Source organism: Procambarus clarkii, chromosome 5 (assembly GCF_040958095.1).
Source record: "Procambarus clarkii isolate CNS0578487 chromosome 5, FALCON_Pclarkii_2.0, whole genome shotgun sequence".
In the NCBI taxonomy this organism is placed as follows: domain Eukaryota; kingdom Metazoa; phylum Arthropoda; class Malacostraca; order Decapoda; family Cambaridae; genus Procambarus; species Procambarus clarkii.
The window spans coordinates 18,385,135-18,529,313 of NC_091154.1; the positions used below are offsets into that span (position 1 = coordinate 18,385,135).

At 46.3% G+C, this 144,179-nt stretch overlaps 2 long non-coding RNA genes across 6 annotated transcripts; one reads left to right on the forward strand and one right to left on the reverse strand.

The window, feature by feature from the left end:
- Positions 1 to 14,619: 14,619 nt before the first annotated feature.
- LOC138373581 (uncharacterized) lies at positions 14,620 to 19,571 on the reverse strand. 2 transcript variants are annotated; one of them, XR_011231200.1, is made up of 3 exons: positions 19,356 to 19,558; positions 16,127 to 16,329; positions 14,620 to 15,621 (listed from the first exon to the last, which is right to left on the reverse strand). It is a non-coding gene; the product is annotated as an uncharacterized lncRNA (long non-coding RNA). The 2 variants fall into 2 exon arrangements; XR_011231199.1 differs by having other exon boundaries at positions 14,620 to 16,329; positions 19,356 to 19,571.
- A 10,971-nt stretch (positions 19,572 to 30,542) lies between these two features.
- LOC123763977 (uncharacterized) lies at positions 30,543 to 75,049 on the forward strand. Of its 4 annotated transcripts, none has more exons than XR_011231216.1 (3): positions 30,543 to 30,820; positions 46,415 to 46,523; positions 70,891 to 75,049. It is a non-coding gene; the product is annotated as an uncharacterized lncRNA (long non-coding RNA). The 4 variants fall into 4 exon arrangements; XR_011231224.1 differs by lacking the exon at positions 30,543 to 30,820 and adding an exon at positions 30,960 to 31,031; XR_011231217.1 differs by lacking the exon at positions 30,543 to 30,820 and adding an exon at positions 31,038 to 31,203.
- Positions 75,050 to 144,179: the final 69,130 nt, after the last annotated feature.

Here is a 144,179-nt window from a genome sequence, read left to right on the forward strand (position 1 = left end):
TAAATTTGCGAGAACGGGTTGTCCCTTTGTTCCTTTACTTTTTCCTTCGCCTCTCCATTGTTCTGCTGCTCGTATCTTTGTGGGGAAATGGTACACAGTTTGTTCCATTTATCTCCCCTCGAGTGTCCCGCTTTCTCTTCCTGATTTGAAACACCTCCTAGACTCCTTGCTGGAGCCTGTGCTCCTGCTTGGTGTCTTCAATTGTCGTCATTCTCTTTGGGGTGACGTTCTGACGAATACCCGGGGTCGCCTTCTTGAGCCATTTCTCCTCTCTTCTTCCCTGTCTCTTCTGAATTCTGGTGAGCCCACTCATTTGGACTCTCGGACTCGCACCCTTTCTTGTCTTGATCTTTCTCTCTGCTCTTCTTCTCTTTACTTAGATTTCACGTGGCAGGTTCTTGATGACCTCCATGGAAGTGATCATTTCCCCATCCTTGTTTCCTTTTTCTCTTTTCGCCCTTCCCTCTCTTTCCCTAGGTGGCAGTTTGCTAAGGCGGACTGGACCCTATTTACCCTCAGTGCTACTCTCTCTGACCTCTCCCTTCTGCCTCTCTCTCGCGCTCTCCTCCTTTTTCATGACACTGTCTTCAACGCTGCCCTCCGCTCTATCCCTCGCTCTTCCTCTCGGGGTCCACGGAAGTGCGTTCCCTGGTGGAATGCGGACTGTGCTCGGGCTGTCCGCTGTAAGAGTGCAGCCTGGAAGAGGCACCGCCGTAGGCAGACGACCGATTCTTTTCTTTTCTTTCAGAAAGCGAGTGCGGAGGCCCGTAGGGCCATCCGTACGGCTAAACGTGAATGTTGGGCATCTTATGTCTCAACAATTACGCCCGAAACTCCTCTGGCCCAGATCTGGAAGCGTGTCCGCAAGATAGCGGGTAAGTTCGTTCCCGATGTTTCACCGGTCCTTCACCTCCATGATACTCTTGTGGCGGACCCATTGCAGGTCGCTTCCGTACTGGGTTCCCATTTTTCTTCTGTTAGCTCTGGTCTTCATCTTCCCCAATCTTTTCTTCTTCGTAAACCTGTCCTTGAGTCTCGTCCTTTAGATTTCTGCACTTGTCTTCAACTTCCCTATAATGATCCCTTCTCTCTCTCTGAACTTCGTTCTGCCTTGGCCCTCTGCGGTTCTACGGCGGCGGGCTCCGATGGTATTCATTATGAGATGCTTCGCCATCTCCCTCCGTGCACGTCTCAGTATTTACTGAGTCTGTATAATCGGATCTGGGAGTCGTCGTCAGTCCCTGTGGACTGGCTCGATGCCGTTGTCCTCCCTGTTCACAAACCGGGGTCTCTGGGTACTTCCCCTAAGGACTTTCGCCCTATTGCTCTCACAAGTTGTGTCTGCAAACTCTTTGAACGTATGGTTAACGTTTGTCTGATGTGGTTCCTGGAACACCATCACCACCTCTCTCCTTCTCAATTTGGTTTCTGCAAGTGCCGCAGCACGACAGATGTCCTGGTGAACTTGGAGGTCTATATTCGTACTGCTTTTGCTGCGAAGACCTCCGTTGTTGCCGTCCTTTTTGACCTGGAAAAGGCTTACAACACCACTTGGCGATATCATATTCTATCTCAACTTCATTCTTTTGGCCTTCATGCTCATCTCCCTCTCTTTCTCCGCAGCTTCCTCTCCCGTCATTCCTTTCGGGTGCGCCTTGGTACCGCTCTCTCTGCCTCTTTTCAGCAATACAAAGGTGTGCCCCAGGGTAGTGTTCTGAGCACTACTTTTTTTCTGGTTGCCCTCAATGGTCTTCTTTCCTCTCTTCCTTCTGGTGTCTTCTCCGCTCTCTATGTCGATGATCTTACCCTTTGCTGTCAGGGTGATGATTCGCCTCTCCTTCAACGCCGGCTTCAACTTGCAATTGATGCCGTGTCGTCTTGGGCCACTGATCATGGCTTCAAGCTCTCTACTTCTAAGACTTGTGCCATGACTTTTACGCGGAAACGGGTTGTTCTTCGTCCCTCTTTGTCAGTTTATGGTCATCCCCTTGAATACAAAGATTCCGCGAAGCTTTTGGGGTTATTCCTTGACACTCGTTTGTCTTGGTCTCCCCATATCTCTTACCTCTGTGTTGAGTGCTCTAAGGCCCTTACCCTCCTTCGGATCTTGTCCCATACTTCTTGGGGGGCAGATAGGCGCACTCTCCTTGCTTTACATTCCTCTCTCGTCCTGTCTAAGCTCGATTATGGTTGCCCTGCTTACTCGTCTGCTTCTCCTTCTACTCTTCGCCGTCTTGATGCTTTGCACCATACTGGGTTGCGCCTCAGTTCTGGTGCCTTTCGTTCGACTCCCGTCCTTAGCTTGTATGTTGACACTGGCTTCCTGTCTCTCCAGGACTGCCGTGATCGCTACTGTCTTTGCTATCTTGCGCGGTCCTTACAACATCCTTCCTCTCGCCTCTGTCGTGCTTTAACTTTTACCCCTCCTGCGGTTTCTGTTCCTCTTCACCACCACCTTCTTTTTGTCCGGTTATCTCGCCTCCAGGATTCTCTCTCCGTTCGTATTTTTAATGTTTCTCGTGTTGTTCCTTCTTTGCCCCCATGGAGAGTCCCTCTTCCGCGGTTTTGTACTTCCTTGACCCGTATCACTAAAGCTTTTACCCCTCCTATGGTTCTAAAACGCCTTTTCCTTGAGCACTTTTCTTCTCACTCCCGCTCCGTTTCTGTCTTCACTGATGGGTCTAAGTCGGCAGATGGTGTTGGCTACTCTGTTGTTTTTCCTGATCGCACTTATATGTGTCGCTTACCTCCAGAGACTAGTATCTTTACAGCGGAACTTTATGCTATTCTCTATGCTCTTCGTCTCCTGCTTTCTCGTTGTCAGTCTTCCTTTGTAGTTGTTGTTGACTCTCGTAGTGCCCTCATGGCTCTCGGGTCCTTTAATCCGGTTCATCCCGTAGTTGTCGAGATCCAGCATTGGCTGTTTCTTGTTCACAGTAAATTTAAGTCGGTTGAGTTTTGTTGTGTTCCCAGCCATATTGATGTGTCTTTAAATGAGCGTGCGGATGCTACCACCAAGGAAGCTGTTCGCTCTTGTCCCATCTCTTGTAAAGGCATTCCGTATTCCGACTTTTACCCTGTTATCCATTCCTCAGTCCTTACCCGTTGGCAGGCTTCTTGGTTGTCTATTACTGGTAACAAGCTACGTACTCTTAAATGTTGTGTTTCCTTGTGGCCGTCCTCCTTCCACCGTAACCGGCGGTGGGAAACAGCTCTGGCGAGGTTGCATATTGGCCATACTCGCTTAACCCATGGTCACTTGATGGAGCGCCGCCCTGCTCCTTATTGTGCTAGTTGCATTGTCCCTCTTACGGTCGTGCATGTCCTTCTTGAATGTCCTGACTTCCAGGACGAGCGTGTGTCCTTGCTTTCCGACCGCCCCTCGCGGTCACCTGTCCCTCAATAGAATTCTTGGTGACTCGGATACTTTTGATATCGTTCGCCTTATGCGTTCTTGTTCTCGTATTGGCATCCTTGGTGATATTTAGCGCCCTCTGATTATTTTGCGCATTTGATGGTGCTACATAGCCTTCCCGGTTTGGTGCCTTCTTTTGATAATTACTTACTTACTTTTAAATAAGGCAAAAGTTTTACAGTTTTTCAATTCACTAGGGAGTGAGTTCCATAGACTAGGTCCCTTAATTTGCATAGAGTGTTTACACAGATTAAGTTTGACCCTGGGGATATCAAAGATACCTGGGGATATCAAAGATTTACTGGGAATACCAGTAAAATCCCACAGACTCAGACACATATTAACACATATCTCTCAGGCAGCTATCCAAACTCTCTTCTCCTTTCACCAATCAGCCCGGCAGATGTTGTGTCCATCATACACTATCTAAAAACGAAGGCAGGGAACACCAGTGAAATTCCGTCCATTGTGTACAAGAGAGCCTCCCATGCCCTTGCCCCACCCATAGCACTACTGTTCAACAATTCTATAGAGTGTCACACCTTCCCTGATATCCTCAAAAAAGCAAGAGTAACGCCAGTCCATAAAGGAGGCAATCCGGCGGACATAAACAATTATAGACCAATATCAAATCTACCCATTCTATCAAAAATATTTGAAAAAATTATTTACAAACAGCTCTATTCCTACCTCGTAAAATTCGACATACTCAGCCCCTGTCAGTTTGGCTTCCGGTCCCAAAAGAGCACCAACGATGCAATCATTAGTCTCCTTGACGTAATCTACTCAGCCCTTGACAAAAATGAGTTTCCGATTGGACTCTTCATTGACCTAAGAAAAGCCTTTGATACTGTTAATCACGACTACCTCTTACTTAAACTTCGACATTATGGAATCCGAGGCCTTGCCCTTGACTACATCCGATCCTATCTTAGTGACAGACACCAATATGTAACCATCAATGATACAACTTCTTCCACTCTACCAATTACCGTTGGAGTGCCACAAGGCTGTATCTTAGGACCTCTTCTATTTCCTATATATATAAACGATCTGCCTAATGTCTCTAATATTCTCAAACCTATATTGTTTGCTGACGATACTACCCTTATCTATTCAGACCTCAACCCACATAATAAATAATGTTGTGAATAATGAATTAAAAAAAGTCCACCTATTTATGTCAACGAACAAACTAACATTAACCCTCAAACCGCGCATATCATATATAAATGATATCAGTGACAAAACCGAAACCGCGCACATCATTTATATATGATTTCGTGTCTAGCGCTATAATTTAAACTCCCCGCCTGGGATAGGGGCAGCTATAGTACAGCCACGACCGATAGTTGCCAGATGCCACCTAGAAAAAAAATCCAGGCCAACATTCTTGGGTGTGAGAGCGTCAGTATTGAGCAAGCCACCAAGGCTGGCGCACGCAGCCAGCACGAGCTCACAGCACCGCTGTTCAGCTTGTGACCACAGCATCGCCTACAAATACCATAATATATATGGTACTGCTATTATTTAGCAGTGAGAGTATTACTAAAGCCCCCTGACTGTGATAAAACTGACCAGGATTCTGATAATAGCAGGATTGTGGTGATATTTAGCACTGTGCTCCATGGAGGGAGGCGTAACGCTGTGCCAGGGAGGGTTGTGGCGTCGTCTTCTGACTGTGTGTGGCCACCATTTATTGACTGCACTCACCATACCAGCTTAGTGGTTCGATATGGTGAACACAAATGTAGATACTTATATATAACGTGTGTATATAGGGTATAAACAGCAAGAGGAGTAGGTTGGGAGCCGCCATTTTGGTGAGGGCGGTGGCGTCGTCTGCACGACTTATCATGTTTACTGGTGACCACAATAGTCTTTGGGCACCATACCAGCTTATTTGTTCAGGTATGGTGAATAAAACAGGTAGATACTTATATATAATATGTGTATATATAGCGTAATAACACCACAAAGAGTATTGTTGAAGGACAAATATTAGTGCGTCTGGCCTTGAGGGCGGCCGCCGATCAGCTGACTGTGTGAGTAGCTACGTCTTTGTGGCCTTTACTCACCATACAAGCTTAGATGTACAGTTATGGTGAACAAAACATGTAAATACGTATATATAACGTCTGTGTATAGTGAATAAATACAGAAAGAGTATTGTAGGAGGTGAATGAGGGTGAGTGAGGTGGTGTTGAGGGAGTGAGTGGCTCGCTGGTGTTTGGCGGTCACTCCTCGTTGCTTTTTGACTCACAAGACCAACTTAATAGTTCGTTATGGTGTACAAAACATGCAAATACTTATATATAACCTGTGTATATAGTGTAACAACAGCAAAACTATTTGTTTATTGTTTTATGAACATAATAATTGAATCACTATTATGCACACCATAATTTTGAGTACAGCGATGGTTCACACATTTTATAATATAAATATACCACAATTCACTGTATGGAATAATATTACTGCAAAAAAACTAAGAAAAAATCAGAGACATTGAAATAATTAGGTAATAATATATTTGTGGCAACTGGCGTCTGACAGCTCGGGCGGAGTAGACCTCATCTGGCGAAGGCTCTGCCAACGCCCCTTTTTTGGCCACACGTCCCTACCCTATTGCGGCTAAAATATGCCACCTACGATTTTTTTGTTATTTTTTCCGTGATCAGGGAACAAAAATGAACACTTCTATAAGACAAAAGAATTTTTTGGATTTTTTTTTTTTTTTTGTTGCGCCTGTGGGTGTGAATTCCATTTGGGCCCCTAGCGGTTTGAGGGTTAAACATCGAAAAGACTTACTACATCTTATTTGGAAGCAAATCATCAAATGCAATTCAGCTACAGATAGACAACATTAACATCAGTAATAAAAATGATGGCAAGTTTCTTGGCCTATTCCTAGACAAGAGACTCAACTTCAGTACCCACATTATAAAAAATAAAATAAAATGTTTATTTAGGTAAGGTACATACATACAATAAATTTTTACAAAGATTGGTTGACTTATAGGTAGAGCTAGTACATACAATGCCTAAAGCCACTATTACGCAAGGCGTTTCGGGCATGATAAACTTAACTTTCAACAACATTCAACACATAACGAAGAAAGTCTCTAAGACAGTTGGTATACTCTCCAAAATCAGATATTATGTTCCTAACTCTGCTCTCCTCTCACTATATTATGCACTAATCTACCCCTATCTTAATTATGGTATCTGTGCATGGGGGTCTACCACTGCAAACCACCTTAAGCCCATCATCACGCAGCAAAGATCTGCTATCAGAATTAATAACTAACTCTGCTTTCAGACAACACTCAGCTCCCTTGTTTAAATCCCTAAACTTGCTAAATATTAACTCCCTCCACACATTCTCTTGTGTCAACTATATTTACAAAACCCTGTTCTTAAATGCAAATCATGCTCTGAAACTCTCCCTGGATGGATGTAATAGGACCCATTATCACCACACCAGAAATAAATATCTCTTATTTATTTATTTATTTATTTATTTATTTATGCATATACAAGAATGTACATAAGGAATGTGAGGATACAAATATGGTAATTACAGTCTTGTAAAGCCACTAGCACGCGCAGCGTTTCGGGCAGGTCCGTAATCTAAAAAAAATTTAAGGAGGTAAATACTTGCAAAATTTATAGACAAAAAAATGATAACAGTTACATGAAATGAAAAAAAGAAGATGAGAGAAAATTGTAGGTACAGTATATTAAAGCACATAGGTAGCTAAGATTGATTGCAATGACAGCTTGAATGGTAGTTGACTGAATGTATGAGGGCTACTGAATGTATGAGGGCTACTGATTGTATGAGGGGCTTCTGAATGTATGAGGGCTACAGAATGTATGAAGGCTATTGAATGCATGAAGGCTACTGAATGTATGAGGGGCTACTGAATGTATGAGGGGGCTACTGAATGTATGAGGGCTACTGAATGTATGAGGGGGCTACTGAATGTATGAGGGCTACTGAATGTATGGGGGCTACTGAATGTATGGGGGCTACTGAATGTATGAGGGCTACTGAATGTATGAGGGCTACTGAATGTATGAGGGGCTACTGAATGTATGAGGGCTACAGAATGTATGAAGGCTACTGAATGTATGAGGGGCTACTGAATGTATGAGGGCTACTGAATGTATGGGGGGCTACTGAATGTATGAGTGCTACTGAATGTATGAGGGCTACTGAATGTATGAGGGCTACTGAATGTATGAGGGGCTACTGAATGTATGATGGCTACAGAATGTATGAAGGCTACTGAATGTATGAAGGCTACTGAATGTATGAGGGGCTACTGAATGTATGAGGGGCTACTGAATGTATGAGGGCTACTGAATGTATGAGGGGGCTACTGAATGTATGAGGGCTCCTGAATGTATGAGGGCCTACTGAATGTATGAAGGGTTATTGAATGTATGAGGGCTACTGAATGTATGGGGGGCTACTGAATGTATTAGGGCTATTGAATGTATGAAGGCTACTGAATGTATGAGGGGCTACTGAATGTATGAGGGCTACAGAATGTATGAAGGCTACTGAATGTATGAGGGGCTACTGAATGTATGAGGGCTACAGAATGTATGAGGGCTACTGAATGTATGAGGGCTACTGAATGTATGGGGGCCTACTGAATGTATGAGGGCTACTGAATGTATTAAGGCTATTGAGTGTATGAGGGCTACTGAATGTATGAGGGCTACTGAATGTATTAGGGCTATTGAATGTATGAGGGGCTACTGAATGTATATGAGGGCTACTGAATGTATGAGGGCTACTGAATGTATGAGGGCTACTGAATGTATGAGGGCTACTGAATGTAATGGGGGGCTACAGAATGTATGAGGGCTACTGAATGTATGAGCGGCTACTGAATGCATGAGGACTACAGAATGTATGAAGGCTACTGAATGTATGAGGGGCTACTGAATGTATGAGGGGCTACTGAATGTATGAGGGCTACTGAATGTATGAGGGCTACTGAATGTATGAGGACTACTGAATGTATGATGGGCTACTGAATGTATGAGGACTACTGAATATATGAGGGGCTACTGAATGTATGAGGGGCTACTGAATGTATGATGGGCTACTGAATGTATGAGCGGCTACTGAATGTATGAGGGGCTACTGAATGTATGAGGGGGCTACTGAATGTATTAGTGCTACTGAATGTATGAGGGGCTACTGAATGTATGAGGGGCTACTGAATGTATGAGCGGCTACTGAATGTAGGATGGGCTTCTGAATGTATGAGCGGCTACTGAATGTATGAGGGGCTACTGAATGTATGAGGGGGCTACTGAATGTATTAGGGCTACTGAATGTATCAGGGGCTACTGAATGTATGAGGGCTACTGAATGTATTGGGGCTACTGAATGTATGAGGGGGTACTAAATGTATGAGGGCTACTGAATGTATGAGGGCTATACCTGACTGCTGCTCAGCATGTCAGGGCTACCTGGCTGCTGCTCAGCATGTCAAGGGTACCTGACTGCTGCTCAGCATTGTCAAGCTAGGCTACCTGACTGCAGCTCAGCATGTCAAGCTAGGCTACCTGACTGCTGCTCAGCATGTCAGGGCTACCTGACTGCTGCTCAGCATGTCAAGCTAGGCTACCTGACTGATGCTCAGCATGTCAGGGTTACCCGGCTACTGCTCAGCATGTCAGGGCTGCCTGACTGCTGCTCAGCATGTCAAGCTAGGCTACCTGACTGCTGCTCAGCATGTCAGGGCTGCCTGACTGCTGCTCCGTATGTCAGGGCTAAGCGGCTGCTGCACAGCATGTCAGGGCTACCTGACTGCTGTTCAGCATTTCAATGCTACCTGACTGCTGCTCAGCATGTCAATGCTACCCGACTGCTGCTCAGCATGTCAAGGCTACCCGACTGCTGCTCAGCATGTCAGGGCTACCCGACTGCTGCTCAGCATGTCAGGGCTACCCGACTGCTGCTCAGCATGTCAGAGCTACACGACTGCTGCTCAGCATGTCAGGGCTGCCTGACTGCTGCTCAGCATGTCAAGCTAGGCTACCTGACTGCTGCTCAGCATGTCAGGGCTGCCTGACTGCTGCTCAGCATGTCAGGGTTACCTGACTGCTGTTCAGCATGTCAATGATACCTGACTGCTGCTCAGCATGTCAGAGCTACACGACTGACGACAGACTGAACAAAAACCATCTAATTATCGCTAGGGGACTTTAATATTGACCTCTGCGATCCTGAACACCCTACTGCTGTTAGCTTCCTTAACTGTATGAATTCCTGCTTCCTCATACCCTTAATCACTAGACCTACTAGAATCACTGATAGTACTGCCACGACTCTAGATCACATCTGGACCAACATAACCTCTCCGCTTACTTCAGGTATAATCACCGATAGCACTACAGACCATTACCCCACATTTCTCTTATCTAACATTAACAAACCACCTCTAGATGACAAGGGAGTTCAGCTTTAGGCTGCACAATGAAACTGCTATAGACAATTTTATAACTGCTGCTGATAATGTCAACTAGCTGGGAGTCCGAGTTAGGTAACATAGGGGACATCAACCTAGCAGTGCAATCTTTTCTTCAAAAAATTCTTAGCCTTTATAACACCCACTGTCCTATGCTTACAAAACAAGTCACAACCAAAAGGCTTAACAATCCCTGGCTTACAAAGGGAATACTTAAATCCATTAATAAAGAACATGACCTTGAGAAGAAGTATAGGTTAAGAATTGTCTCCAAAGAATTCTCAAAGAATTACTCGTTATTGCTATCTAAGATAATTAGACGAGCCAAAACTAAATACTACAAAGATAAATTTACCCAAATAAAGAGCAACATTAAAAAAACTTGGAGCACAATTTCACAAATATTGGGATCAAAGAAGATTTTAAATAACAAACCAACACTCCTGTCCAATAACGATGGTCAGCTTTCAGCCTCTGATTCTGCTATTGAGTTCAATAGGTTCTTCTCTTCCATTGGGTCATCCCTTGCAAATGATATTCCATCTTCCAGTACTGATGTTAAGGACTATCTTACAGGTAACTATCCACAGTCTCTGTACCTAAAGCCTATTAATTCCACTGACGTCAATGAGATAATCCTTTCCCTTAAAACCAAGTCTAGTGCCCTTGAGGAGATACCAACTTTAATTTACAAAAAAACCTCCAGAACTTTGGCCCCTGCTATTGGATTGCTCTTCAACAAGTCACTTGAACTCCAAACCTTTCCAGATATCCTAAAAAAAAAAGCGAGAGTAACCCCTCTACACAAATGTGGTGATCTCACAGATGTTAACAACTACAGACCTATATCAATCCTGCCTAACTTGTCAAAAAATTTTGAAAAACTAATCTACAAGCCGCTTTACTCTTATCTAGCCAAACACAATATACTTAGCTCTTGCCAATATGGCTTCAGACCCCCAAAAAAGCACTAACGATGCACTTATTAGTATGATTAACTTTATTCATGCAGCGCTTGATAAAAAGGAGTTCCCTGTTGGGTTATTTGTGGACCTGCATAAGGCTTTTGACACTGTCAACCACCAAAACCTTCTTCTTAAATTACATTATTATGGAGTCAGAGGACACTCCCTGCAATACCTCAAATCCTACCTTACTGACAGGCTCCAGTATGTTTCCGTGAATAATTCAATTTCTCCCACCCTACCCATCAACATTGGTGTTCCTCAGGGTAGCATACTTGTCCCTCTCCTCTTTCTCATCTACATTAATGACTTTCCAAATGCCTACCAACACCTCAAACCTATTATATTTGCTGACGATACAACCTTCATTTACTCCAGTCCTGACCCCCCTTGCTCTAAATGCCACAGTACATACTGAGCTAAATGAAGTCCATCTTTGGCTAACTGCCAACAAACTCACCCTTAACATTGACAAAACTTTCTATATTCTGTTTGGCAATAAATCCTCTAATCAAATAAATCTCAAAATAAACAATACCCAAATTTGTAACAAACTAGATGGCAAATTCCTTGGCATTCTCATTGATCCACAAGCTGAATTTCCAGGGACACATTCCAAATATATCAAAAAAAGTTTCAAAAACTGTTGGCATTCTTTCTAAGATCAGATATTATGTACCCCGCCCTGCCCTGATGACTCTCTATTACTCATTTATCTATCCATATCTCAACTATGGTATTTGTGCTTGGGGTTCTACTACTGCAAAATCATTTACGTCCTCTAATCACTCAACACAAAGCTGCTATTAGGACAATATCCTACTCTGGCCCCAGACATCACTCGGTACCCTTACTCAAATCTCTGAATATGTTATATATTAAGTCACTGCACATTCTCTCATGTATATTATACATATATAAAACGCTAAACTGTACTGCCAATCCTGACCTCAAAAGCTTCATAGAAGGTTGTAACAGAACCCATGAGCACCACACCAGAAATAAATACAGTTTTGATATTCCAAGAGTACGACTTAATCAAACTAGAAATGCTCTTCAAATCAAGGGACCCAGAATGTGGAATGACCTTCCCAACCATGTTAAAGACTGTACCTCTCTCAACCAGTTTAAGATAAAAACGAAGCTATGTTTTGATATGTTTGATATGAAATGACGCTGTTTGTCGACCGAATTGTATTTGTGCTGCTTTTTCAGCCATGTTTCCCCCTTTTTATTTTTGTTTTATTTGTTCTAACCTCATTTTATTCTTTATGCTCAATTAGTATTAAGCTTTAGTCATTTAAGTTTTTCATGCCCGAAACGCTCTGCGTAATAGTGGCTTTAGGCATTGTATGTACTAGCCCTACCTATAAATCCATCACTCTTTGTAAAATCTCTTGTATGTATGTACCTTACCTAAACAAACATTTGATTTGATTTTGATTTGACTGCTGCTCAGCATGTCAGGGCGGATATAAGACACTCCGTACATTGACAACATCGCACACTAATATTTTTACCACTTCGGACACCAGCTTTCGACGTTTCGCATATGTGTACGTGTTCCATATTAAAACGACAATATAATGCAATTAACAATTAAAATCTTCTATTTAACAGGCATATAGTTATTAAATGAAGTTTAGTGATGTAATAGACAATCCGGAGTTGGTAAGGACGCCGCCCGCCAGCGTAAACACAACACACCCGAATGCCCACAAACACGATACAACGCACAAAACACAACACTTCTGTCAGTTTTTGGATAAACTCCTTTTATATTTATTATGTGAGAGTTATACATGTATAAAATGATAACTATTATAGGTAAGCGCCTAATATTTAATATTAATCAATAAAAAAGAAGTCAGAAGCCACACGCCTGTCTGTACATGTCTTTTGTGTAAAAGTATTTTGGGCGCTCATGTACTTGTGCGCTAGCTGGCGTTCACAACTGTTCTCGCCTACAAGCATTAGAATTAAACAAACGAATTTATTTTTTCATTTATATACAAGAAGAGAAGGCTACCCTTGAGTCTGTAATATTCATCTGATCACTGGTCTCCCATTTGGTCCTCATTGCTTTATCTTACTATTATTGAATGTCAATAACCGTATTATGCAATTTCAATTTCTTCTATTTCTTTCTTTATTATGCACCCCATACCCATCCCGTGGGCGGTGGTGTAAAGGATTACAGAGGCACATAATCGGTTCAGGAACTGAACCCTCTAGTTCGTTTAGCTAAGCAAATAACAATGTTTGACGCTAGTTACAAAATTATATATATATATATATATATATATATATATATATATATATATATATATATATATATATATATATATATATATATATATATATATATATATATATATATATATATATATACATATATATATATATACACATATTTAATCACCTACACAAATACACACATCAATAATCTTTGTCACAGGTGATCAACAAGAGGCTCACAACAGTCACTATAAAAGGCACTTTACATCTATAGTGAGTCACACAGTTACTAGTATTGCTGCAAACCCACCCAACTGGGCGGCAGCTTTACAGTCATGTGCTCCACACCCACCCAACTGGGCGGCAGCTTTACAGTCATGTGCTCCACACCCACCCAACTGGGCGGCAGTTTTACAGTCATGTGCATGCATTACCTACAGTAAGCAAATTTTGGATACTTCGCTAAGATTTCGGGCAGCACATCATTATGAATGAAGTACTTACACATTTCATTATGCAACTTTAATAAAGTTGTCCATCAGCATTTTGTGGTGTTCAGCTACCCTTATCTTCTGTATGTTCCTCACATTACCAGTATACACAAACATTGACATGTAGGGATATAGACTCTCAGGTAAGTTAGTAATTTAAATGCACAGTAGCAGTCCTAGGCGTTCAATCCTCGACCGCCGTCCAAGTGGTTTGGCACCATTCCTCCCCATCCCATCCCCCAGTCTTGATAAGTCAGATATATTGTTTGTTAACACATTTCTCAACAATGAACAGTCATTTTTATCAAGCTAACATATCCTAACACAACGAGTGAGAGTATTAACTGGTCTAATTATTTTATTAGACCAGTATATATTATTAGATTATACTGGTATAATTATATATATATATATATATATAATTATACCAGTATAATCTAATAATATATACTGGTCTAATAAAATTATTATACCATTTAATACTCTCACTCGTTGTGTTAGGATATGTTAGCTTGATAAAACTGACTGTTCATTGTTGAGAAATGTGTTAACAAACAATATATCTGACATTATCAAGACTGTAGCTTGCTTAGCAAAAGGAACTTTTTTTAAATTTGGGTTCAGTTTAACTACCGCTCAATGGATGAGTAATTGGGGCATAATAAAGGCACTAAGCTGATAAAATGAAAGATGGGAAAACAACATTAGAGAGATAAACTCGAGAGACGTTTTCATGTTAACCCGAAAATTATTTGAGGAGCAAGACGGACTGCGGGTCAGGCAATTGGTCTTCATGCTATCGTGATGGGGGATCAGCCATTACACGTGTTAATGACTCTTGTATAGTTGTGTAGTTAAGGACAACAGGGTAAAGGGGTAATGGGCATTGTGGTTGATTGTTCTACCTGGGAATCCTCCACTGTTTTATATCTTATGTATGTATGTATGTATGTATGTATGTATGTATGTATGTATGTATGTATGTTTTCTGAGGTTGGAAGAAAACGTGCTCAGATTGGGGACTTGTTTATTTTATAATGGTAAATAATAAATTAATATATAAAATTAATATATAATAAATTAATTTATTATATAAATTAATTTATTATATAAATTAATAAATAACAAATTAATAGATAAAATTATTATTATATAATAAATAATAATAATAATAAATAGTATAATGATAAGCAATTATTTTAATGAATCAAATAGCTAATTTGGATGAATGATAAATAATTATTGACTAGTGCCTATAACAATAAAGTATTAAGGAATAATTATAATGAATAATCCTTAATGATGAAGTAGAGATCAATTACAATTAATAACTACATCCATAGGTAGTAAATGAAAGTTGCATTAATTAGACTAATTACAATTCATGGGAATATTTCTTAGCTATCTGCAGGCTTATCACTTTGGGGGTTCCGGCGGAGCACCCCCAATCCCGGGAGGGCCAGCGGGAGAAGGATTAAGGAGAAGGGGTTCCTTACTCTTACTAGCACGTAGACTGGGCAAAGGATTAGCTGCGGACAGCGGGACACTTGGGGACCGGCGCTGCACCCCCACCGCAGGCCAGCTGGCCGGACCCCCCCCCGAAGGGCGAGGCCCGCTGGTCGCAAGGAGGCCTCAGAATGGCAGTGCAACAACGTCCCGGACGTAGTCAGCTGGGTGTTGCAGCTGGTTGCTGGACCCGCCGTTAACTCCGATGGCTAGCCCGTCAAGAGAGCCGAGTGGCCCTGTCAATTCTAAAGGTAAGAGTGCGTGGTCGGCTGAAGGCGAGCCTATCTCTGCGAGGGCGGCGCGAATTAATCGCCCTGAAGAAGTGTTGCCTGTTCACTGGGCACAGGCCGGGTAGAACTTGCCGGGGGGCGCTCGCTGGGCTAGGGTATGCGTGCGCCCTGCACTGCGCTTGTAGGATCCGAAGAGTGTCGATTCCTGACCATGTAAGCGATACCTGGTCCAGTCGGAGCGTGCGTCGATTTTTTGTCGCGTAGATCACCTCCCCCGGGCTGAAAGATATAAGGCAGTAAGGGTGGGCAGAAGCGGCATGCAGTGGTATCGTGACAGGCAAGGGCACCGACGAGAGGGAAACCCTAGCTGAATCAATACGGAGACGTAAAACGGGGGGAGGGAGCCCGGCACAGGAATTAAGAGATTCCTTAATTAACAATCCTGGATGAATAAAGAGTTTTCCGAACAATTATACTGAAGCAATGAAGGGGGCTAACAATTCTAAGAATCTTTCAGCAAACAGAAGGGGGAAGTACCTTTGCTAAGAGCAAAGGTGGGAGAAAGCCAGTAGGAGAACAGCAAAGGAGCACAAAGCAACTATAAACAGGGATAATGCGAAACACTATAAATCTTGAATATAACAATACATATACCAAGAACGGGTATATACAATAAAGCAATATATACATAAACCATAAAATGGAATAAGAACCAATTCTTAAAGCCAAGTCTATAACATGCTTGTGTCCTAAGCGGATGTAGAATGTGAGCGGGGAACATTACCCTTGGTCTCCATCCCATCTCTGCCTCCAGAAGGGTGATAGGGCTGGATAGAAGCCAAGGAGTCTGCCTTAAGTGGCCGCTGAGTGTAGTCTTGTGTTGTCAATGAGCGTCTGCAAGCCGCAGCTAGTGCGCCGTGAACTTCGGCTACATCTTTTAGAACAGGAGCAAAGTGAAATCGACGGCAGGGAACCGTCATCCAGTAACTGTAATAAGGAATAATATTAAGAATACAATGTCGTAAATAATCGTACAATGTAAGAATACAATGTAATATCGTAAATAACCGATGACGGCAAGTGCCGCAGAATGGAAGAAAAATAAATTGCTGGGTGCAACGTCGGTTGGAACGCTTCAGCTGGAGGTTCCTGACTGAAGCATCGGCTGCCGGGAAGCCTAAGATGGAACTGGGGTGTTAGCAGCTGTAACATCGTCTGCTGAAACTAGCCGAGTCTGTGAGGGCGCCCGCTGCAACAGCTACGGCCGAGCCACCAGCTGGCCCATCCTCTGCAGGAACAACACCGGCTGGGACAACGTCGTTGTAAAAGCCTAACAATGTAATAAATTATATTACATGAATAATCTTAAATAAAATGGTGTAAATAATAAAATTATAAACCAATTATAACTATAATTAATTATAAATAATTATAAATTGCAAAACAAAGTATGCTCAAAATGAAGCTGGACTATAACTCTTTAGAGAAACGGGATTAACACTGAGCCGAGGTAAATACAACCAAATACAATAACGAAAAGGAGTGAAAAAAAAGACACGTCAGCTGGAACTTCGCGACCGGCGGCCTAGGAGGCCGCTGTGACATCCGGGCTACACCGGGCAGACAACACGTCTGGGTAAACCAGCGGCCTGGGAGGCCGCAGTGACATCCGGGCTACACCGGGCAGACAACACGTCTGGGTAAACCAGCGGCCTGGGAGGCCGCAGTGACATCCGGGCTACACCGGGCAGACAACACGTCTGGATAAACCAGCGGCCTGGGAGGCCGCCTAGCTATACGACCAAATAAATATAAAACTGAAACATCGCCGCTTAACTCGTCACAGGAAGGACGTCGGCTGGGAAGCAGCGGTACCTTCCGACTAAATTGAGGAATAAACTGAAAGTTTAATCGCGGCAGAAAAGTTGTATAAAACGTGGAGCAAACGCAATGCATAAATTGCAGTAACAAATTGCAGAGGGAAATGACTCATAAAACAAGTGCAGGAATAATCTAAAGTCAGAGGCTTGCTCCATGCTAAATTGAGGAAGACTTTAATCTTAATACACGTCATGACTGGGAGACTAAGGATATAACAAGTTATTTTAGTAAGCGTTTGGTTAATGATGGAGGAACGTAAATCACCAAAACAGGAGCGGGCTCCCGTTTACTAAATTGACATGGAAATACGAATTCTTTACAAATAGATTTTTTTTTTTTTTTTTTTTTTTTTTTTTTTTTTTTTTTTTTTTTTTTTTTAAGGCAGGAGGTGTAAGCAATGCTATAAATTTCCTAAATTTGCCGCGTAATGAAACTAATCAAGCTGAAAGTCTAAATAAAGGAATGTAATAAAATTGAACAGAATTAATTAAAATGACCGCAATAATTAGAATTAAATCCATTACTCGTAAACCCTCTTGTATATATGTACCTTACCTAAATAAACATTTGATTTGATTTGAAGTAGCTCAAGCGGCAGACCGCACGGCCAGGCGTTATGCTGGACGCTGAAAACTTGGGATGAGGAAGGGGCCCGCGTAACCGGGCACTCCAGGCAGACCAACATCTGGTACACGCGACCAAGGAAAACGGGAATATTGTGCTACAGCATTCGAACGAAACGTGGTGGAATTGACGTACCGGGCTACACCGGCCAGACGAAAACGTCTGGGTACGAACGTGCTGGCTATACCAGCTGGACGAAACGTCTGGGAACAAATGTACCGGGCTACACCGGCCAGACGAAAACGTCTGGGTACGAACGTGCCGGCTATACTAGCCGGACGAAAAATCTGGGAACAAAAGTACCGGGCTACACCGGACTTACGACAACGTCTGGGACAAACGTGCAGGCTAAACCGGCCAGGCAAGAACATCTGGGGACGAACGTGCGGGCTAAACCGGCCCGACGAGACGTCTGGAGACGCCTACAACTAACACATCCTGGATGACTTACATAATCACATAAAAGGCAAAGCAGAGGTTAAACAAACATAAATGTAAAACCAGCAAAGGAACACGCAGCTTGACACCGCATAAAAATAATTAATACTGTAAATTAAGGAAACTTATGGAAAAACAAATCCATAAAACAAAGCTAGGGGCCAGAGGCCTGTGACACTGCAGCTAGCCTAACCTAGCTAACTTTACCTAATAACTTATAGGCAATGACCAAAAGTTAAAATAAACCAGCTAAAGAAACATGCAGCTTAACACTGCATAAATTTCAGTAGTAAATTAAGGAAACTTGTGGGAAAACAAGTCCATGAAAACAAAGCTAGGGGCCAGAGGCGTGTGACACAGCAGCTAGCCTAACCTAGCTGACTTTCCCTAATAACTTAAAGGCAATAAGCAAAAGTTAAATAAACCTAAATGTACAACCTGCAAAAGAAACATGGGGCTTGACACTGCATTAAATTCATTAATAAGTTAAGGAAACTTATGGAAAAACTAGTCCATGAAACAAAGCTAGTGGCCAGAGGCCTGTGACTCGGCAGCTAGCCTAACCTAGCTAACTTTACCTACTAACTTATAGGCAAAGACCAAAAGTTAAAACAAACCAGCTAAAGAAACATGCAGCTTAACACTGCATAAATTTCAGTAGTAAATTAAGGAAACTTGTGGGAAAACAAGTCCATGAAAACAAAGCTAGGGGCCAGAGGCCTGTGACTCGGCAGCTAGCCTAACCTAGCTGACTTTACCTAATAACTTATAGGCAAAAAGCAAAAGTTAAAACAAACCTGAATGTAAAGCCTCACGTCGACTGGGTGAGGGTGGGGGTGAGGGTGGGGGTGGGGGGTGGGATGTTCAGGCCTCCTCCCGAGTGTGCTCCAAATTACAGCCACCTACTGGAGAAAAACCAGTGCCCCATAACACCGAGGGGCACCACTCCCTCTAGGACCACTGCACCTGCATTTGGTCACCAAGGCTGAACCAGCAGGCGTGCATCAGTGCGCGCGCGCCAACACAGAGACAAACACTGGTCCGACGCGCCAACAAAACACAAACATTACCTTAAATGTTGAGAAGGGCAGGACGCCCCTGACGGGACGCTCCTCGTCGTTGTCGAGAGGAACTGGTGTAGGGTCCATGCTGGGAGAACAGTTGAGCGGGCTAAACTTCTGTGTTTAAGACTCGCTGAGCAGCAGTGAGTCGTTATGTAAGAGCAGCTGCTGGCTTGGGGAAAGGGGCCCACGCCGTCTCCGTGGGGCGGTTAAAGTCGGCTTCCAGACATACGTTTTCTTCCACTCAGAAAACCCACCGTTTTGGGGAAACAGTGTTCTTTATGTATGTACTAACCTAGTTGTGGTTGCGGGGGTTGAACTTTGGCTCTTTGGTCCCGCCTCTCAACCGTCAATCAACTGATGTACAGATTCCTCTGTTGTTTATAATATATATAAATGATTTAGATTCAGGTTTGAGTAGCAACATTTGCAAATTTGCCGATGATACGAAAATCGGTAGGGAAATTAATTCGGAGGAGGACTCACTATCACTTCAAGTTGATCTAGATAGGGTTTTGAAATGGTCAAAGGATTGGCAGATGCAGTTTAATGCTGATAAATGTAAAGTTCTGAGGTTAGGTAATGATGATAGAGTTACAAGATACGAGCTAGATGGTGTTGTGATTGCGAAGTCGGATTGCGAAAGGGATCTGGGAGTTATGATTAGTAAGAATTTAAAACAAAAGGATCAATGCATAAATGTTCGTAATAAGGCAAATCGGACACTTGGATTTATTAATCGCAGCGTTAGTAACAAGACACCTGGTGTGGTTCTCAAGCTATATCTTGCTCTAGTTAGGCCCCATTTAGATTATGCAGTTCAGTTTTGGTCGCCATATTATAGAATGGATATAAATTCACTTGAACGTGTCCAGCGTAGGATGACTAAGTTAATTCCCCAAATTAGAAATCTTTCATATGAAGAAAGATTAACAAAGCTTAAGTTGCATTCACTGGAAAGGCGAAGAGTTAGGGGTGACATGATAGAGGTTTACAAGTGGATGAATGGACATAACCGGGGGGATATTAATAGGGTATTAAAAGTATCAACACAGGACAGAACACGAAACAATGGATATAAATTGGATAAGTTTAGATTTAGGAAAGACTTGGGTAAATACTGGTTCAGTAACAGGGTTGTTAATTTGTGGAACCAATTGCCGCGTAACATTGTGGAGGTGGGGTCCCTCGATTGTTTCAAGCACGGGTTGGACAAGTATATGAGTGGGATTGGGTGGTTATAGAATAGGAGCTGCCTCGTATGGGCCAATAGGCCTTCTGCAGTTACCTTTGTTCTTATGTTCTTATGTTCTTATGTTCCTGAGCCTACTGGGCTCTGTCATATCTACATTTGAACCTGTATATGGAGTCAGCCTCCACCACATTACTGCCTAATGCATTCCATTTATTATATAAATAAATAAATAAATATGTTTATTCAGGTAAGGTACATACATACAAGTGATGTTACATTAATGGATTGATATATAGATAGAGCTGGTACATACAATGCCTAAAGCCACTATTACGCAATGCGTTTCGGGCAAGAAAAACATTAATATCTAGAACTTAATACTAATTGAGCATAAAGAATAAAAAGTGTTGAAAACAAATACAAATAAAGATAAAAAAAGGGGGAACATGACTGAAAAAGCAGCACAAATACAATAGGTTGACAAACAGTGTTGATTAAAAAAAAATAATAATAATAAAATAAAATAACAGACATGGGTTGACAATAAACAATACAATACAATACAATTTTATTTAGGTAAGGTACATACATACAATAAATATTTACAAGGATTGTTTAACTTATAGGTATAGCTAGTACATACAATGCCTAAAGCCACTATTACGCAAAGCGTTTCGGGCATGATAAACTTAAATGACAAGCTTAATACTAATTGAGCATAATGAGTAGAATGAAAACAAGAAATGAAAACATAGATGAAAAAGCAGCACAAATACAATTATGTCGACAAACAGCGCTCTTTAAAGAAAAAAACAGACATTGGTTGACAATAGAAGGGTAAGGTAGGTTACAGGGAATTTATTAGGTATAGCTTCGCTTTTAACTTAAACTGGTTGAGAGAGGTACAGTCTTTAACATGGTTGGGAAGGTCATTCCACATTCTGGGCCCCTTGATTTGTGGAGCATTTCTAGTTTGATTAAATCGTACTCTAGGAATATCAAAACTGTATTTATTTCTGGTGTGATGCTCATGGGTTCTGATACAACCTTCTATGAAGCTTTTGAGATCAGGATTGGCATTATAGTTTAGCGTTTTATATATGTATAATACACATGAGAGAATGTGCAGTGACTTAATGTCTAACATATTCAGAGATTTAAGTAGGGGTACCGAGTGGTGTCTGGGGCCAGAATTGGATATTGTCCTAATAGCAGCTTTGTGTTGAGTAATTAGAGGACGTAAGTGATTTTGGGTAGTAGAGCCCCAAGCACAAATACCATAGTTGAGATATGGATAGATAAGGGAGTAATAGAGAGTCACCAGGGCAGGGCGTGGTACATAATATCTGATCTTAGAAAGAATGCCCACAGTTTTTGAAACTTTTTTTGATATGTTTAGAATGTGTCCCTGGAAATTAAGCTTGTGGTCAATGAGAATGCCAAGGAATTTGCCATCTAATTTGTTACAAATTTGGGTATTGTTTATTTTGATATTTATTTGATTAGAGGATTTATTGCCAAACAGAATATAAAAGGTTTTGTCAATGTTAAGGGTGAGTTTGGTGGAGTGGAGTAAAGGAGTGAGGTGGGTTACAGGGAATTTATTAGGTAGTGTTTAGTTTTTATCTTAAACTGGTTGAGAGAGGTACAGTCTTTAACATGGTTGGGAAGGTCATTCCACATTCTGGGTCCCTTGATTTGTAGAGCATTTCTAGTTTGATTAAGTCGTACTCTAGGAATATCAAAACTGTATTTATTCCTGGTGTGGTGCTCATGGGTTCTGTTACAACCTTCAATGAAGCTTTTGAGGTCAGGATTGGCATTACAGTTCAGCGTTTTATATATGTATAATACACAAGAGAGAATGTGCAGTGACTTAATATCTAACATATTCAGAGATTTGAGTAAGGGTACCGAGTGCTGTCTGGGGCCAGAGTTGGATATTGTCCTAATAGCAGCTTTGTGTTGGGTAATGAGAGGACGTAAATGATTTTGGGTAGTAGAACCCCAAGCACAAATACCATAGTTGAGGTATGGATAGATGAGGGAGTAATAGAGAGTAACCAGGGCAGGGCGGGGTACATAATATCTGATCTTAGAAAGAATGCCAACAGTTTTTGAAACTTTTTTTGATATATTTAGAATGTGACCCTGGAAATTCAGCTTGTGGTCGATGAGAACGCCAAGGAATTTGCCATCTAATTTGTTACAAATTTGGGTATTGTTTATTTTGAGATTTATCTGATTAGAGGATTTATTGCCAAACAGAATATAAAACGTTTTGTCAATGTTAAGGGTGAGTTTGTTGGCAGTTAGCCAAAGATGGACTTTCTCTAGCTCAGTATTTACTGTGGCATTTAGAGCAAGGGGGTCAGGACTGGAGTAAATGAAGGTTGTGTCGTCAGCAAATAGAATTGGTTTGAGGTGTTGGGAGGCATTTGGAAGGTCATTAATGTAGATGAGAAAGAGGAGAGGGCCAAGTATGCTGCCCTGAGGAACACCAATGTTAATGGGTAGGGTGGGAGAAATTGTATTATTCACAGAAACATACTGGAGCCTGTCAGTAAGATAAGATTTGAGGTAATGCAGGGAGTGTCCTCTGACTCCATAATGATGTAATTTAAGAAGAAGGTTTTGATGGTTGACAGTGTCAAAAGCCTTACGCAGGTCCACAAATAACCCAACAGGAAACTCCTTTTTATCAAGAGCTGCGTGAATTAAGTTAATATCATACTAATAAGTGCATCGTTAGTGCTTTTTTTGGGTCTGAAGCCATATTGACAAGAGCTAAGTATATTGTGTTTGGCTAGAAAAGAGTAAAGCTGCTTGTAGATTAGCTTTTCGAATATTTTTGACAAGTTAGGCAGGATTGATATAGGTCTGTAGTTGTTAACATCAGTGAGATCACCACATTTGTAGACAGGGGTTACCCTTGCTTTTTTTAGAATGTCAGGAAAGGTTTGGAGTTCAAGTGACTTGTTGAAGAGCAATGCAATAGCAGGGGCTAGAGATCTGGAGGCTTTTTTGTAAATTAAAGTTGGTATCTCCTCGAGGGCACTAGACTTGGTTTTAAGGGAAAGGATTATTTCATTGACATCAGTGGAACTAGTAGGCTTTAGGTACAGAGACTGTGGATAGTTACCTGTAAGATAGTCCTTAACATCAGTACAGGAAGATGGAATATCATTTGCAAGGGATGACCCAATGGAAGAGAAGAACCTATTGAACTCAATAGCAGAATCAGAGGCTGAAAGCTGACCAACGTTATTGGAAAGGAGTGTTGGTTTGTTATTTAAAATCTTCTTTGATCCCAATATTTGTGAAATTGTGCTCCAAGTTTTTTTAATGTTGCTCTTTATTTGGGTAAATTTATCTTCATAGTATTTAGTTTTGGCTCGTCTAATTATTTTAGATAGCAATAACGAGTAATTCTTTGAGAATTCTTTGGAGACTGTTCCTAGCCTATACTTCTTCTCAAGGTCGTGTTTTTTGTTAATGGATTTAAGTATTCCCTTTGTAAGCCAAGGATTGTTAAGTCTTTTGCTTGTGACTTGTTTTGTAAGCACAGGACAGTGGGTGTTATAAAGGCTAAGAGTTGTTTGTAGAAAAGATTTCACTGCTAGGTTGATGTCCCCTATGTTACCTAACTCGGACTCCCAGTTGACATTATCAGCAGCAGTTATAAAATTGTTTATAGCAGTTTCATTGTGCAGCCTAAAGCTTAACTCCCTTGTCTCTAGAGGTGGTTTGCTAGTGTTAGTTAAGAGAAATGTGGGGTAATGGTCTGTAGTGCTATCGGTGATTATACCTGAAGTAAGCGGAGAGGTTATGTTGGTCCAGATGTGATCTAGAGTCGTAGCAGTACTATCAGTGATTCTAGTTGGTCTAGTGATTAAGGGTATGAGGAAGCAGGAATTCATACAGTTGAGGAAGCTAACAGCAGTAGGGTGTTCAGGCTCGCAGAGGTCAATATTAAAGTCCCCTGCGATAATTAGATGGTTTTTGTTCAATCTGTTATCTAGTATTAGATTTCTAAGGTTTGAGTTGAATTCAGACACATCAGTGTTAGGAATTCTATAGACTGCACCCACAGACAGGACAGACTCGGCACCCTTGACTCTGAAACTGGCGAAGATATACTCCCCACAGCAGTCTCTAGTTCTAATTATTTTTAAGCATGTTAGTTCTTGGTGGTAGTAAAGAGCAGTACCACCACCTCTCTGCATTTGACGACAGTTGTGAATTGCCGAGTAGTTAGGCATGTTAAAGAGTTGAGTATTATCCTCTTTCAACCACGTTTCAGTAAGTATAATAAAAGAGAATTTGTTGTCAATAGTTTCAATCAAGGCACTAACATCATCGAAGTGTTTACCTAGGGATCTAACGTTCAAGTTGATTACAGAGATATTGAGATTATCTGTTAATACATTGTTTACATCATGTGCTGTAAAATATCTGCAATTTTGATCATTGAAGTGATGATTGTCATAGATAGTGGATAAGATATTAACTACTCTGACACTGAAAAGTTCTTTCTATAATCTCCCTGGCTCATTTGGGTACTCAGCTTCCACCTGTGTCCCCTTGTGCGTGTACCACATGTGTTAAATAAATGTATGTATGTATGTATGTATGTATGTATGTATGTATGTATGTATGTATGTATGTATGTATGTATGTATGTATGTATGTATGTAAGGAGAGAAAGAGATGAAGACCGAGACAGAGAAATAGATATAGACAGAGTCAGGGAGAGAATGTTAGACACAGAGACGGATAGATAAGGATATGCAAAATCAGTGAGAGAATGACAGAGATAGAGCGAGGAAAGAGACAGAGATAGGCTGACACAGAGAATGGCAGAAACGAGGAGAGGCAGAGACAGAGGGACAGGGACAGACGGACAGGGCCAGAGGAGGGACGGGGGAACAGAGGGGGCAGTGGGACAGAGAGGGAGACAGGGACAGAGAGGGAGACAGGGACAGAGAAGGGGACAGGGACAGAGACAGAGGGACAGGGTCAGAGAGGGGGACCGGGGGACAGAAGGAGGAGAGGGGGGCAGGAGACCAAGAGAGAGGGAACAGAGGAGAGACAGGGGATAGGAAGAGTGGGCAGGGGGACAGAGGGAGGGACAGGGACAGACAGAGAAAGACAGGAACAGGGGGGCAGAAAGGGCGGACAGGGGGACAGAGAGAGGGACAAGGGGCAGAGACAGGGACAAGGGGGACAGAGATGGATAGGGGGACTGGAGGAAAGGGAGGGGGACAGATGAAGGACAGCAGACAGAAAGAGTGGGCAGGGGGACAGAGAGGTACAGGGGACAGAGAGAAGGACAGGGGGGACAGAGATGGACAGGGGGACATAGAGGAACAGGGGGACAGAGAGTGACAGGGGGACAGAGAGAGGGACAATGGGATAGAGAGGGACAGGGGGACAGAGAGATGGAAAGGGGGGACAAGGGGACAGGGGGAAAGGGATCGGGGACAGAGGACAGAAAATGTGGGCAAGGGGACAAAGTGAGGGACAGGGGGACAAAGATGGACAGGGGGACAGGAGGAAAGGGGGGGAGATGTATGAGGGGGAATGTTTGCGAGAGATGGAGAAGGGGTATTTAGAACGGTAAGTTAGAGAAGGGACAACTAAGGCGCATCATTGAAAAGCAAAGCAAATGAGCATCATTGCAGTAGCAGGAGCCACGCACATCTTCAGCCTGCGTTGTTGAGACATTGTCAATTAAGCGGTGTCCAATAGCAGTATCTTCGGTATTTAAGCGATACCTTAAAAAATACTGGAATTATTGAAAGATATTAATCCAGATATTAATCCCCTTGTGCAACGCACACAAGAGGCAACAGCTTCTAGCTCTACAAGCGGCAATATAAAATAGAGAACAGGCGATTGTTTTCACTCATAGTGTAATAAACCCACGGACCCACCCACCCGCTGAAGCCGGAAATACCACGACATTACTTCCGTTTAAAATTCAGCCGGAATAATCCTCAGGTATGTGGAGGATGTGGGAGGCCTTTGATCAACCGCCGACTTCCTGCCCCGTCGACGGGGCCACCAGCCCTCAGTGTGCCCTCAGCCAAATTCATGTGAAACGTATGTGTGTGTATTAAATATTTTAATTTATTGTTCCCAAGATTTAGCTGTTAGCTCTTGGACCCCGCCTTTCTAAGCGTCGGTTGTCTAATGTACCGACTCTCACCCTCTTTTCCTCCATCATATCTAAACAACATATATTTTTATCTAACACACACACACATCCCCAAGATGCAGCCTTTAGCAGCTTCCTGACTGTCAGGTTCCTATTTACTGCAAGGTGAATAGAGGCATTAGTGTGTGTATGTTTGTGTGTGTGTGTGTGTACGTGTGTGCGTGTGTGTGTTTGTGTGTATACTCACCTAGTTGTGGTTGCGGGGGTTGAGCTCTGGCTCTTTGGTCCCACCTCTCAACTGGCAATCAACTGATGTACAGATTCCTGAGCCTACTGGGCTCTATCATATCTGCATTTGAAACTGTGTATGGAGTCAGCCTCCACCACATCACTGCCTAATGCATTCCATCTATTAACTACTCTGACACTGAAAAAGTTCTTTCTAACATACCAGTGGCTCATTTGGGTACTAAGTTTCCACCTGTGTCCCCTTGTTCGCCTACCACCCGTGTTAAACAGTTTATCTTTATGTACCCTATCAATTGCTCTGAGAATTTTGTAGGTAGTGATCATGTCTCCCCTTACTCTTCTGTCTTTCAGTGTCATGAGGTGCATTTCTCGCAGCCTGTCCTCGTAACTCATGCCTCTTTAGTCCTGGGACTAGCCTATTGGCATACCATTAAACTTTTTCAAGCTTCGTCCTGTGCTTGACAAGGTGTGTGTGTGTGTACGTGTATAACACACACGTACTTATGTGGTACGTGTGTACTACATAATTGTAAGGCGTTTGCTGAATTAGAAAAGTCGGCTAGCAGTCCACCCTTAACGACACAATTAACTCATTACATAAAAAAATACGTGGCTGTGCAATAGTGTGTGGGAATTGGGGAACTGGTGTGCATTTAGACGACTGGTGAGGACCAACAATAACGTAGAAGGATATGGCACCAGCGTCTGAATCAAAGGGCAGTGAGGGACAACTTGGCTTTATATATTTTAATCCCCTTACTGTACCGTGAGGCGTCCCTGGTAACCTTGCAATACCAACTGGTTTCTGATCAAAAGCTAAAGTCCAGTCGCCGCAAGGGCAATAAAGAGAAACAGGAACATTTGTGGAAGCTTTGGGACCGTTACGAGGAAAAACAGATAAGCACCTCACAGTTCCTCAAGGAATGTTCGCGTTTTATCCCAGGAAGTGCCTGAACTAGAATTAGAAAACAGCAGTCTGTTTACTGGTTGTTATTTAACTTAAGTTAGTTGTAAATGATAATGTAAAAATAGCCACTGAGAACTGATGAGTTGCCCAAGACTTTTGCTCGTAAAGAGGGAATTGATTACAAACTTGGACTGCCTTTGAGCAGCCTGAGGGCAGCAATATCCCAGGAACATCAACTAAATTTCGGAGACTTGAAGCAAAGTGAAATTCACACCAGTTACTCCATCTATCATCATTCTATCATGCAGGAAGAACCGCACGTCTATGGGTCATCCAATAATGTTAGCAGACTTCTAGATGTTACCACTGCTAGGCTTAGGCTCGGCTACAAGTACCTCTGGGAGTTTGTAACATCTGCTGATGTAGATTTGACTAAATGTAAACTCTATCAGCAGAACTATTCGCTTACTTTGCGTCATTATATAATGGAATGTGAAAAAATCGCGGAATTTAGAGATAACACCATCAATAGTGTCCAAGAAATGTGTAAGTACTTCATTCATAATGATGTGCTGCTCGAAATCTTAGCGAAGTATCCAAAATTTGCTTACTGTAGGTAATACATGCACATGACTGTAAAGCTGCTGCCCAGTTGGGTGGGTGTGGAGCACATGACTGTAATCCTACAAATCCTCAAATCTGTACTGTAATCGATTCGATTTGTGTGTGTAATTGACTGTAATCCTGACCACGTAATTGACTGTAATCCTCAAATCCTACCTTACTGACAGGCTCCAATGTGTTTCTGTGAATAATACAATTTCTCCCACCCTACCCATCAACATTGGTGTTCCCCAGGGCAGCATACTTGGCCCTCTCCTCTTTCTCATCTACATTAATGACCTTCCAAATGCCTCCCAACACCTCAAACCAATCCTATTTGCTGACGACACAACCTTCATTTACTCCAGTCCTGATCCCCTTGCTCTAAATGCCACAGTAAATACTGAGCTAAATAAAGTCCATCTGTGGCTAACTGCCAACAAACTCACCCTTAACATTGACAAAACTTTCTATATTCTGTTTGGCAATAAATCCTCTAATCAAATAAATCTCAAAATAAACAATACCCAAATTTGTAACAAATTAGATGGCAAATTCCTTGGCATTCTCATTGACCACAAGCTGAATTTCCAGGGACACATTCTAAACATATCTAAAAAAGTTTCAAAAACTGTGGGCATTCTTTCTAAGATCAGATATTATGTACCACGCCCTGCCCTGGTGACTCTCTATTACTCCCTTATCTATCCATATCTCAACTATGGTATTTGTGCTTGGGGCTCTACTACCCAAAATCATTACGTCCTCTAATTACTCAACACAAAGCTGCTATTAGGACAATATCCAATTCTGGCCCCAGACATCACTCGGTACCCCTATTCAAATCTCTGAATATGTTAGACATTAAGTCACTGCACATTCTCTCATGTGTACTATACATATACAAAACGCTAAATTGTAATGCCAATCCTGATCTCAAAAGCTTCATAGAAGGTTGTAACAGAACCCATGAGTACCACACCAGAAATAAATACAGTTTTGATATTCCTAGAGTACGACTTAATCAAACCAGAAATGCTCTACAAATCAAGGGGCCCAGAATGTGGAATGACCTTCCCAACCATGTTAAAGACAGTACCTCTCTCAACCAGTTTAAGATAAAAACTAAACACTACCTAATAAATTCCCTGTAACCTACCTCACTCCTCTATTGTCAACCCATGTCCGTTATTTTTTTTTTTTTTTTTAATCAACACTGTTTGTCAACCTATTGTATTTGTGCTGCTTTTTCAGTCATGTTCCCCCTTTTTTTTTATCTTTATTTGTATTTGTTCTCAACACTTTTTATTCTTTATGCTCAATTAGTATTAAGTTCTAGATATTAATGTTTTTCTTGCCCGAAACGCATTGCGTAATAGTGGCTTTAGGCATTGTATGTACTAGCTCTATCTATATATCAATCCATTAATGTAACATCACTTGTATGTATATACCTTACCTGAATAAACATCTGAATCTGAATCTGAATCTGAATCTAAAGCTGCCGCCCAGTTGGGTGGGTGTGCAGTGTGCAGCAAGACTAGTAACTGTGTGACTCACTATAGATGTAAAGTGCCTTGTATAGTGACTGTTGTGAGCCTCTTGTTGATCACTTGTGACACAAAGATTATTGATGTGTGTATTTGTGTAGGTGATTAGATATGTATGTGTATGTATATATGTACATGTATGTATGAGAGTGTGTACATGTATATATAATATTAATAATTTTGTAACTAGTGTCACAAATTGTTATTTGCTTAGCTAAACGAACTAGAGGGTTCAGTTCCTGAACCGATTATGTGCCTCTGTAATCCTTTACACCACCGTTCACGGGATGGGTATGGGGTGCATAATAAAGAAAGAAATAGAGTTGAATTGGCCTGATTAAGACTTTATGACCATGTAATCTATGTTTTGCTCCATTACTTACTGGTTGAGTATGGGGTGCATAACAAATAATAGCCTCCTTCGGGGGCGCCTTGTTTCTAAACGTGTTAGTCTTAAATCCTTTAATCTCAAATCTTGCTACAATGTACCTCTTAATATATGTTATGTACTCTCGCAACCCAGTGTACCTTCTTGTATATAAATAAATAGATTTCAACTGTAAGGGGGGTATAGTTTGCACCTTGTTATTCTAATAATGGATAAATAATTCTAATAATGGAAGCGCTAATTATATGAACAAGTGCCATGTATTTATTCAGACGAGAACAACAGCGAACACAAACCAGCGCATATACGAACGGAATGGTTTGTATGTACAAACTTCTCAGTGAACGAAGTTGTTTCTAGCCCGGTATCCGAAATTGCAGTATACGACTTGACCAGTCCCCGGCAGGGATACCTGGCTGCTGGTAAGCATTATACCGGATTTTTTGTTTTTGCTTTTACACATTTTCGCCGAAGGCGAAATGCTATGTTTTTATTACTGCTCACCAATCATCGGCGGCTATTTATAAGCTGAACTGTAATTGGCTCGTTGTAAAGGGGTTTGTGATTGGGCCCCATTGTAAGCTGTGCCGTGATTGGTCGAGCAGCTGCCGCTGGGGCTTATCGTCACAAAATGTAAACAACTTCAGAAGGCAGGAGATATTTTCACGGATTTTCGTCGTTTATTTTAGTGACTGACGATGATATTTGCCCAAAGTCAACCAGCGAGCAGCTGGCCGACGCCACCGGTGGCCAGAAGTGATTGTGTGGCCACGACCCGTGACGTTGTGGCTAGAGTTGCGTTTTTGTGGGTATAAGTAGCAAGGGGCCATGGGCGTGATTGTGGCCAGAGATGTGGGTGTGTGTAGATAACCATAGCTTGGTGCCTTGGTCGTGATTGTGGCCAGAGATGTGGGCATTATAGCTTGGGGCCATGGCTGTGATTGTGGCCAGAGATGTGGGCATTATAGCTTGGGGCCATGGCTGTGATTGTGGCCAGAGATGTGGGCATAATAGCTTGGGGCCATGGCTATGATTGTGGCCAGAGATATGGGCATTATAGCTTAGGGCCATGGCTGTAATTGTGGCCAGAGATGTGGGCATTATAGCTTGAGGCCATGGCTGTAATTGTGGCCAGAGATGTGGGCATTATAGCTTGGGGCCATGGCTATGATTGTGGCCAGAGATGTGGGCATTATAACTTAGGGCCATGGCTGTAATTGTGGCCAGAGATGTGGGCATTATAGCTTGGGTCCATGGCTGTAATTGTGGCCAGAGATGTGGGCATTATAGCTTGGGGCCATGGCTGTAATTGTTGTGGCCAGAGATGTGGGCATTATAGCTTGGGTCCATGGCTGTAATTGTGGCCAGAGATGTGGGCATTATAGCTTGGGGCCATGGCTGTAATTGTGGCCAGAGATGTGGGCATTATAGCTTGGGGCCATGGCTATGATTGTGGCCAGAGATGTGGGCATTATAGCTTAGGGCCATGGCTGTAATTGTGGCCAGATATGTGGGCATTATAGCTTGGGGCCATGGCTGTAATTGTGGCCAGAGATGTGGGCATTATAGCTTGGGGCCATGGCTGTAATTGTTGTGCCAGAGATGTGGGCATTATAGCTTGGGGCCATGGCTGTAATTGTGACCAGAGATGTGGGCATTATAGCTTGGGGCCATGGCTGTAATTGTGACCAGAGATGTGGGCATTACATCTTGGGGCCAGAGATGTGTAGATAGCCATTGCTTGGTGCCTTGGTCATGATTATGGCCAGAGATGAGGGTACAAATAGCTTGGGGCTGTGGACATGATTGTGGGTGTACGGATACTGGGTCTGTCTAATTACCCAAAGCCACTCAAAGCCACCTAAAGCTTCCTGGCATTATGCAAATAATGAATAAATATTATAAATTTACTCATTATAATGTTGATGCTGAATGTAGAACATTGAAAAACATATTTTTACTCTGAAAAAAGTATCACTTCATGCCAAAATTAAACGAAAATAAGTTGCTGGTGACGCCAAAGCAAGTCGACGGTCCAAGCGACAATGTTGTGGAGTGACTTATCCAAGACACATTGTTGCCCAAAGAGTATTTGCGGGCATATCAGCCTCCTGTACCTACCTAACCTAACCAACCTACCCAAACCTAACCTAACAAAACCTAACCTAACAAAACCTAATCTAGCAAAACTAAACCTAACCTATCCAAACCTAAGTTAATATATCCTGTATGCAACAGTATATCTTGGATAAGTCGCTCCACAACATTGTTGCTTGGACCATTGATTTGCTTTGGCGTCACCTGCAGCATATTTTCATCTAATTTCCTTATGAAATGATACTTTTTCCGAGTAAAAATATGTTTTTCCATGCTCTACATTCAGCACCAACATTATAATGAGTAAATATATCATATTTATTCATTACTAACATAATGCCAGGAAGCCTTGCGTGGCTTTGAGTAGGATTGAGTAGCTTTGGGTAATTAGACGGACTGCGGATACCCATAGCTTGGGGCTATAGTTGTGATTGTGGTTAGAGATGTGGGTGTGTGTGGGGGTGCCCATTGCTTGGGGCTATGGTTGTGATTGTGGCCAGAGATGATTGTATGTATGAACAGCCATAACTTGGATCTGTGGATGGGATTGTATCCATGATGTTTGTGTACTATAGCTGTCAATAGCTTGGAATTGTGGTTGTGATTGTCATTCTAGCAACATACTTGATTGTAGTCATAGATATACAGTATTTGTGATCCAAGATGTGTGTGGGGGGGGGAAGTACCCTGTTGATTGCATCATGAGTTGTGAGGTGCCTGTGCATTAACTGTGCCCTGAGGTGAGGTGCATTAACTGTGCCCTGAGATGCATTTGGTGCATGGCTGATTATGGCTAGAATTGTGCGACATTTAATGGCAGTCTGAGATGTGCTCATGGATCGTGTTCTATTTCTTGACTAAGATGCTGGGTTGGGCTTAAGATGTATGCTTTTGATGAATGTGATTTTGAATATCATTAGCCATCTTCTATATTGCTCGCCCATCTGTGGCAGGTGCTTCTTCACTATGGTAGTGGGGCAAATAATGGTAACTATGTAATTAAAGCAAATGTGATGTAAAATCATGATAAGGTTCGTTGAGTAACTAAAATAATTTTTTTTCTGTTTAGAATTTAACCACTAACTGTGCCAACCGAGTATTCTCGGTTGGCAGGAAACTGCGCCAACCGAGAAAATTCTTTTTGAATTTTCGGTACCAATTCTAAATATGTACGAGGTTGGTTGTGTACAAAATGGACTCTTAGGACCTCCAGTGAAAGGCAGCTATCTTGGAAAAAAATCCCAGAATGCCCTAGGGCTGCTGACTGGGTTAGTACTGAATGAGCAGCCATGGGTGGCACACGCGCCTCTGGCTTCCAAACACCTGTCCGAAGGGGTGTTGAAAGATAACGCTCTGGCGGTGAAATTCAAACCTTATTGTTTGAAGAACATAAGGGTCATAATATTGGGGAAGCTTGGTGCAATAAGGACCTAACACAAAGGTCAGATGCAAATGATACAGCACCTATGAGGACAATACAGCGAGCGTATCCACTTGTAGCTCTGAGCGTCACCTTTGCAATCCTATGCTATCTACAATTTATTTAGATGATACATAGCTGAATTGTTTTCTGCGTTCAGTGATGATGCATCTGATACAAATAGCATAGATGAACAGTGTTAGCGGCATCCATGATGGTGTTTTTCATAGATATTTTCAAGAATACCTGAATCTCTTTCTGACTGACGGACACTCTTGAGGTAAGCTGAATCTCTTCCTGTGTGGGACCATACAAAGCAATCTTTTCAAGACTACCTTACAAATTTATCTTTTCCCATAATCTTTTTAATACTACCTTATGCTTTACAAGCTCGGCTACATACAACCTACAAGTACTAAATCCAATGGTGTACGTGAGTGCGTTATTTGCAAGCACACAGAATGAAAAAACAGGAAGCGAAAATTTATCTGTACTGTGCCTGGTGCACTGAGAGCGAAGTCGCGCTGTGTACCATGGACTACTTTGTTGATTATTACTCACTTCCGAAGTACTGAGTGTGTAATACAGTGTGTTGCTGTGTAAATAGTGTGTGAAACTGTACATATTGTAATTTTAGTGAATTTTTAACAGGTAATATTGCAACAATAAACATTTATTGTGGACACATTACTGACAAATATGTCACAGTTCCAGGGAACATTATGAACGTTCTACTGCATACATATTGTAAAGGACACACATATGCATCATATACGATAAAAAAAACAAATAAAACTGCATTGGAAATACATAAAACAAATACAGTGGTACCTCGCATAACGAATTTAATCCGTTGCATGTTCGTCATGTGAAACGGACGTCATACAAAACGAGTGTCCCCCCATGTAACCCGTGTGATGCACTGTGTTTATTGTGAAATTCCCCCAGAGTGCATGACATCAAATGTTCCCCAAAATATCATTTTTCTTTACAAAATGATAAATTACCGTCCCTAAACATGTCTATGTAAAAATAATTACCAAATTCCACTTGCTTTGGCTGTGAGGGCGTGGACAAGGTGCGCTGTGATGTCATCAGGGCCTGGTCACCCATGTGTGAAGCTCCCAGACACGGTCGCGCAGGCCATTCAAGCACCGCGTGTTGCCACAAATATATTTTCAAATATTTTTTCTATGCATTTCCAATGCGGTATTTTTTGTTTCTTTTATCGTATATGATGCATATTTGTGACCTTTACAATATGTATACAGTAGAATGTTCATAATTTTCCATGGAACTGTAATACATGTGTCAGTAATGTGTCCACAATAAATGTTTATTGTCACAATATTCCGTGGTAAAAATTCACTAAAATTACAATATGTACAGTTTCACACACTATTTACACAGTAACACACTGTATTACACACTCAGTACTTTGGAGGTGCGTAATAGTCAACGAAGTAGTCCATGGTACACAGCGCGACTTTGCTCTCCTTGCACCAGCTACAGATAGATTTTCGTTTCCTGTTTCATCGTTCTGTGTGCTTGCAAATAACGCATTCGCATGCACCCTTGGCTTTAGTACTTATAGGTGGTATGTAGCCAAGCTTGTAAAGCATAAGGTAGTATTGAAACGATTATAGGAAAAGCTCAATTTGTAAGGTAGTCTTGAAAAGATCTCTTTGTAAGGTCCCACACAGGAAGAGATTCAGCTAGCCTCAAAGAGTGTCCATCAGTCAGGAAGAGATTCAGCTAGCCTCAAAGAGTGTCCATCAGTCAGGAAGAGATTCAGGTATTCTTGAAAATATCAATGAACAACACCACCATGGAAGCCGCTAACACTGTTCATCTATGCTACTTGTATCAGATGCATCATCACTGAACGCAGAAAACGATTCATCTATGTATCATCTATATAAATTCGAGATGGCTAGGGTGGGGCTCAGAGCTACAACTGGATACGCTCGCTGTAGCATCCTCATAGGTGCTGTATCACTGGCATCCGACCATTGTGTTAAGCCCTTATTGGGCCTAGCTTTACCAATGTTATGACCCTTATGTTCTTCAAACAATAGGGCCTGAATTACACCGACTGAGCACAGTCTTTCAACACCGTGTGGGACAGGTGTTTGAGAGCCAGAGGCACGTGTGCCACAAATGGTTGCTCACGCAGTACTAACCCATCCAGCAGCCCTTGTCTTTCATATTCGTTATAACAAAAGGTTCGTTCAGTGTTTGTTGGGTAGGCTGCTCCATTATAACAATCTTTGTTTCAAATGTGTTCCATTTGTTTTGTATTTGTCACTTACGTCTCAATAATGGAGCAGCCTACCCGACAAACACTGAACGAACCTTTATGGCATTTGTCCATTTTTCAAATTGTTTCAACAGTTCTTTTATTTTTCGTTTTTTTTTATTTAAGAAACATGGAGCAGCCGACCTGCAGACCACCGTACGAACCTTTTGCTATAAGACAAATGAAAAATAAATATTGAACACATTTGAAGAAAGGAAAATGTCATAATGGTTTATTAAGTTTATGTAAGGTAGGCTTCTCCATTATTGAGACGTAAATGACAAATACAAAACAAATGGAACACATTTGAAACAAAGAAAGATTGTTATAATGGAGCAACTTACCTGCCGAACACCGAACGAACCTTTTTGACATTTGTTGTATATCAGACATTTCATTTCTTTTTTCCTACAAAAACGTCAATGCTTTGCAACATCTCAGCAGTCACCCCTTTATATCCCAGCATCATTAGCATCTTTAAACAAGAACAACATAATTTATGTGCATCGTCGGAGGCGTCCAAGAATGTGCAAGAAGCAGCGCGACCCCACCATGTGGTGTTGACGTTACTCAAACCAGCGTTCGTCATACGGGACGATTTGACGCCGATCGGGCCGTTCGTTACCCAAAATGTTCGTCTTTTGGGGCGATCGTTATGCGAGGTACCACTGTAATTGAAAATATATCTGTGGCAACACTGTGCTTGAATAGCCCTCGCGACCGTGTCTGGGTGATTCACGCAAGGGCGACCAGGCCCTGATGATGTCACAGCGCACCTTGTCCACGCTCCACAGCCAAAGTAAGAAGATTTGGTATTTATTTTCACATAGGGAATTTATCGTTCAGGAAAGGGAATTTATCATTTTACGAAGAAAAAAGATTTTTGGGGGAACACTTTATTTCATGCGCACCGGAGAAATTTCACAATAAACTCAGTGTTAAAAATTCACTAAAATTACAATATGTACAGTTTCACACACACTATTTACACAGTAACACACACTATTACACACATAAGAGGTTGTTCTGGAAACTGGAAAATATTGGAGGGGTGACAGGTAAGCTTCTATCATGGATGAAAAATTTTCTGACTGATAGAAAAATGAGGGCAGTAATCAGAGGCAATGTATCGGAATGGAGAAATGTCACAAGTGGAGTACCACAGGGTTCAGTTCTTGCACCAGTGATGTTTATTGTGTACATAAATGATCTACCAGTTGGTATACAGAATTATATGAACATGTTTGCTGATGATGCTAAGATAATAGGAAGGATAAGAAATTTAGATGATTGTCATGCCCTTCAAGAAGACCTGGACAAAATAAGTAGATGGAGCACCACTTGGCAAATGGAATTTAATGTTAATAAATGTCATGTTATGGAATGTGGAATAGGAGAACATAGACCCCACACAACCTATATATTATGTGAGAAATCTTTAAAGAATTCTGATAAAGAAAGAGATCTAGGGGTGGTTCTAGATAGAAAACTATCACCTGAGGACCACATAAAGAATATTGTGCAAGGAGCCTATGCTATGCTTTCTAACTTCAGAATTGCATTTAAATACATGGATGGCGATATACTAAAAAAATTGTTCATGACTTTTGTTAGGCCAAAGCTAGAATATGCAGCTGTTGTGTGGTGCCCATATCTTAAGAAGCACATCAACAAACTGGAAAAGGTGCAAAGACATGCTACTAAGTGGCTCCCAGAACTGAAGGGTAAGAGCTACGAGGAGAGGTTAGAAGCATTAAACGTGCCAAACCTAGAAGACAGAAGAAAAAGAGGTGATATGATCACTACATACAAAATAGTAACAGGAATTGATAAAATCGATAGGGAAGATTTCCTGAGACCTGGCACTTCAAGAACAAGAGGTCATAGATTTAAACTAGCTAAACACAGATGCCGAAGAAATATAAGAAAATTCACCTTCGCAAATAGAGTGGTAGACGGTTGGAACAAGTTAAGTGAGAAGGTGGTGGAGGCCAAGACCGTCAGTAGTTTCAAAGCGTTATATGACAAAGAGTGCTGGGAAGACGGGACACCACGAGCGTAGCTCTCCTCCTGTAACTACACTTAGGTAATTACACTTAGGTAATTACTCAATACTTCGGAAGTGAGTAATAATCAACGAAGTAGCCTATGGTACACAGCGCGACTTCGCTCTCAGTACACCAGGTACCGATAAATTTTTGCTTCCTATTCTGTGTGCTTGCAAATAACACACTCATGTACACCCTTGGCTTTAGTACTTGTATGTAGCCAAGCTTGTAAAGCATAAGGTAGTATTGAAAAGATTATAGGAAAAGATCAATTTGTAAGGCAGTCTTGAAAAGATCGCTTTGTATGGTCCCACACAGGAAGAGATTCAGCTTACCTCAAGAGATTCCGTCAGTCAGAAAGAGATTCAGCTAGTCTCAAAGAGTGTCCGTCAGTTTGGAAGAGATTCAGGTATTCTTGAAAATATCTATGGAAAACACCACCTGGTTGATACCTGGTTGATGGGGTTCTGGGAGTTCTTCTACTCCCCAAGCCCGGCCCGAGGCCAGGCTCGACTTGTGAGAGTTTGGTCCACCAGGCTGTTGCTTGGAGCGGCCCGCAGGCCCACATACCCACCACAGCCCGGTTGGTCCGGCACTCCTTGGAGGAATAAATCTAGTTTCCTCTTGAAAATGTCCACGGTTGTTCCGGCAATATTTCTTATGCTTGCTGGGAGGACGTTGAACAACCGCGGACCTCTGATGTTTATACAGTGTTCTCTGATTGTGCCTATGGCACCTCTGCTCTTCATTGGTTCTATTCTACATTTTCTTCCATGTCGTTCACTCCAGTACGTTGTTATTTTACTGTGTAGATTTGGTACTTGGCCCTCCAGTATCTTCCAGGTGTATATTATTTGATATCTCTCTCGTCTTCTTTCTAGTGAGTACATTTGGAGGGCTTTGAGACGATCCCAATAATTTAGGTGCTTTATTGCGTCTATGCGTGCCGTATATGTTCTCTGTATTCCCTCTATTTCAGCAATCTCTCCTGCTTTGAAGGGGGAAGTGAGTACTGAGCAGTACTCAAGACGGGACAAGTTGAGTCGAGGTCGAGGGAGGGGGTAGACGTACCGTGCGCGCTCCGTTAAAATCGTGACATTAACAGGGATTCGTAGGACTACTGCCGTGGATTACTGATTACAGACATAACAAAGTGCATAGTGACCGCTGGAAAATTGAAAATAGTCATTAACAATAGAACTTTGTGTTAAATAGAGAATAAACGGGAGACCACGTGTGAGCCAGTGAACGAGGCTTTGTGTACATGCGTGTATTAGGATAAAAAAAAAAACGAAAAAAAAAAAAATAGTGAACGGTGGTTCGTGGAACAGTGATGTGGAACGGGTATCACAACAACATATAAGTTGGAAGTGAATATTATAAATATAGAACACTAGAAATATAGAATAGTGGCAAGAGGCGGCATCAGTGGTTATAAATCGGGTAACTGGAAACTGGTGACATCAACCTGGGCCACAAGAGGTCACCTGTACTGACCGGGGGACCAGCCTCGCTACCTACGCTAAGTACCTGCCATAAAGTTTGAACAAAATAACATACATAATATTAAAATATACGATATACATATAATATTATAATATTAAACATATAAATATATATACATATATATTGTTACAAATATACAATATACATATAATATTATAAATATATATATATATACAACAAAACAAGGCAATATGGGAGTAAATAAACAAATTTGTGGCCACTGTAACAACTTCTTAAAGACGAAGGTAACGGGAATTGAATGTTATATCTGTAAGACTAGATTCCATTCGGCTTGTACAGGAGTGAGTAACACTACGGCACTGAGAGATGGCCACTTGCTCTGGGTGTGTAAAAATGACCTGCCAGCTTGGAATATCCTAAAAAACCTTCTAGATAACATGACGCATGAACGGAAAACATCATTCATTGGAAGCCTACCAGCCATCCAGAAGGAGTGGGAAAGGAACAACAATTCTAATATACAAGGGGCGGAGGCTATAGTCAGGGATGAAACTGAGGCTGAAACTCAGGAAGTTGCAAACTCTGACTCAGTAGGCCTGGATGTAGATGACATTAAACTAGAAAGTGTACCTGACAGCTCGATAGGTACAGACACCACGACGGTTCTCGATAGAGCAATTCAGAACAGAAGGACAGACTTATGCAAATTTTATGCAAAGGGCATATGCAGACATAGATATGCTGGTAATAAGAAAGGATTAGAATGCAGTTACCAACATCCCAAAAAATGTTTAAATATGCTTAGGAAAGGTGAGTGTCGATTTGGATCAATGTGTAGGTTTTTCCATCCTGACATGTGCCAAACCTCACTGGAGGACAGAAAATGCTATGACCTTAGCTGCCCACACTTTCACGTGAAAGGCACGGAACGCTACATAAAGAGTGGCAAGCAGGATAATGAATTTGGAGGAAACTCTATAAATTTTTTATACCAGACCGGCAGAGAATTCAAAAGGAGCAGCATGGAGAGTGTATGGAACTGGATGACAGATCCACTGGCATTCCAGAATTACAGATACAATTACCCACCGAAAGGGAACTACAACTACGACAGAAAACTGCCCTACAACAATCAGTACTGGTCAGAACAAACTCATTATGTCCACGATTAATGGACGTGCCGAAAAAGTCTCCCATTCAAACTATCACTAATAGAGTAACCTCATTCATCTTTGCCAACATACAAGGACTGAAAACAAGAACAAACAACAAAGTACAGTTCATAAATGGCCTCCTCACGGAGTCAAATGCAGTATTTGGAGCTTTCACAGAAACCCATGCAGGGGAATTGTTGGACAGTGAGATCTGGATTCCAGGATATAACCTATACAGGTGTGATAGGAAAATTAGGTCACATGGAGGAGTGGGTCTGTATATTAGGGAAGACCTTGTATGCTCGGAGCTCCTAAACGTTACAAATGAGGTGGTAGAGGTACTGGGATTAAAAATAGAGAAAATAAATTTAGTGATTATACTAATATACAAACCGCCAGATGCAACGGCTGAGGAATTCACAGAACAGATAAGCAAAATAGAGAATAGCCTTGATAATTTGGAGAACCCGATACCTGATATTATTTTCCTAGGTGACTTCAACTTGCCTAGTCTCAGGTGGAAAATAGCAAACAATAATATTATACCAGGAAATCTAACAGGACCTAACCAACCACAGATTAGAGAACTACTTAGATTCTGTGACAAATTTTCACTCAATCAGCAGATATCGGAGCCAACGAGAAATGAAAATATTCTAGATCTGGTCTTTACGAACAATGAAGACATTATCAGAGACATTACGATATCAGATACCACATACTCAGATCACAAACTCATTGAAGTGCAAACGACCATCAATACTCAGAATAGACCTAAAACGTTAATAAAGCGAGAGGGGCTATTCAGTAAATTCAATTTTAATAATAAAAGGATAGACTGGGAGATAATAAACAGGGAACTTACAAACATTCCATGGGGAACTGTTCTAAATAATACAAGTCCTACAGAAGGAATAGAAAAACTTACTTCAGAAGCGTATCAAGTCTGTCTGAAACATGTTCCTTTGAGGAAAGCCAGAAAGAGATCTAACGTAGAAAGAGAACGCAGACGACACTATAAACGCAGGAAAAAAATAACGGAACTGCTTATGCAGACACGAATTTCCCGTCAAAGAAGGAATAATTTAAATAGGGAGATTGAAGAAATCGAGCGGAAATTGAAACACTCATATGAAACTGAAGAAAGGCAGTTAGAACAGAAAGCAATTCAGGAAATAAAGAAAAATCCAAAATATTTCTTCTCATATGCGAAATCAAAAGCAAAAACCACTGCCAGTATTGGACCTATTCGTACAAGTGAAGGTTCATACACGGAGGATGACAAAGAAATTAGTGAAATCCTAAAAAAGCAGTATGAGGACATGTTTAGCACTCCAATAAACAACATGAAGGTGGAAGATCCAGACATTTTCTTTATGCGGGATATTCAAACCCCGGTAAATATAACTGATATAAACACGAGCGCACTAAATTTTGAAAAAGAAATTGAAAACATGCCCATGCACTCGGCCCCAGGTCCAGACTCATGGAATTCAATATTTATAAAGAAATGCAAAGTGCCGGTAGCACAGGCACTCAGTATAGTGTGGAGGAAGAGCTTGGACACGGGGGAGATACCAGATGCACTTAAAGTAGCAGACATAGCCCCTCTACACAAGGGAGGGAGCAAAGCATTGGCAAAAAATTATAGACCAGTTGCACTAACATCGCACATCATAAAAGTATTTGAGAGAGTGATTAGGAGTCAGGTCACCAATTTCATGGAGACCAATGACCTTCATAACCCAGGCCAACATGGATTTCGAGCGGGAAGATCGTGCCTCTCACAGCTACTTGAGCACTACGACAAAGTCACTGAGGCATTAGAAGAGAAACAGAATGCTGATGTGATATACACGGACACCGGTAAATGCCTTCGATAAATGTGACCATGGCGTGATAGCACACAAAATGAAGTCAATGGGAATAACCGGTAAAGTAGGACGCTGGATACTCAGTTTTCTGTCAAACAGGACTCAGCGAGTAACTGTCAACCATATAAAATCTAGTCCAAGTGCAGTGAAAAGCTCTGTACCTCAGGGTACAGTCCTTGCACCACTGCTTTTCCTTATTCTCATATCAGATATAGACAAAAATACAAGTCACAGCTTCGTATCATCCTTTGCAGATGACACAAAAATCAGTATGAAAATTACCTCGGCTGAGGACATTGAAAAACTTCAAGCTGATATTAATAAAGTTTTCGACTGGGCATCAGAAAATAACATGATGTTTAACAGTGATAAATTCCAGGTACTCAGGTACGGTAAAAATGAGGACCTTAAACATAATACAGAGTACAAAACACAATCAAATGTACCCATAGTAGGAAAACAGCATGTAAAGGATTTGGGAATAATAATGTCGGACGACCTAACGTTTAAGGAGCATAACCAAGCAAATATTGCGACAGCCAGAAAAATGATAGGATGGATTACGAGAACTTTCAAATCCAGGGATCCCATCACAATGGTTGTACTCTTCAAGGCACTTGTGTTGTCCCGTCTTGAGTACTGCTCAGTACTCGCTTCCCCCTTCAAAGCAGGAGAGATTGCTGAAATAGAGGGAATACAGAGAACATATACGGCACGCATAGACGCAATAAAGCACCTAAATTATTGGGATCGTCTCAAAGCCCTCCAAATGTACTCACTAGAAAGAAGACGAGAGAGATATCAAATAATATACACCTGGAAGATACTGGAGGGTCAAGTACCAAATCTACACAGTAAAATAACAACGTACTGGAGTGAACGACATGGAAGAAAATGTAGAATAGAACCAATGAAGAGCAGAGGTGCCATAGGCACAATCAGAGAACACTGTATAAACATCAGAGGTCCGCGGTTGTTCAACGTCCTCCCAGCAAGCATAAGAAATATTGCCGGAACAACAGTGGACATTTTCAAGAGGAAACTAGATTTATTCCTCCAAGGAGTGCCGGACCAACCGGGCTGTGGTGGGTATGTGGGCCTGCGGGCCGCTCCAAGCAACAGCCTGGTGGACCAAACTCTCACAAGTCGAGCCTGGCCTCGGGCCGGGCTTGGGGAGTAGAAGAACTCCCAGAACCCCATCAACCAGGTATCAACCAGGTAACACAAGTGCCTTGAAGAGTACAACCATTGTGATGGGATCCCTGGATTTGAAAGTTCTCGTAATCCATCCTATCATTTTTCTGGCTGTCGCAATATTTGCTTGGTTATGCTCCTTAAACGTTAGGTCGTCTGACATTATTATTCCCAAATCCTTTACATGCTGTTTTCCTACTATGGGTACATTTGATTGTGTTTTGTACTCTGTATTATGTTTAAGGTCCTCATTTTTACCGTACCTGAGTACCTGGAATTTATCACTGTTAAACATCATGTTATTTTCTGATGCCCAGTCGAAAACTTTATTAATATCAGCTTGAAGTTTTTCAATGTCCTCAGCCGAGGTAATTTTCGTACTGATTTTTGTGTCATCTGCAAAGGATGATACGAAGCTGTGACTTGTATTTTTGTCTATATCTGATATGAGAATAAGGAAAAGCAGTGGTGCAAGGACTGTACCCTGAGGTACAGAGCTTTTCACTGCACTTGGACTAGATTTTATATGGTTGACCGTTACTCGCTGAGTCCTGTTTGACTGAAAACTGAGTATCCAGCGTCCTACTTTACCGGTTATTCCCATTGACTTCATTTTGTGTGCTATCACGCCATGGTCACATTTATCGAAGGCCTTTGCGAAGTCCGTGTATATCACATCAGCATTCTGTTTCTCTTCTAATGCCTCAGTGACTTTGTCGTAGTGCTCAAGTAGCTGTGAGAGGCACGATCTTCCCGCTCGAAATCCATGTTGGCCTGGGTTATGAAGGTCATTGGTCTCCATGACATTGGTGACCTGACTCCTAATCACTCTCTCAAATACTTTTATGATGTGCGATGTTAGTGCAACTGGTCTATAATTTTTTGCCAATGCTTTGCTCCCTCCCTTGTGTAGAGGGGCTATGTCTGCTACTTTAAGTGCATCTGGTATCTCCCCCGTGTCCAAGCTCTTCCTCCACACTATACTGAGTGCCTGTGCTACCGGCACTTTGCATTTCTTTATAAATATTGAATTCCATGAGTCTGGACCTGGGGCCGAGTGCATGGGCATGTTTTCAATTTCTTTTTCAAAATTTAGTGCGCTCGTGTTTATATCAGTTATATTTACCGGGGTTTGAATATCCCGCATAAAGAAAATGTCTGGATCTTCCACCTTCATGTTGTTTATTGGAGTGCTAAACATGTCCTCATACTGCTTTTTTAGGATTTCACTAATTTCTTTGTCATCCTCCGTGTATGAACCTTCACTTGTACGAATAGGTCCAATACTGGCAGTGGTTTTTGCTTTTGATTTCGCATATGAGAAGAAATATTTTGGATTTTTCTTTATTTCCTGAATTGCTTTCTGTTCTAACTGCCTTTCTTCAGTTTCATATGAGTGTTTCAATTTCCGCTCGATTTCTTCAATCTCCCTATTTAAATTATTCCTTCTTTGACGGGAAATTCGTGTCTGCATAAGCAGTTCCGTTATTTTTTTCCTGCGTTTATAGTGTCGTCTGCGTTCTCTTTCTACGTTAGATCTCTTTCTGGCTTTCCTCAAAGGAACATGTTTCAGACAGACTTGATACGCTTCTGAAGTAAGTTTTTCTATTCCTTCTGTAGGACTTGTATTATTTAGAACAGTTCCCCATGGAATGTTTGTAAGTTCCCTGTTTATTATCTCCCAGTCTATCCTTTTATTATTAAAATTGAATTTACTGAATAGCCTCTCTCGCTTTATCAACGTTTTAGGTCTATTCTGAGTATTGATGGTCGTTTGCACTTCAATGAGTTTGTGATCTGAGTATGTGGTATCTGATATCGTAATGTCTCTGATAATGTCTTCATTGTTCGTAAAGACCAGATCTAGAATATTTTCATTTCTCGTTGGCTCCGATATCTGCTGATTGAGTGAAAATTTGTCACAGAATCTAAGTAGTTCTCTAATCTGTGGTTGGTTAGGTCCTGATAGATTTCCTGGTATAATATTATTGTTTGCTATTTTCCACCTGAGACTAGGCAAGTTGAAGTCACCTAGGAAAATAATATCAGGTATCGGGTTCTCCAAATTATCTAGGCTATTCTCTATTTTGCTTATCTGTTCTGTGAATTCAGAACCATGGAAGCCGCTAACACTGTTCATCTATGCTACTTGTATCAGATGCATCATCACTGAACCCAGAAAACGATTCATCTGTGTATCGTCTAAATAAATTACCTCGTACACATTTAGAACTGGTAACGAAAAATCAAAGAGTTTTTTCGGTTGGCGCAGTTTCCCGCCGACCGAGAATACTCGATTGGCGCAGTGAAGTGGTTAAAGTCAGTTTTCAACTTCATGTTTCTTCATGAGACATTCATTACCATTGGTGTTCTTGTCATAAAACAGTACAGTATATGTTTGTTAGCATTTACCTGATATTCTCATTGAATGTCACAGTCTTTATGCTCCATTGTTACTCACAGATTGAGCGATGAGCTTCCTGACAGTCATCCTGGAAGCTGAGCAGCACCCGCAGCCGGCAAGTTGGAGCCTGCGTCAAACATGTGTGTGCCTTACTTGCTAGTAAAAAAGGTATATATTTGTATTTAAAAATAAGGAATATGATCATCTCTTTTCTTGCAACTGTGTTGGGTGAACTATAAAAAAAAAAAAATTATCTTTTTGACCCTGAAAATTTCAGGTTAAATTGACCCTGAAATTGCCCGAAATGCTATGTGTATTAGTGGCTTTAGGCATTGTATGTACTAACTCTATCTATAAATCCAACATTATGTTTGTAAATCATCTATGTATGTACTTTTCATGAATAAAAATTTGAATTTTGAATTTGAATTTGAATCTTGGAATTTTGTAATAATCTCTGCTGAACATTATTTGTTCATTAGTTGTCCCCAGTAGAGAATCATTTTCTTTTATTCCACTTCATATACAGATTTTAAATGTTTGCTTATGGCCCTGAAATAAAACCTGTTTTTTTCTTAGAATTTTGGTTGAAATTGATCACCATTAAGTATTTTGTGAGTTTTATGCAGATTTAGTTTTCTTGGCTGTGTTCTAAATGGTTTATCCAGAAGATTTAACATATTTATAATAATAATAATAATAATAATAATATTTTATTTAGGTAAGGTACATACATACAATAAATTTTTACAAAGATTGGTTGACTTATAGGTAGAGCTAGTACATACAATGCCTAAAGCCACTATTACGCAAAGCGTTTCGGGCATAAATCTTCGGGCATTATCTTCAACTTTATATAATTAATAATAATTCATTGTACCTGGATTGTACTGGGATGGGGTTCTGGGAGTTTTTTTACTTCCCGAGCCCAGCCCTGGGCCAGGCTTGACTTGTAAGAGCTTGGTCCAACAGGATGTTGCTTAGAGCGGCCCACATGCCCACATATCCACCATAGCCAGGTTGGTCCGGCACTTTTTGAAGAAATCTAACCAAGTTTCTCCTGAAGGTGTCCACATTTGTTCCGGCAATATTTCTTATACTCACTGGGAGTATGTTGAACAACTGTGGACCTCTGATGTTCATAGTGTTATCTGATAGTGCCTATGACACCCCTGCTCATCACTGGTACTATTCTGCATTTTCTTCCATGTCATTCACTCTAGTATTTTATTATTTTACTGTGTAGATTTGAGACCTGACTCTTCAGCATTTTCCCATGTGTAAATTATTTTATATCTCGTCTCCATTCTAGGGAGTACATTTAGAGAGCTTTGAGACAATCCCAATAATTTAGGTGCTTTATCGCTTCTATGTATGCTGTATATGTTCTCTGTATTTCCTCTTATTTCAGCAATCTCTCCCACTCTGAAGGGGAAAATGAATGTCGAGCAGTACTCGTGATGGAACACCACAAGTGATTTGAAGAGTACAACCATTGTGATGGGATCCCTAGATTTGAAGGTTCTCATAATTCATCTTATCATATTTGCTTGGTTATGCTCCCTAAACGTTAGGTCATCAGACATCATTATTCCGCGATTCTTTATATGCTGCTTTCCAACTTTGGGCAGATTTGATTGTGTTTTGTACCTTGTATTTTGTTGAAGGTCATCATATTTACCATACCTGAGTTTATGGAATTCATCACTGTTAAACATCATGTTATTTTCTGCTGCCCAGTCGAAAACTTTATTAACACTTTCGCGCTCTCGGCGTTCAAAAAAAATCATACCCTATGCGCTTTCGGCGGTTCGCGCGCCGATGCGGTAAGACCGAAAAAGTGTATACTCTTTTGACTGTCCTGACAATAATTGAAGGCGCACGTATTTAAATTTGGTATCACTGTGTTCGCAATAAAATTGTCTATAAGAACATCCCTATAAAATGCCGCCAAAGCATAAGGACTATCAACACCAAATAAAAAACTATTCAGATCACTTGCCGAGAGCGCCAAAAAGCAACAAAATGTTTCAACTCTCTTAATGGTTGCGAAGCCTACAGTTGTCCTACATCGCTAATTGTGGTATCATTGGAATCGCAATAAAATTCTCTACACGGACATATGCATATAAATATAGATTCAATGTCGTAGCCCACCCAAAACAGTGTGGGAAGTGGCCGAAGTGTTACCCGCGGCGGCATATCGGCGAAACTCGCTTTGAAAAGTGTATATTCAATTCACTGTCCTGACATTATTTGTCGATGTATGTATTTCATTTTTGTACCAATGTGTTCGCAATAGAATGTTCTATAAGAACATAAGTATTAAAGGTCACATAAGAATGCGTTCGACCGGCAACATATATAAAAACTACGTCGATTACACTCGTTGTGTCAATAATACAATTGTTTTACCACGATGATTCACTGCCACGCCGTTCTCTTTAAAAAGCTGTTCGGCTATTAGAGAAAACGTAAATTTCATGGCAAACATTTGTAAACTATTCCCAAGTTGATCGGATAATAAATGGATTTTATACAAATATTTTTTCTCGTGACTCCCGAGCGCCGCACGCCAGCGTAAGTAGTAAGAATATTGGTGACGACACTGTTGTCACCAATTAGCGAAAGTGTTAATATCTGCTTGTAGTTTTTCAATGTTTTAGCAGAGGTAATTTTCTTGCTGATTTTTGTGTCGTCTGCAAAGGGTGATACGAAGCTGTAACTTGTATTTATATCTTATATGAGAATAAGGAAAAGCAGTGGTACAAGAACTGTACCCTGAGGTACAGAGCTTTTAACTGCACTTGGACTCTATTTTATTTTGTTTACTGTTACTCTTTATATTCTGTTTGACAAAAAATTTAACATCCACTGTCCCACTTTACCAGTTTTTCCCATTGACATCATTTTGTGTGCTTTCACCAAAGTGCTACTGGCACTTTGCATTTCTTTATAAAAATTGAACTTCACGAGTCTGGGTCCAGAGCTAAGTGCATAGGCATGTTGTCAATTTCTCTTTCAAAATCTACCATGCTCATGTTGATATCAATTATATTTTCAAGGGTTTGGATATCATGCATAAAGAAGTTGTCCAGATTTTTTACTTTCATGCTTTTTATTGGGGGTGCTAAACATGTCCTCATACTGCTTTTTTATGATATCACTAATTTCTTTGTCATCCTCTGTGTATGAACCTTCACTTGTACGAATAGGTTCAATACTGGCATTGATTTTTGCTTTTGATTTCGCATATGTGACAAAATATTTTGGGGGTTTTCTTTATCTCTTGTATTGCTTTCTGTACTAGTTGCATTTCTTGAATCTGATATGAATGTTTCAGTCTTGGCTCAATTTCTTAAATATCCCTGTTTAAATTATTCTTTCTTTGTAGACAGAGTCGTGTCTGCTTAAGCATTTCTGTTATTTTTTCCTTCTTTTGTAGTGTCTTTTGCATTCTCTTTCTACACTGAACCTCTTTCTGACTTTCCTCAAAGGAACATGTTTCAGACAGACTTTATATGCTGTGGAAGTCAGTTGTTCTACCCAACTCTTTTCTGTCCTACCCGGGATTTGAACCTGGAATTCCTGATAGTGATATAAGAATGGACACAGCTGTACTACAAGAACCCTTGTATAGAGTGTGGAAGCTGTGAACATGTTAGTGTTAGGCTCGGACCAAGTCACATTTACAGTAGCGAGGAATATATGTAGGATGATATAATTCATGCTGTCATGAACCTGTAGAGATTTTGAAAGTAATATTTTGAAAATACACAACACATTTATAAGGTAAATTGACTGCTGGAACTGGTGAAATTCCACTCAATAGAATTCAAGCTTCGGTGATAAATAATATTGGCAAGTTATTAGTGGAGTGCAATATATTTTGCTGGTACTGATTGATGGTGACAGTTATTGTCAACTAGGAATTCTGAATGTATTCAGGAAGAAGCTTCATAAATGAAGTTAATATATATTGCAACTTGCAGGAGTAATGAAATAAACTTCCTTCTAAAACTTCTGTAATCAGCATTGATGCCATGTTTACCCACTCTTCAGAGAGCTAGTAGAAGTCCTTCACCTGGAGCAATATACCCCTCAATCATTGAGGTTAATGTCCAGGAAATGCTGAAAGGCACTCATGCATCCCTCCTTGGGCTCCCCTCCCATTCCTCTAAGCCATTCATGACGGCCCTAGGTTGGAGCCGTATTCCATGCCCAATGCCTGGGGAAGGGAGTTGTCGTTCCAAGGAGAAGGATCAAAGCTAGGTAACGGTTATGAAGATGATGGCTCCGTATTCCTGGCAGGAAGTGACTGCTCAACTGCCTCCATCATTGAAGTGGATGAGGCTATCCCCTAAGGTGGCCAAGCTATCTCCATAGCTAAACTTTGGCCTGACTTCGAAACCCTTCAGGTGCTTCAGAGCTGGAACTGGGAGGGGGGGGGGAGAGATCCTTCCCTTCTTGTAATTGGTGTAATTCAATGTGAATTACATCAATAAGGAAAAGAAGGAAAGGGCCACCAGTACTTCCAAATCTTGGTCCCTAAATACCTTGGGGCCAACTTTGGAGCAATCAGTCAAGCAACATGCCATAAACCACAAATACAGTTCAGGAAAAGCTAGCCCGTAAAGCAGCAGCTGCTTGATATGCTTTCTGTCTTGAGGCAAGATCACACAAAATGAAGACCCAACACATGCATATGTCACAAGTCTCTGGGTTGAAGGTGTCACTGACCCAACCGACAGCATGAAGAAGGTAGGCAGAATGACTCAGCTTGTAGGAAGGCCGACAAGTACTGCACTCTTCAAACTTGTGTGTAGCGAGTGACTTGACGGTTTATCCATAACGAGCTACACCACATCTGCATGGGGGTTACCAAGGCTTAAAAGTAATTAACCAAGCAGGATATCCAGGCACTAAGAATGGTCACTGAAAAAACAAACACAAAACTCAGCTTAACCACTGCACTGCATTAAAAGGACATCCCCGTGATGCGCTGAAAATAAATTTTTCTAAAAAAATTCTTTCATCTTTGTTAACCCTTAAACTGCGCAACACATCAATAGGTGTGTTGAGTAACTGTCACAGAATTGTGCACACAGCTATAGATGTGTTGGAGTAACACTCAAGATTTAAAAAGTCCCGCGGCTATACGGGGTTCACATCAGCTTCCTCAGGGCTCTTGTAAACAGACGCTATTTTTTATTTTAAATCATTGTCAACATTCTCGGGTGTGAGAGCCTCAGTACTGAGTGAACAATCAAAGCTGGCGCAAACAGCATGAGCTAACAGCACTGCTGTTCAGCTTGTGTTCCACAGCATCACCTAAAAAATTTAACAATATACTGTATATGTAACTGGTATTATTTAGCGATGCTATTTTTACAGAAGACCCCTTACAGTGCTAATAATGACCAGGATTCTGATAATAGCAGGATTGTTGTGATAATTAGCACAGTGTGTAGTATGATGGGAACAGTAATGATGAGGGAGGGTGGGAGGTAGCTTCGTCTGCTGACTGTGCTACCACCTGTTATTGTCTAGAACCACCATATCAGCTTAGTGGTTCGCTATGGTGAACACAAATGTAGATACTTATATATAAAGTGAGTATATAGTGTAATAACACTACAAAACAATATGGAGGGAGGACGAATCTTAGTGAGGGAGGGAGGACGAATCTTAGTGAGTGAGGGAGGGAGACAGTATCAGCTGTATTCACCTGGTTCTTATGGGGGTTGAGCGCTGCTCTTTCGGCCCGCCTCTCAACTGTCAATCAATCAACTGTAACAACTACTAATATCCCCTCCCCCCCCCCCACACACACCCAGGAAGCAGCTCCATAACAGCTGTCTAACTCCCAGGTACCTATTTACTGTTAGGTAACAGGGGCATCAGAGTGAAAGAAACTTTGCCCATTTGTTTCTGCCTGGTCCGGGAATCGATCCCGAGCCACAGAGTCCAGCGCGCTGTCCGCTCAGCTACCAGACCCCTAGCCAGTGTGTGTGGTGACCTCTGTTGTTGTCTGAACTCACCATGCTGGACCACTATGATATGGCATTAGATGCTATGGAAGACAAACAAAACGCTGATGTAACTTACACAGATTTCGCAAAAGCTTTTGATAAATGTGACCATGGCGTTATTGCACATAAAATGCGTTCAAAAGGAATTACCGGAAAAATAGGCAGATGGATCTACAATTTCCTGACCAACAGAACCTAACGTGTAATAGTCAACAAAATAAAATCCAGCCCATCAACCGTGAAGAGCTCAGTCCCCCAGGGTACTGTGCTTGCTCTAGTACTTTTTCTCATCCTCATATCGGACATAGACAAGAACACAACCTATAGCACTGTATCATCCTTTGCAGATGACACTAGGATCTTCATGAGAGTAGGTAGCATAGAGGACACGGCAAACCTCCAGTCAGATGTAGATCAGGTCTTTCTATGGGCTACAGAAAATAATATGGTGTTTAACGAAGATAAGTTCCAGCTCATGCGCTATGGAAAAAAATGAAAATATAAAAACGGAAACTACGTACAAAACTCGGGCAAATCATAAAATAGAACGTAAAGGCAATGTAAAGGATCTGGGTGTACTCATGTTGGAAGACCTTACCTTTAAAGAACACAATAAAGTGTCCGTCACAACTGCAAGAAAAATGACAGGTTGGATAACAAGAACTTTTCACACTAGAGATGCTATACCGATGATGACACTTTTCAAAACGCTTGTGCTCTCTTAGAGTGGAGTACTGCTGCACAATGACAGCCCCTTTCAAAGCTGGAGAAATTGCTGACCTGGAGAGCATGCAGAGATTCTTTACTGCTAGAATCCACTCAGTAAAACACCTAAACTATTGGGACCGACTAAAGAGCCTAAATCTGTACTCCCTTGAGCGCAGGCGGGAGAGATACATAATAATTTACACGTGGAAAATATTAGAGGGGCTGGTCCCAAACCTGCACACAGAAATAACATCACATGAGACCAGAAGACATGGCAGGATGTGCAGAATACCCCTGTTGAAAAGCGGAGGTGCAACAGGTACTCTGAGAGAGAACTCGTATCAACATCAGAGGCCCGAGACTGTTCAACACGCTTCCACTACACATAAGGGTCATAACTGGCAATCCCCTCACAGTGTTCAAGAGAGAACTGGATAAGCACCTCCAAAGGATACCTGATCAACCAGGCTGTGACTCATTCGTCAGGCTGCGAGCAGCCGCATCCAACAGCCTGGTTGATCAGTCCAGCAACCAGGAGGCCTGGTCGACGACCGGGCCGCGGGGACGCTAAGCCCCGGAAGCACCTCAAGGTAACCTCAAAGTATACCAGCTTAGTTGTACAGTTATGGTGAAAAACCACGTAGATACTTATATATAATGTATGTGTGTGTGTGTATATATATAGTGTAATAACACCACAAACAGTATGGTTGAAGGAAGAATGTTAGTGCGTCTGGCCTTGAATCAGTGGGGAAGTTGAGGTAGTGTTGGCTGATTGTGTGTGGCGACCTCTGTTATTGTCTGAACTCGCCATACCAGCTTAGTTGTACAGTTATGGTGAACAGAACATGTAGATATTTATATATAACGTCTGTATATGGTGAATATAAGCAAAAACAGTATGGTGGGAGGAGGAATATTGGCGAGTGAGCTGTTGTTAAGGGAGGAAAGAAGGTGGTATTGGCTGGCTGGTGAGTGGCAGCAATGCGTTGTTGTTTTGACTCACCATACCAACTTAGTGGTTTGTTATGGTGAACAAAACGTGCAGATACTTATATATAACCAGTGTATAATAACCGCAAAAGTATTTATTTATTGTTTTTATGAACATAATAATTGAGTCGCTAATATGCACACCATAATTTTGAGTAAAACGATAATTCACACATTTTATTATATATCACACTACACACTATTGAATAATATTAATGCCAAAAAACTAAGAAAAAATCAAAGACATTGAAATGTTATATATTGACATTGTAATAATATATTTGTGGCAACTCCCAGCTGATAGCTCGGGTGGAGCTGACCGCCTCCGACAATTGCTCTGTCAACACCTCAATTTTGCCAGACTTCCTCACCCTGTTGTGGCCAAAATATGTCACCTATGATTATTCCCCTTTCCCTGTGGGAAGGGAACATAAATGAACACTTTTATAGTAGGAAAATTTTGTTTTATTTTTATTTTATTTTTTTGCCCCCGGGCCATGTTGCAGGTTATAATCACAAGAGCAGCCTAGGGGTTAAAATGTGGTCTTTGATCACGGAAAACTAAAATAAAATATTGTATGTGACATACTATAGCTGTGATGGAGCCGAGTTGAGCAAATTATGGGCGCTGAGCAACAAGGCACTCGGGGACACTCGACCCTGCCACCCAGTGGGGTGGCAGTTGTTGCGAATACAAGTTTTCATAATTATTTCAATGTCTCATTCGTTTCTGCTCTGATTTTTTGCTGTACTATTATTCAAAATGTGTAATTTGTGGAATTTATTTAGTTTAATCTGTGGAACATCGCTATGTTACAAATTATGGGGCTCATATATGGTGACATGTATATTATATTCTAAGATCAATCAAACATTGTTTCTGGGGGAAGCCCCTATGGCTACACGGAGCTTATCCAAGCTGATAGGGATATGTCAGGCTCTGGCATCAGTCAGTGGGAATAGAGTTCTGTGGGCCTACTGGGGACCACGAGCCAGAACCTGGCCCCCCTCAGAGGCACGAAGAGCAGTGGCCTATAGAAACCCCCTATGTGGTTGGAAACATTCTATGTCTGCCATCAACCGAGTCAGGCACCCAGGAAGGTAAGCATCCCAAAACAAACCTCTATTCTGGTTAAGAAATTGCTACTGAAAGCCGAACTAGTGGACAGAACTTCCCAAACAAAAACGAGCATGACGTCACCATGTTGCCGCACCGCCGTCTGCGCAGCTCTCCCTTTCCCTGGAGGGGGAAGGGGGAGCCCCAGACCCCCTTGCACCAGCTACCCAAAACCCTAGTTCTGAGGCTGATGTGATAGGCAGAAGTTGTGTACTCTGGTTCCTGATTTATCTCCAGCTTTGTACCTAGTGGTGTGGGGACTGTTCCTTGGGGGTGCGCAAGCCAGGAGTTATTCTTCAGTACTCTGGCTGCATGCGCCTAGGGCTACCTTCCCTAGGTGCCCGGTAAGTACTGCCCTTGGGGCTTGATGCCACCTTCCACAAGTTCCTTGGGTTCTACCTCTGCTTGGTTGTTTGCTGCTTGACTTTCGGCCACTCTTTGTGTGCGGGGGTGTTTCTGGCACCCTTGTTTGCCTTAGGGTAAGACGTAGTTTGTACTGGGTGCTGCGAAACTAGTTGTCACCTCTTATAACAGTTGGCTCTGTTCCGCCTGGATATGGTGTCCTCTTGTGGGGTTTTATTTTTGTTTTCCCTGCCTGGTGGGGATCTGCCTTTGCTTGGTTGCCCCCTATATCTCATCAGATTGTCTGTGTTTCCAGTGGTATCCCCTGCTAGGCCCAAGTGAGTAAACACATCCTGGGGGTTCAGTTTTTAGAAAGTTTGTTGGTAGACTTGGGTGCTGGTTAGCAGTAGCCTGCCTGGGCTTCCCTGAGCAAGAGTTCCATCTCAGGACCCTGAGAATCCCCACGGGGGTGCGTGGGTTCGATGGATGTGACTCCTGATTTCCCCCCTCGCTTTGTGCGAGTTTGAAGGTTGCTCTGTCCCCTTGTCTCAGGATGACTCATTTTTTTGCCTCCATCACGCTGCCTGCTGGGTCGGTGACACCTTCAACCCAGAGTCCCGCAAGTTCTGTTGCTTGCTTGTGACTCAGTTTACCCATTCTACTGATGACATTATTTGGGTACATGCAGCGCAGGCATTGCACATTAGGTTTAGGTAGTTGCAACGCACTAGGTTGATTGCTAACCCAGAAGCCCCGAGGCTGCCCTATTTTGGTTATAGGGACCTGGACTTGGGGGTGTTGGTTGCTTTGTTCAGTTTGCACCCCCTCGTTCTTCCCCCTGCTGTGGTTCGATCTGGTCCCCATCCCCCTTCCCCTGCATCCGGCTCTGAAACATCTGAGGGTTTCGGGGTTGGGGCAGGGTTTAGATGATCTTGAGACTCGAGCTGTCTCGGGGGAATGCCCCTTCAGGGGTTGCGATGGAGGGATTCGAGTCGATTCTCCCTGCCGAAGCGTTTGGTTCTGACCAGTGGGCCTCCCCCTTCCTTCCGGCTTCTATGGCTGCACAGGCCTTTTCTTTTGGGGCCGGGGCTTTGGGAAATGACTCGGCCCAGGAGCCTGATGTGGTGGTTCCTGGGGCTGGGGAGGGGCTGACTTGGGGGGGGCCTTGGGCCCAGTTAGACCCCGCCTGGGATTTTCTACTCTCTGAGTGGGTCTTAATGTTGCAAGGAGTGGGGTTTTATTCCCCCCAATCCCCCCGGCCCCACTCCCTCATCGTACGAGTTGGATTTGTTGTCTGCCTCTTCCCGAGTTCAGTTCCATTTCCCTTCGTTTGCTTCGGTCCCGTCTTTCTGGAGGTTTTCAGCTTCCCACATCCTGCCTCAAGTGGTGCAGGTCGCCTTTGCGGCTTACCTCCTGCACGACTCGAATTACGCACCTATTATGGATAAGTCTTCTTTCAGGTTTGGGTCTTCGTGGTCTGCTGGCTTTGGTCTTCCAGTTCTTTTCCCTCCTGGAGCTGTCTGCGGATTCGCTTGAGGAGGATGTGGAGGCGCTTGGGGTTGTTCCTGTGTCTAGTGCCTTGGGCTCGGTGGAGTATACATTGTCTGGCCTGTTGAAGTTGTTTGCGCTGATCCTGCAGGATGTGGTGTGTCTGTTTTATGCTTCGCGGTGCGCGTGTTGGCAGGCAGTGCTTGCATCCTCCTTGGAATCTCCTTGGGCCCTGGCTCTTAGGTTGTCTTCGCTCTTTTGTCTCTTGTTGTTTGCGAACTCTGTGGTTGAGCAGTATCTGCAGGCAGCTTCTTCTAGTTGTCATCCAATGACAGACTTGTTAGTTCTCCAGGGGTCCCAGGTGGGGGGGGGGGAGCCTTCCTGGAAGGGTCATGCCAGGACTCAGGATTCTGCTCGTGGGGGGAAGGCTTGCTCTGTTCGCTCACACCTGATCTCATGATTTGTGGGCGTTTTGAGTCGTTTCAGCTGGCCTGTGGTGGCGTTGGGTGACCCCTCCTCTTTCAGAGGGTTCGGGGTTGGCGGGGCAGGCCTCTTCTGTGCTCTGTCGGGTCATCTCGGAGTGGGTGTGCTTGGGCGTGGTCGAAACGGCAACATCTCTTGGATGGGTTTCCCGTCTGTTTCCAGTCCCGAAACAGGGCTCTGCGGACCTGTGGTTCATTCTGGACTTGTCCCATCTGAAACCCTTGGGTTCTTTGCACTTCCTTTCGGATGACAACTCTGTCCCAGGTTTGGCTGCTGTTGGAGCTGGGCGCTTGGATAGTGACCCTGGACCTCCGGGACGCATATTGGCACATCCCAATTCATCCGGGGTTCAGGGACTGGCTTGATTTTGCTGTAGGGCGTCTTGGTTACCGCTTTCGTTGTCTCCCATTCGGGTTGAACCTGGCACCTCGCGTTTTCACACACCTTACCTGGGTCATAGTGGCCCGTCAGCATCTCTTAGGGGTTTGGGTGCTGTCCTACCTTGATGACAGGCTGGTCTAAGCTCCCAGCCAGTCTGCGTGCCTGCTCACCAGGGATTTGGTTCTTTCCCAGCTCACCGGGTTCAGGTTCCTGGTGAACTGGCGGAAGTCCCATCTGGTTCCCTCTCAGGTTCAGACTATGCTGGGTCTTGTGTCGGAGTCTTGGACCGCTTCCTTGTTTCTCTCTCTGGAGTCTCTGCTTTGGCTGCGCTCCTGCCTTTGCTTGTTTCTGGGGGGCTCTCAGGTCACTCGGCAGTTGCTTGAGAGTCTGTGTGGGAGCATGAACTTTGCGGTGATCGTCTACCTGCCGGGTCGGGTTTGGCTTCGCCTGCTGTTCTGGTTCTTTTGAGAACGTCCCACATTCCCCGCTTGGGCATGGTCGAAACGATGACGTCCATCAGGTGGGTTTCCCGCCTGTTTCCAGTTCCAAAACAGGACTGTGCGGACCTGCGATTCATTTTGGACTTATCCCGTCGGAACCACTGGGTTTTTTGCCCCTTCTTTTGGATGACCTCTCTCTGTCCCAGGTTCGGCTTATATTGGAGATGGGGTGGTTGGGTGGTGTCCCTGGACCTCAAGGACGAGTGTTGGCACATCTCTATTCATCCGGGGTTCAGGGTCTGGCTAGGTTTTGTTTTGGGGCATCAGAGTTACTGCTTTTGTTGTCTCCCTTTTGGGTTGAACCTGGCACCTAATGTGTTCACACACCTCACCCAGGTCGTGGTGGCCCATCTGCATCTGTTAGGTGTTTGGGTATTTGCTTACCTCGACGACTGGCTGGTTTGGGCTCCCAGTCGGTCCGCGTGTCTACTCGCCAAGGGTTTGGTGCTCTCCCAGCTAACTGGGTTCAGGTTCCTTGTGAACTGGCGGAAATCCTATCTGGTTCCTTCCCAGGTTCGGATCTGGCTGGGTCTTGTGTGGGACTCTCGAGTCACTTCCTTGTCTCTTCCTCCAGAGTCTCTCCTTTGGTTGTTGTCTTGCATGCGCTTGTTTCTGGGGGACTCCCGGGTCACCCGGCGGTTGCTTGAGGGTCTGTGTGGGAGCCTGAACTTTGCAATGATGGTGTACCCACCGGGTCGGTTTGGCTTCTTCGACTGTTCTGGTTCCGTCGGGGACGCCCCTTCCGCCTCTCTCGCGCGATCACTGGGTTTGACCCCCAGGGGCCTTGAGTCGGCTGCTGCGTCGCCGGCTTTCTCTTTGGATTTTTCAGGGTTCAGTGCCTTGACGCCTACCTGAACCCTCGCTCGATGTGTTCACAGACACGTCGTCTCTCGGCTGGGTCTTTGTGACCAGTGTTCACCAGACCAGCCAGGGGCAGTGGGGTCTGTCTTTCCATCGGGCCCACAGTATGGTGCGGGAGTTCGTGGTGGTGTGGTTTGCACTTCAGAGGGTTTGAGTCATCCGTGGATCGACGATCTAGCTCCATTCGAACTGCTCCCTGGTGGTTCATTGCCTGAACCGATGGGGTTCGATGCGGTCCTTGGCTCTTTGGGCTGGTTGCTTCGGGTGACTCATCTGCTGAGTTCTCGGGGTTTGACTCTCCTGACAGTTCACATTCGAGGGGTGTTCAACGTCCTTGCGGATGGCTCTGTCCCAGTTCGTTCCCCTGTCCACGGAATGGACTGTCGATGCCAATTCATTCAGGTGGCTCTGCCAGACGTTCGGGCGCCCGGAGGTGGACCTCATTTCATAGGCGTGGTCGAGGCATCTTCCGGTATATTTGGCGCCAATCCCCGACCGCGAGGCTGTCAGGGTCGAAGCCTTTTGGTAGGACTGGTCGAGGTGGGGGGGGGGGTTCCTATACCTCTTTTTCCCTGGTTCAGCTGTTGCTCCAGCTTCTGGCTCGCGGCTTACCAGGAACCATGGACCCATCGCGCTGGCTATCCACCCCCAGTTCTAAGGCTGATGCTAAAGGCTGAGGTCGTGTGCTCTGGCTCCAGTGGTTGTTTCAGCACTGTACCTAGAGTGTGGTGTCTGTCTTCTAGGTGGTGCGTGAGCCAGGAGTTTTTCTTCAGTACTCGGGCTGCATGCGCCTAGGGTTTCCTTCCCTAGGTGCCCTGTAAGTACTGCCCTTGGGGCTTGGGGTTCCCTTCCAGGGTTCTGCCCCTGCTAGGCCGTTTACTGCTTGGTTTTCGGCCGCCCCTTGTGTGCTCAGGTGTTCTGTCTCCCTTGTTTGCCTTAGGGTAGGGGGCAGTTTGCACTGGCGGGGCGCAGGGTACTGTGCAGCTAGTTTTCACCTCTCATAGTGGCCGGCTCTGTTCCGCCTGGGTACGTTGTCCTCTTGCAGGGTTTTTTTCTTTTTGTTTTCTGCATGGTGGGGGGTCTGCCTTGGTTCTTGCCCCCTGTTTACTGAGTATTCTCCCTTCTTCCGGTGGTTTCCCCTGCTAGGTCCCCGTGAGTGTACACGTCCCTAGGGTTCAGTTCTTAGAAGGTTGTTTAGTAGACTTGGGCGCCGGTTAGAAGTACCCTGCCTGGGTTTACCTGAGCACGAGTCCTCTTCAAGTAAATGCTCAGGACCCTCGGAAACCCCACGGGGACGCGTGGGTCCGATGGATGTGACCCCAGGGACCCCCCCCCCCTCGCTTTGTGCGAGTTTGAGGGTTGCTCTGTCCCCTTCTCTCAGGGTGACTCTCACTGTTTTGCCTCCGTCTGCTGCCTGTGGGGTCGGTGGCACCTTTACCCGGAGCCCTGCGAGTTTTGTTGCTTGTTTGTGGTTTGCTTACCCAGTCTTGTGCTGACTATGTGGGTAAAGGCAGCACAGGCGTTGCGCATCATGTTTCGGTTTGGCAACGCTTAAGGTTGTTTGCTCCCCGGAAGCCCCAAGGCTGCCACGTTTTGGTGACGGGGCTTGGGGGTGTTGGTTGCTTCGGTTTCCTTCCACGCCCTCTTGTCTTTCCTCTGCTGCGGTCAAGTCCGTTCCCCCCCCCCCCCGCCTCCCTCTTCATCCCTGCATCCGGTTCTTTACCTTCTGTGGGTTCAGGGTCGGGGCAGGGCTTCGATGGTTTTGAGACTCTGGCGGTCTCAGGGAATTCTCCTTTCGGGTTAGCGACGGGGGCATTCGAGCCTGTTCCTCCAGCCGTGTTGTATGAGTCTGCCAGTGGGCTCCCTTCCTTGTTTTTTTTTGCGGCTGCCCCGGTTTTTCTTGAGGCCGGGGCTTTGGGGGGACGGCTCGGCCCCAGGGCCTGACGTGTGGGTTCCCGGGGCTGGGGAGGGGCTGCCTGGGGGGCTCTGGGGCCCCGTTGGTCCCCGCCGTGGTTGTTCTATCCCTTCGAACGGGGCTTGCGGTTACGGGGAGTGGCGTTTTTTCCTTCCTCCCTCTTCGTATGAGTTGTTGGGTGTCGGACCCTCCCCGGGCTCGGTTCCCTTGTTCCTTTATTCTGTTGGTTCCGTCCTGTTCGTGGGTGCTATTTGCAGTTTTTTCACCCCTTGGGATGGGACTTCCCTGTCATGTTCCCCTATTCTCTTTTGGGGGTTCTGCATGACTTTTGGTCTCGGGTGCGACTGTGCTTTTATGAGCCTTCGTGATTTCTGCTTGCTTGTGTGTATTCATGAAGGTTCGGGAAGGTTTTAGCTACTTCCCATATTATTGGAACATCTGGCGTCTTTCAGTGTGGCTTCCCTCCGGTCTTTTCTGGGCTTGTTGGTGCCCTTCAGGGTTTATTCTGGGTTTTCGGTCCTGTCTTGCTGTTTGTTCCTGTGTTTTTCTTCGTCCTTGGTCTCGGCACTGTTCGTTTTCTTTACATACTCCTTGTCCGGGGTGCCAGTTTGGGCTTCTCGTAGTCTAATTGGCTTGCTGGTTCGTTCCTTGTCTTTCTTACATGTCGCTGCTTCCTGTTTTCGCTCCTGTTCCCGTGCGCTGGGCTGTTTCTGCCCCTGCCTCCATCCTTTGGGTCATGGGCTGTTTGGGCTACTTTTCTTGTGCAGTAGTCCTTGTGGGCGCCTTCCCGCCGAGCGGGTTGTGCGCGTGTGCACGAGTGCTCGTGTTTTGCGTCCTTTTTCTCTCGGGTGCTTCGTCTCTCGTTCTTCTCACTTCTCCAGGCTGTGCCCCGTAGCTACTGGGGTATTCTGGATTGCGGTTATGGGGCGGACGCTGGGTTTCTTCCCGTGTTATGGGTGCTGGGCGCCTCTTTCGCCTCTAACCTCCACTTCTGCATGTGTGTCTCGGGCCTTCTTCCCCTGGTGGTGCTCCCGACATCTTCTCAGCTACGTTGTGTTGTGACACGTTCGTGCCTCCGTTCTGCAGGTGAGTTGATGTGATTTGGCGTCTTTCAGCCAGGCGTTGATTCTTGGTTTTTGGAGTGCAAATGTGGGAACGGCAGGATACAGGTGCCTGCAGGGGGGTCCCTTGGCCCATGCGGGACAGCTCCTCATTGTATCCATCCAGAACCACTCGTATGCATGTCCGACCCATGCTTGAGTTAGTCCCGGGGCCCCCATCTCCACGGGTTGCATGGTACAATGGTGGTGGTGACTGTTATGAGGTACGGTTTCCTGTGTCTGGATGTTACGAGGTGCCATTTTGATGCAGTTTTGTTACCTAGGGTGTGTGTTGGGGTTTGGTTGTGGTGTTTTGTTTGGTCCTTGCGTGTTTTCCTCCTCGGGCCTTCTTTGTTTGTCTGTGCTAATTGTTATGATTGTCTTCTCTGGGTCACTCATTCCTTGCCTGCCTTGCAGTGCCTGGCTTAGCCCTTCCAGGTTCGTTGACTTCTCTGTACTCCCCTGGTTGTCCTTACCTCTTTGTGCTTGAGGGGTTGAGCTTTTCGCTTTTTCGTCCTGCTCCTCTGTCGCTCACCTGCCATATGCAGTGGCTTCTGTGCTTACCTGCTTACCTTGTTGTGCTCGCCTCGTTGTGTTTGCTGGAGTTGAGCTCGGGTTTTTGGTCTCTCCTCTTGCCTGTTGTTCGACTTCTGTATGGCTTCCTGAGCCTGCTGGGCTCTGTCGTCTCTCCACTTTAAGCTGTGTGGGGGTTTGGCCTCAGCTCGATCACTTCCTCCTGCTTTCCATTTGTCGTCTCCTCCTGCCACTAGAGTCCTTTGTGGTCTCTCCTGCTCCTTGGGGCAGCCTTTCCACCTGTGTCCCCTGGGACGTCTGTATCTACCCTCTCCTTCCTCTGAGGGGTGTTGCTGGTGGTGGTGTTGTCCCCTCTGGTTCTTCTGTCTCCCAGTGTCGTACAGCTTCCTTCCCGTCGTCTGCTTGATAACTGCTTGATGGGGTTTTGGGAGTTTTTCTCCCCCAGCCTGGCCCGTGGTCAGGCTAGGCTTGTGGGAGTTGGTCCACCAGACTGTTGCTTGGAGCGGCCCGTGGACCCGCATACCCACTTCAGTCCAGTTGGTTCGGGAGTCCTTGGAGACGGTATTCTAGTTTTCTCTTAAGGATGTCCATGGTTGCATCGGCAGTTGTTCTTATGCTCGCTAGTGTGGTAGTCACCTGGGGTGGAATAAGCTGCCTGGGGGTGGGTGTGGCTCATCTTCGCTCATACCCCTTTGTTCAGATGATGGTCTCGTGGTGACCCTTGCACTTTTTCATTTTGGTCTTGTGTTGGGACGTGACCACCGACTGTGCTGTTGCTGTGCCTTTTGGCTCTCCGATTGCCAGGTTTGGTTTTCTGGTGCTTGGCTTTCCCTGCCTGTTGGATTTTTCTGCGTCTCGCGGGATCCCTTCCATAGAGACTCAGTCTGACTCAGTCTGTTTTCGTGGTCTCAGACCTCCTGGCAAGCTCGCTGGTGTTGTGACGTTTTTGTCCAGGCAGACATTCCACCTCCTTCTTTGCCGGCTCGGTTTTCCGGCTCTTCCTGCTCGGTGGATCGCACCCGAAATCTTCCTGCGGCTCCGCCTCTTCTCGGCTCATTTGGTCCATGGCGGGGCTGGTTCGGCTCTGTTGGTCAGGTGGTTTCGTTGATGGTGTCCCACCTGTGTTCTTCTTGGCGGCAGTGTGGTTTTTTTTGGCGATCCTTACTTTTTCCTTCTGTCCCTTCTTTAGTTCTGTGTTTTGTTGGCTTGGTCTTGTCCTTCTCTTTTGGGGGTTCGGGGCCGTCATTTTGCCACATACTGTCGCCTTGTATTGTAATTACCTAAGTGTAGTTACAGGATGAGAGCTACGCTCGTGGTGTCCCGTCTTCCCAGCAGTCTTTGTCATATAATGCTTTGAAACTACTGACGGTCTTGGCCTCCACCACCTTCTCACTTAACTTGTTCCAACCGTCTACCACTCTATTTGCGAAGGTGAATTTTCTTATATTTCTTCGGCATCTGTGTTTAGCTATTTTAAATCTATGACCTCTTGTTCTTGAAGTGCCAGGTCTCAGGAAATCTTCCCTGTTCGATTTGATCAGTTCCTGTTACTATTTTGTATGTAGTGATCATATCACCTCTTTTTCTTCTGTCTTCTAGTTTTGGCATGTTTAATGCTTCTAACCTCTCCTCGTAGCTCTTGCCCTTCAGTTCTGGGAGCCACTTAGTAGCATGTCTTTGCATCTTTTCCAGTTTGTTGATGTGCTTCTTAAGATATGGGCACCACACAACAGCTGCATATTCTAGCTTTGGCCTAACAAAAGTCATGAACAATTTCTTTAGTATATCGCCATCCATGTATTTAAATGCAATTCTGAAGTTAGAAAGCATAGCATAGGCTCCTTGCACAATATTCTTTATGTGGTCCTCAGGTGATAGTTTTCTATCTAGAACCACCCCTAGATCTCTTTCTTTATCAGAATTCTTTATAGATTTCTCACATAATATATAGGTTGTGTGGGGTCTATGTTCTATTCCACATTCCATAACATGACATTTATTAACATTAAATTCCATTTGCCAAGTGGTGCTCCATCTACTTATTTTGTCCAGGTCTTCTTGAAGGGCATGACAATCATCTAAATTTCTTATCCTTCCTATTATCTTAGCATCATCAGCAAACATGTTCATATAATTCTGTATGCCAACTGGTAGATCATTTATGTAGACATTAAACATCACTGGTGCAAGAACTGAACCCTGTAGTACTCCACTTGTGACATTTCTCCATTCCGATACATTGCCTCTGATTACTGCCCTCATTTTTCTATCAGTCAGAAAATTTTTCATCCATGATAGAAGCTTACCTGTCACCCCTCCAATATTTTCCAGTTTCCAGAACAACCTCTTATGTGGAACTCTGTCGAAAGCCTTTTTTAGGTCCAGATAGATGCAGTCAACCCAACCATCTCTTTCCTGTAATATCTCTGTGGCTCGATCATAGAAACTGAGTAAATTCGATACACAGGATCTTCCAGATCGAAAACCATACTGTCTGTCTGATATTATATCATTTCTCTCCAGGTGTTCTACCCATTTAGTTTTGATTAGTTTTTCCAATACTTTCACTATTACACTTGTCAATGATACAGGTCTATAATTGAGGGGATCTTCCCTGCTGCCACTTTTGTAGATTGGAACTATGTTAGCCTGTTTATTGTGCGGCGCTGGCGGAGCCGCTTCAGCTCGCTTTCGGTATTGAGGTTACTTCTGCTCCATTTAGCATGCTACCTCGGGCATTGTTTCACCTCTGGCCTGCTCATGCGCCACCTGATCGGTCCTGGTCATTGGACAGAGTGCTCTCTTATCTTCTCCTCGGTTTGTTGTGGCCCCTTCAGTTCTGGTTTGTTTCTCCTAGGCTTTTTCTGTTGGCCTTGGTCTCTGGAGGTCGGGTTGGTGAGCTTCCTGCTCTCCTCCGGTGCAGGAGTTTTCTGCGCCTTCGGTCATAGCGATGGGGTTGTTCGTTGCTGCAGTCTCCTTCTTTTTGGCGGAGAATGAGACGGCTGCTTTCTGGAGGGGTCCTTGGGTTGTTGATGCTTGGTTGTTTTGGCCGGGGGTTCATCATGTTTGGTGTCTGGTGGCGGCCCTCCACTGTTCATTGCGCGCCACGGCTTCTGTGTCCTGGGTCGTGCTTTGGGTTGATCCTGTTTCCCTCTTTCCCTGTTTGCGAGTGCAGGTCTCCCGGGTCGTCCACAGGATTATTACGGCTAGCCAGCCTGCGGTCTCTCCCCGTGTCCATGTTCGCAAGTTCGCAGCTCTTGCCGCTGTTTTTGGCAACATGTCCTGGGCTGTCATTCGGGCGAGGGGTTTTTGGCGGTTGAACAGGGCCCTGGCTGCTCGTTATCTCGTGTGTGTTCCTGAGCATAGTCGGGCCTGTGTCGCTTTGGATCAGCAGTTGCAGCCGGTTGTCTCGACTTAGAGTTGAGGAGTGAGCGGCAACCGCCTCCTGGGTAGGTCCTTCTTTCCTCTGTGGGGAGTTAGTTTTGGGGAGCCGAAGGGGCTCCCCCCAGAAAACCAGCGTTGAATGTAATAAAACGCCATTTTCTGGGTGAGTCCTGGAGGCTCCCCGGCATCCCTCCCTCCTTCTGGTTGGCGTTTCTTTTTTCACATTTTTTTACATTCAGCCTCAGAACTGAGGGTGGATAGCAGGCACAATGGGTCTGGGGCTCCCCCTTTCCCCTCCTGGGGAGGGGGGAGCTGCGCGGACTGTGGCACGGCGACGTGTGACGTCATGATTGTTTGCTCGTTTATTTTAGGGGAGTTCTATCCACTTGTTCAGCTTATGGTAGCAATTTTCACCAGAATAGGGGTTTGTTTTGGGATGCTTACCTTTCTGGGTGCCTAACGCAGTTGATGGCAGACATAGAATGCTTCCAACCACAAGGGGGTTTTTATAAGCCATTGCTCCCCTTGCCTCTTCTGAGGGGGCCAGGTTCTGGCTCGTGGTCCCCGGTACGCCCATAGAATTCCGTACACATGACTGATGCCAAAGTCTGACATTAGCATATCAACCTAGTAAGCTCTTGGGAGCCTCCGGGACTCACCCAGAAAATGGCATTTCATTACATTCAACGCTGGTTTTTTCCAATATTTTCACTATTACACTTGTCAATGATACAGGTTTATAATTGAGGGGGTCTTCCCTGCTGCCACTTTTGTAGATTGGAACTATGTTAGCCTTTTTCCACACGTCTGCTATGACGCCTGTACACAGGGATGCCTGAAAGATCAGGTGAAGTGGAATGCTGAGCTCAGATACACATTCTCTCAGAACCCATGGTGAAACTCCATCTGGGCCAATTACTTTGTTCTTACTTAGCTCCTTTAGCATATTTTCCACTTCATGGTGATAGTGTAGTTTTGTTTGTCTGCAGCCGTCTCCTTTTCTCGTGAAGAATGAGACTGCTGCTTTCCGGAGGGGTTCTTGGGTTGTTGATGCTTGGTTGGTCAGGCCGGGGTGCATCATGTGTGGTGTCTGGTTGCGGCCCTCGACCGCTATTTGCGGGCCACGGCTTCTGTGTCCGGGGACACGCTTTGGGTTGATCCAGTTTCCCTTCTTCCCTGTTCGCAGGTACGGGTCTCTCAGGTCGTCCGCAGGGTTATTAAGTCTAGCCAGCTTGTGGTCTATCCCTGTGCCCATTATGTTCATAAGTTTGCTTCTCTTGCTGCTGTCTTTGGGAACATGTCCTGGACTGACATTTGGATACAGGGTTTTTGGCGGTCGAACAGGGTCGTGGCTGCACGCTACCTCATAAATGTTCCTGGGCCTAGTCAGGGCCTGTGTCGCTTTGGGTTGGTGGCTGCAGCCTGTCTCGACTTCAAGTTGAGGTGTGGAGCACCGACCGCCTCCCGGGTAAGTCCCCTTCTTTATTTTCGTCTTTATTTATTTTATACTTTATTTTCTCTTATTGCGTTTCATTACATTCATTGCTGGTTTTTGCTTTTTTAACATAAATGTTCTTATTATATATCATGCCATTGGTCCCAAGAAAGTCAGTGGTAAAGTTCAACCTAAGATAATAATTGTGAGGATGATGATAGAGGAAAAGCAAGAGATTATTCATAGCAAGACACTGTGATGTTTCACTTAAGCCAAGTGTTACATCGTTGGGAAAAACAAGTGTGTCTAGACAGGTTTTCAGTGAGAAAAACAAGCAGTGAGCCACAAGCAGGTCCTAGTGGTATGCAGGCAAAACATATGAGAGAGAGTACCTCAGAAAAGTCATTACTGCCTGATGTTATAATGGAAGAGGACCTCCTTCCAAACACTAACACCTCTCCTCCTTCCCCCTCCCCCCCCCTCACCATCTTCCATATGCCAACAAGAGTCCTCATTCAAGGTAAGATATATATACTGTATTGTAGCTAGTACAAAATGAGTGTTATTCGGTATAAAATGTGTTAAGTAAATATTTTTGGGGATGTGGAATGAATTAATTCAATTTACATTATTTCTTATGAGAAAATTAATTTTGGTTGACGAATTTTTGGTTGACTACGTGTCTCTGGGAACAGATTACGATCGTAAACGAAGGTACCACTGTATATACACATGTTATATATAAGTATCTGTATTGTTCACTTTAACAAACCACTAAGCTGGTATGGTGCATCAAAGCAGCATAGTGGCCACCAACACACCAGCCAGCTGATAATGCCACCTCCCTCCCTCCTCCCACCATACTGGCCACCAACACACCAGCCAGCTGATGATACCACCTCCCTCCCTCCTCCCACCATACTGGCCACCAACACACCAGCCAGCTGATGATACCACCTCCCTCCCTCCCTCCCTCCTCCCACCATACTGGCCACCAACACACCAGCCAGCTGATAATGCCACCTCCCTCCCTCCCTCCCTCCTCCCACCATACTGGCCACCAACACACCAGCCAGCTGATAATGCCACCTCCCTCCCTCCCTCCTCCCACCATACTGGCCACCAACACACCAGCCAGCTGATAATGCCACCTCCCTCCCTCCCTCCTCCCACCATACTGGCCACCAACACACCAGCCAGCTGATGATACCACCTCCCTCCCTCCCTCCTCCCACCATACTGGCCACCAACACACCAGTCAGCTGATAATGCCACCTCCCTCCCTCCTCCCACCATACTGGCCACCAACACACCAGCCAGCTGATAATGCCACCTCCCTCCCTCCCTCCCTCCTCCCACCATACTGGCCACCAACACACCAGTCAGCTGATGATACCACCTCCCTCCCTCCCTCCTCCCACCATACTGGCCACCAACACACCAGTCAGCTGATGATACCACCTCCCTCCCTCCCTCCTCCCACCATACTGGCCACCAACACACCAGTCAGCTGATGATACCACCTCCCTCCCTCCCTCCTCCCACCATACTGGCCACCAACACACCAGCCAGCTGATAATGCCACCTCCCTCCCTCCCTCCCTCCTCCCACCATACTGGCCACCAACACACCAGTCAGCTGATGATACCACCTCCCTCCCTCCCTCCTCCCACCATACTGGCCACCAACACACCAGTCAGCTGATAATGCCACCTCCCTCCCTCCTCCCACCATACTGGCCACCAACACACCAGCCAGCTGATGATACCACCTCCCTCCCTCCCTCCTCCCACCATACTATGCACATCAATAATTCTCACCACAAATGCTGCTGTTATCAGAATCCTGGTCACTAAATTCTGTAAATTAATAATTTTCCACAAGTGTATTTTGTAAAGGAACATGAGATGTTGTTTCAAGATTCTTAGATGGATCAAACAACGACAGTGTGCTGTGGCTGCCTGCCTAGTGCTGTGAACATCTTGAACAGCATTGTGTTTACTGATATCTGAACATTGTGTACAATCCTTATCACAATCAGGCTCTTCTGTAATGCTAGCATTGCTAAATAAGTTAGTTTAGTTCATTTATTATGCACCCCATAACCATCTTGTGGGCGGTAGTGGAAAGGGTTACAGAGGCACATAATGGGCTCAGGGACTGAACCCCACAATTCATTTAGCTAAGCAAGTTACAATCTTGATGAGCTAGTTACAAAATTCAATATAAGTCATCACATCAACAATGGGTTCGAGATCGACCTCAAGTACAGGTTCTAAATTAAGCACCTGACATATGTGGAGAGCTAGTGTCAAAATTTATATGTTTGTCCTGCACACCGCTCCCCATCCAGTGGGCAGCGGTGGATAGGTTACAATCACTTAGTTACAACCTACAGTTAACAAACTGGGGATATTTGGCTAAAATTTCTGGTAGCAGATCATTTTGAATGAAATATTGACACATCGCTGGAACATTGGTTATAGAATTGTCTCTAAATTCACGTATCTTTTCGCACTCCATCACATAGTGACGGAGGGTGTGCGAATAATTTTGTTGACACAGTTTACATTTGGTCAGGTCTACATCAGCAGACAATGAGAATTCCCAGAGATACTTGTAACCGAGTCTAAGCCGAACAGTAGTAACATCTAGAAGTCTGCTGATTTTATTGGATGATCCATAGATGTGTGGCTCCTCTTGCATGATAGTATGATGATAGATGGAATTACTGGTGTCAATTTCACTTTGCCTCAGATCTACAAGATCTTGTTGAAGTTCTCGGTGTACTGCTGCTCTCAGATTGCTCATTGACAATCCAAGGCTACACTCAACGGCTCCTTTAAAGGCAGATTCTTTGCTCACTCAGTACTGAGGCCTTCACACCTGGAAATGGTGCCCACAATTTTTTTTTTTTTTTTACGTCTCTACTGTAACCCCGAGGAAGCTGATGTGAACCCCCATGTAGCCATGGGACTTTTAAATCTTACGCGGTACTTTAAAAAGTACATGTACAATATGTGCCATGCATGTTCATGTGCTGTGTGTGAACAAAATCGTATATATATATATATACAGTTATCGTCGCTCTAGGGTTAAACCAAAAAGAAAACGTGTTTAATTGGTTTCTAATTTTCTTCCAGAATATTATAGGACACTGCATGACAATTTATATTTACAAACTGTATCATAAAAACTAGAAAATGTAAGACATAAGTCTAAATAATAATGCACATGTAGTGTACAGTATATTATATCTTAGCATTTCAGGTATTAAGGAACGTCTGCTCTAGAAGTGCATGTGAGCGCTCATAAAATATAGGAAGACACTGGTGTTGGGAATGTCTAATGGCACTACACAAAGATCTCGTCTAGCAACCCACAATTCGTTATGAATCAAAATATTTTTGATGTTCAGTGTATAACGGCGATACTAAGAAACACTAAGTAGTGTTAATGTCTAAACTTCCTCTTCATTTATATTTATTAATGGAATCATTAGAAAGGCAATGTGATACCAACCGTTATTGCTATATATATTTTTAAAATAATTTTTAACACTTGGTATATTAAAAGAGAAACCGTATCGGTGTTCAGGATGTGTAAAAAGATGTACAGTATATGACTTCTAAATAAGACATATGAGAGTTTATATAGGAAAAACTCATTATCAGAGAGCAATGAGTTCAAATTACCACATGGATAAATGTAAATTTACAACACACGTTGAAGTGCCTGCAGAAAGTACACCATTTCGGTGTACAAAGTGTGAGAAACGTTTTTCCAGAAAATCAAGTCTAATACATCATGAGAGGGTTCATGGACGAGATACACTGTATCAGTGCTCTGAGTGCCTCAAAATATTTTCGTCCAGATCAAATCTAAAAAGACATAAAAAAATTCATTCTGGGGAAAAGCCACATCAGTGTTCAGTGTGTTTAAAACGCTTTTCAGTCAAATCCAATCTAACAGAACATATGAAAATTCATTCAGGAGAGAAACCCTATCATTGCTCACAGTGTCGAAAAAACTTTCCACAGAAATCTGCTTTAATTAAACATATGCGCGTTCATACAGGAGAGAAACCATATCAATGTTCTGAATGTCTTAAGAAATTTTCACAAAAAACGAATCTAATACAACATGAGAGAGTTCATTCGGGAGAGAAACCTCATCAGTGTTTGATTTGTTCAAAATATTTTTTGCTTAAACGTACTCTAGAAACACACATGAAAATTCATTCAGGGGAGAAACCACATCAATGTAATATATGTCTTAAAAAGTTTTCAGTAAATTCTGATCTAGTAAAACACGAGAGGGTTCATTCAGGAGAAAAACCATTTCAATGCTCTGAATGTGTGAAAAGCTTTTCACAAAAGTACAGTCTTGTCCTACATACGAGGGTTCACTCAGGAGAGAGACCCTACCAGTGTGCTGAGTGTCTAAAGAAATTTTCACTAAAATCTAATTTAATTAAACATTTAATTGTTCATACAGGAGAGAAACCATTTCAGTGTTCTCTCTGTCATAAATTATTTTCCTGTAAATCTAATTTAGTTAAACATATGAGAATGTTTCATACTCAAAAAATGAAAAAAAGTTAATGTACTTTTCAAGCTGTTCATATGAGAAAAAAAATGTTGTGCATATTACACTTGAGAGTTCAAAAGTAAAAGAAACTATATGTATTGTTCAGTTTATTTAAATAACTTTTCAATTAAATCAACTTTAGGAATCATTATTTGCTTGAGATATGATGCTGACCTAATATATTGCAAACATTTCCAAGATCTGAATGAACTTTAATAGAATTGAAAAATAAACTGATTTTAACAAAATTCTAGTTAAATTTCTAGTTTACAAACTTTTAGCATACTACAGAAAGAAAAAATTATAAGGAATGGAAAAATAATAAATTGGTTAGAAGATAATCATTTTCAAACTATAGTTGATCAGGAAAAGAATGGGAGTGTGAGTAAAGGACTGGCAGACATTATATGTGTATGGAGTGTGAGTACATGACTGGCAGATATTATACGTGCATAGTGTGAGAGTTGAGGATTGGCAGACATTATACGTGTATGGAGTGTGAGTAGAGGACTGGCAGACATTATATGTGTATGGAGTGTGAGTAGAGGACTGGCAGACATTATATGTGTATAGAGTGTGAGTAGATGACTGGCAGACATTATACTTGTTTGGAGTGTGAGTAGATGACTGGCAGACATTATACTTGTTTGGAGTGTGAGTAGATGACTGGCAGACATTATACTTGTTTGGAGTGTGAGTAGATGACTGGCAGACATTATACTTGTTTGGAGTGTGAGTAGAGGACTGGCAGACATTATACTTGTTTGGAGTGTGAGTAGAGGACTGGCAGACATTATACATGTATGGTGTGTGAGTAGATGACTGGCAGACATTATATGTGTATGGTGTGTGAGTAGATGACTGGCAGACATTATACTTGTTTGGAGTATGAGTAAGAGGACTGGCAGACATTATACTTGTATGGTGTGTGAGTAGAGGACTGGCAGACATTATACTTGTATGGTGTGTGAGTAGAGGACTGGCAGACATTATACTTGTTTGGAGTATGAGTAGAGGACTGGCAGACATTATACTTGTTTGGAGTATGAGTAGAGGACTGGCAGACATTATATGTGCATGGAGTGTGAGTAGAGGACTGGCAGACATTATACATGTATGGTGTGTGAGTAGAGGACTGGCAGACATTATACTTGTTTGGAGTATGAGTAGAGGACTGGCAGACATTATATGTGCATGGAGTGTGAGTAGAGGACTGGCAGACATTATACATGTATGGTGTGTGAGTAGAGGACTGGCAGACATTATACATGTATGGTGTGTGAGTAGAGGACTGGCAGACATTATACTTGTATGGAACTGGAGAACTATTGACAGAGATTCTGAAAATATTTGTTTGAAGAAAGTTGTTCATGTGATGCAGTTATTGGTATAATGAGCACTTTGATGTAAATGTAGATGTGTACAAAAGTTGTGTATTGTTCCTATGATTGTTGAATATATACTGTATATGTTTGGCACTATGAGGGAGGTCCAGTGTAAAAGCCTTGCCAAGATTGTGCAATATCCGGTGATTGTATATATGTGCTTTTGGCTCCGAGAGAGGCCTAAAGAGAGTGAATAGTGTGTTATTTTATGTATTTATATTATTTATTTTTTAGAATGAGTAGTAGAATGATTACAGTGGCTTGGGATTTTTGGGGAGCTGAAATGGCTCATGAAAACCCTATTTATTTTTAATTCTTTGCCAGTATCTCTAAAAATGTTACTTGTAGTCATGGTGCTTCAGGTCTCTAGAACTAGATCCTAGTGCCCTTAGCCTTTAACAATAGCACAGCCCTTGTAGCTCAGTAAACTGGTCTCATGGTTGAGAGTACCGAGATATGAGGAAAGGCTTCTGTTGGTAGATCTTGACGTGATGGAAGGTGTAAGAGACAGGGGCATCATGATTACTACATATATACATTACTGTAATTCTTGAAAACATTGAGAGAGTAGACAAACATAATGTTCATTAGTGGTAACTTGGCTAGGATTTTAAGTAAAATGTCATTACAGCTGAGGCATTTGGACAGCTCTTAAACTTTTATTATACAACTTTAAAAAATTCATGGATTTATTCACATTCAAGTCCATAATGACAAATGGAAATTACGCAAGTGTAGTTACAGGTGAGAGCTACACTCGTGGTGTCCCATCTCCCCAGTACTCTTTCCCTTATAACATTTTGAAACCACTAATGGTTTTGGCCTCCAACACCTTTTCACTTAACTTTTTCCAACCGTCTGTGAGAATAAATCTGCTGGTAGTATTTGTCCGTGGTTAAAGTTACATTAATGAGTGATTTAGACTCCCAGTGACAGTTATAACCCAGCTAAAGTCCAGTAGAATCTGTTGGTTATTCCAAACAATAGTTATGTGACTTCTTGTATGATATAAGGGTAAACTGATTAAATGGTGTTGCTGTAGCTTTTACTCGTGTCTGCAATTTTGTTGACGTTGTTGGCTTATTAATGTTTTCTACCTGCTTGTAGATACCCTTGAGGTATGATCAGTTCCTTCCTTAACCCCTGCATTGCATACACCTGTTATTGGCAAAAGCTTCAAAGAGTTAAGGACTTATTTTTGTTGTTTTATAAATGTTCAGGTAAAGTTAATGTCAAATGTTTCCAAACTAAACTATTTTCATTTCAAAACACAGAGTAATGAAAACATTAGAAAACATTAAAATATAGCCTAATTAAAAAAAAAAGTACAACTCTCAAAACGACATTTGTTGACCGGTGCCGTTGAGGGGTGACTCCCTGCACTAAGCAACTGTTTATAGCCGACATCCCCCAGTGCTTAGGAAAAAATAAAAATCCCAAATTTTGTCCTTTTAGTATTGTTAAAATGTGTTTCCTCATCATGGAAAAAAATTGTATGCAACATACTGTGGCCTTGGCAAAGCCTGGAGGTCACATAAATCATGAGCATTCATTCAACATTCACCCGGCACTGATCTGCTCAGCTTCCCCATGGGGTGGGAGTTACTGCAAAGAAGTTGTTTTATGTTTATTTCATGTCTTTGATTTGTTTTTCTCTTTTTTTTTCTAGTAATATTATTCAGTAGTGTTTTATTTGAGAAATTCTATAATAAAATATGTGGAACATCGGAATGCTGAAATATACAGTATTTGCATCACTAATATTCATGCAAAGTTACATGCTTAGAACAAGAAAACATAGAGATTTTGCTGCTATAATGCTGTATACACACACACATCATATATCTCTACATTTTCATGCTCCGTTGCGAACCACTAAGGTCTAGTGACTGTAATAACCATGTAACCTGTTATCGGAGTTCAGCCTAGCTGGCTAATGCATGTTTTGTGTGAAATTATAACTTCAAGCACTGAATATATATATTTTCTTTATATTTAATATTACATAATTATTTATGTGGGGAGCCCTGTCGGCTCCCTGGAGCTGTTAGACTGATATAGGCTATATTAATCTGGGGCTTCAGTTATATGGAGTTCTCTGTTATATATCAGTTATATGACTCCCTCAGAGAGGCGCAGGGAGCAATGGTCTATGAAAACTTTACTCTCTGAGAGTGTATTCATGTCTGCTATCGACCGGGGTTAGGCACCCAGAAATGTAGGCGCTCCAAAACAAACCCCAACTGGTAGAAAATTGCAACACATGACCGAACAGAGCCATAAAAAACTTCCCCCAAGTGAAACAATGCAACAAGCAAAATGTCATCAAACCGCTACCCCAAACCGTTGCTCGTTACCCCCCCCCCCAGAGAGGGAGAGGGGGACCTGGTATCAAGTAATTTTCCATCACCGTCCCTGCCCACCCCTACTGTTGCTAGACCTGCTTCAGCTCCTGGTCCACAGTTTCCTCGCTGTGGTGCCGCTATTGCCTCTCGAAGACACCAGGTGTTTTTGTGTGGAGTGATGGGACAGATTTTGTTCCACAAATTCCTGTCTTTGATAATTTCAATGTTGGGATTACACACCTTTTCCCTGATACAGGTGCCGATATGTGTGAAATGGACTACTTTACTGCATATTTTGATGAGCCGCTCATGTACTGTATTGTTCAGGAAACGAACAAATATGTGGCTGATCTCATTGATGAGGAGGAGTTACCAGATTTTTCACGTTTACAGCGATGGAAAGATATGACTGTAGGTGAAATGTATGTTTTTCTGGGGGGAGCCCCTACGGCTCCCCGGAGCTAGCTATCCATGGCTGATATGGATACCCTAACTAATTTGCATCAGTTGATGTGGGTGGAGTTCTAGCCTACCGGGGACTACGTGCCAGAACCTGGCCCCCTCACAGAGGCACGGGGAGCAATGGCCCATAGAAACGCACATGTGATTTGGAGCATTTTATATCTGCCATTGACCGGGACAGGCACCCAGAAAGGTAAGCGCCACAAAACAAATCCCTATTCTGGTTAACAGCGAAAATTGACAACCGAGTGGACAGAACTGCCCCCCCAAAAAAACGAGCAAACAAGCATGACGTCACACAAGCCGCGCCGCATGTCTGCGCAGCGCCCCCCTCCCCAGGAGGGGGAATGGGGGAGTCCCAGACCCCCGAGCCGGCGATCCTCGCCCCAGTTCCTCGGCTGATGGGATCGTGCATGGTCGTGTGGCTCCAGCTCTAGTCTTGTCTCAGTGCTGTAATTGTTTTCAGTGCTGCTCTTACGGTGGTCGTGTGAGCTGGGAGTAGTATTCTCAGGTACTTGAGCTGCATGTGCTTAGGGTCACCTTCCCTGAGTGCCCTGTAAGTACTGCCCTTGGGGCTTGGGGATGCCTTCCACAAGTCTTCTTGGGTTTACCTCTGTTGGCCTTTCGCTGCTTGGCGTTTGGCCACCCTGAGTGTTTGGGGTTTTTCTTCCTTTGTTTACCTTGGGGTTAGTGGTAGTTATTGCACTGGTGGGGTGCCGGGTATTGCGTAGCTAGTTTTCAACTATAACAGCGGCCGGCTCTGTTCCCTCTGGGTACATTGTCCACTTGCGTGGTTTTTCTTTTATTTTTGCCTGGTGGGGGGGGGGAGGTCCTGCCTTGTGTTTCCCTCCCCCTTATATTAGGGTCATTTGTGTGGTGGCACCCCCTGCTTTGCCCTCACGAGTGAACACATCCCGTGGGTTCAGCTTTAGCAGTGTGCTTGGTAGTTTGGGGCGCCGGTTAGCAGTGCCCTGCCTGGGATAACCCTTAGCAGACCCAGTCTAGGGGCCCTGGGAAATCCCGCGAGGGCTCTCGGGTCCGATGGAGGAGACCCTTGTGTCCCCTCTCTTTGTGCGAGTTTGCGGGTTGCTCTGTCCCCTTGTCTCAGAGTGACTCATTGTTTTTGCCTCCGTCATGCTGCCTGTTGGGTCGGTGACACATTCGACCCTGAGTCCTGCGAGCTGTGTCGCTTGTTCGTGACTCAATTCACCCAGTCTGCTGCTGATATACTGCAGGTGCAGGCAGCTCCCACGTTGCAGGGTAGATTTAGATTGTTGCAACGTGCTCGGGTTGTCGCTTCCCTGGACGCCCCGAGACTGCCCCGCTTTGTGTATAGGGACCCGGACTTGGGGGGTGTTGGTCGCTTCGGCCTAGGTTCTGTCCGCGCCCCCTTATTCTTCCCCTTCGGTGGTTCATTCATTTGGGCCCCCCCCCCCTGCTTCCAGCCCTAAGCGTCTGAGGGCTTCGGGGTCGGGGCGGGGTTTAGAGGTTTCTGAGACTCGGGCAGTTTCGGGGGTTGCCTCTGTCCGGGGTAGCTGCAGAGGCATTCGAGTCTGGTCCTCCGGCCAATGCTTCGGAGTCTGACCAGTGGGCCCCTTCTCTTCTGGCTCTTTTGGCTGCCCTGGCTTTTTTTTTTTGTGAGGCCAGGGCTTTGGAGGACGACTCAGCCCCGGGCCTGGTGTAGAGGCTCCTGGGGTTGGGGAGGAGCTGACTTGGGGGCCTTGGGCTCCATTGGACCCTACCTGGATTTTCCGTCCTTCTGAGCAGGGCTTACTGTTGCAAGGAGTGGAGTCTTCGCGTTTGGTGTTTTTAACTCGTGTTTATCACCATCTCTATGGTGAGGAGGTGGCTTCTTTGTTGGTTTCTCACCTGCAGGTTTCCTCTCGGTGGCAGTATGAAGTTTCCTGGCGGTCCTTCCGGTTCTTTTGGCCCTTCATCATTGTTCCTCACTTTCGGTTCGGGTGGTGTTGTCCTTTCTTTCTTGGTTGTTCCAGGACCATCATCTGATGCCTAATACTGTTGCCTCGTATTGTGCGGCGCTGGCAGAGCCGCTGCAGCTTGCTTTCGGTATCGATGTTACTTCTGCGCCATTTCGCAAACTGTCTCATGCGTTGTTTCACCTCCGGCCTGCTCATGCGCCACCTGAGCCATCCTGGTCAATGGACAGAGTGCTCTCCTATCTTTCTTTTCCTCCTCGGTTTGTTGTGGCCCCTTTGGTTCAGGATTGTTTTGCTAAGGCTCTTTTTCTGTTGGCATTGGCCTCTGAGGGTCATGTGGCGGAGCTTCATGCTCTTCTTGGGCGCAGAGGTTTTTGCTCCTTTGGTCGTGGTCATAAATATGTTCATCTGCAGCCGTCTCCCTTTTTTCTGGCGAAGAATGAGACTGCTGCCTTCCAGAGGGGTCCTTGGGTTGTTGATGCTTGGTTGGTCAGGCCAGGGGTGCTTCATGTGTTGTGTCCGGTTACGGCCCTCCGCCTTTATCTGCGCGCTACGGCTTCTGTGTCCGGTGACGTGCTTTGGGTTGATCCGGTTTCCCTTCTTCCCTGTTCGCGGGTTTGGGTCTCTCAGGTAGTCTGCAGGGTTATTAAATCTAGCCAGCCTGCGGTCTCTCCCTGTGCCCATGACATTCGTAAGTTTGTTGCTCTTGCTGCCGTCTTTGGCAATATGTCTTGGGCTGACATTCAGGCGCGGGGTTTTTGGCAGTCGAACAGGGTCCTGGCTGCACGCTACCTTGTGAACGTTGCTGGGCCCAGTCGGGCCTGTGTTGCTTTAGGTCAGCGGATGCAGCCCGTTGTCTCGACTTTGAGTTGAGGAGTGGAGCACCGACCGCCTCCCGGGTAGGTTCCCCTTGTTTTCTTAAGTAGTCTTTGATGCAGTAGCTCCGGGGAGCCGTAGGGGCTCCCCCCTCAAGAAAACCAGCGTTGAATGTAATGAAACCCCATTTTTTGGGTGAGTCATGGCAACCCTCCCGCCTTCCGGTCAGCGGTTTTTCGCGATTTTTTATATCCCGCCTCAGAACTGGGGTGGGGATCGCCGGATCAGGGGTCTGAGGCTTTCCCTTACCCCTCCCAGGGAGGGTGGAGCAGCGCAGATATGCGGCGCGGCTCGTGTGACGTCGTTCTTGTTTGCTCGTTTTTCTATTGGGAAGTTCTGTCCACTCGGTTGTCGATTTTCGTTGTTAACCAGAATAGGGGTTTGTTTTGTGGCGCTTACCTTGCTGGGTGCCTGTCCCGGTCGATGGCAGATATAGAATGCTCCAAATCACATGTGCATTTCTATGGCCCATTGCTCCCCGTGCCTCTGTGAGGGAAATCAGGTTCTGGCTTGTGATCCCCGGTTGGCTAGAACTCCACCCACATCGGCTGATGCAAAATAGTTAGGGGTATCCATATCAGCCATGGATAGCTCCAGGAAGCCTCCGAGACTCGCTCAGAAAATGGCGTTTCATTACATTTAACGCTGGTTTTTGGCACTGTGTATGTTGATGAAACATTGTGTCAAACACATACTCGACCATTATTGGAGCAAAGACCATACTGTTCCAATACCGATGTTCGGCAGATATATGTCTCGAGACAGATTTTCGATAATCTTCAGGTGTCTTCATTTTGCAAATGATGAAGGCCAGAATGATGATGATATAATGATGACACTATAAACGCAGGAAAAAAATAACGAAACTGCTTATGCAGACACGAATTTCCCGTCAAAGAAGGAATAATTTAAATAGGGAGATTGAAGAAATCGAGCGGAAATTGAAACACTCATATGAAACTGAAGAAAGGCAGTTAGAACAGAAAGCAATTCAGGAAATAAAGAATAATCCAAAATATTTCTTCTCATATGCGAAATCAAAAGCAAAAACCACTGCCAGTATTGGACCTATTCGTACAAGTGAAGGTTCATACACAGAGGATGACAAAGAAATTAGTGAAATCCTAAAAAAGCAGTATGAGGACATGTTTAGCACTCCAATAAACAACATGAAAGTGGAAGATCCAGAGAATTTCTTTATGCGGGATATTCAAACCCCTGTAAATATAACTGATATAAACACGAGCGCACTAAATTTTGAAAAAGAAATTGAAAACATGCCCATGCACTCGGCCCCAGGTCCAGACTCATTGAATTCAATATTTATAAAGAAATGCAAAGTGCCGGTAGCACAGGCACTCAGTGTGGAGGAAGAGCTTGGACACGGGGGAGATACCAGATGCACTTAAAGTAGCAGACATAGCCCCTCTACACAAGGGAGGGAGCAAAGCATTGGCAAAGAATTATAGACCAGTTGCACTAACATCGCACATCATAAAAGTATTTGAGAGAGTGATTAGGAGTCAGGTCACCAATTTCATGGAGACCAATGACCTTCACAACCCAGGCCAACATGGATTTCGAGCGGGAAGATCGTGCCTCTCACAGCTACTTGAGCACTATGACAAAGTCACTGAGGCATTAGAAGAAAAACAGAATGCTGATGTGATATACACGGACTTCGCAAAGGCTTTCGATAAATGTGACCATGGCGTGATAGCACACAAAATGAAGTCAATGGGAATAACTGGTAAAGTAGGACGCTGGATACTCAGTTTTCTGTCAAACAGGACTCAGCGACTAACGGTCAACCATATAAAATCTAGTCCAAGTGCAGTTAAAAGCTCTGTACCTCAGGGTACAGTCCTTGCACCGCTGCTTTTCCTTATTCTCATATCAGATATAGACAAAAATACAAGTCACAGCTTCGTATCATCCTTTGCAGATGACACAAAAATCAGTATGAAAATTACCTCGGCTGAAGACATTGAAAAACTTCAAGCTGATATTAATAAAGTTTTTGACTGCGCATCAGAAAATAACATGATGTTTAACAGTGATAAATTCCAGGTACTCAGGTACGGTAAAAATGAGGACCTTAAACATAATACAGAGTACAAAACACAATCAAATGTACCCATAGTAGGAAAACAGCATGTAAAGGATTTGGGAATAATAATGTCTAACGACCTAACGTTTAAGGAGCATAACCAAGCAAATATTGTGACAGCCAGAAAAATGATAGGATGGATTACGAGAACTTTCAAATCCAGGGATCCCATCACAATGGTTGTACTCTTCAAGTCACTTGTGTTGTCCCGTCTTGAGTACTGTTCAGTACTCACTTCCCCCTTCAGAGCAGGAGAGATTGCTGAAATAGAGGGAATACAGAAAACATATACGCCACGCATAGACGCAATAAAGCACCTAAATTATTGGGATTGTCTCAAAGCCCTCCAAATGTACTCACTAGAAAGAAGACGAGAGAGATATCAAATAATATACACCTGGAAGATACTGGAGGGCCAAGTACCAAATCTACACAGTAAAATAACAACGTACTGGAGTAAACGATATGGAAGAAAATGTAGAATAGAACCAGTGAAGAGCAGAGGTGCCATAGGCACAATCAGAGAACACTGTATAAACATCAGAGGTTTGCGGTTGTTCAACATCCTCCCAGCAAGCATAAGAAATATTGCCGGAACAACCGTGGACATCTTCAAGAGGAAACTAGATTTATTCCTCGAAGGAGTGCCTGACAAACCGGGCTGTGGTGGGTATGTGGGCCTGCGGGCCGCTCCAAGCAACAGCCTAGTGGACCAAACTCACAAGTCAAGCCTGGCCTCGGGCCGGGCATGGGGAGTAGAAGAACTCCCAGAACCCCATCAACCAGGTTCGTTGCCCTTGTCTCAGGGTAATGATCATCTGTTTTGCCTCCACCATGCTGCTTGTTGGGTCGGCAACATCTTCGACCTGGAGTCGTGTGCGACTTATTCCCACTCGTTCTCAAATTTACCCATTCTTTTTTGGGAGATCCTAAGGGTCAAGCAGCTGTCACATTGCATGGTAGGTTTTTGTTTTTGCAACACACTCGGTTGGTCTCCCGCTCGAATGCCCTGGAGCTGCCCTGGTTTGGTTTTAGGGACCTGGACCTGAGGGCGTTGCTTTGACCTTGGTTCGGTCCACGCTCTTGAGTCCTTTCATGGTTGGCATGGTTCGCCCCACTCCTTCCCCCTTGCTGCTGGCTCCCAAACGTCTGAGGGTTTCAGAGTCGGGGCAAGGTTTAGTTTGAGCTGAGACTTGGGCGGCCCTGGGGACTGCCCCATTTGATGCAGACACAGAAACCTGTGAGCCTGTTCCTACCGCCGAGGTTTCTGGGTCTTTCCAGTGGACACCCTTCTTTGCTGCCTTCCCTTGGACATTGCTTTTTCTTCAAGGGTGCAAGATGGTTCTGCCCTGGAGCCTGGGCTTGAGGCTTCCGGGGCTGGGGGGGGGGGGTTGTCGGTTTGGGGCTCTTGGACCCCGTTCAATCCTGCCTGGGCCTTGGTGTCCTCTGGGCGAGGTTTGCTTTTACAGGGTTTGGGCCATAGGCCTCCTAAGTCAGCCCCTCTAGTGAGGGGCTGATTTGGGGGCCTATGGCCCCGTTGGACCCTATGGGTTTTTTTCTACCCTCTAGGCGGGGCTTGCGGTTACGCGGAGTGTGGTTTTTTCCTCCCCCCTCTCCGTACGAGTTGTTGGGCATCGGCCCCTCCCCGGGCTCTGTTCCTTGTCCCGTGAGTCAGTTGATTCCATCCTGTCGGTGGGTGCTCTTCTCTGTTATTCCCCCCTTTTTCTTGGGATGGGACTTCTCCGTCATGTTCCCCTCTTGGGGTTCTGCATGACTTTTGGTCTCGGGTGCGACTGTGCCTTTGTACCATCGTGACTTGTGCTTGCTTCTATGAGTTCTCAAAGGTTCGGGAAGGTTTTTCGCTGCTTCCCGTATTATTGGAACGTCTGTCGTCTTTCGGTGTGGCTTCCCTCCAGTCCTTTCTAGGGCTTATTGGTCCTCTTCCGTGCTTATTCTGGGTTTTCAGTCCTGTTTCGTTCTATTGTTAATGTATCTTCTCTCCTTGCTCTGTCTCGGCACTGCTCGTTTTTTTTGCATGCTCCTAGTCCAGGATAACTGTTTGGGCTACTTGTAGCCCAATTGGATTGCCAATTGGGTTCGTTGTCTTCATTGAATAAGCTGGCTATGTATGTCGCTGCTTACTACTTTTTTGCTCCTGTTCCCATGAGCTGGGCTGTTTCTTCTCCTGGGAGAATCACTCGGGTCACAGTCTGTTTGGCTACTTTTCTTGTAAAGTAGTCCTCATTGGCGCCTTCCCGCTGAGCGGGTTGTGCGGTTCGGACACTGTGTCCTGCGCGTGCGGCGTGGGAGTTTGTTTTGGTTATGGGCGTTGTGCACCAGTGCTGGTGTTTTGCGTCCTTTTCTCTCGGGTGCTTCGTCTCTCGCTTTTTTTCTTTCTCCAATCCGTGCCCCATGGTTACTGGGGTGTTCTGGATTGCAGCTATGGGGTTGACGCTGGGGTTTTCCCTGTGTTATGGGTGCGGGGCTCCTCCTTCACCTCTACCCTGCTCTTCTCCTGCCTGAGCGGCTCTGGCCTTCTTTCCCTGGCGGTGCTCCTGGCATCTTCTCGGCTACGTTGTGTCGTGACATGTTCATGCCTACGTTCTACAGGTGAGTTTCTGAGGTCTGGCGTCTCTTTCGGCCAGGCGTTAGTTCTTGGTTTTGGGGTATGAATGTGAGAACATCAGTTTCATTCTCGTTGTCTCTCGTCTTCGCTCGTACCCCTCGGTTCGGATGCTGGTCTGGTGGCGAACCTTGCATTTTTTCCGTTTGGTCTTGTGTTGGGACATGACCAACAACTGTGTTGTTGACATGACTTTCGTTCCCGTTTGCTGCCTGCCTTCTTCGTTCCTCAGCTTCCTTTTATCCTACACATTGTGTGTTTTGTTTGTGCCTTTTGGCTCTCCTATTGCTAGGTTTGGATTTCTGGTTCCTGGTTTTCCCTGCCTGTTGGCGTTTTCAAAGTCTCTGTGTCCCTTCTCTAGAGTCTCTGTCGGGACCATTGTCTCCGGTCTCCTGGCGAGTTCGCTGGCATTGGGAAGTTTTCTGTTCGGCAGATATTCCATCTTCTTCCTTGCCGGCTCGGGTTTCCGGCTCTGCTTGCTCGGGTTACACCGGGGATCTTCATGTGGCTCCGCCTCTTCCTCGGCTCATTTGGTCCATGGCGGGGCTGGTTCGGCTCTGCCTCGAGTCTCTCACCTTCTGTTGGTGATCATGTGGCTTCGTTGATGGTGTCCCACCTGCGTGCTTCTTTTTGGTGGCAGTGTGGGTTTTTTTTGGCGGTCCTTCCTTTTTCCTTCTGTCCCTTCTTAGATGGCTGTGTTTTGTGGTCGTGGTTCTTGTCTTTCTCTTGTGGGGGTTCGGGGCTGTCATTTTGTTGCATATTGTCACCTTGTATTGTGCGGCGCTGGCGGAGCCGCTTCAGCTTGCGTTCGGTGTTCATGTTTCTTCTACACCATTTTTGCAAGCTGTCTCGTGCGCTGTTTCACCTCCGGCCTGCTCATTCGTTGCCTGAGCCGTCCTGGTCATTGGACAGAGTGCTCTCTTTTCCTTCTACTTGGTTTGTTGTGGCCCCTTCAGTTCCACTTTGTTTCTCAGAGGCTCTTTCCTGTTGGCATTAGCCTCTGGGAGCTTCATGCTCTCCTCTGGCACTGGGATTCTGTTCTTTCGATCATGCTGGTCGTTTTGTTTGTCTGCAGTCGTCCCCTTCTTTTCTGGCGATGATCCAGACTGCTGCTTTCTGGAGGGGTCCTTGGGTTGTTGATGCTTGGTTGGTCAGGCCGGAGGTGCATCATGCGTTGTGCCCGGTTGTGGCCCTCCACCGTTCTTTGCGCGCCTCGACTTATGTGTCCACGGACACGCTTTGGGTTGATCTGGTTTCCCTTCTTCCCTGTTCGCGAGTTCAGGTTTCCCGGGTCGTCCGCAGGGTTATTAGTCTAGCCAGCCGGTGGTCTCTCCCCGTGCACATGACATTCGCCGGTTCATGGCTCTTGCTGCTGTTTTTGGCAATATGTCCAGGATTGCGGTGCGGACACGGGGATTTTGGCGGTCGAACTGGGTCCTGGCTGCTCGTTATCTCATAATCGTTCTTGGGCCTAGTGGGGCCTATGTTTCGCTTTGGGTCGGCGATTGCAACCCGTTGTCTCGACTTCGGGTTGAGGAGTGTGCGGCAACCGCTTCCCGGGTATGTCCCTCTACTTTCCTCTGTGGGTAGTTAGCTTCGGGAAGCCGACGGGGTTTCCTCCAGAAAACCAGCATTTGAATGTAATGAAACGCCATTTTCTGGGTGAGACCCGGAGGTTTCCCGGCATCCCTCCCTCCCACCGGTTGGAGTTTTTTTACTCATGTTTTGACATCCAGCCTCAGAACTGGGGTGTGGATAGCCGGCATGGGGGGTCTGGGGCTCCCCCTTCCCCCTCCCGGGGCAGGGGGGAGCTGCGTAGACAGCGGTGCAGTGACATGTGACGTCATACTAGTTTGCTGGTTTCTGTTTGGGGAGTTCTATCCACTAGTTCGGTTTTTTGTAGCAATTTTAACCAGAATAGGGGTTTGTTTTGGGATGCTTACCTTTCTGGGTGCCTGACCCAGTCGATGGCAGACATAGAATGCTTCCAACCACACGGGGGTTTCTATAGGCCATTGCTCCCCTTGCCTCTGAGGGGGCCAGGTTCTGGCCGTGGTCCCCCGGTAGGCCCATAGAACTCCATACACATGACTGATGTCAAAGTCTGATATTAGCATATCAGCCTGGATAAGCTCCGGGGAGTCTCTGGGTCTCACCCAGAAAATGGAGTTTCATTACATTCAACACTTTTTTTATTTTCAGGGATATTCCTGCATGGGCCCTAAGCCTTTGGCTGGCCCATTAAACCTTCTTCTGTTTTCATGCCGAGTGAGTTGAAAAGGCATTCTCATCCATAGAACTGTGGTACCTGGCATAGTCGAGCGAGGGAAAACCTGTGTAAAATTCTTCTTTGTTGCTAAGTCCGATCTTGACAAATGGGTTTTAAGGTGACAGTTGCCGGGTGTATATCTATGATCCACCCCTGGGAAGGCCCTGTTTTGTTGGGTTTCCTGTCCCCTAATTATGTCTCAATAGCGGGTGTTAGGGTTTATTCGTGGATTAATTTTTTTTCATGTTCATTCTATGTCGACTTCTGACCCCTCCTTCAACTTCAGACTCATGGGGTGGGTGGCCAAGATCCTAAGTCGGACTCTGATAGAAGGACAGGCTCCATAGCCCCAGCTATATTGGGCCCAGACTAAGCTGCTTCTCTGATTCTCTCGACTGACCCTTTACACTCCCCTCCCTCCTTGGTGGCAGGGTTAAGCCCCAAGCCCCCCAGTGGTGACCACCTTATCAACTAGAGTGGCACCATCTCTCATTGTAACAACTGCACCTTTTACCCCCCCTCTTACTGGGGGAGCTCAGCGCCATCCCCTCTGCACTTGCATGATTTATTCCCAATCTACTACATTCCAAGATTTTTTGGTCCTTGTAAGTGGACCAAGTATTTGATCTCAGTCTTGTTGATCATACACATCCTGATGATTTATTTATACATAAACATCTATTTGATTCAGTGGATACATTTGTCACTTTTAACCCAATCTGAACTGGAAAACGTGTAGTTGCAGCCCCTTCTCAAGAGGCGGCCGACTACTTGGCTACGTTGTCCAGCATTGGTGAGAATCCAGTTCAGATCTCCAAAAATGCTCGGTTAAATGCTAGCATTGGCACATTTATTCTCCCGCACCATGTCACGACTGGTGATAAGGACATCAAAGACTGCCATGAGGATATTAAATATATACTCGAGGCCCAAGGCCATTCTATTCTCCATATTGATAAGTTCTCTCACTTCATAAGTTCATATTTATAAGTTCTGTTCTGTAATTCTTGCAGGTGCCAGTTGCTCCATTCAGGAGTACATCCCCTCTCCTCCCCTCTGCAATAGGTGCTAGAGTTTTGGACATGGTCTCCTTCAAGTGATCAAGTAAGATGTGTTTACTCCACACATTGTCCCTTGTGTGGAGTCTCGGGTCATTCTACGACAGAGTGCTCCTCTCCCTAAGCTCACTGCATCAATTATGGTGATGCCCACTATGCCTTCACCCACAAATGTGTGCACTGCAAATTTGAGGAAGCCATCTTCAATTTAAAACATCGAGATTGTTTATTGTTTCCCAAGGCAAGACAGCAGGTTCACCATCTTCCATCTTCCTCCGGTATGTCTTATGCTCATGCTTTGTGTTCCGCTTCTCCTTACTCTTTCCTAGTTTCTCAGTTCCACAACTGTTTCCAGGCCTTGAACTCTGAAACTTCCATCATCTCCTTGTCTTCTTCTCCTTTGCCTTCTGTAACTGAAGGTCTTCCTCATGGTTCCCAGTCTGGTGTTTTCTTCCTTCGCAATCTTCTCTGTCTCCTGAGCCCCTCCTTCCGTTCTTGACCCAGTCATTCTTCTCAGCCCTTCTCTCTGTCTTTTGGCCCTCCACAGCACCTGTCCATCCAGGCCATCCTACTTCCAGCAGTCTTTGTGTTGACTGCTCCCATTCTCCCTCTCCTTCTGAGACTGTGGAGGCTGTCACCCAGTACATTGCTGCAGGTACACCTCTCTCTCTCTTAAGTCAGAAACTTAAACCTGGATCCTTTCCTCCTCCTTCCTCGGTGGGTAACAAGGCATCAATACATCTCTTGCTCCCTGCATCTCCTCTCATTTTAGTGGCGGAGTCGCCTGTCCCTGCTATGGAGGTTCCCTTGGCCCTTGATCAAGTGCACTCTCTTTTCTGTCCTTCCTCACCCCAATTCCCTTGGCTGCCCCTCTCTGATGCCTCCTCTCACTCCAGACTCTGTCAGTCTGCCTCTGGCCCATCCTACTGCCCCTTTGACTAAGTTGTCTTTGCTAGATTTACCTCTGCCTCATAACCCTGATTTCACTAAACCAGATCCTGATCCTATGTGGTATACTGTGTTCTTTGACTTTTTTCTTGTTATCTCTATTTTTGACCATGTATATTCTTCAATGAAATACAGTATTTGTGGTTTTTATGCCATCTTTTATGAACTCCAGCTTCTAATCACTCAGTTTTCACATCTTTATTCATGACTCCATGAGCCGATGATTGGAGCTCGTTCTTGTCGTTTCCATGGTTATTTCTTTCTCTCTTCCTGTCCAGATTTTGCTGGGGCCCCTAACTTTACTGCACTCTTGATCCGTAATGATATTTCCTTTGTCCCCATCTTTTCCAGCTCATTGGAGTAGCACATTGATTCCTCTACTGCCTGTACCTTTGAGAATAAATGGTACACTGCCTGTTCCATTTATCTTCCCCCAAATATTCCACTTTTTCTTCCTGATCTTAAACACCTGTTGAACTCCTTACTGGAGCCTATGCTTTTTTCAGTGATTTTAACTCAGTATTCACTCTTTGATGATGTTCTGACAAATTTCTAAGGCCACCTTCTTGAACCATTTGTCCTCTCTTTTTCTTTGTCTTTAATGAATTTTGGTGAACCAACTCACGTTAGCTCACACACTCACACCCTTTCCTTTCCTTTCCTTTCCTTTCCTTTCCTTTCCTGTTTCCTGGCCCCATCAGCTGCCACTCAGCTGTTAATTTAAAAATAAATAAATGTACATATTATGTACAGGCAGTCAAATCAGTGATTGACTATGCTGCACCTGCACTCACAAGCCTATCACAACAACGGTAAAAAATGCTTGAAGTAGCACTAAACAATGCTATGAGAGCTGCCCTGGGAGCCCCGATGTGACCAGGCTTGAAACTCTAAGATTGGAAACTGGTTTGCCCACTCTTCAAGAAAGAATATTTCAAAGAATAAAAACAATTATTAGTAAGATAATTGTTTCCCCTGATCCAGTCCCAGTATGACAGGCCTTGATGGTTGGACTTGGTCAAAACAACAGAAACTCTTGGGCTGCAAGAGCGGAAGAACTCCTAAACAGACTATAATGAAAAAGCATGATTTTGATAGAGGAAGTGATCATCCACACCCAAACTACACTTGTTCCCCCCATCGTGGGAGGAGCCTACCTTCATAATAGTAATAGAAGGTCTTCCAATGAAAGAGGCTGCCTATGATCCAACAATCCTAAGGTGCATCATAGAAAAATAAGTGAGCAGTATTGCAGTAGCAGGAGCCATCCTGCTACTGCAGGGTACCCTTCACAGACGGATTGGTGGACACAGAATACAAGAGTCTTGATACTGCTCTTTGCACAGACAGCGAACAGGCATATTGGAGACTGGGAGGACTAGTATCATCAACCTAAACTGAGCTGTTTGCCATACAATAGGCAATGACATATGTGATTTCACAAAACACTCAGAATGCAATCAAAAGATGCACTTAAAATTTTATGAAAACAAGCAGTGGAAAGACAACATGGAAATAATTACCACAATTTTTTATCTAGGAGCAGTAGCTAAAGGAAAAGGACTCAACATAACCCTAAACTGGATCCCATCGCATGTTGGAATCCCATTAAATGAGAAAGCCAATGAAACTGTTAGATTGGCAACTCGTCATCCTGTGATCCACAAAACAGTCCAACCCAGCCTAGAGTACATTAAAAAACACCATGACAAAAAACTAGCACACCTCAACAAAACCCATCTACAACAGAGAGTAGCAGAAGGTTTGCCCTCTGCAATATGGTATCTTCAGGCCACCAGGTTAGACAGGCCAAGTATCTCGAAATGAATCTACAAGTAATTAGCATTTAAGATATATGGACTATGTCTAGGTTACAGATGTAACTGGAAAAGTGGTGAACCCCGACAGAGGGAATGCATCTTCTGCCAAACAGTCACAGACAAACTACTACTTCACTACCTCCTGGAATGTGAAACAACCAATGACCTTAGAAAAGCTTTAGAGAGTCCCTGAGTCTTGCAGTAACCACCTTGAAGCCATCAACGCTGACACACTCCTGGTCAAAAAAGTTCACATCACCTCGTTAGTGATTGTGACGAGGAGAAGGGCAAAAGTTGTCCTACATAAAACTAGGTAATTAACTGCAGAGTTATAATTATTTGTGCTCTGAAAAAGAGCAATAAACTCCCTACCAGGGCAATTAACTTTAGGTTTTGAATGAAGGCTTAGGGATGCAGAGTGTGTCAACACTGTGATGAGAACTGCTGTATAAGTCCCAAACATACAGCACAGTCCTGGAAGTTAACAGAGCTTAAGCCCGATACGTCCTCCTAAGTTCGGACTGCTAAGTTGAATGTTATAGTTCAGAGATAAACCAAAGTACAGTGGTACATCAGCTTAAGAATTTAATCCTTTCCCAGAGACGGTTTGTAAGCCTATAATAATTTTCCCATAAGAAATAATGGAAATTGAATTAATCTGTTCCACACTCCCCAAAAAATTAACTTCAAAGTAAATTTTATACCTAATTTACCCAAATCTTTAGTACTAAAGTATGTACAAGTTATTGCTTACCTTTCTTGATGACTCTTGTTGGCATTTGGAAGACTGTGAGGAGGAGGAGGAGGAGGAGGAGGAGAAGTGGTTAGTGTTTGGAAGGAGAGTCTCCTTCCATTATAACATCAGGAAGTGATTGTTTTTCTTTGTTCAAATTTATTTCTTAAATTTTTTTTTATTTTTTATTTCATTTTTTATAGAAAATGGAGCAGCCGACCTGACATCCACTGAACGAGCCTTTTAGACATTTTTTTTTTTTTCAAATTTTTTCATTCTTTTCTGGGGGGAGCCCCTACGGCTCCCCGGAGCTTACTAGGCTGATCCCCCTCACTGTCTGGCCCATTGTCGCCGTGAGGGGGCTTGGTGGGCAGCTGCCGGAGTGTGATGCTCCATGGGTTAGTCCTCTGTCCTTTTGCAGCCTTATGCTCCTGCTGCTGCCTTTACCAATTTTGCCAGGCCCCTTTTCCTTTTCCTCATGTTTCATTTTTCTCCCCCCTCTTCTCCTATCAAATTGCCATTTCCTGCCAACCTTTTGCCTGTTTTGATTATTCTTTCGACCTTCTTTTGTTTTGACGCTCGGGTGTTTGAGGAGGCATACTCTTGCACCCGTAGAACTGTAGTACCCAACGTCTCGAGCGAGGGGACCCTTTTATTGTCAATCCTCCTTTCGTCACTGAACCCGCTCTCGACGGACTCACGGTTCTTAAGGTGGCGTTTGTGGGGTGTATACTCACGACGCACTCCTGGGGGGCCTCGGCAAGATCGGCGATAGCTTCTTGTTGCGTGTCCTGCCTCTAATTGTGGCTCCATGGTGGGTGTGGGGGCACATTCGTGAATGAAAGTTTTCCTTCGTTTTCATGGCTGATAATGTTTCCCTTGTACTTTCTCAGGCTCGTGGGGTGGGCGACCAAGCCCCCGAGTCAGACTGTTGGAAGACCAGGCCCTGTAGTCCCTGCTGCATTGGGCCCCGACGACCTGACTACTCCCCTCAGCTCCCCTCCCTCCTCTGCGGTAGGGTCGAGTCCCCAGCCCCCAGTGGTGACCACCTCGTCCCCTGGCACGACTTCGTCTCTCATTGTGACTACTGCGCCTTTTAACCCCTCTCTCTCTGGGGGTTTTCAACGCCGTTCCCGCCACGGCCGCACTCACACGATCCCTTCCTGTAATACTACTTACAACGCCTTGTTTGGTCCCGCTACGTGGGGTAAATACTTTGATCTCCACCATCTGGATTCTACTCCTCCTGACAATTTCTCCGTCCATAAACATCTTGTTGATTCAGTAGATGCCTCTGTTACTTTTAACTCCACCAGTTACAGTACGCATGTCGTGCTGCTCCTTCTCAGGATGCAGCTACTCGCTTAGCCGCTTTGTCCTGCATTGGAGAGACCCCTGTTCGGGTCTCCAAAAACGCTCGCTTAAATGCCAGTGTTGGCACTGTTCTCCTCTCACACCATGTTGAAACTGGTGTTCGAGACCTCAAAGATTGCCATGAGGATATTAAACATATCCTTGAAGTCCAAGGCAATTCTGTCCTCCAGGTGGACACGTTTACTTGATCCCCTCATGGTCGTCGCCGTCAGCCCCTTCGAGTAGTAAAAATCACCTTTGATAGGGCCCTTCCACCCTCTATTATCCTTGCTGGTGCCAGATGCTCCGTTCAGGAGTACATTCCCTCCCCTAGACTTTGCAATAACTGTTGGAAGTTCGGGCACGGTGTCCTCAAATGTACCAGTACTGTGTATCTATGCCCCATGTGTGGGGACGACAGTCATTCTAAGTCTGAGTGCACTTCTCCCCAGGCTCGCTGCCTCAATTGCGGTGAGGCCCACCTTACTTTCTCACGCTCGTGTGTACACTACAAACTCGAAGAAGCCGTCCTCAACTTGAAGCACCGTGATCGTCTGTCTTTTCCTGAAGCGAGACGCCAAGTTTGTCGTCTCACCCCTTTTGCGGCCGTATCCTACGCTCACGTGTTGCGTTCTACCTCTCCTCGTCCTTCCTACCTTCCTCAGTCTTACAACCGTTTCCAGGCCTTAAACCTGACCACACCCACCACCACCTCCTCCCCTATTCCTTTGCCTCCGGTCCCAGATGGTCTCCCTCCTGGTTCTCCATCTGGGGTTTTTCCCTCTTGCTACCCGGTCCACAATATCTCCTTTGTCTTCTTCCCCATCTTCCCCCACTATTTCTTCCCGACCCTCCACCCCACCTGTCTGTCCAGGCTGATATCCATCATCCTCCCAGCAGTGTTCGTGTTATTCGCTCCCACTCTTCTGCTGAGACCATTGAGTCTGTCGCCCAGTACGTTGTTACTGGAACGCCTGTCTCTTCGAGTCGGAAACGTAAGCCTGGCTCCTCTCCTTCCTCACCCCCCTCCCTCTGACTCTGTCACTACATCCCCTCCCATTTCAGTGGTCGAACCCCGTCCAAGATATGGAGGTTTCTTTCACCTCCGATTCCCTCTCGGTTGCTGCCCTTGCTGAGGCGCACTCCCTGCCTTCTGCCCCCCCCTCCTTCAGCTGTTCTTGCCTGCCCCTCTCAGTAGTCTCCTCACCCTCCGGACCCCGTCAGTCCGCCTCTGGTCTGTCCTCCTGCTCCCTTCCCTCTATCCTTACTAAGTTTACCCATGCCCCCTAACCCTGATTTTGCCGACCCTGATCCTGACCCTGGTCCTGGCCCTGATCCTGACCCTGATCCTGAGATTCTTTAATAAACTGTGTTCTTCTATACCTTTATTTCTTTCTTGTTCTCTGTTACTGTCCTTTCTCATTGGTAATGTCTATTCTTCAGTGGAATATTCGTGGATTTTATGCCAACTTCCATGAACTCCAACTTCTAATTACATAGTTTACGCCACTTTGTGTTTGTCTCCAGGAACCAATGCTTGGTGCTCATCCTGGTCATATTCGTGGTTATTCCTTTCCTTCTCCCCCCCCCCCCCAGATGCTCACAGGCTCACAGAAGTGCGTTCCCTGGTAGAATACGGACTGTGCTCAGGCTGTCCGTTGTAAGCGTGCAGGCTGGAAAAAACACCGCCGCCGGCAGACGGCTGATTCTTTTATTCTGTTTCGGAAGGCAAGTGCGTTGGCCCGTACAACCATCCGTACAGCTAAACGTGAGAGTTGGAAATCTTACGTTTCCACCATTACGTCCGATACTCCTTTGCCATAGATGTGGAAGAAGATCCGCAAGATTGCGGGCAAGTTCGTTTCGGATGTCTCGCCGGTTCTCCACCTCCGTGGTACTCCTGTGGCGGATCCAGTGCAGGTCGCGACCAAACTGGGTTCCCACTTTTCTTCTGTTAGCTCTGGTTCCCATCTTCCTCAATCCTTCCTTCTTCGTAAGCCTGTTCTTGAATCTTATCCTTTAGATTTCTGCACTCATCTCTGCCTTCCCTTAACGATCCTTTCTCTCTTTCTGAACTTCAGTCTGCCTTGGCCCTCTGCAGATCTACGGTGGGGGCCTCGGATGACGTTCATTATGAGATGCTCCGCCATCCCCCTCTGTGCACGTCTCAGTATTTACTGCGTCTGTATAACCAGGTCTGGGAGTCGTCGTCCGTCCCTGAGGATTGGCTCGATGCCATTGTACTCCCTATTCGGAAACCAGGGTATCTCGGTACGTCCCCTAAGGACTTCCGCCCTATTGCTCTCACGAGTTGTGTTTGCAAGCTGTTTGAGTGTATGGTAAATGTCCGTCTGATGTGGTTCTTGGAACACCATCGTCACCTCTCTCCTTCTCAATTTGGTTTTCCCAAGTGCCGCAGCACGACTGATGTCCTGGTGAACTTGGAGGTCTATATTCGTACTGCTTTTGTTGCAAAGACCTCTGTTGTTGCTGTCCTTTTTGACCTGGAAAAGGCTTATGACACGACTTGGAGATACCATATTCTGTCCCAACTTCGTTCTTTTGGCCTTCGTGGTACTCTCCCTCTCTTCCTTCAAAGCTTTCTCTCTCGTCGTGCCTTTCGAGTCAGGCTTGGTGCCACTCTCTCTGCCTCTTTTCGGCAGTATGAAGGTGTGCCCCAAGGTAGTGTTCTGAGTACTACTCTTTTTCTGGTTGCCCTCAATGGTCTTCTTTCCTCCCTTCCTTCTGGCATCTTCTCTGCTCTTTATGTTGACGATCTCAATCGTTGCTGTCAGGGTGATAATTCGCCTCTCCTTCAACGGCGGCTTCAACTTGCGATTGATGCTGTGTCATCTTGTGCCAGCAATCATGGCTTCAAGTTCTCTAGTACTAAGACTTTGTGCCATGACTTTTTCTTGGAAGCGGGTTGTTCATTCGTCCCTCTTTGTCACTTTATGGTCATCCCCTTGAGTACAAAGATTCCGCAAAGCATTTGGGGTTATTCTTTGACACTCATTTGTCTTGGTCGCCCCCGTGTCTCTTGCCTCCGTGTTGAATGCTCTAAGGCCCTTAACCTACTTATGGTTTTGTCTCATACTTCTTGGGGAGCGGATAGGCGCACGCTCCTCTATTTGCATTCCTCTCTCATCCTGTCTAATCTCGATTATGGTTGCCCTGCATACTCTTCTGCTTCTCCTTCTACTCTTCGCTATCTTGATCCTTTGCACCATACTGGGTTGCGCCTCAGCTCTGGTGCTTTTCGCTCAACTCCTACCCTCAGCTTGTACGCTGACACTGGCTTTCTGTCTCTCTAAGATTGCCGTGATCGCTACAATCTTCGCTATCTTGTGCGATCCTTACAGCATCCTCACTCTCGACTCTATCGTGCTTTGACTTATACCTCTCCTGTAGTTCCTGTTCCTCTTCTCCTCCTTCCTCTTTCTGTCCATTTGTCTCGCGTACAGGATTCTCTTTCAGCTCATATTACCAATGTTTCTCTTCATATTGTTCCATCCATGCCCCCGTGGAGGGTCCCCCTTCCCAAATTTTGTGCTTCTCTGACCTGCATCACTAAAGCTTTTACCCCTCCTACAATTCTGAAACGCCTCTTCCTTGAGCACTTTTCTTCTCACTCCCACTCCATTCCCATCTTCACCGATGGGTCTAAGTCTGCTGACGGTGTGGGCTACTCTGTTGTTTTTCCTGACCACACTTACATGTGTCGCCTTCCTCCGGAGGCTAGCATCTTCACAGCAGAACTTTATGCTTTATGCTATTCTCTATGCTCTTCGTCTCCTGTTTTCCCGGTGTCAATCCTCCTTTGTGGTGGTAGTTGACTCTCGTAGTGCCCTCATGGCGTTAGGGTCCTTTAATCCGGTCCACCCGGTGGTTGTCGAGATTCAACATTGGCTGTTTCTTATCTCCAGTAAATTTAGGTCAGTTGCATTTTGCTGGGTTCCCAGCCATGTTGGTGTCTCTTTAAATGAGCGTGCAGATGCTGCTGCTAAGGAAGCTATCCGCGCTTGTCCTATCTCCCGTAAAAGTATTCCTTATCCTGACTTTACCCAGTTATTCATGCCTCCATCCTTGCCCGCAGGCAGAGTTGTTGGTCTTCTGTTATTGGTAACAAACTGCGTACTCTTAAGAGTCGTATGTCCCAGTGGCCTTCCTGCCACCGTAACCGGCCGTGGGAAACGGCTCTGGCTAGGTTACGTATTGGCCATACCCGTTTAACTCACGGTTACTTAATGGAGCGCCGCCCTGCTCCTTTTTGTCCACATTGCATTGTCCCTCTTACGGTCGTGCATATCCTTGTTGAATGTCCTGACTTCCAGGACGAGCGTGTGTCTTGTTTTCCGACCGTCCCCCGCGGTCGCTTGTCCCTCGATAGAATTCCTGGCGACTCGGATACTTTTGATATTGTTTGCCTTATGCGTTTCTGTTCTCGTATTGGCATCCTTGGTGATATTTAGCGCCCTCTGATTATCTCGCACATTTGATGGTAATACATTGCCTTCCTGGTTTGGTGCCTTCTATTGATAATTACTTACTTACTAGGCTGATATGCTAATGTCAGACTTTGGCATCGGTCATGTGTATGGAGTTCTAGGGCCTACCGGGAACCACGAGCCAGAACCTGGCCCTCCTCTAGAGAGGCAAGGGGAGCAATGGCCTATAGAAACCTCCGTGTAATTGAAAGCATTCTATGTCTGCCATCGACCGGGTTAGGCACCCAGAAAGGTAGGCATCCCAAAACAAACCCCTATTCTGGTGAAAATTGCAACCAAAAGCCGAACGAGTGGAAAGAACTCCCTAAGCAAAAACGAGCAAACTAGTATGACGTCATCCGTCGTCGCGCCGCTGTCTGCGCAGCCCCCTCCCCCTCCCTCCCTGGGAGGGGGAAGGGGCAGCCCCAGACCTACCGTGCCGGAGATCCACACCCCAGTTCTTGAGGCTGATGCTATCGGCTCGGTTGTGTGCTCTGGCTCTAGTCTTTTTGCGGCACTGTGACTTGTGTGTGGCTGCTGTACTCCAGGGATGCGAGAGCCAGGAGTTATTCCTCAGTACTCGGGCTGCATGCGCCTAGGGTTCCCTTCCCTAGGTGCCTTGTAAGTACTGCCCTTGGAGCTTGGGGGTTACCTTCCACAAGTTCCTCAGGGTCTGCCTCTGTGTGTCCATTTTACTGCTTGGTTTCTCGGCCGCTCTTTGGGTACTTGGGGGTTTTGTCTCCCCTAGTTAACCTTAGGGTAAGAGGCAGTTTTTGCACTGTAGGGGCGCAGGGTGCTGTGCAGCTAGTTGTCACCTATCACAGCGGCCGACTCTGTTCCTTGGGGTACGTTGTCTTCTTGCGGGGTTTTGTTTTTCTTTTTGCCTTGGTGGGGCGTTCTGCCCTATTTGCCACTGGTGATTGGTCTTGCCCTGATACTTGGTGGTGCCCCCTGCTTGGTCCCCATGAGTGTACACGTCCCTGGGGTTCAGCTTTAGACAGTTTGTTTGGTAGTTTTGGGCCCTGGTTAGCAGTACCCTGCCTGGGGTTTACCTGAGCGCGAGTTCTCTTCAAGTAAATGATCAGGACCCTGGGAATCCCCTAGGGGACACATGGGTCCGATGGATGTGACCCTGGGGGTCCTCCCTCGCTTCGTGCAAGTTTGAGGGTTGTTCGATCCCCTTGTCTCAGGGTGACCCTCACTGTTTTTGCCTCCGTCACGCAGCCTGTTAGGTCGGTGACACTTTCGACCCTTAGTCCTGTGAGTATTGTTGCTAGGTGGTGACTCAATTTACCCAATCTATGGATGATCATCTTCGGGTACAGGCTGAACAGGCATTGCATTCTAGGTTTTGGTTGTTGCAACGTGCTAGATTGGTTGTTCACCCGGATGCCCTGGGCTGTCCCGTTTTGCTTATAAGGACCCAGACTTGGAGGTGGGGGTCGCTTCGACCCTGGTTTAGACTGCACCTCCTGGTCCTTTCCCTCCTGTTGTTCGTTCTGGTCCCCCTCCCCTGCTTCTGGCCCCGAAACGTCTAAGGATTTCAGAGTCGGGGCAGGGGTTAGTTGGTCTTGAGACTCGCGCAGCCTCGTGGGATGCCCCTTCTGATGTGGCGATGGAGGCATTCGAATTTCCTTCCCTGGCCGAAGCCTCTGGGTCTGACCAGTGGGCCTCATTCTATCAAGTTTCTACGGCTGCACCAGCCTTGTCTAGTGGGGTCGGGGTTTGGGGGGAGGATTCTGCCCCGGGTCCTGCGGAAGAGGACCCCCGGGCTGGAGAGGGGCTGACTTGGGGGCTTTGGACCCCCGCTGGACCCCGTCTGGGTTTTTGTACCCTCTGAGCGGGGCTTACTGTTACAAGGAGTGGGGGTTTTCTTTTTCCCCCTCTGTGTACGAGTTGGATTTGGTGTCTGCTCCTCCCCTGGTTCGGTTCCGTGTTCCCATGGGTGCTTCGGTTCCGTCTTTCCGGAGGTTTTCGGCTTATCGCATCCAACCTGCTGCGGTGCGGGCAGCCCTTGTGGCAAACCTGCGTGAACCGGATTATGCCTCGGCAATGGATGCTTCGGCTTTCATGTTTGGGACTTCGTTCCCTTTCTGGCTCCGTTACGAGGTTCCGGAGTCGTCCTGGCTGGCGGGCTGTCCTTTCTTTGCCTTGGAGGCTTTGCACTCCTGCTGTTTCCGCACGCTTGAGTGGTGGGAGGCTTGAGCACCTCAATGAGTGCTTGTTTGCTCCTGCCCTTTCCCGGGATGTTGGTGTCGGTCAGCTCCATGTGCAGGTTCCCTCCTTTTCAGCAGTGAAGGATTTGCACGCTTGGGGCCTTTTGATTGCGGCCTTGTGCTTCTTTTTCCTCCTAGAGCTGTCTTCTGACTGACTCACAGAGGATGTGGGGTCGCTTGGGGCTGTTCCTGGGTCTGGCGCCTTGGCAGCTCGGTCTTCGGCTGTCTTGCTGAAGCTTTTCGTGCCGATCTTGCAGGATGCGGTGGCTCTGTTTTATGCCTCCCGGCTCGGGTGTCGGCAGACAGTGCTTGCCTCCTCTATGGAATCCGCCTGGGCCTTGGCTCTTAGGAGGTCTTCCGCTTTTTGCCTTCTCTTGTTTGAGGTTTCAGCCATTGCACAGTATATTTAGGCTGCTTCGGCTTCTTGCTGTCCTATGTCGAACTTGCTGGTTCTCCAAGGGTCCCATGGTGGGCCTTCCCGGAAAGGTCATGCCAAGGTTCGGGGTTCCTCTCGTGGTAGGCCACTGGTGTCAGGTTCGGGTTCGGCTCCTTCGGACCCGCCTTCGTCTGGTCTGCGCGGTGTTCGCTCTGTGCGAGGTTCTGGGTCTCATAAGGGGCGCCGGCCCTTTTGCGGTTCGCCCCTTTGACGGGGGCGATGGGGGGAGGGGGGGGGGGAAAGGCTTGCACTGTTTGCTCACACCTGGCCCCACAATTTGTGGGCGTTTCGGGTTGTTTCGCATGGCATCCGGTGGCATTGGGTGGCCTCTTCCCCTGTGGGGAGTTCAGGGCTGGTGGGGCAGGCTTCTTCCCCTGTGCTCTGTCAGGTCATCTTGGAGTGGGTTCGCTTGAGGGGTGGTCGAAACGACGACGTTCCTCAGATGGGTTTCCTGTTTGTTTCCAGTCTCGAAACGAGACTGCACAGACATGCGGTTCATTCTGGACCTTTCCCATCTGAACCCCTGGGTTCATTGCCCCTCCTTTCGGATAACCACGCTGCTTCAGGTTCGGCTCCTGGTGGAGCCGGGTGCTTGGATGGTGTCTCTGGACCTCCAGGACGCTTATTGGTACGTCCCGATTCATCCAGGGTTCAGGGACTGGCTCGGTTTTGTTGTGGGGCTTCGTGCTTACCGCTTTTGTTGTCTTTGTGCTGGTTGAACCTGGCACCTCACGTTTTCACGTGCCTCACGCGGGTCGTGGTGACCCGTTTGCGTCTGTTAGGTGTTCAGATGTTGGCCTACCTCGACGACTGGCTGGTTTAGGCTCCCAGCCAGTCCGCTTGTCTGCTAGCCAGGGATCTGGTTCTTTTTCAGCTCATCAGGTTCGGGTTCTTGATGAACTTGAAGATGTCCCATCTGGTTCCCTCCCAGGTTCGGACCTGGCTGGGCCTTGTGTGGGACTCTCGGACCACTTCCTTGTTTCTTTCTCCGGAGTCTCTTCTGCGGCTGCGGTCCCGCTTGTGTCTGTTTCTAGGGGGCTCCCGGGTAACCCGGCAGTTGCTCAAGGGTCTGTGCAGGAGCCTGAACTTCACGATGCTGGTCTACCCGTCAGGTCGGGTTTGGCTTCGTTGGCTGTTCAGATTCCTTCGGGGGACGTCCCTTCCGCCTCTCTCACGCTCGCTGGGTTCGGACCCCGGGGACTTTACGTTCATTGCTGTGTCACTGGCGGGTCACTCTTCGGTTTTTTGGGGGTTCAGTGCCTTGGCGCCTACCCGAGCCCTTGCTCAAAGCATTCGCGGACACGTCGTTTCTCGGCTGGGGCTTTATGAACAGTGCTCACCAGGCCGGCCAGGGTCGGTGGGGTCCGTCCTTCTGTCGAGCCCACAGCACTGTGCAGGAGTTCGCGGCGGTGTGGTTTGCTCTTCGGAGGATTCGAGTCACTCGTTGGTAGACGATCCGGCTCCATTCAGACTGCTCCACGGTGGTTCATTGTCTGAACCGAGGGTGTTTGATGCGGTAAGAAACTCCTCCTTTTGCTTCTTTTCATATCAGATATAGACAAAAACACAAGTCACAGCTACGTGTCATCCTTTGCAGATGATACAAAAATCAGCATGAAAATTACCTCTGCTGAAGACATTGAAAAACTACAAACAGATATTAACAAAGTTTTCGATTGGGCAGCAGAAAATAACATGATGTTTAACGGTGATAAATTCCAGGTACTCAGATACGGCAAAAATGAGGATCTTAAACATTATACAGGGTACAAAACACAATTGAATCTGCCCATAGTAGGAAAACAGCATGTCAAGGATTTGGGAATAATGATGTCCGACGACCTAACGTTTAGGGAGCATAACCAAGCAAGTATTGCGTCAGCCAGAAAAATGATAGGATGGATTACGAGAACCTTCAAGTCCAGAGATCCTATCACAATGGTTGTACTCTTTAAATCACTTGTGTTGTCCCGTCTTGAGTACTGCTCAGTACTCACTTCCCCCTTCAGAGCAGGAGAGATTGCTGAAATTGAGGGAATACAGAGAACATATACGGTACGCATAGACGAGATAAAGCACCTAAATTATTGGGATCGTCTCAATGCTCTCCAAATGTACTCACTAGAAAGGAGACAAGAGAGATATCAAATAATATACACATGGAAAATACTGGAGGGACAGGTTCCAAATCTGCACAGTAAAATAACAACATACTGGAGTGAACAACATGGAAGAAAATGCAGAATAGAACCAATGAAGAGCAGAGGTGCCATGGGCACAGTCAGAGAACACTGTATGAACATCAGAGGTCCACGGTTGTTCAACGTCATACCAGCGAGCATCAGAAATATTACGGGAACAACCGTGGACATCTTCAAGAGGAAACTAGATTGTTTCCTTCAAGGAGTGCCGGACCAACTGGGCTGTGGTGGGTATGTGGGCCTGCGGGCCGCTCCAAGCAACAGCCTGGTGGACCAAACTCTCACAAGTCAAGTCTGGCCTCGGGCTCTCCACGGAATGGACGGTCGATGCTGACTCCTTCCATTGGCTTTGCCAGACGTTCGGATGCCCCGAGGTGGACCTCTTCGCTTCGGCGTGGTCGCAGCGCCTTTCCCTGTATGTGGCGCCCTTTCCCGACTGCGAGACCGTCACGGTCGATGCCTTTCAGCAGGACTGGTCGAGGTGGGGGTTCCTGTACCTCTTTCCCCCAGTTCAGCTGTTGCTCCAGGACCTGACTTGCCAGGGAAGAGTTGTCCTCTTGGCCCCTTGGTGGCCGGCCCAGCCGTGGTTTCAGGCGCTGCTTGCTCGGTGCCCAAACGTGGAGGTTTTCCCCTGGCTCCGCCTCTTCCAGCAGATCGGACCAGTACGTCATGTGGATGGTTCAATCTTCTCCTCGTGTCTTTGCGTATGGGATTTTTGACTCGAGTTTATCATCATCACTATGGTGATCAGGTGGCTTCCTTATTAGTGTCCCACCTGCTGGCTTCGTCTCGGCGGCAGTATCCGGAAGGACCGCCAGGAACTGGCGGTCCTTCCGGTTCTTCTTACGTCTTCGTCGTTGTACTTTGCTTTTTGTTAGGGTGGTGGTGTTCTTTCTCTCTTGGTTGTTCCAGGACTGTCTTCTTATGCCTAACACTGTCGCCACGCCTTCAGCTTGCTTTCGATATTGATGTCACGTCTACGTCGTTTCGCAAGCTGTCTCTGGCATTGTTTCACCTCCAGCCTGCTCATGCGGTGCCTGAGCAGTCCTGGTCATTGGACAGAGTGCTCTCTTTTCTTTCTTCTCGTTTTGTTGTGGCCCCTTCGGTTCCGGATTGTTTTTCGAAGGCTCTTTTCCTGTTGGCGTTGGCATCTGGGGGCCGGGTGGGTGAGCTTTATTTATTTATTTATCTATTTATTTCATTCATGCTCTTTATTTATTTAATTCATGCTCTCCTTCGGTCAGGATAATCGGTTTGTTCATCTGCAGCCTTCTCCTTCTTTTCTGGCAAAGAATGAGACTGCTGCATTCCGGAGGGGTCCCTGGGTTGTTAATGCAAATTGGTTCAGCCGGGGGTGCATCATGTTTTGGGTTCAGTTGTGGCTCTCCGCCGTTATTTGCGACCCACGGCTTCTGTGTCCGTGGATGTGCTTTGGGTTGATCCGGTTTCCCTTCTTCCCTGGTCGTCCACAGGCTAGCCAGCCTGCGGTCTATCCCTGTGCCCATGACATCCGCAAGTTCGCAGCTCTTGCCGCTGTCTTTGGCAATATGTCCTGGGCTGACATTCGGGCGCAGGATTTTGACGGTCGAACAGGGTCCTGGCTGCTCATTACCTTGTAAACGTTCCTGGACCCGGTCAGGCCTGTGTCACTTTGGGTCGGCGAATGCAGCCAGTTGTCTCGACTTTGGGTTGAGGAGTGAGCAGCAACCGCCTCCCAGGTAAGTCCCTATTCTTTCCTCTGTGGGTAGTTAGCTTTGGGGAGCCGTAAGGGCTCCCCTCAGAAAACTAGCGTTGACTGTAATGAAACGCCATTTTCTGGGCGAGTCTCGGAAGCTCTCTGGCATCCTTCCCTCCCTCTCTCCGGTCGGCATTTTTTTCGCGTGTTTTTTACATCCAGCCTCAGAACTGGGGTGTGGATCGCTGACACGGTAGGTCTGGGGCTGCCCCTCCCCCCCTCCCCGGGGCTGCGCAGACAGCGGCATGACGACGGATGATGTCATACTAGTTTGCTCGTTTTTGTTTGGGGAGTTCTGTCCACTCATTCAGCTTTTGGTTGCAATTTTCACCAGAATAGGGGTTTGTTTTAGGATGCGTACCTTTCTGGGTTGCCTAACCCGGCCGATGGCAGACATAGAATCCTTCCAATTACAAGGGGGTTTCTATAGGCCATTGCTCCTCTTGCCTCTCTAGAGGGGGCCAGGTTCTGGCACGTGGTCCCTGGTAGGCCCATAAAAACTCCATATACATGACTGATGTCAAAGTCTGAATTAGCATATCAGCCTAGTATATAAGCTCCGAGACTCTGGGACTCACCCAGAAAATGGTGTTTCATTACATTCAATGATGTTTTTTTTTTTTAATTTTTTAATTTTTATATTTTTTTATAGAAAATGAAGCAGCCTACCTGACATCCACTGAACGAACCTTTTAGACATTTTTCCTCCCCTCCCTGTTCAGCTTGTTGTTGCCATGAGGGGGGCTTGGTGGGCGGCTGCTGGAGTGTGATGCTCCTTGGGACAGTCCCCTGTCTTTTTGTAGCCTTGTGCTCCTGCTGCTGTCCTCTCTAATTGTGCTGAAAGACTTTTCCTTTTCCTTCTGTTTCGTTTTTCTCCCCATCTTCTATCTGCTTGTCGTTTCCTGCTGACCTTTTGCTTGTTTTGGTTATTCCTTTGGACTTCTTCTATTTTGATGCCCGGGTGCTTGAGGAGGCATACTCTTGCACCCGTAGAACTGTAGTACCAGACGTCTCGAGCGAGGGAAACCTTTTATTGTCAATCCCCCTTTCATCGCTGAACCCGATCTCGACGGACTGACGGTGGCGTTTGTGGGGCGTATACTCACGTCGCACCCCTAGGGGGCCCCGGCATGATCGGCAATAGCTTCCTGTTGGGTGTCCTGCCTCTAATTGTGGCTCCATGGTGGGTATAGGGGCACATTCGTGGATGAATTTCTCTCTCTACGTATCTATGTCGTTAAATGTTTCTGTTGTACCCTCTCAGGCTCATGGGGTGGGCGACCAAGCCCCCGAGTCGGCCTGTATTGGAAGACCAGGCTCTGTAGCCCCCTCTCCATTGGGCCCCGACCTTGCTCCTCCTTTGACCGTCCTGAATTCTTCCCCCAGCTCCCCTCCCTCCTCTGTGATTGGGTCGAGCCTCACGCCCCCAGTGGTGACCACTTCGTCTCCTGGTGCGGCTAAGTCTCTCATTGTGACTACTGCGCCTTTTGACCCCTCTCTCTCTGGGGGTTTTCAACGCCGTCGGTGCCACGGCCGCAACCAGGCTGTTAGACGCGGCTGCGAGCAGCCGCGTCTAACAGCCTGGTTGATCAGTCCAGCAACCAGGAGGCCTGGTCGACGACCGGGCCGCAGGGACACTAAGCCCCAGAAGCACCTCAAGGTCACCTCAAGGTAAGGCACTCGCTCGTTTCCTTCCTGTACTGATGCGTATCAGGCCTTATTTGGTCCTGCTTCTTGGGCCAAATACTTTGATCTCCTCCCTCTTGATTCTGCGCTGCCTAATAATTTTTCCCTCCATCGGCATCTCGTTGATTCCGTGGATGCGTCTGTTACTTTCAACCCCACTCATCTCAGTACACGTGTCGTTGCTGCTCCTCAGGTTGCAGCTTCCCGCTTGGTTGCCTTATCCTGCCTTGGCGAGATCCCTGTTCGGGTCTCAAAGAACGTTCAGTTGAACGCCAGTGTTGGCACTATTCTCCTCCCGCCTCATGTTGCGATCAGTGTTCGAGATCTGCGAGACTGCCACGACGATATTTGACATATCCTTGATGCCCAGGGCCATTTTGTCCTCCAGATAGACTCGTTTACTCGTACCCCTCGTGGTCGTCGCCGTCAACCCCTTCGAGTTGTGAAGGTCACCTTTGATGGTAGGACCCTTCCATTATCTGTCATTCTTGCTGGTGCCAGGTGCTCTGTCCAGGAGTATATTCCTTCTCCTCGGCTTTGTAACAAGTGCTGGAGGTTTGGGCATGGTGCCCTCCGCTGCTCTGGGACTGTCTCTCTCTGTCCTTTGTGTGGGGATGAAGGTCACTCTAAGTCGGAGTGCACTTCTCCCCAAGCTCGCTGCCTCAACTGCGGTGAGGCCCATCCTACCTTCTCCCATGCCTGTATCCATTACAAGCTTGAGGCAGCCGTCCTCAACTTGAAGCATCGGGAGCGTTTATCTTTTCCCGAGGCGAGGCGCCAGGTCCGCACTCTTCCTCTCCTCATTCTTCCCACCTTCCTCAGACTCACAACCGTTTCCGGGCCTTGGACCCTGATGCGCCCACTGCCCCCTCCTCTGTTCCTTTGAGTTCTGTCCCGAAGGGTCCCCCTCCTGGTCCTCTGTCTGGGGTTCCCCTTCTTTCTACCCGGTCTGTCATGTCTCCTGTGTCTTCTTCCTCGTCTCCCTCCGATCCTCCTTCCCATTCTTCTCTTCCATCTATTGACTCTCCCCGCCGCCTGTCGGTGCAGGCAGATGTCTCCTAACGGCCGTCATGTGTGCTCTGGTTCAGCTTCTCCTGATGAGACGCTGGAATCCGTTGCCCAGTACGTAGTTGCTGGAACACCGGTCTCTTTGTGTCAGATGTGTAAGCCTGGTTCCTCTCCTTCCTCCTTCCCGGCGGGTAAGAAGGCTTCGCTTTCTTCCTCGGCCCCTACTACTGGCTCTATTGCTCCTTCCCCTCCCATTTCAGTGGTTGCGCCCCCTGTTCCTGCTATGGAGGTTTCTTTGGCCCCCGCTTCCCTCTCGGTTGCTGCCCTTGCTGAGGTGTGCTCCCCTCTTTCTACATCCCCTCTTCCTGCTGCTGTCCTTGACTGCTCCTCTCCGTTGTCTCCTCCTCTTCCTCCGAACCCCGCCTGCCCACCTCTAGGCTGTTCTCCCGCTTCCTTCCCTCCGTCTTTGCTCAGTTTACGCATGCCCCCTAACCCTGACTTTGCTGACCCTGATCCCGACCCTGATATTCTTTAACGTGCTCTGTTGCTCTTTCGCCTTTGTTTCTTCCTTGTTCTCTGTTGTTGTCCTTTCTCTTCTCGTCGTTGTCCATTCTTCAATGGAACGTTCAAGGTTTTTACGCCAATTTCCTCGAACTCCAACTTCTAATTTCGCGGTTTTCGCCCCTTTGTGTCTGTCTTCAGGAGCCGATGCTTGGTGCTCGTCCTGGTTGTTTTCGTGGCTATTCCTTTCTCCCCCCCCCCCCCCCCCAGCCGTTGCTGGGGCTCCTAATTCTTCTGCTCCCTTGATTCGCGCTGATGTTCCCTTTGTCCCCTTACTTTTTCCTTTGCCTCTCCATTGTTCTGCTGCTCGTATCTTTGTGGGGAAATGGTACACAGTTTGTTCCATTTATCTCCCCCCGATTGTCCCACTTTCTCTTCCTGATTTGAAACACCACCTGGACTCCTTGTCGGAGCCTGTGCTCCTGCTGGGTGATTTCAATTGTCGTCATTCTCTTTGGGGTGATGTTCTGACGAATACCCGAGGTCGCCTTCTTGAGCCGTTTATCCTCTCTTCTTCCCTATCTCTTCTGAATTCTGGTGAGCCCACTCACTTGGACTCTCGGACTCGCACCCTTTCCTGTCTTGATCTTTCTCTCTGCTCTTCTTCTCATTACTTAGATTTCACGTGGCAGGTTCTTGATGACCACCATGGCAGTGACCATTTCCCCATCCTTGTTTCCTTTTTCTCTTTTCACCCTTCCCTCTCCTTCCCTAGGTGGCAGTTTGCTAAGGCGGACTGGAACCTATTTACCCTCAGTGCTGCTCTCTCTAACCTCTCCCTTCTGCCTTTCCCTCGTGCTCTCCTCCTTTTTCATGACACTGTCTTCAACGCTGCCCTCCGCTCTATTCCTGACTCTTACTCTCGGGGTCCGCGGAAGTGCGTTCCCTGGTGGAATGCGGATTGTGATCGGGCTGTCCGCTGTAAACGTGCAGCCTGGAAGAGGCACCGCCATCGGCAGACGGCCGATTCTTTTCTTTTCTTTCGGAAAGCAAGTGCGGTGGCCCGTACGGCTAAACGTGAATGTTGGGCATCTTATGTCTCAACAATTACGTCCGAAACTCCTCTGCCCCAGATCTGAAAGCTTATCCGCAAGATAGCGGGTAAGTTCGTTCCCGATGTTTCACCGGTCCTTCACCTCCATGATACTCTTGTGGCGGACCCGTTGCAGGTCGCTTCGGAACTGGGTTCCCACTTTTCTTCTGTTAGCTCTGGTCTTCATCTTCCCCAATCTTTCCTTCTTCGTAAACCTGTCCTTGAGTCTCGCCCTTTAGATTTCTGCACTCGTCTTCACCTTCCCTATAATGATCCCTTCTCTCTCTCTGAACTTCGTTCAGCCCTGGCCCTCTGCGGTTCTACGGCAGCGGGCTTCGATGGCATTCATTATGAGATGCTTTGCCATCTCCCTCCGTGCATGTCTCGGTATTTACTGAGTCTGTATAATCGGATCTGGGAGTCGTCATCAGTCCCTGAGGACTGGCTCGATGCCGTTGTCCTCCCTGTTCACAAATCAGGTTCTCTGGGTACTTCCCCTAAGGACTTTCGCCCTATTGCCCTCACAAGTTGTGTCTGCAAATTCTTTGAACGTATGGTTAATGTTCGTCTGATGTGGTTCCTGGAACACGATCACCTCTCCCCTTCTCAATTTGGTTTCCGCAAGTGCCGCAGCACGACAGATGTCCTGGTGAACTTGGAGGTCTATATTCGTACTGCTTTTGCTGCGAAGACCTCCATTGTTGCCGTCCTTTTTGACCTGGAAAAGGCTTACGACACCACTTGGCGATATCATATTCTATCTCAACTTCATTCTTTTGGCCTTCGTGGTCATCTCCCTCTCTTTCTCCGCAGCTTCCTCTCTCGTCGTTCCTTTCGGGTGCGCCTTGGTACCGCTCTCTCTGCCTCTTTTCAGCAATACGAAGGTGTGCCCCAGGGTAGTGTTCTGAGAATTACTTTTTCTGGTTGCCCTCAATGGTCTTCTTTCCTCTCTTCCTTCGGGTGTCTTCTCCGCTCTCTATGTCGATGATCTTACCCTTTGCTGTCAGGGTGATGATTCGCCTCTCCTTCAGTGCCGGCTTCAACTTGCAATTGATGCCGTGTCGTCTTGGGCCACCGATCATGGCTTCAAGTTCTCTACTTCTAAGACTTGTGCCATGACTTTTACGCTTAAACGGGTCGTTCTTCGTGTCTCTTTGTCACTTTATGGTCATCCCCTTGAGTACAAAGATTCCGCGAAGCTTTTGGGGTTATTCCTTGACACTCGTTTGTCTTGGTCTCCCCATATCTCTTACCTCCGTGTTCCCCCTCCCCTTCCGGCCCGTTGGCGTCGTGAGGGGGCTTGGTGGCCGGCTGCCGGAGTGTGATGCTCCATTGGGCAGTCCTCTGTCCTTTTCTGGCCTTGCACTCCTGCTGCTGTCTTCTCCAATTGTGCCGGATCGCTTTTCCTTTTCCTTATGTTTCGTTTTTCTCCCCCCTCTTCTCCTATCTGCTTGTCGTTTCCTGCCGACCTTTTGCTTGTTTTGGATTATTTCTTTGGACTTCTTCTATTTTGACGCCCGGGTGCTTGAGGAGGCATACTCTTGCACCCGTAGAACTGTAGTACCCGACGTCTCGAGCGAGGGGAACCTTTTATTGTCAATCCCCCTTTCGTCGCTGAACCCGATCTCGACGGACTGACGGTTCTTAAGGTGGCGTTTGTGGGGCGTATACTCACGACGCACCCCTAGGGGGCCCCGGCATGATCGGCGATAGCTTCCTGTTGGGTGTCCTGCCTCTAATTGTGGCTCCATGGTGGGTATGGGGGCACATTCGTGGATGACTTTGTCACTTTTCGTCTCTATGTCGTTGAATGTTTCCGTTGTACCCTCTCAGGCTCGTGGGGTGGGCGACCAAGCCCCCGAGTCGGCCAGTATTGGAAGACCAGGCTCTGTAGCTCCCGCTACGTTGGGCCCCGACCTTGCTCCTCCTTTGACCGTCCTGACTTCTTCCCCCAGCTCCCCTCCCTCCTCTGAGGTTGGGTCGAGCCTCCAGCCCCCGGTGGTGACCACTTCGTCCCCTGGTGTGGCTAAGTCTTTCGTTGTGACTACTGCGCCTTTTGACCCCTCTCTCTCTAGGGGTTCTCAACGCCGTTCGCGCCCCAACCGCACTCGCTCGATTCCTTCCCGTGCTGATGCGTATCAGGCCTTGTTTGGTCCTGCTTCATGGGCCAAATACTTTGATCTCCTCCCTCTTGATTCTGCGCCTCCTGACGATTTCTCCCTCCATCGGCATCTTGTAGATTCCGTGGATGCGTGTGTTACTTTCAACCCCACTCGTCTCGGTACACGTGTCGTTGCTGCTCCTTCTCAGGATGCGGCTTCCCGCTTGGCTGCCTTATCTTGCCTTGGCGAGATCCCTGTTCGGGTCTCCAAGAACGTTCAGATGAATTCCAGTGTTGGCACTATTCTCCTCCCACCCCATGTTGCAACCGGTGTTCGGAATCTGCAGGATTGCCATGATGATATTCGGCATATCCTTGATGCCCAAGGCCATTCTGTCCTCCAGGTTGACTCGTTTACTCGTCCCCCTCGTGGTCGTCGCCGTCAACCCCTTCGCGTTGTGAAGATCACCTTTGATGGTAGGACCCTTCCATCCTCTGTCATTCTTGCTGGTGCTAGGTGCTCTGTCCAGGAGTATATTCCTTCTCCTCGACTTTGTAATAAGTGCTGGAGGTTTGGGCATGGTGCCCTCCGCTGCTCTGGGACTGTCTCTCTCTGTCCTTTGTGTGGGAGTGAAGGTCACTCTAAGTCGGAGTGCACTTCTCCCCAAGCTCGCTGCCTCAACTGCGGTGAGGCCCATCCTACGTTCTCCCGTGCCTGTGTCCATTACAAGCTTGAGGCGGCCGTCCTTAACCTGAAGCACCGGGAGCGTTTGTCTTTTCCTGAGGCGAGGCGCCAGGTTCGCCGGCTCCCGCCTTTTACTAACATCTCTTATGCTCGCGTGTTGCGCTCTTCCTCTCCTCGTCCTTCCCCCCTTCCTCAGACTCTCAACCGTTTCCGGGCCTTGGACCCTGATACGCCCACTGCCCCCTCCTCTGTTCCTTTGAGTTCTTTCCCGAGGGGTCCCCCTCCTGGTCCTCTGTCTGGGGTTCCCCTTCTTTCAACCCGGTCTGTCATGTCTCCTGTGTCTTCTTCCTCGTCCCCCTCCGATCCTCCTTCCCATCCTCTTCCACCATCTATCGGCTCTCCCCGCCGCCTGTCGGTGCAGGCGGATGTCCATTGCTCTCCTAACGGCCGTCGTGTGTGCTCTCGTTCGGCTTCTCCTGTTGAGACACTGGAATCCGTTGCCCGGTACGTAGTTGCTGGGACACCTGTCTCTTTAAGTCAGAAGCGTAAGCCTGGCTCCTCTCCTTCCTCTTCCCCGGCGGGTAAGAAGGCTTCGCTTTCTTCCTTAGCTCCTACTTCTGGCTCTGTTGCTCCTTCCCCTCCCGTTTCAGTGGTTGCGCCCTCTGTTCCTGCTATGGAGGTTTCTTTGGCCCCTGCTTCCCTTTCGGTTGCTGCTCTTGCTGGGGTTCGCTCCCCTCTTTCTACTCCCCCTCTTCCAACTGCTGTCCTTGACTGCTCCTCTCCGTTGTCTCCTCCTCTTCCTCCTCCTCCTCCGGACCCCGCCCGCCCACCTCTGATCTGTTCTCCCGTTTCCTTCCCTCCGTCTTTGCTCAGTTTACCCATGCCCCCTAACCCTGACTTTGCTGACCCTGATCCCGACCCTGATATTCTTTAACATGCTCTGTTGCTCTTTCGCCTTTGTTTCTTCCTTGTTCTCTGTTTTTGTCCTTTCTCTTCTCGTCGTTGTCCATTCTTCAATGGAACGTTCGAGGTTATTACGCCAATTTCCTCGAACTCCAACTTCTGATTTCGCGGTTTTCGCCCCTTTGTGTCTGTCTCCAGGAGCCAATGCTTGGTGCTCGTCCTGGTCGTTTTCGTGGCTATTCCTTTCTCTCCCCCCCCCCCCCAGCCATTGCTGGGGCTTCTAATTCTTCTGCTCTCTTGATTCGTGCGGATGTTCCCTTTGTTCCTTTACTTTTTCCTTCGCCTCTCCATTGTTCTGCTGCTCGTATCTTTGTGGGGAAATGGTACACAGTTTGTTCCATTTATCTCCCCCCGAGTGTCCCGCTCTCTCTTCCTGATTTGAAACACCTCCTAGACTCCTTGCCGGAGCCTGTGCTCCTGCTGGGTGACTTCAATTGTCGTCATTCTCTTTGGGGTGACGTTCTGACGAATACCCGGGGTCGCCTCCTTGAGCCGTTTCTCCTATCTTCTTCCCTGTCTCTTCTGAATTCTGGTGAGCCCACTCATTTGGACTCTCGGTCTCGCACCCTTTCTTGTCTTGATCTTTCTCTCTGCTCTTCTTCTCTTTACTTAGATTTCACGTGGCAGGTTCTTGATGACCTCCATGGAAGTGATCATTTCCCCATCCTTGTTTCCTTTTTCTCTTTTCGCCCTTCCCTCTCTTTCCCTAGGTGGCAGTTTGCTAAGGCAGACTGGACCCTATTTACCCTCAGTGCTGCTCTCTCTGACCTCTCCCTTCTGCCTCTCTCTCGCGCTCTCCTCCTTTTTCATGACACTGTCTTCAACGCTGCCCTCCGCTCTATTCCTCGCTCTTCCTCTCGGGGTCCACGGAAGTGCGTTCCCTGGTGGAATGCGGACTGTGCTCGGGCTGTCCGCTGTAAGCGTGCAGCCTGGAAGAGGCACCGCCGTAGGCAGACGACCGATTCTTTTCTTTTCTTTAGGAAAGCGAGTGCGGTGGCCCGTAGGGCCATCCGTACGGCTAAACGTGAATGTTGGGCATCTTATGTCTCAACAATTACGTCCGAAACCCCTCTGGCCCAGATCTGGAAGCGTATCCGCAAGATAGCGGGTAAGTTCGTTCCCGATGTTTCACCGGTCCTTCACCTCCATGATACTCTTGTGGCGGACCCGTTGCAGGTCGCTTCCGAACTGGGTTCCCACTTTTCTTCTGTTAGCTCTGGTCTTCATCTTCCCCAATCTTTCCTTCTTCGTAAACCTGTCCTTGAGTCTCGTCCTTTAGATTTCTGCACTCATCTTCAGCTTCCCTATAATGATCCCTTCTCTCTCTCTGAACTTCGTTCTGCCCTGGCCCTCTGCGGTTCTACGGCGGCGGGCTCCGATGGTATTCATTATGTGATGCTTCGCCATCTCCCTCCGAGCACGTCTCAGTATTTACTGAGTCTGTATAATCGGATCTGGGAGTCGTCGTCAGTCCCTGAGGACTGGCTCGATGCCGTTGTCCTCCCTGTTCGCAAACCGGGATCTCTGGGTACTTCCCCTAAGGACTTTCGCCCTATTGCTCTCACGAGTTGTGTCTGCAAACTCTTTGAACGTATGGTTAACGTTCGTCTGATGTGGTTCCTGGAACACCATCACCTCCTCTCCCCTTCTCAATTTGGTTTCCGCAAGTGCCGCAGCACGACAGATGTCCTGGTGAACTTGGAGGTCTATATTCGTACTGCTTTTGCTGCGAAGACCTCCGTTGTTGCCGTCCTTTTTGACCTGGAAAAGGCTTACGACACCACTTGGCGTTATCATATCCTATCTCAACTTCATTCTTTTGGCCTTCGTGGTCATCTCCCTCTCTTTCTCCGCAGCTTCCTCTCTCGTCGTTCCTTTCGGGTGCGCCTTGGTACCGCTCTCTCTCCCTCTTTTCAGCAATACGAAGGTGTGCCCCAGGGTAGTGTTCTGAGCACTACTCTTTTTCTGGTTGCCCTCAATGGTCTTCTTTCCTCTCTTCCTTCTGGTGTCTTCTCCGCTCTCTATGTCGATGATCTTACCCTTTGTTGTCAGGGTGATGATTCGCCTCTCCTTCAACGTCGGCTTCAACTTGCAATTGATGCCGTGTCGTCTTGGGCCACTGATCATGGCTTCAAGTTCTCTACTTCTAAGACTTGTGCCATGACATTTACGCGGAAACGGGTTGTTCTTCGTCCCTCTTTGTCACTTTATGGTCATCCCCTTGAATACAAAGATTCCGCGAAGCTTTTGGGGTTATTCCTTGACACTCGTTTGTCTTGGTCTCCCCATATCTCTTACCTCCGTGTTGAGTGCTCTAAGGCCCTTACCCTCCTTCGGGTCTTGTCCCATACTTCTTGGGGGGCAGATAGGCGCACTCTCCTTGCTTTACATTCCTCTCTCGTCCTGTCTAAGCTCGATTATGGTTGCCCTGCTTACTCGTCTGCTTCTCCTTCTACCCTTCGCCGTCTTGATGCTTTGCACCATACTGGGTTGCGCCTCAGTTCTGGTGCCTTTCGTTCGACTCCCATCCTTAGCTTGTATGTTGACACTGGCTTCCTGTCTCTCCAGGACCGCCGTGATCGCTACTGTCTTCGCTATCTTGCGCGGTCCTTGCAACATCCTTCCTCTCGCCTCTGTCGTGCTTTAACTTTTACCCCTCCTGCGGTTCCTGTTCCTCTTCACCACCTCCCTCTTTCTGTCCGGTTATCTCGCCTGCAGGATTCTCTTTCCGTTCGTATTTCTGATGTTTCTCCTCGTGTTGTTCCTTCTTTGCCCCCGTGGAGGGTCCCTCTTCTGCGGTTTTGTACATCCTTGACCCGTATCACTAAAGCTTTTACCCCTCCTACGGTTCTAAAACGCCTTTTCCTCGAGCACTTTTCTTCTCACTCCCGCTCCGTTTCTGTCTTCACCGATGGGTCTAAGTCAGCGGACGGTGTTGGCTACTCTGTTGTTTTTCCTGATCGCACTTATATGTGTCGCTTGCCTCCGGAGACTAGCATCTTTACAGCGGAACTTTATGCTATTCTCTATGCTCTTCGTCTCCTACTTTCTCGTTGTCAGTCTTCCTTTGTAGTTGTTGTTGACTCTCGTAGTGCCCTTATGGCTCTCGGGTCCTTTAATCCAGTTCATCCAGTGGTTGTCGAGATCCAGCATTGGCTGTTTCTCGTTCACAGTAAATTTAAGTCGGTTGAGTTTTGTTGGGTTCCCAGCCATATTGGTGTGTCTTTAAATGAGCGTGCGGATGCTGCCGCCAAGGAAGCTGTCCGCTCTTGTCCCATCTCTCGTAAGGGCATTCCGTATTCCGACTTTTACCCGGTTATCCATTCCTCAGTCCTTACCCGTTGGCAGGCTTCTTGGTTGTCTGTTACTGGTAACAAGCTACGTACTCTTAAATGTTGTGTTTCCTCGTGGCAGTCCTCCTTCCACCGTAACCGGCGGTGGGAAACAGCTCTGGCGAGGTTACGTATTGGCCATACTCGCTTAACCCATGGTCACTTGATGGAGCGCCGCCCTGCTCCTTATTGTCCTAGTTGCATTGTCCCTCTTACGGTCGTGCATGTCCTTCTTGAATGTCCTGACTTCCAGGACGAGCGTATGTCTTGCTTTCCGACCGCCCCTCGCGGTCGCCTGTCCCTCGATAGAATTCTTGGTGACTCGGATACTTTTGATATCGTTCGCCTTATGCGTTTTTGTTCTCGTATTGGCATCCTTGGTGATATTTAGCGCCCTCTGATTATTTTGCGTCTTTGATGGTGCTACATAGCCTTCCCGGTTTGGTGCCTTCTTTTGATAATTACTTACTTACTTACCTCCGTGTTGAGTGCTCTAAGGCCCTTACCCTCCTTCGGGTCTTGTCCCATACTTCTTGGGGGACAGATAGGCGATCTCTCCTTGCTTTACATTCCTGTCTCGTCCTGTCTAAGCTCAATTGTGGTTGCCCCGCTTACTCGTCTGCTTCTCCTTCTACTCTTCACCATCTTGATGCTTTGTACCATACTGGGTTGCGCCTCAGTTCTGGTGCCTTTCGTTCGACTCCTGTCCTTAGCTTGTATGTTGACACTGGCTTCCTGTCTCTCCAGGACCGCTGTGATCGCTACTGTCTTCGCTATCTTGCGCGGTCCTTACAACATCCTTCCTCTCGCCCGTGTCTTGCTTTAACTTTTACCCCTCCTGCGGTTCCTGTTCCTCTTCACCACCTCCCTCTTTCTGTCCGGTTATCTCGCCTACAGGATTCTCTTTCCGTTCGTATTTCTAATGTTTCTCCTCGTGTTGTTCCTTCTTAGCCCCCGTGGAGAGTCCCTCTTCCGCGGTTTTGTACATCTTTGACCCGTATCACTAAAGCTTTTACCCCTCCTACAGTTCTAAAACGCCTTTTCCTTGAGCACTTTTCTTCTCACTCCCGCTCCGTTTCTGTCTTCACCGATGGGTCTAAGTCTGCGGACGGTGTTGGCTACTCTGTTGTTTTTTTCCTGATCGCACTTATATGTGTCGCTTACCTCCGGAGACTAGCATCTTTACAGCGGAGCTTTATGCTATTCTCTATGCTCCTCGTCTCCTGCTTTCTCGTTGTCAGTCTTCCTTTGTAGTTGTTGTTGACTCTCGTAGTGCCCTCATGGCTCTCGGGTCCTTTAATCCGGTTCATCCAGTAGTTGTCGAGATCCAGCATTGGCTGTTTCTTGTTCACAGTAAATTTAAGTCTCTTGTCCCATCTCTCGTAAACGTATTCCATATTCCGACTTTTACCCGGTTATCAATTCCTCCGTCCTTACCCGTTGGCAGGCTTCTTGGTCGTGTTACTTGTAACAAACTACGTACTCTTAAATGTTGTGTTTCCTCATGGCCGTCCTCCTACCACCGTAACCGGCGATGGGAAACAGCTCTGGCAAGGTTGCGTATTGGCCATACTCGCTTAACCCATGGTCACTTGGAGCGCCGCCCTGCTCCTTATTGTCCTAGTTGCATTGTTCCTCTTACGGTCGTGCATGTCCTTCTTGAATGTCCTGACTTCCAGGATGAGCGTGTGTGTCTTGCTTTCCGGCCGCCCCTCGCGGTCACCTGTCCCTCAATAGAATTCTTGGTGACTCGGATACTTTTGATATCGTTCGCCTTACGCGTTTTTGTTCTCGTATTGGCATCCTTGGTGATATTTAGCGCCCTCTGATTATTCTGAGCATTTGATGGTGCTACATAGCCTTCCTGGTTTGGTGCCTTCTTTTGATAATTACTTACTTTTAGTGTCAATCCTCCTTTCGTTACTGAACCCGATCTCGACGGACTGACGGTTCTTAAGGTGGCGTTTGTGGGGCATATACTCACAACGCACCCCCTAGGAGGCCCCGGCATGATCGGCGATAGCTTCTTGTTGGTGTCCTGCCTCTAATTGTGGCTCCATGGTGGGTGTGAGGGCACATTCGTGAATGAATGTTTCATTATCCGTACTTATGTCGATTTCTGTTCCTCCTTTACCTTCTCAGGCTTGTGGGGTGGGTGACCAAGCCCTTGAGTCGGTCCGTGTTGGATGACCGGGCTCTGCAGCCTCTGCTGCATTGGGCCCCGACCTTACTCCTCCTTTGGCCTTTCTGACTACTCCCCTCGGTTCCCCTCCCTCCTCTGTGGTTGGGTCACGCCCCAAGTCCCCCAGTGGTGACTACCTCGTCCACTGGCACGGCTCAGTCTCTAGTTGTGACTACTGCGCCTTTTAACCCCTCTCTCTCTGGGGGTTCTCAACGCCGTCCTCGACATGGCCGAACTCGCTCGATTCCTTCCCGTTCTGATGCCTATCAAGTCTTCTTTGGTCCCGCTTCGTTGGCCAAATACTTTGATCTCCTCCCTCTTGATTCTGCGCCTCCTGACAATTTCTCCCTTCATAGGCACCTTGTTGATTCCGTAGATGCCTCTGTCACCTTCAACCCAACCCGTCTCGGTACACATGTCGTTGCTGCTTCTTCTCAGGATGCGGCCTCCTGCTTGGCTGCTTTATCCTGCCTTGGCGAGAAACCTGTTCGGGTCTCCAAGAACGCTCGGTTGAATACCAGTGTTGGCACTATTCTCCTTCCGCCCCATGTTGCAACCGGTGTTTGGAATCTGCAAGACTGCCACGATGATATTCAGCATATCCTTGAGGCCCAGGGCCATTCTGTCCTCCAGGTAGACACTTTTACTCGTCCCCTTCGTGGTCGTCGCCGTCAGCCCCTTCGGGTTATGAAGATTACTTTTGATGGTAGGACCCTTCCGCCCTCTGTCATTCTTGCTGGTGCCAGGTGCTCTGTCCAGGAGTACATTCCCTCTCCTCGGTTCTGTAACAAGTGCTGGAGGTTTGGGCATGGTGCCCTCCACTGCTCTGGGACTGTCTCTCTCTGTCCTTTGTGTGAGGGTGAAGGTCACTCTAAGTCAAAGTGCACTTCTTCCCAGGCTCGCTGCCTCAATTGCGGTGAGGCCCACCCTACCTTCTCCCGTGCGTGTATACATTACAAGCTTGAGGCAGCCGTCCTCAACTTGAAGCACTGGGAGTGTTTTATCTTTTCCTGAGGCGAGGCGCCAGGTACGCCGGCTCCCGCTTTATGCTAACGTCTCTTATGCTCGCATGTTGCGCTCTTCCTCTCCTCGTCCTTCCCACCTTTCTCAGACTCACAACCGTTTCCGGGAATTGAACGCTGATACGCCCACTGCCCCCTCCTCTGTTCCTTTGAGTTTTGTCCCGAAGGGTCCCCCTCCTGGTCCTCTGTCTGGGGTTCCCCTTCTTTCTGCCTCGTCTGTCATGTCTCCTGTGTCTTCTTCCTCGTCTCCCGCTGATCCTCCTTCCCATCCTTCTCCTCCGTCTATTGACTCTCCCCGCCGCCTGTCAGTACGGGCTGATGTCCATCGCTCTCCCAAAGGCTGTCATGTGTACTCTCGTTCAGCTTTTCCGGTTGAGACGCTGGAATCCGTTGCTCGGTACGTGGTTGCTGGGACACCTGTCTCTCTAAGTCAGAAGTGTAAGCCTGGCTCCTCTCCTTTCTCCTTCCCGGCGGGTAAGAAGGCTTCGCTTTCTTCTTTGGACCCCTACTTCTGATACACTTGCTCCTTCCCCTCCCATTTCGGTGGTTGCGCCCCCTGTTCCTGCTATGGAGGTTTCTTTGGCCCCTGCTTCCCTCTTGGTTGCTGCCCTTACTGAGGTATGCTCCCCTCTTTCTACTCTTTCTCTTCCTGCTGCTGTCCTTGACTGCTCCTGTCAGTTGTCTCCTCCTCTTCCTCCTCCTCCGGACCCCGCCCGTCCACCTCTGGTCTGTTCTCCCGCTTCCTTCCCTCCATCTTTGCTTAGTTTACCCATGCCCCCTAACCCTGACTTTGCTGACCCTGATCCCGACCCTGATATTCTTTAACGTGCTCTGTTGCTCTTTCGCCTTTGTTTCTTCCTTGTTCTCTGTTGTTGTCCTTTCCCTTCTTGTCGATGTCTATTCTTCAATGGAACGTTCGAGGTTATTACGCCAATTTCCTCGAACTCCAACTTCTGATTTCGCGGTTTTCGCCCCTTTGTGTCTGTCTTCAGGAGCCGATGGTTGGTGCTCGTCCTGGTCGTTTTCGTGGCTATTCCTTTCTCTCCCCCCCCCCCCAGCCGTTGCTGGGGCTCCTAATTCTTTTGCTCTCTTGGTTCGTGCTGATGTTCCCTTTGTTCCTTTACTTTTTCCTTTGCCTCTCCATTGTTCTGCTGCTCGTATCTTTGTGGGGAAATGGTACACAGTTTGTTCCATTTATCTCCCCCCGAGTGTCCCGCTTTCTCTTCCTGATTTGAAACACCTCTTGGACTCCTTGCCGGAGCCTGTGCTTCTGCTGGGGGACTTCAATTGTCGTCATTCTCTTTGGGGTGACGTTCTGACGAATACCCGGGGTCGCCTTCTTGAGCCGTTTATCCTCTCTTCTTCCTTGTCTCTTCTGAATTCTGGTGAGCCCACTCATTTAGACTCTCGGACTCACACCCTTTCCTGTCTTGATCTTTCTCTCTGCTCTTCTCCTCTTTACTTAAATTTCACATGGCAGGTTCTTGATGACCTCCATGGCAGTGATCATTTCCCTATCCTTGTTACCTTTTTCTCTTTTCACCCTCCCCTTTCCTTTCCTAGGTGGCAGTTTGCTAAGGCGGACTGGAACCTATTTACCCTCAGTGCTACTTTCTCTCTGACCTCTCCCATCTGCCTCTCCCTCGCACTCTCCTCCTTTTTCATGACACTGTCTTCAACGCTGCCCTCCACTCTATCCCTCGCTCTTCCTCCCTGTGCACACGGAAGTGTGTTCCCTTGTGGAATGCAGACTGTGCTTGGGCTGTCCGCTGTAAGCGTGCAGCCTGGAAAAAACAAAAAGGCAAGTGCGGTGGCCCATAGGACCATCCGTACAGCTAAATGTGAGAGTTGGAAATCTTATGTTTCCACCATTGCGTCAGGCAAGTTCGTTCCGGATGTCTCGTCGGTTCTCCACCTCCGTGGGACTCTTGTTTCGTGTCCAGTGAAGGTCGCGGCCGAACTGGGTTCCCACTTTTCTTCTGTTAGCTCTGGTTCTCATCTTCCTCAATCCTTCCTTCTTTGTAAGCCTGTTCTTGAATCTTATCCTTTAGATTTCCACACTCATCTCCGCCTTCCCTATAACGATCCTTTCTCTCTTTCTGAACTTCAGTCTGCCCTGGCCCTCTGCGGATCTACGGCAGCGGGCTCAAATGACGTTCATTATAAGATGCTTTGCCATCTCCCTCCGTGCACGTTTCAGTATTTACTGAATCTGTATAACCAGGTCTGGGAGTCGTCATCCGTCCCTGAGGACTGGCTCGATGCCGTTGTACTCCCTATTCGGAAACCAGGGTCTCGGTACATCCCCTAAGGACTTCCACCCTATTGCTCTCACAAGTTGTGTTTGCAAGCTGTTTGAGCGTATGGTAAATGTCCGTCTGATGTGGTTCTTGGAACATCATCACCACCTCTCTCATTCTCAATTTGGTTTTCGCAAGTGCCGCAGCACGACTGATGTCCTGGTGAACTTGAAGGTCTATATTCGTACTGCTTTTGCTGCGAAGACCTCCGTTGTTGCTGTCCTTTTTGACCTGGAAAAGGCTTATGACATGACTTGGAGATACCATATTCTGTCCCAACTTCGTTCTTTTGGCCTTCGTGGTAATCTCCCTCTCTTCTTTCAAAGCTTTCTCTCTCGTCGTACCTTTCGAGTCAGGCTTGGTACCACTCTCTCTGCCTCTTTTCGGCAGTATGAAGGTGTGCCCCAAGGTAGTGTTCTGAGTACTACTCTTTTTCTGGTTGCCCTCAATGGTCTCCTTTCCTCCCTTCCTTCTGGCATCTTCTCTGCTCTTTATGTTGATGATCTTACTCTTTGCTGTTTGGGTGATGATTCGCCTTTCCTTCAACGGCGGCTTCAACTTGCGATTGATGTCGTGTCGTCTTGGGCCACCAATCATGGCTTTAAGTTCTCTACTACTAAAACTTGTGCCATGACTTTTACTTGGAAGCGGGTCGTTCTTCGTCCCTCTTTGTCACTTTATGGTCATCCCCTTGAGTACAAGGATTCCACGAAGCTTTTGGGGTTATTCTTTGACACTCGTTTGTCTTGGTCGCCCCATGTCTCTTACCTCCGTGTTGAATGCTCTAAGGCCCTTAACCTACTTATGGTTTTGTCCCATACTTCTTGGGGAGCGGATAGGCGCACTCTCCTTTATTTGCATTCCTCTCTCGTCCTGTCTAAACTCGATTATGGTTGCCCTGCCTACTCTTCTGCTTCTCCTTCTACTCTTCGCCGTCTTGATCCTTTGCACCATACTGGGTTGTGCCTCAGTTCTGGTGCTTTTCGTTGAACTCCTACCCTCAGCTTGTACGCTGACACTGGCTGTCTCTCTCTCCCGGATCGCAGTGATCGCTACTGTCTTCGCTATCTTGCACGATCCTTACAGCATCCTCACTCTCGCCTCTATCATGCTATGACTTTTACCCCTCGTACAGTTCTGAAACGCCTCTTCCTTAAGCACTTTTCTTCTCACTCCCACTCCATTCCCATCTTCACCGACGGGTCGAAGTCTGCTGACGGTGTGGGCTACTCTGTTGTTTTTCCTGACCACACTAATGTGTGTCACCTTCCTCCGGAGGCTAGCATCTTCACAGCAGAACTCTATGCTATTCTCTATTCTCTATGCTCTTCGTCTCCTGCTTTCCCTGGTGTCATTCCTCCTTTCCCTGGTGTCATTCCTCCTTTGTGGTGGTGGTAGTTGACTCTCGTAGTGCCCTCATGGCTTTAGGGTCCTTTAATCCAGTCCACCCGGTGGTCATCGAGATTCAACATTGGCTGCTTCTTATCTCCTGTAAATTTAAGTCGGTTGCGTTTTGCTGGGTTCCCAGCCTTGTTGGGGTGTCTCTAAATGAGCGTACGGATGCTGCCGCCAAGGACGCTATCCGCACTTGTCCCATCTCCCATAAAGGTATTCCTTATTCCGATTTTTACCCAGTTATTCATGCCTCCATCCTTGCCTGATAGCAGAGTTGTTGGTCTTCTGTTATTGGTAACAAACTGCGTACTCATAAGAGTCGTGTGTCCCAGTGGCCTTCCTCCTGCCACCGTAACCGGCAGTGGGAAACGGCTCTGGCTAGCTTACGTATTCGCCATAGCTGTTTAACTCATGGTCACTTAATGGAGCGCCGCCCTGCTCCTTATTGTCCACATTGCATTATCCCTCATACGGTTGTACATATCCTTGTTGAATGTCCTGACTTCCAGGACGAACGGGTGTCTTGTTTTCTGACCGTCCCCCGCAGTCGCTTGTCCCTCGATAGACTTCTTGGCGACTCAGATACTTTTGATATCGTTCGCCTTATGCTTTTTTTTTCTTGTATTGGCATCCTTGGTGATATTTAGCGCCCTCTGATTATTCCGCACATTTGATGGTGCTACATAGCCTTCCCGGTTTGGTGCCTTCTATTGATAATTACTTACTTAAGTGTAATTACCTAAGTGTAGTTACAGGATGAGAGCTACGCTCGTGGTGTCCCGTCTTCCCAACACTCTTTGTCATATAATGCTTTGAAACTACTGTGCTGACGGTCTTGGCCTCCACCACCTTCTCACCTAACTTGTTCCAACCATCTACCACTCTATTTGCGAAAGTGAATTTTCTTATATTTCTTCGGCATCTGTGTTTAGCTAGTTTAAATCTATAACCTCTTTTTCTTGAAGTTCCAGGTCTCGGGAAATCTTCCCTATCAATTTTATCAATTCCTGTTACTATTTTGTACGTAGTGATCATATCACCTCTTTTTCTTCTGTCTTCAAGTTTTGGCATATTTAATGCATCTAACCTCTCCTCATAGCTCTTGCACTTTAGTTCTGGGAGCCACTTAGTAGCATGTCTTTGCACCTTTTCCAGTTTGTTGATGTGCTTTTTAAGATATGGGCACCACACAACAGCTGCATTTTCTAGCTTTGGCCTAACAAAAGTCATGAACAATTTCTTTAGTATATCGCCATCCATATACTTAAAAGCAATTCTGAAGTTAGAAAGCGTGGCATAGGCTCCTCGCACAATATTCTTTATGTGGTCCTCAGGTGATAGTTTTCTATCTAGAACCACCCCTAGATCTCTTTCTTTATCAGAATTCTTTAAAGATTTCTCACATAATATATAGGTTGTGTGAGGTCTATGTTCTCCTATGCCACATTCCATAACATGACATTTATTAACATTAAATTCCATTTGCCAAGTGGTGCTCCATGTACTTATTTTGTCCAGGTCTTCTTGAAGGGCATGACAATCATCTAAGTTTCTTATCCTTCCTATTATCTTAGCATCATCATCAAACATGTTCATATAATTCTGTATACCAACTGGTAGATCCATTTATGTAGACAATAAACATCGCCTAGTTGAGCTTAAAGGGTTGTTTAGTTAGATTATGTATAGAAAATACTATCCTAGTTGTATTCACCTAGTTGTTCTTGAAGGGTGGAGGGTCCTAAGACAAATAGTTACCGTGTGAGTGTATTTACTATTTGTAAATACACAATTGTGTATTTACACACAAACACACAATTGTGTTTGTGTGTGTGTACTCACCTAGTTGTACTCATAGTACATAGTAGTATGTACCGCAAACATAGTAGTTGTGTTTGCGGGGGTTGAGCTCTGGCTCTTTGGTCCCGCCTCTCAACCGTCAATCAACAGGTGTACAGATTCCTGAGCCTATTGGGCTCTATCATATCTACACTTGAAACTGTGTATGGAGTCAGCCTCCACCACATCACTGCCTAATGCATTCCATTTGGCAACCACTCTGACACTAAAAATGTTCTTTCTAATATCTCTGTGGCTCATTTGGACGCTCAGTTTCCACCTGTGTTCCCTAGTGCAGTGTGCCCCTTGTGTTAAATAGCCTGTCTTTATCTACCCCTATCAATTCCCTTGAGAATCTTGAATGTGGTGATCATGTCCTCCCTAACTCTTCTGTCTTCCAGAGAAGTGAGGTTTAATTCCCATAGTCTCTCCTCGTAGCTCATACCTCTCAGCTCGGGTACTAGTCTGGTGGCAAACCTTTGAACCTTTTCCAGTTTAGTCTTATCCTTGACTAGATATGGACTCCATGCTGCAGCTGCATACTCCAGGATTGGCCTGACATGTGTAGTATACAAAGTTCTGAAAGATTCTTTACACAAGTTTCTGAATGCCATTCGTATGTTGGCCAGCCTGGCATATGCTGCTGATGTTATCCCCTTGATATGGGCTGCAGGAGACAGGTCTGGTGTGATATCAACTCCCAAGTCTTTTTCTTTCTCTGACTCCTGAAGAATTTCCTCTCCCAGATGATACCATGTATTTGGCCTCGTGCTCCCTACACCTATCTTCATTACATTACATTTGGTTGGGTTAAACTCTAACAACCATTTGTTTGACCATTCCTTCAGTTTGTCTAGGTCTTCTTGAAGCCTCAAACAGTCCTCTTCTGTCTTAATCCTTCTCATAATTTTGGCATCGTCCGCAAACATTGAGAGAAATGAATCTATACCCTCCGGGAGATCATTCACATATATCAGAAACAAGATAGGACCGAGTACAGAGCCCTGTGGGACTCCACTGGTGACTTCACGCCAATCGAAGGTCTCACCCCTCACCGTAACTCTCTGCTTCCTATTGCTTAGGTACTCCCTTATCTACTGGAGCACCTTACCAGCTACACCTGCCTGTCTCTCCAGCTTATGTACCAGCCTCTTATGTGGTACTGTGTCAAAGGCTTTCCGACAATCCAAGAAAATGCAGTTCGCCTAGCCCTCTCTTTCTTGCTTAATCTGTGTAACCTGGTCGTAGAATTCTATTAAGCCAGTCAGGCAAGATTTACGCTCCCTGAACCCATGTTGGCGATTTGTCACGAAGTCCCTTCTCTCCAGATGTGCTACCAGGTTTTTTCTCACGATCTTCTCCATCACCTTGCATGGTATACAAGTCAAGGACACTGGCCTGTCGCTCTTTTTGTATATTGGGACCACATTCGCCGTCTTCCATATTTCTGGTAGGCCTCCCGTCTCCAGTGACCTACTATACACGATGGAGAGTGGCAAGCAAAGTGCTTCTGCACACTCTTTCAGTACCCATGGCGAGATCCCATCTGGATCAACAGCCTTTCTAACATCCAGATCAAGCAGGTGTCTCTTGACCTCCTCTCTTGTAATTTCAAACTGTTCCAAGGCCGCCTGGTTTACTTCCCTTTCTCCTAGCACAGTGATCTCACCTTGTTCTGTTGTGAAGACTTCTTGGAACCTCTTGTTGAGTTCATCACACACCTCTTTGTCATTCTCTGTATACCTGCCCTCGCCTGTTCTAAGTTTCACTACCTTTTCTTTCACTGTGGTTTTCCTTCTGATGTGACTGTGGTTTTGGTTCGGTCTTGGCTTTGTTTGCTATATCGTTTCCATAACTTTTCTCTGCTTCTCTTCTCACCCTGACATACTCATTCCTGGTTCTCTGGTATCTCTCTCTTCTTTCTGGTGTTCGTGTGTGTGTGTGTGTGTGTGTGTGCACGCGCGTGTATGCGTGCGTTCGCACGTGCGCGTGTGAGTTTAAGCTCACCTAGTTGTACTCGCCTAGTGTTAGAGGGGTGTAACCCTAATTGTGCTTACATGGGGCACAACTAGGCGAATACAACTAAGGAAGTACACACACACACACACACACACACACACACACACACACACACACACACACACACACACACACACACACACTTGTGAAATGGTACATAAAAACAAAGCAACAAGATCAGTAGTGGAAGGGGGAGTAAAGAGCAAAGGAAAAGGGAACATGTTCCTGAAAATTGTATATACCAACATAGATGGAGTGAGGTCAAAAACTTTGGAGTTGCAAGATATAATCTAGCTTAGGGTCCCAGATATTGTTGCATTATCAGAAACGAAACTTGAAGGAAATATAATAAATGAAGTCATATTCCCAAGAGGCTACTCAGTTTGGAGACGTGACAGGAAAACTAGGAAGGGAGGAGGAGTGGCTGTACTGGTGAAAAAACACCTGAAGGTAAAAGAGTTAATATTTGAAAACCCTCGAGATATTGACATAATGGCATTGCAGGTCTGGAATCAGGATGATAACCTGATAATTGTAAATACCTACAGCCCACCAGCAAGCAACACGTGGACAAAGGAAGAACTGGATGACAAACGAGAGGGCCTCATAATGGTCATGAGAGATATTATTGTACAAGCAGATAAAGATAAATCACGACTGTTGATACTGGGGGACTTCAACTTTAGAGCAATAGACTGGGAGGCCTATGAAGCAAGAACGGAGGACTTTTGGACATGCAGATTTGTGAACCTCATTCTGGAGACATTCTTGTATCAACACATAAAGCAAGCCACAAGAATGAGGGAAGGAGATATACCGTCAGTACTGGATCTAGTATTCACCAGGAAAGAAGAAGAGATTTTTGACATCCAGTACCTTCCTCCCTTGGGAAAGAGTGATCACGTCCTGTTAGACATTAAATATGCTTTAAGATATCATCTAGAAGAAAATGGGGACATTGAAACAGTTGATAAACTCGATTTAAAGAGAGGCAACTATGGGGAACTTCGAAATTTTTTTAATGAGTGTAATTGGACAGAATTGTTGCTAGGCAGGGAAGTAAATGAAATGTATGCCAAATTTTTAAAACTATACGAGGAAGGCACACAAACATTCATACCAAAACAGAGATGCAGGACCAGAAAACAGGATTGGTTCGACAGAAATTGTGAGAGGGCAAGAGACCAAAAGACACAAAAATGGAATCAGTATAGGAAGAGGCCAAACCCCCTAAACATACCAGCGATACAAAGATGCGAGAAACAATTATACAGCAGTAAGGAGAGAGGCAGAAAGAAATTTTGAAAAAGGGATAGCAGATAAATGTAAAACAGAACCGGGCCTATTCTACAAATTCATAAACAACAAATTGCAGGTAAAGGATAATATCCAGAGGTTGGAAATGGGAAACAGATTCACGGAAAATGAAAAGGAAATGTGTGAAACATTAAATGAAAAGTTCCAAAGTGTGTTTGTACAAAATGAAATCTTCAGAGAACCAGACACAATAAGAATTCCAGAGAACAACATAGAGCGGATAGAGGTGTCTAGAGATGAAGTGGAAAATATGCTAAAGGAGCTCGGGAGGAACAAAGCAGCTGGCCCAGATGGCGTTTCACCATGGGTTCTGAGAGAATGTGCATCTGAGCTCAGCATTCCACTTCACCTGATCTTTCAGGCATCCCTGTGTACAGGAATCGTAGCAGACGTGTGGAAACAGGCTAACATAGTTCCAATCTACAAAAGTGGCAGCAGGGAAGACCCCCTCAATTATAGACCTGTATCATTGACAAGTGTAATAGTGAAAGTATTGGAAAAGCTAATGAAAACTAAATGGGTAGAACACCTGGAGAGAAATGATATAATATCAGACAGACAGTATGGTTTTCGATCAGGAAGATCCTGTGTATCGAATTTACTCAGTTTCTATGATCGGGCCACAGAGATATTACAGGAAAGAGATGGCTGGGTTGACTGCATCTATCTGGACCTAAAAAAGGCTTTCGACAGAGTTCCACATAAGAGGTTGTTCTGGAAACTGGAAAATATTGGAGGGGTGACAGGTAAGCTTCTATCATGGATGAAAAATTTTCTGACTGATAGAAAAATGAGGGCAGTAATCAGAGGCAATGTATCGGAATGGAGAAATGTCACAAGTGGAGTACCACAGGGTTCAGTTCTTGCACCAGTGATGTTTATTGTGTACATAAATGATCTACCAGTTGGTATACAGAATTATATGAACATGTTTGCTGATGATGCTAAGATAATAGGAAGGATAAGAAATTTAGATGATTGTCATGTCCTTCAAGAAGACCGGGACAAAATAAGTATATGGAGCACCACTTGGCAAATGGAATTTAATGTTAATAAATGTCATGTTATGGAATGTGGAATAGGAGAACATAGACCCCACACAACCTATATATTATGTGAGAAATCTTTAAAGAATTCTGATAAAGAAAGAGATCTAGGAGTGGTTCTCGATAGAAAACTATCACCTGAGGACCACATTAAGAATATTGTGCAAGGAGCCTATGCAATGCTTTCTAACTTCAGAATTGCATTTAAATACATGGATGGCGATATACTAAAGAAATTGTTCATGACTTTTGTTAGGCCAAAGCTAGAATATGCAGCTGTTGTGTGGTGCCCATATCTTAAGAAGCACATCAACAAACTGGAAAAGGTGCAAAGACATGCTACTAAGTGGCTCCCAGAACTGAAGGGCAAGAGCTACGAGGAGAGGTTAGAAGCATTAAATATGCCAAAACTAGAAGACAGAAGAAAAAGAGGTGATATGATCACTACGTACAAAATAGTAACAGGAATTGATAAAATCGACAGGGAAGACTTCCTGAGACCTGGAACTTCAAGAACAAGAGGCCATAGATTTAAACTAGCTAAACACAGATGCCGAAGAAATATAAGAAAATTCACCTTCGCAAATAGAGTGGTAGACGGTTGGAACAAGTTAAGTGAGAAGGTGGTGGAGGCCAAGACCGTCAGTAGTTTCAAAGCGTTATATGACAAAGAGTGCTGGGAAGACGGGACACCACGAGCGTAGCTCTCATCCTGTAACTACACTTAGGTAATTACACTTAGGTAATTACACACACATTCTACGACCAGGCTACAAAAATAAGGCAAGAAAGAGAAGGGTGGGCAGACTGCATATTTTTGGATTGTCAGAAAGCCTTTGATACAGTGCCACACGCAAGAGGCTAGTGAAAAAGCTGGAGATGCAGACTGGAGTGAAAGGGAAGGTACTCCATTGGATACAGGAGTACCTAAGCAACAGGAGACAACGAGTCAGTGTGAGGGGTGAGGTCTCAGATTGGCGAGACGTTACGAGTGGAGTCCCGCAGGGGTCAATCCTTGGACCTATATTGTTTCTGATATATGTAAATGATCTCCCAGAGGGTATAGAATCGTTTCTCTCAATGTTTGCCGATGATGCAAAAATTATAAGGAGGATTGAAACTGAGGACGATAGTAGGAGGCTACAAGATGACCTAGACAGACTGAGTGAATGGTCCAACAAATGGCTGTTGAAGTTCAACCTGAGTAAATGCAAAGTAATGAAACTAGGCAGTGGAAATAGGAGGCCAGACACAGGATACAGACTAGGAGATGAAGTACTTAATGAAACGAACAGAGAGAAAGATCTAGGAGTTGATATCACACCAAACCTGTCTCCTGAAGCCCATATAAAAAGAATAACGTCTGCGACATATGCGAGGCTGGCTAACATCAGAACAGCGTTCAGGAACCTGTGTAAGGAATCATTCAGAATCTTGTACACCACATATGTAAGACTAATCCTGGAGTATGCGGCCCCAGCATGGAGCCCGTACCTTGTCAAGCACAAGACGAAGCTGGAAAAAGTCCAAAGGTATGCCACTAGACTAGTCCCAGAACTAAGAGGCATGAGTTACGAGGAAAGGCTGCGGGAAATGCACCTTACGACACTGGAAGACAGAAGAGTAAGGAGAGACATGAACACAACCTACAAAATCCTCAGAGGAATCGACTGGGTAAACAAGGATAAACTATTCAACACTGATGGGACGCGAACAAGGGGACACAGGTGGAAACTGAGTACCAACATGAGCCACAGGGACGTGAGAAGGAACTTTTTCAGTGTCAGAGTAGTTAACGGATGGAATGCATTAGGCAGTGATGTGGTGGAGGCTGACTCCATACACAATTTTAAATGTAGATATGATAGAGCCCAGTAGGCTCAGGAATCTGTACACCAGTTGATTGACAGTTGAAAGGCGGGACCAAAGAGCCAAAGTTCAACCCCCGCAAGCACAAATAGGTGAGTACAAATAGGTGAGTACACACACAAAGCTGAACACCTCACCTCCTCTCAACCCCATCCCACGTGCACACAGGTTCTCATTCTCTCTCTCTCTCTCTCTCTCTCTCTCTCTCTCTCTCTCTCTCTCTCTCTCTCTCTCTCTTGTTCTCTCTCTCTCTTGTTCTCTCTCTCTTGTTCTCTTTCTCTCTTGTTCTCTCTCTCTCTTGCTCTCTCTCTCTCTCCCTTGCTCTCTCTCTCTCTCTCTCCCTTGCTCTCTCTCTCTCTCTCCCTTGCTCTCTCTCTCTCCCTTGCTCTCTCTCTCCTCTCTCTCTCTCTCTCCCTTGCTCTCTCTCTCTCTCTCCCTTGCTCTCTCTCTTGACAAGGGGCAAAATGGCAGGAGGCCGCAACAGGGACACGGGAAACAGCCAAGGTGACCAAACAAAGGAAATGCTAACCCAAGTTCTGGAGGAATTCAGGAGGGAGATGAATGAAATGAGGATTACAATTAACAATCTGCAAAGTGAGGTGGCATCAGCAAGGGAGATCAAATCTCTCAGAGAAAAATAAAGAGACTGAGCATCAGATTATCATCCAAAGGGAAGGTGGGAATGTTACATTGGAAGGAAATGCCTCTGTACCTGAAACATTTGCGGAACAACAGAAAAAAAGAGCTCAGAAGCAATGGACACAGTGAGGGAGGTAGTGATGCAGGCAGCTACGTCACAGGAAGCAGCAAGGTGCACCACTCAACTGCTCGAAAGAAAAAGATCAGTGGTAGTTGTAGGCATCAAAAAACAGGAAGGATCCAACAGGCAAGAATGGAATGGCAAGGATAGAGAGGCAGTACATGGGCTACTGAAGGGGTTACAGATGGAAGGGGCTGTACATAACATTGAGAAGGTTTTCAGGTTGGGCTGGTACAACAAGGACAGAAACCGACTTGTAAAGGTGGTGTTTACAAACGAAACCACGAAGGAGGATATTCTCGAAAGGAAGAGTCGTCTGCAGCATGTGGAGGGATACAAAAATAGTATTCCTGCAGAGGGACAGGACGAAGGAGGAGAGAGCCAGGACCTAGATTCAGGAAGCTCCATGTATTTCTTCGTAAGTAGGTTTGCTACGAAGGTTCCTAAGTGTGCCCTAAGATGATGCTTAGGTGCAATTCAATAACGTCCACTTAGGAAGATATTTGTTGGTTCACCTGCATGCCGATAGAGGTCACTACTGTGTTTCGTTTGGCCAATCAGAGAGCAGCAACATTCTTCATATTGAAGATTTAGCGCTGGCTTATCGGAGCTCTACTGCCTCCTATTTACGTCGAATTTTCTTATAAAATTAGTATATTTCGAAGTAAAACTGTTTTTTTCAACTTCTACAGGCAGCACAAACATTGTAGTAAACAAATATGTTACAATTGTTGTTTACCTACGTAATTCTAAGAGATACTGTGTAGCTGTCCTTGTTGCTCGGAAGATGCGCTGACAATTATTGTATATATTTACTGAATTTACCCAAGGGCCACTAACTATCTAGTGGCCTCGACGAGGACAGAAAGCCGGCGGCTTGTTAAAGGGCCCGCCAATTGTCTTAATGATATTTTTTAGCTGGAATTTGGCATTTACTGCTTCAGCGGGTAGGCGGTTCCATGGGTTTATAACCCTCTTGGTGGAAAAAACATTTGTTTTCAGTCCTACTTGAGAGAACATACTCTCCAACACTATATCTGTGATTGCCCTGTTATCAGTGACTTTATACCAAATGGTATGAGGTATTTTGAGCTCTGTAACTACTTCATACACTCAGGAATATTGGAAGATATTCTTGTGCTGGCAAAATCTTGTGCAGATTTTGCCAGTGGAGGCTAATAGATCAGCATTAAGTATTTTGTTCTCTCCTAATTCCATGTATGACTGGCCATCCTGTGAGGTGAGGATGTTGGATGAGCTTGTAGCTGGTTTTTGATCTACACTGTGTGGTCCTTTATACAGAATAGGGAAGCAGCACATTGCTGTGTATACCTAAACATGTTAAAAAATACATTGTTTGAGAGGAGTCTTTCCCTATAATGATCCCTTCTCTCTCTCTGAACTTCGTTCTGCCCTGGCCCTCTGCGGTTCTACGGCAGCGGGCTCTGATGGTATTCATTATGAGATGCTTCGCCATCTCCCTCCGTGTATGTCTCGGTATTTACTGAGTCTGTATAATCGGATCTGGGAGTCGTCGTCAGTCCCTGAGGACTGGCTCGATGCCGTTGTCCTCCCTGTTCACAAACCAGGGTCTCTGGGTACTTCCCCTCAGGACTTTCGCCCTATTGCCCTCACAAGTTGTGTCTGCAAACTCTTTGAACGTATGGTTAACGTTCGTCTGATGTGGTTCCTGGAACACCATCACCTCCTCTCCCCTTCTCAATTTGGTTTCCGCAAGTGCCGCAGCACGACAGATGTCCTGGTGAACTTGGAGGTCTATATTCGTACTGATTTTGCTGCGAAGACTTCAGTTGTTGCCGTCCTTTTTGACCTGGAAAAGGCTTCCGACACCACTCGGCGATACCATATTCTATCTCAACTTCATTCTTTTGGCCTTCGTGGTCATCTCCCTCTCTTTCTCCGCAGCTTCCTCTCTCGTCGTTCCTTTCGGGTGTGCCTTGGTACCGCTCTCTCTGCCTCTTTTCAGCAGTACGAAGGTGTGCCCCAGGGTAGTGTTCTGAGCACTACTCTTTTTCTGGTTGCCCTCAATGGTCTTCTTTCTTCTCTTCCTTCAGGTGTCTTCTCCGCTCTCTACGTCGATGATCTTAACCTTTGCTGTCAGGGTGATGATTCGCCTCTCCTTCAGCGCCAGCTTCAACTTGCAATTGATGCTGTGTCGTCTTGGGCCACCGATCATGGCTTCAAGTTCTCTACTTCTAAGACTTGTGCCATGACTTTTACGCGGAAACTGGTCGTTCTTCGTTCCTCTTTGTCACTTTATGGTCATCCCCTTGAGTACAAAGATTCCGCGAAGCTTTTGGGGTTATTCCTTGACACTCGTTTGTCTTGGTCTCCCCATATCTCTTACCTTCGTGTTGAATGCTCTAAGGCCCTTAACCTACTTAAGGTTTTGTCCCCTACTTCTTGGGAAGCGGATAGGCGCACTCTCCTTGCTTTACATTCCTCTCTCGTCCTGTCTAAACTCGATTATGGTTGCCCTGCTTACTCGTCTGCTTCTCCTTCTACTCTTCGCCGTCTTGATGCTTTGCACCATACTGGGTTGCGCCTCAGTTCTGGTGCCTTTCGTTTGACTCCCGTCCTTAGCTTGTATGTTGACACTGGCTTCCTGTCTCTCCAGGACCGCTGTGATCGCTACTGTCTTCGCTATCTTGCGCGGTCCTTACAACATCCTTCCTCTAGCCTCTGTCGTGCTTTAACTTTTACCCCTCCTGCGGTTCCTGTTCCTCTTCACCACCTCCCTCTTTCTGTCCGGTTATCTCGCCTACAGGATTCTCTTTCCGTTCGTATTTCTAATGTTTCTCCTCGTGTTGTTCCTTCTTTGCCCCCGTGGAGAGTCCCTCTTCTGCGGTTTTGTACTTCCTTGACCCGTATCAATAAAGATTTTACTCCTCCTACGGTTCTAAAACGCCTTTTCCTTGAGCACTTTTCTTCTCCCGCTCAGTTTCTGTCTTCACCGATGGGTCTAAGTCTGCGGATGGTGTTGGTTACTCTGTTGTTTTCCCCTCCCCGCTTAGCTCGTTGTCGCCGTGTGGGGGCTTAGTGGGCGGCTGCCGGAGTGTGATGCTCCTTGGGACAGTCCTCTGTCCTTTTCTAGCCTTGTGCTCCTGCTGCCGTCCTCTCCAATTCTGCTGGGCATCTTTTCCTTTTCCTTCTGTTTCGTTTTTCTCCCCCCTCTTCTCCTATCTGCTTGCCGTTTCCTGCCGACCTTTTGCTCGTTCTGGTTCTTCCCTTGGACTTCTTCTATTTTGACGCCCGGGTGCTTGAGGAGGCATACTCTTGCACCCGTAGAACTGCAGTACCCGACGTCGAGAGCAAGGGGAACCTTTTATTGTCAATCCCCACTTCGTCACTGAACCCGATCTCGACGGACTGTCGGTTTCTTAAGGAGGCGTTTGTGGGGCGTATACTCACGACGCACCCCTAGGAGGCCCCGACAAGATCGGCGATAGCTTCTTGTTGGGTGTCCTGCCTCTAATTGTGGCTCCATGGTGGGTGTGGGGGCACATTCGTGAAGTGAATTCGTATTTCGTCACGATGATAACCCCTGTTTCGGCTGCTTCTGGTTTACCTTCTCAGGCTCGTGGGGTGGGCGACCAAGCCCCCGTATTGGAAGACCGGGCTCTGTCGCCTCCGCTGCATTGGGCCCCGACCTTGCTCTTCCTTTGGCCTCTCCGACTCCTTCCCCTGGCTTCCCTCCCTCCTCTGTGGTTGGGTCGAGCCCCAAGCCCCCAGTGGTGACTACCTCGTCCCCTGGCGCGGCTCCTTCTCTAGTTGTAACTACTGCGCCTTTTAACCCCTCTCTCTCTGGGGGTTCTCACCGCCGTCCTCGTCACGGCCGCCCTTGCTCGATTCCTTCCAGTTCTGCTAACTATCAAGCCTTGTTTGGTCCCGCTTCGTGGGCCAAATATTTTGATCTCCTCCCTCTTGATTCTGCGCCTCCTGACGATTTCTCCCTCCATCGACATCTCATTGATTCCGTGGATGCCTCCATTACTTTCAACCCTACTCGTCTCGGTACACGTGTCGTTGCTGCTCCTTCTCAGGATGCTGCTTCCCGCTTGGCTGCCTTATCCTGCCTTGGCGAGACCCCCGTTCGGGTCTCGAAGAACGCTCAGTTGAATGACAGTGTTGGCACTATTTTGCTCCCGCCCCATGTTGCGACCGGTGTTCGGGACCTGCGCGACTGCCACGACGATATTCGACATATCCTCGCTGCCCAGGGACTTTCTATTCTCCAGGTGGACACGTTTACTCGTCCCCCTCGTGGTAGTCGCCGTCAACCCCTCCGGGTTGTGAAGATTACCTTTGATGGTAGGACCCTTCCACCCTCTGTCATTCTTGCTGGTGCCAGGTGCTCTGTCCAGGAGTACATTCCTTCTCCTCGGCTCTGCAACAAGTGCTGGAGGTTTGGGCATGGTGCCCTCCGCTGCTCCGGGACTGTCTCTCTCTGTCCTTTGTGTGGATGGCGAAGGTCACTCTAAGTCGGAGTGCGCTTCTCCCCAGGCTCGTTGCCTCAACTGCGGTGAGGCCCATCCTACCTTCTCCCGTGCGTGTGTCCATTACAAGCTTGAGGCAGCCGTCCTCAACTTGAAGCACCGGGAGCGTTTATCTTTTCCTGAGGCGAGGACGCCAGGTTCGCCGGCTCCCGCCTTATGCTAATATCTCTTATAGCTCGCGTGTTGCGCTCTTCCTCTCCTCGTCCTTCCCTGCCTTCCTCAGACTCACAACCGTTTCCAGGCCTTGGACCCTGATGCGCCCACTGCCCCCTCCTCTGTCCCTTTGGGTTCTCTCCCGAAGGATCCTCCTCCTGGTCCTCTGTCTGGGGTTCCCCTTCCTTCTACCCGGTCTGTCGTGTCTTCTGTGTCTCCTTCCTCGTCCCCCTCCGATCCTCCTTCCCATCCTCTTCCTCCATCTATCGGCTCTCCCCGCCTGCCTATCGGTGCGGGCGGATGTCCATCACTCTCCTAACGCCCGTCGTGTGTGCTCTCGATTCGGCTTCTCCTGTTGAGACACTGGAAGTCCGTTGCCCGGTACGTAGTTGCTGGGACACCGGTCTCTTTAAGTCAGAAGCGTAAGCCTGGCTCCTCTCCTTCCTCTTCCCCGGCGGGTAAGAAGGCTTCGCTTTCTTCCTCAGCTCCTCCTTCCTGGCTCTGTTGCTCCTTCCACTCCCGTTTCAGTGCTTGCGCCCCCTGTTCCTGCTATGGAGGTTTCTTTGGCCCCTGCTTCCCTTTCGGTTGCTGCTCTTGCTGGGGTGCGCTCCTCTCTTTCTACTCCCCCTCTTCCTGCTGCTGTCCTTGACTGCTCCTCTCCAGTTGTCTCCTCCTCCTCCTCCTCCTCCTCCTCCGGACCCTGCCCGCCCACCTCTGATCTGTTCTCCCGTTTCCTTCCCTCCGTCTTTGCTCAGTTTACCCATGCCCCCTAACCCTGACTTTGCTGACCCTGATCCCGACCCTGATATTCTTTAACGTGCTCTGTTGCTCTTTCGCCTTTGTTTCTTCCTTGTTCTCTGTTTTTGTCCTTTCTCTTCTCGTCGTTGTCCATTCTTCAATGGAACGTTCGAGGTTATTACGCCAATTTCCTCGAACTCCAACTTCTGGTTTCGCGGTTTTCGCCCCTTTGTGTCTGTCTCCAGGAGCCAATGCTTGGTGCTCGTCCTGGTCGTTTTCGTGGCTATTCCTTTCTCTCCCCCCCCCCCAGCCATTGCTGGGGCTTCTAATTCTTCTGCTCTCTTGATTCGGGCTGATGTTCCCTTTGTTCCTTTACTTTTTCCTTCGCCTCTCCATTGTTCTGCTGCTCGTATCTTTGTGGGAAATGGTACACAGTTTGTTCCATTTATCTCCCCCCGAGTGTCCCGCTCTCTCTTCCTGATTTGAAACACCTCCTAGACTCCTTGCCGGAGCCTGTGCTCCTGCTGGGTGACTTCAATTGTCGTCATTCTCTTTGGGGTGACGTTCTGACGAATACCCGGGGTCGCCTCCTTGAGCCGTTTCTCCTCTCTTCTTCCCTGTCTCTTCTGAATTCTGGATGAGCCCACTCATTTGGACTCTCGGAACTCGCACCCTTTCTTGTCTTGATCTTTCTCTCTGCTCTTCCTTCTCTTTACTTAGATTTCACATGGCAGGTTCTTGATGACCTCCATGGAAGTGATCATTTCCCCATCCTTGTTTCCTTTTTCTCTTTTCGCCCTTCCCTCTCTTTCCCTAGGTGGCAGTTTGCTAAGGCGGACTGGACCCTAGTTTTCCCTCAGTGCTACTCTCTCTGACCTCTCCCTTCTGCCCCTCTCTCGCGCTCTCCTCCTTTTTCATGACACTGTCTTCGACGCTGCTCTCCGCTCTATTCCTCGCTCTTCCTCTCGGGGTCCACGGAAGTGCGTTCCCTGGTGGAATGCGGACTGTGCTCGGGCTGTCTGCTGTAAGCGTGCAGCCTGGAAGAAGGCACCGCCGTAGGCAGACGACCGATTCTTTTCTTTTCTTTCGGAAAGCGAGTGCGGTGGCCCGTAGGGCCATCCGTACGGCTAAACGTGAATGTTGGGCATCTTATGTCTCGACAATTACGTCCGAAACCCCTCTGGCCCAGATCTGGAAGCGTATCCGCAAGATAGCGGGCAAGTTCGTTCCCGATGTTTCACCGGTCCTTCACCTCCATGATACTCTTGTGGCGGACCCGTTGCAGGTCGCTTCCTGAACTGGGTTCCCACTTTTCTTCTGTTAGCTCTGGTCTTCATCTTCCCCAATCTTTCCTTCTTCGTAAACCTGTCCTTGAGTCTCGTCCTTTAGATTTCTGCACTCATCTTCAGCTTCCCTATAATGATCCCTTCTCTCTCTCTGAACTTCGTTCTGCCCTGGCCCTCTGCGGTTCTACTGGCGGCGGGCTCCGATGGTATTCATTATGAGATGCTTCGCCATCTCCCTCCGAGCACGTCTCAGTATTTACTGAGTCTGTATAATCGGATCTGGGAGTCGTCGTCATGTCCCTGAGGACTGGCTCGATGCCGTTGTCCTCCCTGTTCGCAAACCAGGGTCTCTGGGTACTTCCCCTAAGGACTTTCGCCCTATTGCTCTCACAAGTTGTGTCTGCAAACTCTTTGAACAGTATGGTTAACGTTCGTCTGATGTGGTTCCTGGAACACCATCACCTCCTCTCCCCTTCTCAATTTGGTTTCCGCAAGTGCCGCAGCACGACAGATGTCCTGGTGAACTTGGAGGTCTATATTCGTACTGCTTTTGCTGCGAAGACCTCCGTTGTTGCCATCCTTTTTGACCTAGGAAAAGGCTTACGACACCACTTGGCGTTATCATATCCTATCTCAACTTCATTCCTTTGGCCTTCGTGGTCATCTCCCTCTCTTTCTCCGCAGCTTCCTCTCTCGTCGTTCCTTTCGGGTGCGCCTTGGTACCGCTCTCTCTCCCTCTTTTCAGCAATACGAAGGTGTGCCCCAGGGTAGTGTTCTGAGCGCTACTCTTTTTCTGGTTGCCCTCAATGGTCTTCTTTCCTCTCTTCCTTCTGGTGTCTTCTCTGCTCTCTATGTCGATGATCTTACCCTTTGTTGTCAGGGTGATGATTCGCCTCTCCTTCAACGCCGGCTTCAACTTGCAATTGATGCCGTGTCGTCTTGGGCCACAGGTCATGGCTTCAAGTTCTCTACTTCTAAGACTTGTGCCATGACTTTCACGCGGAAACGGGTTGTTCTTCGTCCCTCTTTGTCACTTTATGGTCATTCCCTTGAATACAAAGATTCCGCGAAGCTTTTGGGGTTATTCCTTGACACTCGTTTGTCTTGGTCTCCCCTATATCTCTTACCTCCATGTGTTGAGTGCTCTAAGGCCCTTACCCTCCTTCGGGTCTTGTCCCATACTTCTTGGGGGGCAGATAGGCGCACTCTCCTTGCTTTACATTCCTCTCTCGTCCTGTCTAAGCTCGATTATGGTTGCCCTGCTTACTCGTCTGCTTCTCCTTCTACTCTTCGCCGTCTTGATGCTTTGCACCATACTGGGTTGCTCCTCAGTTCTGGTGCCTTTCGTTCGACTCCCATCCTTAGCTTGTATGTTGACACTGGCTTCCTGTCTCTCCAGGACCGCCGTGATTCGCTACTGTCTTCGCTATCTTGCGCGGTCCTTGCAACATCCTTCCTCTCGCCTCTGTCGTGCTTTAACTTTTACCCCTCCTGCGGTTCCTGTTCCTCTTCACCACCTCCCTCTTTCTGTCCGGTTATCTCGCCTACAGGATTCTCTTTCCGTTCGTCTTTCAGATGTTTCTCCTCGTGTTGTTCCTTCTTTGCCCCCGTGGAGGGTCCCTCTTCTGCGGTTTTGTACATCCTTGACCCGTATCACTTAAAGCTTTTACCCCTCCTACGGTTCTAAAACTGCCTTTTCCTCGAGCACTTTTCTTCTCACTCCCAGCTCCGTTTCTGTCTTCACCGATGGGTCTAAGTCAGCGGACGGTGTTGGCTACTCTGTTGTTTTTCCTGATCGCACTTATATGTGTCGCTTGCCTCCGGAGACTAGCATCTTTACAGCGGAACTTTATGCTATTCTCTATGCTCTTCGTCTCCTGCTTTCTCGTTGTCAGTCTTCCTTTGTGGTTGTTGTTGACTCTCGTAGTGCCCTCATGGCTCTCGGGTCCTTAATCCGGTTCATCCAGTAGTTGTCGAGATCCAGCATTGGCTGTTTCTCGTTCACAGTAAATTTAAGTCGGTTGAGTTTTGTTGGGTTCCCAGCCATATTGGTGTGTCTTTAAATGAGCGTGCGGATGCTGCCTGCCAAGGAAGCTGTCCGCTCATTGTCCCATCTCTCGCTAAAGGCATTCCGTATTCCGACTTTTACCCGGTTATCCATTCCTCAGTCCTTACCCGTTGGCAGGCTTCTTGGTTGTCTGTTACTGGTAACAAGCTACGTACTCTTAAATGTTGTGTTTCCTCGTGGCCGTCCTCCTTCCACCGTAACCGGCGGTGGGAAACAGCTCTGGCGAGGTTGCGTATTGGCCATACTCGCTTAACCCATGGTCACTTGATGGAGCGCCGCCCTGCTCCTTATTGTCCCTAGTTGCATTGTCCCTCTTACGGTCAGTGCATGTCCTTCTTGAATGTCCTGACTTCCAGGACGAGCGTGTGTCTTGCTTTCCGACCGCCCCTCGCGGTCACCTTGTCCCTCAATAGAAGTTCTTGGTGACTCGGATACTTTTGATATCGTTCGCCTTATGCGTTTTTGTTCTCGTATTGGCATCCTTGGTGATATTTAGCGCCCTCTGATTATTTGTGCACATTTGATGGTGCTACATAGCCTTCCCGGTTTGGTGCCTTCTTTTGATAATTACTTTACTTTGACATGATTCGAGAGGTCATTCCACATTCTGAGTCCCTTGATTTGTAGAGCACTTCTAGTTTGGTTACACACAGCCAAATTGTGTAACAGGAAGAGGTCTTGGACACAAATTTGTTCCATGCTAAATGTAGAGGAATCAGCCGAGTATTCCTCAAATAAAATAAGTTGCCTCGGCTTATAAGGTAAATAAAATATGCATTTCTCAAATAAGTAGCTGCCTCACCTCACTGCCTTACTGCTACATAGCCTTCCCGGCATGGTGCCTTCTTTTGATAATTACTTGTTCCACACCCAAGTTGTGTAACAGGAAGAGGTCTTGGACCCCTACTTCCCTCTTCCCTTTTTTAATAGTCTATATAGTCATAATTATAGCTTTAAGTATTCAATGAATAAAGATTTTGACATTTTTACCCTTCTCCTTACCTAACATCATTTGTGCAGCATATTTTTATTTTGTCTTACCCAGATTTAATTTCAAAATAAAACCAAACTAAATAAATTAGAAATGGGTATGTATAGCTAAGGTACACCCTTACTACTAAGTGAACAGGGGCATTTGGTGATAGTAAATGATCCCATCAGGCAGGGCTCATCACCTTCTCTCATATTTCATGTTCACCAGTGTTTGTTTACTTAATAACTACGGGTATAATATCTTGCTATTATAAAACTAATTCTACTATCATAAAAGACATTTACTTTTAAGTTTCAAGCAGAGAATGCATATATAACTGACATGAAGGACTCCTTTTCACTAGATTAAATTTTTATAATCTTTTGTTTATGTTCCAAAATCTTAAAATCTATCCCAGTGTTATGTAGTAGAGAAAAATTGAGTTATATCCAGTTTACGTAAAACTACGAGTGGTCGAAACCACTCTTAGATCCCGGAATGAACTTACGAAGGTTTTTCCACTTAGTGTAGCTACCTGAATACCGACGTAGCCGCCACGAATGGCGCTAAGAAAGAAAACATTCGTAGCTAAGAAGAATAACCTTCCTAAGTACCTTCCTGAATCTGGCCCCAGGGCAGCAGAGGCAAGGAGGAAGCGCAGGGAGAGAGGAGCAAACCAGGAAATCACAGCCCCCAACACAACAGTCTCAGAGACAAGACGGGAACCCAAAACCAGCATCCCAGCAATACCAGAGGGGAGGGCAACACCACCACCCCCCTCTGCATAGAAACCCCTCCCTTCCCCTCACCCTACCTGCCCCCATCCCAACCCTCCCTCCCCCCCCCACCCCATTCTGACCCTGACACCCCATCCCCATTCCCATCATGTCCCCCCTCCCACCTTTCCCCCCTTCCCCCTTCATCCCATACCCTCCCTATCCCTCCTCCCCCCTCACCCCGTATCCTCCATGTCCCCCCTATCTCCTTAACCCACATCCCTACCTGTCCCCCCTTCCCTTAAACCCCCACCCCCCCACCCCAAAATCCTCTGAGAACCTGCAAACCACCTCACAGATCTTCTCACCCACGGAACAGCTTCCCACACCAGCAGAATGCTCGCCAAGAAAGGGACATGAAAATGAACAGAAGAAAGTGAGCTTTAAGGCGATGTACACTAACATAGATGGGATTACAAATAAAACAAGTGAACTTGGAGAATGGGCACTAGAAGAAAACCCAGACATAATAGCACTCACAGAAACAAAGCTAACGAAAATCATAACAAACGCAGTGTTTCCACAGGGCTCCCCCTCCCCTTCCGGCCCGTTGGCGTCGTGAGGGGGCTTGGTGGACGGCTGCCGGAGTGTGATGCTCCGTTGGGCAGTCCTCTGTCCTTTTCTGGCCTTGCACTCCTGCTGCTGTCTTCTCCAATTGTGCCGGATCGCTTTTCCTTTTCCTTATGTTTCGTTTTTCTCCCCCCTCTTCTCCTATCTGCTTCTCGTTTCCTGCCGACCTTTTGCTTGTTTTGGATTATTTCTTTGGACTTCTTTTATTTTGACGCCCGGGTGCTTGAGGAGGCATACTCTTGCACCCGTAGAACTGTAGTACCCGACGTCTCGAGCGAGGGGAACCTTTTATTGTCAATCCCCCTTTCGTCGCTGAACCCGATCTCGACGGACTGACGGTTCTTAAGGTGGCGTTTGTGGGGCGTATACTCACGACGCACCCCTAGGGGGCCCCGGCATGATCGGCGATAGCTTCCTGTTGGGTGTCCTGCCTCTAATTGTGGCTCCATGGTGGGTATGGGGGCACATTCGTGGATGAATTTGTCACTTTTCGTCTCTATGTCGTTGAATGTTTCCGTTGTACCCTCTCAGGCTCGTGGGGTGGGCGACCAAGCCCCGAGTCGGCCTGTATTGGAAGACCAGGCTCTGTAGCTCCCACTGCGTTGGGCCCCGACCTTGCTCCTCCTTTGACCGTCCTGACTTCTTCCCCCAGCTCCCCTCCCTCCTCTGAGGTTGGGTCGAGTCTCCAGCCCCCGGTGGTGACCACTTCGTCCCCTGGTGTGGCTAAGTCTTTCGTTGTGACTACTGCGCCTTTTGACCCCTCTCTCTCTAGGGGTTCTCAACGCCGTTCGCGCCCCAACCGCACTCGCTCGATTCCTTCCCGTGCTGATGCGTATCAGGCCTTGTTTGGTCCTGCTTCATGGGCCAAATACTTTGATCTCCTCCCTCTTGATTCTGCGCCTCCTGACGATTTCTCCCTCCATCGGCATCTTGTAGATTCCGTGGATGCGTGTGCTACTTTCAACCCCACTCGTCTCGGTACACGTGTCGTTGCTGCTCCTTCTCAGGATGCGGCTTCCCGCTTGGCTGCCTTATCTTGCCTTGGCGAGATCCCTGTTCGGGTCTCCAAGAACGTTCAGATGAATTCCAGTGTTGGCACTATTCTCCTCCCACCCCATGTTGCAACCGGTGTTCGGAATCTGCAGGATTGCCACGATGATATTCGGCATATCCTTGATGCCCAAGGCCATTCTGTCCTCCACGTTGACTCGTTTACTCGTCCCCCTCGTGGTCGTCGCCGTCAACCCCTTCGCGTTGTGAAGATCACCTTTGATGGTAGGACCCTTCCATCCTCTGTCATTCTTGCTGGTGCTAGGTGCTCTGTCCAGGAGTATATTCCTTCTCCTCGACTTTGTAATAAGTGCTGGAGGTTTGGGCATGGTGCCCTCCGCTGCTCTGGGACTGTCTCTCTCTGTCCTTTGTGTGGGAGTGAAGGTCACTCTAAGTCGAAGTGCACTTCTCCCCAAGCTCGCTGCCTCAACTGCGGTGAGGCCCATCCTACGTTCTCCCGTGCCTGTGTCCATTACAAGCTTGAGGCGGCCGTCCTTAACCTGAAGCACCGGGAGCGTTTGTCTTTTCCTGAGGCAAGGCGCCAGGTTCGCCGGCTCCCGCCTTATACTAACATCTCTTATGCTCGCGTGTTGCGCTCTTCCTCTCCTCGTCCTTCCCCCCTTCCTCAGACTCTCAACCGTTTCCGGGCCTTGGACCCTGATACGCCCACTGCCCCCTCCTCTGTTCCTTTGAGTTCTTTCCCGAGGGGTCCCCCTCCTGGTCCTCTGTCTGGGGTTCCCCTTCTTTCAACCCGGTCTGTCATGTCTCCTGTGTCTTCTTCCTTGTCCCCCTCCGATCCTCCTTCCCATCCTCTTCCTCCATCTATCGGCTCTCCCCGCCGCTTGTCGGTGCAGGCGGATGTCCATCGCTCTCCTAACGGCCGTCGTGTGTGCTCTCGTTCGGCTTCTCCTGTTGAGACACTGGAATCCGTTGCCCGGTACGTAGTTGCTGGGACACCTGTCTCTTTAAGTCAGAAGCGTAAGCCTGGCTCCTCTCCTTCCTCTTCCCCGGCGGGTAAGAAGGCTTCGCTTTCTTCCTTAGCTCCTACTTCTGGCTCTGTTGCTCCTTCCCCTCCCGTTTCAGTGGTTGCGCCCCCTGTTCCTGCTATGGAGGTTTCTTTGGCCCCTGCTTCCCTTTCGGTTGCTGCTCTTGCTGGGGTGCGCTCCCCTCTTTCTACTCCCCCTCTTCCAACTGCTGTCCTTGACTGCTCCTCTCCGTTGTCTCCTCCTCCTCCTCCTCCTCTGGACCCCGCCCGCCCACCTCTGATCTGTTCTCCCGTTTCCTTCCCTCCGTCTTTGCTCAGTTTACCCATGCCCCCTAACCCTGACTTTGCTGACCCTGATCCCGACCCTGATATTCTTTAACGTGCTCTGTTGCTCTTTCGCCTTTGTTTCTTCCTTGTTCTCTGTTTTTGTCCTTTCTCTTCTCGTCGTTGTCCTTTCTTCAATGGAACGTTCGAGGTTATTACGCCAATTTCCTCGAACTCCAACTTCTGATTTCGCGGTTTTCGCCCCTTTGTGTCTGTCTCCAGGAGCCAATGCTTGGTGCTCGTCCTGGTCGTTTTCGTGGCTATTCCTTTCTCTCCCCCCCCCCCAGCCATTGCTGGGGCTTCTAATTCTTCTGCTCTCTTGATTCGTGCAGATGTTCCCTTTGTTCCTTTACTTTTTCCTTCGCCTCTCCATTGTTCTGCTGCTCGTATCTTTGTGGGGAAATGGTAC